Source organism: Podarcis pityusensis, assembly GCF_964106645.2.
Source record: "Podarcis pityusensis genome assembly, chromosome: 8".
Taxonomy (NCBI): domain Eukaryota; kingdom Metazoa; phylum Chordata; class Lepidosauria; order Squamata; family Lacertidae; genus Podarcis; species Podarcis pityusensis.
In genome coordinates this window covers 72043389-72186803 of record NC_138033.1, presented here as the reverse complement: position 1 = coordinate 72186803, position 143415 = coordinate 72043389, and the positions used below count along the sequence as shown (strand labels likewise).

General features: G+C 47.8%; 2 protein-coding genes across 5 annotated transcripts; both read right to left on the bottom strand.

Annotated features, from left to right (window-relative positions):
* Positions 1–74914: 74914 nt before the first annotated feature.
* C1QTNF12 (C1q and TNF related 12) lies at positions 74915–110569 on the bottom strand. Of its 4 annotated transcripts, XM_081016255.1 has the most exons (9): positions 106398–107026; positions 99873–100041; positions 92678–92797; positions 89903–90014; positions 88312–88493; positions 83174–83282; positions 82782–82872; positions 77101–77179; positions 74915–75594 (listed from the first exon to the last, which is right to left on the bottom strand). In XM_081016255.1, the coding sequence occupies exons 3-9, from the start codon at positions 92795–92797 to the stop codon at positions 75496–75498; spliced, it is 792 nt and encodes a 263-aa protein (XP_080872381.1). In that variant the 5' UTR covers positions 99873–100041; positions 106398–107026; the 3' UTR covers positions 74915–75495. The 4 variants fall into 4 exon arrangements, with proteins under 4 accessions (XP_080872381.1, XP_080872379.1, XP_080872382.1 ...); XM_081016253.1 differs by lacking the exons at positions 99873–100041; positions 106398–107026 and adding an exon at positions 110332–110569; XM_081016256.1 differs by lacking the exon at positions 99873–100041.
* Positions 110570–127329: 16760 nt separating this feature from the next.
* UBE2J2 (ubiquitin conjugating enzyme E2 J2) lies at positions 127330–139261 on the bottom strand. The gene is made up of 7 exons (XM_081016277.1): positions 139072–139261; positions 133804–133934; positions 132837–132877; positions 131660–131762; positions 129734–129872; positions 129498–129578; positions 127330–127824 (listed from the first exon to the last, which is right to left on the bottom strand). Exons 2-7 carry the CDS (start codon positions 133932–133934, stop codon positions 127537–127539), a joined length of 783 nt encoding a protein of 260 aa, XP_080872403.1. The 5' UTR covers positions 139072–139261; the 3' UTR covers positions 127330–127536.
* Between the last annotated feature and the right edge of the window lie 4154 nt (positions 139262–143415).

The following is a 143415-nucleotide window of genomic DNA, read 5'->3' as shown; positions in this document are numbered from 1 at the left end:
AACTTGTTTTTATTATTGCTTGTTAGCTGCCCTGAGCCTGGCCTTGGCTGGGGTATAAATTATTATTATTATTATTATTATTATTATTATTATTATTATCCTGCTCTCATGGTGGCCAATCAGGTGCCTCTGGGAAGCCCACAAGCAGGGCTAGAGTGTGAGTACTTGGGGTCGTCTAATGTTTTTGGACTACAATTCCCATCATCCCTGACCACAGGTCCTGCTAGCCAGGAATGATGGGAGTTGTAGTCCAACAACAGCTGGAGGCCCAGCCTTGGGAAACCCTGGTCTAATCCTCTCTTAAAGCCACCCAAGTTGGGTAATTAAGAATCCCATCGGCAATGAGCTTTTATTTTCAGAATGAAACTAGCTTTCCAATAAGTGCTTTTCATGGGCAAAAGACATGCAATGGATCTAGACTGTGCATCAACTATATGGAGGTCTTGGAGGCTGAACATGGGGTATTCTGCATGCAAAGCTATGTGCTTGTTTGCTGCATTTATATCCCACTCTTTTCTACAAAAGAGCTCAAGGTGGCATGCTTGACTCTCCCCTTTTCTCAGTCCCCACAACAACCCTGTGAGGTAGGTTGGGCTGAGAGGTAGCAGCTGGCCCAAGGTCACCCAGTGAGCTTCATGACTGAGTGGGAATTCGAACCCTGGTCCTGCAGGTCCTAGTCCGACACTCTTAGCCCCTGCGCCACACTGGTGGTGTGCTCAGCCACTGCTCTGGCTCCTCCCTAAGGGTACACCCTTGAGGCTTGCACGCATAAATAACTGCAAAGCAATTTGCGCACTAAGTTTGCCACTGGGCCGATGTTATACCCAGCCACTCTAATTGAATTTGAGCGTTCATATCCTTTTCCGAGTGCATAATCAGGGGAATAAGCACGGTTCCCAGAGACGCAACTGTAACGTACACCAGAAAACCCAAGGATAATATCTGAGAAGTAACTAAGTACACCCTTGCAAGCGAGCCGCGTTACCCCAGGGCTGAGGAGACACAGCTCGGCCGGCATGTGGGCGGGGAAGAAAGCAAATACCTATGATTTCCTCTTTGCAATTGGATATGGATGAAAGCGCCCTCTGCTCCTCGAGGTAGCTTTGCAACCTTTCCCCCCCTCTCTCTCCCTATGCGCGCCCGTCCTCCCCTTCTTTTCAAGGACTAAGGTTAAAGGAAGGATAAGGGAGTCGGCTTTCCCAATCTCCCCACCGCATCTCTCTTTTTCTGGGCTTGGCACACATTTTGGTTTTCTTTTTAAAAACCAACCTTTGCTAGAAGGCACCATGAATTATGCATGAGCAGCACGGTCCCGCATACTGCCAGCCCGAACTCAGATACGATGCCTTGTCTGCTTATTGCTTCCTTCCTTTTTCAGGCACGGGGGCCCACGAGGAAACTGCCACTCTGCCTGGCTGCCTGCCCGTACTGAGCCTCTCCCTAAACTGGATGGGCTGTATCCGACTTGGGCTGCTTGCACACAACATTTTACACTGGAACGAATGGAGGCGGCATATTCGTCCTTGTTGTTTGTCTACATAGTCCTCACACAGTCTGGATCAGTGGTTCCCGAAGTGGGTGGGACCACTCCCTTGGGGTGGGGGGCGGTGGAATTACCTGGGGGGAGGCACAAGGGGGAGGCAGGGGGCGCTGGAGGTGTGAATGACTTCGAAAAGCTGGTTTCTCTGGATCAAGTTCACCAATTCTGTTGAATTAAACTAAATAGTTTCAACTAGATTTTGGATAACTGGGCAACTCATTGCTCCTGCTTTGAATTTTGTTGTTTCGTTATCTTCCTTGGTGAGCTGTGCAAGCTGCAATGCTGAATAATGCTTTTTATAGGGTAGGGGCCAGTGAGGATAAGTTTATGGAACCAAGTGGAGGGTAGTTCCAAAAGCTCTGGGAACCACTGATCTTGATCCATTGCATAAATATATATTTTTGTCTCTGAAAAGTGCTTCTTGAGAACCCCCCCCCAAAAAAAACCCCAAAAAGCTCATTGCAGAGAGATATGCTGCATTAACCCAGAGCGTATCCGTTCAAAGACAGTAGTAACCATTTTTGTGTTATAGCAAAGAGGGAAAAGACATGAACCACAATTTGGGGTCTTAATTTCCCGGCAGCCAATGCCAATAGAGAAACAGGCAAAGTGACATTATTTTCCTTGCCCAACAGCAAAAAGCATGTGAGCTCAGTTGATGGAACCCTTCTTCTCCTGTGGCTAAACTGAGACAGGTATTTTTCATGAAGATATTTGGATAGCAGACCCAGAATAATGCAGTGGGCAATGGCATCTGTAATCATTTGAGGGCAGATGGTGAATGGGGGTACCCACACCTGCCCAAGGATGTTATGGATCACAATCGCCACTTCTCTCTTCATCCAGCTGGGGCATGCATTGCAGGAGGTCAGACTATATGGCCCTTGGCAAACCCTTCCTACTCTACACTTCTATGATTCACTATGCAGGGAGGGAACGGCACGAATAACCTAATTAAGGGGAGAATGATCAAATGCTTATCAAGTAGCTACACCCACCACTTGTGGGTGGCAGGATCCAGAATCAATCTAGATTGAAGTTAGCATATTGAGGGTGAGCCTACATGATTCCCATTTGAGAAGAACTGGGGGGGGGGGGATACGATACAATAATCTTTATTGTCATTGTCCCGTACAGAACAAGGAAATTGAAAATCTACACCAGACATTCAGAAACCAACAAGTCTGCTATCTCAGCTATCCTAGCCTGGTTAGCCCCCTAATAACTCTGATACCCCATAATTAAATACTATATACTCCCGTAGAGACTATCTTAAAAAGGTAAAGGGACCCCTGACCATTAGGTTCAGTCGTGACTGACTCTGGGGTTGCGGCGCTCATCTCGCTTTACTGGCCGAGGGAGCCGATGCACAGCTTCCGGGTCATGTGGCCAGCATGACTAAGTGGCTTCTGGCGAACCAGAGCAGCGCACAGAAACGCCGTTTACCTTCCCGCCGGAGCGGTACCTATTTATCTACTTGCACTTTGACATGCTTCCGAACTGCTAGGTTGGCAGGAGCAGGGACCGAGCAACGGGAGCTCACCCCATGGCGGGGATTCAAACCGCCGACCTTCTGATCAGCAAGTCCTAGGCTCTGTGGTGTAACCCACAGCACCACCCGCGTCCCAGAGACTACCTTACACTGCGTTTAAAACCAAAATCGCATTTGGGTAGAAACTGTTTCTCAGGCAGCTAGTCCTAGTCTTTATAACCCTGTACCTTCTTCCAGAAGGCAAAAGCTGAAAGAGATCATTTCCAGGGTGCGCACTATCCTGCACTATCTCTGCAGCTTTCTTATGGCACCTGGAAGCATAGATTTGATCTAAGGTAGGGAGAGTGCACCCAATTATTCTCTCCGCAGTCTTTACATCCCTGGACAACATTGTTTTTTCCCTGACTGTGCAGCTCCCAAACCACACACACAGACCATAAGTTAATGGCTTAGTGTGTACTCATCCTACGTTTGATCTGAGAGTAGGCCCACTGAAAGTTGGTCGTGCCCATTCATTTCAGTGGGTCTACTGAAATGTATTTATTGAATTTATATCCCACCCTTCCAAAGGAGCCCAAAGTTGCAAAGTTATCCACATTCTAAAAAACAAGTGAGAAAACAGAACTTCTGATCCAAAAGTCTTCCTTGCCCAGCTGAAGCCGGATGCATCGCAAAAGCCTCTTGGAATAAACGGATGGAGGTTTGCCTGTGAATACATGTACTTAAGATTGCTGCACTCTGCATGCTCTCTAATGTGGCCAGCAACCATCTTATACCCTTCTAGGCTCTAGAGGCAATCTTCGAGCTCTGCAGGGACTCCCAGTTATACCAGTTACAAGATCAGCACTCCATTTGGCTTTCAATAATTCAGCGGAAGATTAAAGTTTAATGCCGTCCCCAGCAACATCCCAGAGAGGCAGGGGAGTTCCCTTTATTCATTAATCTGAAAATTATTATTGGTTTTAATTAAACACACAGCCATCCCTTTATTGCAGAGGGAGCTGGGGGCCCTGACAAATTAAGCAATTGGAAGCGATAACATGATTAATCTGCAGCAAGGGCGGAAGGCGGCGGCAGCGGCGGCAAGAAAGGAAGGACATTGCAGGAATGGTTTGACGGGGTGGCTGTGGTGGGCTAGGCCTAGAAACACAGCTGGGTGTCACAGTGGGGTCTTATCAACCCCCCCCCCAATGGAAACTGGGTAATATGCTAAATTCTGCAATGGTGGAGCTTCTGGCCATGATTGGCTGAGCTTTCATGATGTCACAGAAGGGAGCGGCCATTACTTGAGCTGTTCCGATCCTAGTGACAAAAGGCAAAGTGGGATTGTTAAAGATGGAAGGGGAAATGGCAGCCAAATGAGAAATGGAAGTGTGATAGGAATTTTGAGGTCTTAGATATATGGTAATGTTCATAGGTGTACCAACCAAGCACGTACATAGATCAGCACAGGAAGACCGACCTGAAACCATTTTGATTCCCAAACTGACCAAATGTTCTCTCTGCAAGGAGGGGGGCGGGTCAAGGAGCCTTCCCATTGTATCAGGAATTGAGTAATCAGCATTTTAATGGGTGACAGACTATCAGGAAAGGCAATCAGATAACGTGGCAAACAGGAAAAACAACATTCAAATTTCTGTTTTAAACCGCCTTTTCTGTGATGTAGGTAGGGTGTATCTGGGGGGTGGTTTTAGGTTACACCCCTTCTGTGATGTATGTATGATGTTTCTGGGGGGTGGTCTTGATCTACAGGGTGGCAATTTCAAAAGTCCATATAAGGCCTTGCGCGCCATTGTTCTGGGTTCCTCCTTCTCCTGCGTGTGAGGGGAGCACCCTGTTGCAACAGATCAATAAAGATCAAGCTTACTAGCTGCTTTGCTTCTCAATATTCTCTGGCTGGCCTCTGTTATTTTCTCCTACAGATAGGGAACCTACATAAGGACTCTATATGGGCTCCTGGATACCCCATAAGGAAAAAGGGCAATTTTTGTTTACAACAGAAGGCAGGGAGGAAATGGTAGCAAGATGGACCAGTCCTAGTGTTATGTACTGAAGTTCTCACCTTGGGTCAGCAGGGGGATACTGTAGATAGTTATGCAAATAAGGGATCGAAAGTGACGTTCAGTGATTGGATAGTTTTAGAAAATTGTTACAGTTACGTTGTACTGGAGCTCTATATAAGCAGGCTGACTGAACCCTTCAGTTCAGTTCTGTTCTGGCCTGTGAATAAACAAGAGCTGTTTGAAGAATCGCTGTGTCGTCTGATATGTTCACCCACAACTTAACACCTAGCAAAGCGGAGTGGACGGGGGGGGGGGACACGGACAGGAGGATGCAGTACAAGGTGGATGGGAGGAACAGAAAAGGCTGTCCCTCAGTGGTCAGTACACACTTTGTTTGCCGAAGAGCCCAAGTTCCCAGGTACTTGACAACTCCAGGTACAGCTGGGAGGGACTCCCGCCTGCAGACCCTGGAGACCCACTGCTAGTCCAGGCAGTACTGGGATTAGATGGACCAGTGGTTTGATTCAGGATAAGACAACTTCCCATGTTCCTAGGATCGAAGCTACAAGCCCTGGCCCTACCCTGCAAGAATCCTCAGAATCACTCTTATTACAGGTGCTGGGAGTTGTAGCTCTGCGAAGGGCAAACTAAGGTACATAAAAAGAGCCTGCCAGAAGCCTTTTAGTTAGGTATTTTAGGTCAAGCCATACCAAAGGAAACGAGGACTTTATTTATGTATGCCACTACAGCAGCAAGAATGTTGATTGCACAAAATTGGAAGACTGGAGAAATACCAACTAAAGAACAATGGCAAGAGAAGTTGACGAACTCTGCAGAACTGGCAAAAATGACAGATAGACTAAGAGAAAAAGACAACAGAGACTTTGAAAAAGATTGGGAGCCATTTGTATTATATTTGCAGAAACAAAGAAAGTCAATAGACTTGATGGCAGGATTTAAATAAACATTGACATTATCAGCATTAGGAAATGTTTAGAAGATAGTGAAATATGATGGTGTATTTACTGTTGTTTTTATGTCTTTAGGCTTGAAGTTATATTATTAATAACTTTTTCTGTTAAGAGATAGCAAAGTGGGTTAAAATAGAAACAAACCAGAAGCGGAATTTGGGGGAAGCCTTGGAGGGGAGGAAGGGAGGAATATATAGTAGATGTTAAGATTTTGAGATGTGTGTAAGGAATGAAAAAAGAAAAATGAATAAAAATTTAAAAATAAATAAATAAGAAGAGCCTGCCAGATCAGGCCAAGGGACCATCTAAGTCCAGCCTCTTGTTCTCACAGTGAATTTCTCCCAAGTTGGTGGCCATCACTGGCTGCTGTGGGAGTGAGTTCCATAGTTTAATGATGAGTAAGTCCTTTCTTTTATCTCTCCTGAGTCTTCCAACATTCAACTTCCCAGATGTCAATAATAATAATAATAATAATAATAATAATTTATTATATATATCCCGCCCATCTGGCTGGGCTTCCCCAGCCACTCTGGGCGACTTCCAACAAAATGTTAAAATACCGTAATGCATCAAACATTAAAAGTTTCCCTAAACAGGGCTGCCTTCAGATGTCTTCTAAAAGTCTGGTAGTTGTTCTCTTTGGCATCTGGTGGGAGGGAGTTCCACAGGGCGGGTGCCACTACCGAGAAGGCCCTCTGCCTGGTTCCCTGTAACTTGGCTTCTCGCAGTGAGGGAACCGCCAGAAGGCCCTCGGCGCTGGACCTCAGTGTCCGGGTAGAACGATGGGGGTGGAGATGCTCCTTCAGATATACTGGACCGAGGCCACAAGTTCTAACATCATGAGAGAGGACTAAGAACTTTTCTCTGGACACTTTCTCCAGGCCATTTTAGAAATGTCTGTGGGCATGATCCAAGTCTCCAGCGCTCTTTTCTCCTGAGGAGACTGATCAGCTGCTCCTTGGGATATCCTGTGGCTCAGACAAGACTGCAGGAAGATCTCTTTGCCGTTTCCAAAGGGCTCTCTGCACTTTTACCCCACTGCTTTAAAACACAGCTCTGAGACATTTACAAAAAAGACCTCGTGGCCTTTAGAAACTGGCAAGAGGGGATGGGAGACGCCTGCCGGTCCTTCGGTGTTGAAGCGTTGTATAAGTTGAAAGAGCGATTGTTACCTTATTAGAATAAGAATCCCAGCTGGGTCCCGTAAAACCACATCGAAGGCGCGTTCCCAGGGTGAAGATGAAGTTTATGGGATGTGAAGATGGGTTAGGGCAACGGGAAGCCTTAACAACAGGGATCTGGTTTCTTAGAAATAACAGATCACCGGAGGAGGCCAAGAGTGGCTCGTCCCTCTGCAATCGCTGCCGATAAGATCAGCTCGTGGCTGGTGTTCCCTGTGAGGCCCAGACACTGAGGCTTGCAGGGCAGCAGAAATAAATTCTTAAAAGCTGAGACAAATTAAGTGCAGCGGTTAGAAAATGCTGACGGGCCCCTCTCCTCCCTGCTCGGTCCTACGCAGGCGAAGGAAATGAATATATTGGGGGGGGGGACTACCCAAAGTTGAGCCATCCTATTCCAAAAGGGTTGGGGGTCACCGGAGAAAGACAGTGAGACGTCTCCCTTTGGGGGGAAGTCAGAGGTCTGCAGACACAGAGGAGAAGCTTAATGGGGTGCCGAGATAGTTTTTGTCACTGTCCGGCAGATGTATTACATAGAGTTTCACATGTGCTCACACAAAACTTCCCTGAACAGTTGGAGATTTCAGAGACTAAGGGTTGTAGCCAGCTAAGACAGTGATGATGCACTGGTTAGAGTGTGGGATTTGGGCCTGGGAGACCAGGGTTCAAATTCTGGATGATCTTGGGCCAGTCACAGTCCCTCAGCACAACCTACCTCACAGGGTTGCTGTGAGGATAAATTGGGGACGAAGAGAACCCTGAGCTCAATGGGAAGCTGGGATATAAATGGAATAAATATATAAAAATAAATACTCAAGAGTAGTCCCGTTCACGTATATTAATGACCCTAAGTTAGCCTTGTCCATTCAATCCAATGAGTCTACTCTGTGTAGGGCTAGCATTGCATGTAGCTCATTGAAAGGAACGGAGTGGTGTTAGTCACGGCCATTCATTTCAATGGGTTTCCTCTGAGTAGGACTAACGTTGGATCTGTTTTCTTGCTTTTCTTTGTGAAATCCAGTCTGATGAGACATTCAGGAGAACCTGAGGGCTTGTTTGCGATGGTGACGATGATGTTGATTTAACTAATATGCCACTAAAGACCAAAACAAGCTTTTAAGCAATTGAGCTCAGTGGCAGAACATCAGAAAGACCTCCACTGGTGATTGTTTTGCCTCCGGTTCAATTCAGCTCCTGGAGATGTCTCACCTGATGAACGTTCCTGCTTTCATCCCTTGTTGTTTCTTGAGAGCTTGTTTCTTATGTTACAATTTGCCCCCTGTTGGATCTTTGGTCATGAGCGGAAGGGCTGCTGATGCACCAATCCAGCTGACACTAAACAGATTTGAGCCTGCTCAGTGGCAGGTAGGATTCAGGGAAGAAATTTGGTTTGTTTTGGATTTTAACGTGAATCTACCCCATATGCCCTTGCCCCAAGCTACAGGCAAACTGAAACACAACCTGTCCTTTGAAACTTCTCTGAATTTTGTAGTGCAGTGCTCAGGCCGTATAAAAGTTCAACAATCCATCTGTTCGTGAAAACTGCATACAAGGAAACTGTGCCGATTGCATACAAAAATATGGCTATAAAGAGAAATTTGCACTTAAATGATGCTGAACTTCCATGAAGAGGCAGACAAAAAAGACAGATAGATCTTCACAAATGGGTCCAGAAATGTGGAGAACCAACAACAGAAACTGAAATTGACTAATGTGAATTATTTGTGGTCACACTGGCCATTGTGACACACTTTAGTTTGGATTACTGTAATGCTGTCTACATGAGGCTGCCTTTGAAAAGTCAATTGCAGCACCAGTCAAATATTCATGTCAGTTACATCACGGCTGCCAGATTCGGCTATCACCAGGAGCCCCAGGTAAATTGCCTTGGACTCCATGGAGGAAAGACATTCTTATTCTTTAAAAATATTCCCCGCCTCCTGCAGAAGTGAGTTCCATAGTTTAACTACATGCTGCATAAACAACTCCTTTCTTTTCTCTGTCCCGAATCAGCTTCATTGTATGTCCTGGAGTTCTGGCATTATGAGAGAGGGAGCAAACCTTTCCTCTCTCCATGCTGTGCAGAATGTTATAAATTCCTATCTGTCGCCATTTACTCACCTTCTCTCTAAACTAAAAAGTCTCAAATGCTGCAAACTTTTCTTCCCAGGGAGCCGTTCCATGCCCTTGACCATTTTGGCTGTCCTTTTCCAAACCTTGGCCGGAGAACGGCATTGCAGGGCTTGGGGAAAGCGCGAAATTTCAAAGGACAACTGCGTTTCGTTTCCGCGGATTGTTTCGGGGAATGTGAATCGGGCCTATTCCCTTTGATATGCAAGTTGAATCAAATTTCTTTCGCCACCCCCGAGCTAAGACTACGGAAATGTCAATCACCCCTCTTCCAGCTCACTCCTTGGGTGATTCGGCCCGTAGTCAGCTCCATGGAGGGTGCCAGCATTTTCCCTGTGATGAACTTGTTCTCTGGACCTGCTCCTTTCCTGCTGATTGGAGCCAATTTGTGATTCACCCCTTTCTCCCTGAGCAAATATGTGACCGCCTTTTGCTTTCTGTGTAATCAAGAGTTCTGTTTATGCCTCGGGCCTCTGCTTTAAACAAACAAACAAACAAACAAACAAACCAACCAACCAACCCTTAAGGCCATCAAATACCGATTTGCAACCCACCCACCCCCTTTCCCATTTTTGTGTGTGTTTTTTTTGTCAGCTAAATGGGTTGTAACAGAGATTTGCAAACAAAGGAAACGGGTGATGTCTGGGCTGATTTTCAGGGCACCTGTGATGTTTTCACCTTCGCCTCTGACTGCCTTCTGTGCCATTTTATCACTGGGAAAAACCCAGATGTGGTTTTCAGATGTTGCGGTTTTGCTTAGTTATTTCAGAGGGGATGGATGACTTTGTCTCCTTTGATCAATAAAGAAGCTATGTGCTCACAAGCAGTCCCTCCAGGTTCAGAGGCCGTGTACCTCTTGATATCAAATGTTAGGCATGGGGAACCTTTGGTCCTTCAGATGTCTTTTTAAAATATATATATATTAATATTTTTATTGAAAGAATTGTAATCATAAAGAAATAAAGTGATACAAAGGGGGGGGGAAGAGGGGGGAAGTGAGGGGGGGAGAACAAAGATGCGTATAAAAAAAGAAAGAAAATATACAAAAATGCAATGTAATATACTCCCAAACATTCTTACATCAATGGATATGGTGTTATTAACCTAATACAGATATAGATGTTAATAGCCTGCTACATTCTGTACAAACTCATTCCAAATGTTGTCCTATTTATCCAAACAAAGTCTACATCTATAAGCAGTCCATTCATAAATTGCAAGTGTTGCCAGTCTCCAGCATCTAAGTTCTAGGTTCCTGGCTGCGAGCAGCACAAAAGTGGCTACACAGACTTCCCTTCCCATCCCTTCCTCTCTCCCTTTGACTTATCTCCGGTGCTCTCGCGGGGGCTATTTCACACGCACGCAAAGTTCCCACAGTCCGTTCCCATCCCATCCTTGAGAAGCATTAAAGGAAAAAACATCAACCATCCGGCCGCAAGGCCATTCGGAAGCCAGCAGCCGGGAGACAAGCTATGCCTCGTGCCAGCGCCTGCTCTGTCTTGTGGCTCCAGCCTGGCTCCACGGCTAAGTTAGAACGTATCATTAGGAAAATTAGAGCAAGGCGCACGCCTTGAGAAAGATGGGAATGAGGCGAAGGCTGGCTGCCCGAGGTCAGGCCAAAGGGCCAACTCGTCTAGCCATCTCTTTGGAATAAGCAGCTGGCCAGATGCCTCTGGGAAAAACACCAGGAGCACCCCGCTGGATCAGGCCCATCCAGTCCAGCCTCCCGTTCTCAGAGCGGCCAACCAGATGCCCATTATGGGAAGCCCAAAGGCAGGACTTTGGTACCACTGCTTTCACCTGACTTGCAATTCTCGGCAACTGCATAACCTCCAACATTCCTCTGATGGAAATAGGCATGTCCTATTCCATAATAAAAGGGATGTGGGTGGTGCTGTGGGTTAAACCACAGAGCCTAGGACTTGCCGATCAGAAGGTCGGCGGTTCGAATCCCTGCAACGGGGTGAGCTCCCGTTGCTCGGCCCCTGCTCCTGCCAACCTAGCAGTTTGAAAGCACGTCAAAGTGCAAGTAGATAAATAGGTACCGCTCCAGCGGGAAGGTAAACAGCGTTTCCGTGTGCTGCTCTGATTAGCCAGAAGCGGCTTAGTCATGCTGGCCACATGACCCGGAAGCTGTACGCTGGCTCCCTCGGCCAATAAAGCGAGATGAGCGCCGTAACCCCAGAGTCGGTCACGACTGGACCTAATGGTCAGGGGTCCCTTTACCTTTACCTTTATTCCATAATAATAATTTTGTTGTTTATACCCCCATCCATCTGACTGACTGGTTTGCCCCAGCCACTCTGGGCAGCTTCCAACATATATAAAAACATCAATAATAATACATCAAACATTTAAAAAACAAACAAAAAAAAAAACCCTTCCCTATACAGGGCTGCCTTCAGATGTCTTCTAAAGGTTGTAGAGTTATTTATCTCCTTGGCTCAGGGGTCGCATCACTCCAGTATTCTGCTCTGGTCAGACCTCACCTGGAGTACTGTGTCCAGTTCTGGGCACCACAGTTCAAGAAGGACACTGACAAACTGGAACGTGTCCAGAGGAGGGCAACCAAAATGCTCAAAGGCCTGGAAACGATGCCTTATGAGGAACGGCTAAGGGAGCTGGGCATGTTTAGCCTGGAGAAGAGGAGGTTAAGGGGTGATATGATAGCCATGTTCAAATATATAAAAGGATGTCACGTAGAGGAGGGAGAAAGGTTGTTTTCTGCTGCTCCAGAGAAGCGGACACGGAGCAATGGATCCAAACTACAAGAAAGAAGATTCCACCTAAACATTAGGAAGAACTTCCTGACAGTAAGAGCTGTTCGACAGTGGAATTTGCTGCCAAGGAGTGTGGTGGAGTCTCCTTCTTTGGAGGTCTTTAAGCAGAGGCTTGACAACCATATGTCAGGAGTGCTCTGATGGTGTTTCCTGCTTGGCAGGGGGTTGGACTCGATGGCCCTTGTGGTCTCTTCCAACTCTATGATTCTATGATTCTATGATTCTATGAACATTTCTCCAATGAAAATGGGGACGTCCTAAAGAAAAGCAGGACATTCCAGCATCAAATCAGAAACCGGGGCGGCTTCTGTAAATCCGGGGCTGTCCCTGGAAAATAGGGATATTTGAAGGGTTTGCTGAGGAAGTAGGACATTTGTAGCCATTGTGGCTAGCAGATGTTGAAAGCCTTCTCCTCTAGTACGTCTCTGCCTCTGGGGTTTCCCCTAACATAATTCGTTTTACGCATTGCTTTCATATACGTATGCATTCTCACGCCCCTTCCCCTGCACATTATTTAGTCGGAGAGCAGCATCACAACATTGACCACTGGGCATGATGGCTGTGGCTGACGGGATCTGGAGGCCAGCAATCTCGGGAGGCCCACCACAGCCCCGACTGAAGTGTGGAGGATCAATTGTGTTTGTTTGTGTGTGGAATTGAAGCATGTGTTGCGGGTGGTGCTGTGGGTTAAACCACAGAGCCTAGGACTTGCCGATCTGAAAGTCGGCGGTTCGAATCCCCGCGACGGCGTGAGCTCCCGTTGCTCGGTCCCTGCTCCTGCCCACCTAGCAGTTCGAAAGCACGTCAAAGTGCAAGTAGATAAATAGGTACCACTCCGGCGGGAAGGTAAACGGCGTTTCCGTGCGCTGCTCTGGCTCTCCAGAAGTGGCTTAGTCATGCTGGCCACATGACTCGGAAGCTGTACGCCGGCTCCCTCAGCCAATAAAGCGAGATGAGAATCACAACCCCAGAGTCGGTCACGACTGGACCTAATGGTCAGGGGTCCCTTTATCTTTACCTTTAGGCGTGTCAGGCCTGTGGGATAGCTCAGTTGGTAGAGCCTGAGACTCTTAAGATCTCAAGGTCAAGGGTTCGAGCCCCATGTTGGGCAAGAAGATTCCCGGATTGCTGGGGGTTGGCCCTCGTGGCCCCTTCCCATTCTAAAATTCTGTGATTCTGTTATTCTGTGTGTTGAGAGAATATAGAAGTGGGGAAGCAGAAAGGCATACGCATTGCCAGGCTCACGTTGAACAGCAGAGGGTGCCCGTGCATTTGCAAAATTGATAGCTTGCTTGTGCAGGGAAGGAAATACGAGTGAAGTTCTCACGCAACATCTTTCGGAAACAGTGCAGAAGATCTGTGCATTTTGGGGGAGGGATGTTGATCGGTGGCAGAACATCTGCTTTGCATGCAGAAAGCCCCAGGTTGGAGTTCAGGCTTTTCCAGGTAGGGCTCAGAATGGCCCCAACCCTGGAGAGCTGCCGCCGGTCTGTGTTGGCAGTACTGAGCTAGATGGGCCAGTGGTCTGACTCAGTCTAGTGAAGGGCTCAGTGGTACAACCTCTGCTTTGCACACAAAAGGGTTCCCAGGTTCAGTCTTGGTATCTTCCGTTAGACAGGACCAGGAAGCCAGATGTCTCTGGGAATAGTATGAGAGCATAACAGGAGGCCCATCTTGTCCAGCCGCCGGTTCTCACAGTCCTGATTGTTAGCCACGTTGGCTGTGGACGATGGGTGTTGGAGTCCAACAGCAATCTGCAGGGCCATTTGAGAGCGAGAGAGAGAGATAGAGAAGGGTGGCAGAGAGAGCGGGGCTTGATCTAAAGAGAGAAGGGTGAAAAAGAACGGAAAACAATCAAAAAATATTTCTTTTCTGCTCTTTTTCTTTCTTCCTGCTCTTTCGTATTGTTATCTGTTTTGGAGAATCTAAAAGCCTGGCCCAAATGTGTGTGTGTTTTACTGTTTATTTATGCACTTCTAAAACAATCAGGGACGTGGGTGGTGCTGTGGGTTAAACCACAGAGCCTATGACTTGCCGATCAGAAGGTCAGCGGTTCGAATCCCCACGATGGGATGAGCTCCCGTTGCTCGATCCCTGCTTCTGCCAACCTAGCAGTTCAAAAGCACGTCAAAGTGCAAGTAGATAAATATGTACCGCTCCGGTGGGAAGGTAAACGGCGTTTCCGTGTGCTGCTCTGGTTAGCCAGAAGCGGCTTAGTCATGCTGGCCACATGACCCGGAAGCTGTACACCGGCTCCCTCGGCCAATAAAGCGAGATGAGCGCCGCAACCCCAGAGTCGGCCACAACTGGACCTAATGGTCAGGGGGCCCTTTACCTTTACCTTTTAAAACAATCACAACTTGCTTTTGCGGCTGCTGTTGTGGTTGAATCTGCAAAAGGAGGACATTAGGACCAATATTTAATGATGATGGCTGTATCTCCTACTGTCTACATCTGCATTAAGACACACCTTGTATGCAACCCTTGGCATTTCAGAAACTTCGGAGGAGGGGGACCATAAACACAGTGATAGAGCATCTGCTTTGCATGCAGAGGGTCCCAGTTTAAATCCCAAAACGGTATCTCCAAGTAGGAGTGGGGCTGTCCCCTGTCTGAGCCTTTGGAGAACCACTGTAAGCCAGAGTAGGCAATATTGAGTTAAATGGACCAACGGTCTGTCTTGGTGTGAGGCAGATTCGTCTATTTCTAAGAAGAAAGGAGGAGAGGGAGGCTGCACACACACACACACACACACACACACACACACAAGCACACACACAAGCACAAACACTTGAAGCCCATTCCCCACCTGAAAAAAGAATCCTGGGAACTTTAGTTTTATGAGGGTGCTGGGAGTTGTAGTTCTGTGAGGGGTAAATGAGTGACTGAGGGGGTGGCCCCACTCACTGCAGGCTCAGGCCCTGTCCACTACCTGCATGTGGTCCTTGACGGGGGGGAGGAGCCCCCCACCCTTGTGTTTGGAAGATGTCCCTCCGAGAGGAGGCTGAGTGAGGGGCTTGGCGGATGCTCAGCCTCCTTCTCCTTCCAAGCCCTCCTTTGTTTATTTGATTCTTGCACTGAGCCGCGTCCTGGACGGCTTTCCTTTCTTGGCTGGACATGACAAGTTAAATCTCCCCCGGGCTATTGCTTTTAAATCACTCTAAATATTTATCCCTTGTTTAGGCTGGGAGGCGCGAGGGGCTCCTCTATCGCATGGCTCCGGGAAAAGCGCCGGCCTTTCGCAAGGGAGGCTGCGATCCGCGGCACGCTCCCTTGGTGACCAGCCGGGGGGGGGAGAGAATCATGCGCAGCACCTTTTCGCCTCCTTCTGCGCATTCATAAGCGCATGGTGCATGTCCATACAGGGACATAGTTAAAGATAAAGAGAATCCACAAACAAGCACACACCCTCAATTTCCCCTTACTTTATAGTTTTCAGTGCTTGATCTCTGCATTTCAAACCCTCGAGTTCCGATCTAAGTGGGAGAATTTCTAAAATCCCAGAATTGGGGCCTGCACAGTTTGCGGTCGTAGTATCCAATGTGGAATTGGTACAGACCCAAAGGATCATCTAGTCCACACCCACCCACACCCGATGCTGAGTTCGTAAAGTTGTTTCCCATCCTCCTTCCTCTCCTCCATCCCTGTTACAGTGGTACCTCAGGTTACATACACTTCAGGTTACATACGCTTCAGGTTACAGACTCCGCTAACCCAGAAATAGTACCTCGGGTTAAGAACTTTGCTTCAGGATGAGAACAGAAATCGCGCAATGGCAGCGGGAGGCCCCATTAGCTAAAGTGGTATGTCAGGTTAAGAACAGTTTCAGGTTAAGAACAGACCTCCAGGACAAATTAAGTACTTAACCCGAGGTACCACTGTATTTCCAATGCCCAGGCTATGAGTGCCAAAGCAGCACGAAAGCTATAAGTGGGGAGTGGGCCTTGCCATGGTGCTGAGAACCTGGTTCTTGCAGTCCAGCAGCATCCATATGGCCAAAGGTTGTCCCTCCCTGTGTTAATCTGTCTCCGTAAAAAGCCCGAGCAGACACTCATGCAGAGGCACGGCAGGGAAACTCCTCCTTTCTGGATGGGGCTTCCAGTTCCCAGGAGGTGTATGTAGGGAATGCTGCCTTCACCTGGAGCCAACCAATCTGGAGGTGAGCAGAAATTGGGGGTTGCATCCGTCTCAGTCCTGCTCAGAGACGACCCGCCGAGATGAATGGACCATGCCTATTGCCCTCAGCGGGTCTACTCTGAGTAGGACTAACCTTGGCTAGGCAACCCTTCGCCTCTGTCTTGTTTCAGAACTAAGGAAGCAAGTGCGTGCTTGTTCGAAGCTGGGAGTGTTCAGGCACTGCCCTCTTGGGAAGCGGCTCATCAAAATCAGGAGGGAGAAATGCGGCAATATTTTGATCAACTTAATACATCTTTGTCATTCTCTTTTCCTAGGCCGTTTGATCTCTTAAAAAAAAAAGATTTTTTTTCTGAGGGGGAAAAAATTACCTCAGCCTCTGCTGTTTACTTAAGAAACAACAGAGCAAGAATTTGGCCGGGGGTCACGTTGGTGTTGGGGGGGGGGGCTTTTTAAAAAGAGTAATTAGAGCTCCTTCCGTGGCTAATTAAGTTCTCCGGTGAATGAAAACAAATTTCCTGGAATGATCGTCAGCTCATATGAGGGGGTTTGCGCAAAAACGCAGGGCCCTTTGTATATCTTTCGGAGCTTTTCCCTCAGGGAGCTGGCTGCCTCTCTCCTGAGTCTTCCTGAGACTATACCTCAGGGTTTTTGACTTTTATTTTTTTAAAAAATAAGGCGACAACATACCGCATCCCTCCTCAGAGAGTTGCCTGTCAGTGCCGTGGGGCTTCAGAGCAGAAGTTCATAGGGGGGCAATAGCAGGAAGACCATGCCGCAGCGGTGGCACGAAGGAGGCAGAAATATTCCGAGACTGTGGAACTCTCACCCACAGGAGGCAGCCACCAAATTGGATGGCTTTAAAAGAGGATGGGACAAAATTGTGAAGGAGCGGGCTCTCCATGGCCCAACTCCCAGCAATGCAGGAATCTCAACTAGATCACCCAGGACAGATGTTCATCCAACCTCTGCTTAAGAACCTGCAAGGAAGGAGAGTTCAGCTCCATCCACTGTCGAACAACTCTTACCATCAAAGAGTTATTTCAGATGCTTAGTTGGAATCTCCTTTCTTGTAAAGTGAATCTGTTTGTTTGGGTCCTGCCTTCCAGAGCAGAAGAAAACAAGCTTGCTCCTCCTCTCATTCTCCTCTTTACAAGGCCAAACACCCAATTCCCTCATCCTTTATGCTCTGCCACACGGGTGATTCTGTGGTCTAAACCACTGAGCCTCTTGGGCTTGCCGATCAGAAGGTTGGTGGTTTGAATCCCCACGACGGGGTGAGCTCCCGTTGCTCGGTCTCAACTCCTGCCAACCTAGCAGTTCAAAAGCATGCCAGTGCAGGTACATAAATAGGTACCACTGCGGCGGGAAGGTTAGATTGGTCGCAACTAGGGCCAGGGCCTTTCCGGTACTGGCCCCAACTTGGTGGAACGCTCTGTCACAAGAGACTAGGGCCCTGTGGGACTTGACATCTTTCCGCAGGGCCTGCAAGACAGAGCTGTTCCGCCTGGCCTTTGGTTTGGACTCAGTCTGACCCTTATGTTTCCCTCCCCTTATGGTTTTGATCTATGGGCTACTATTAAAATGAGGCTGCATTTTAAATTGTATTTTTAACCTGTATTTTAAATTGGTCGTCCCCCCCCCCCATTATGTTTTTATTGTAATTTTACTGGTATTAGCTGCCCTGAGCCCGGCTCTGGCAGGGGAGGGCGGGGTATAAATAAATTATTATTATTATTATTATTATTATTATTATTATTATTATTAACAGCGTTTCTGTGCTCTCTGGTTTCCATCACAGTGGTCTGTTGTGCCAGAAGCAGTTTAGTCCTGCTGGCAACATGACCAGGAAGGCTGTCTGTGGACAAACGCCGGCTCCCTCGGTCAGTAAAGCAAGATGAGCACCACAACCCCATAGTCGCCTTTGACTGAACTTAACTGTCCAGGGGTCCTTTACCTTTACCTGTGCTCTGCCTTAATGGTCAGAGGCAGTAATACTTCTGAATACCAGGGGCTGGAAGGGGCGGGGAGAGTGCGCTTATGGTGCCCAGATCCTGCTTGCGATTTCCCCACAGGCATCTGGTCAGCTTCTGTGAGGATTCTGGACTAGAGGGGCCACTGGCCTAATCCAGAAGGCGCTTCCCATGTTCTTAGAGATGGTTAAGCAGAAGATGGATGGCCACCTATCAGGGATATTACAGGAATGGGTTTCCTGCATCAGCAGATGGTCAGACTAGATGGCGTTTGGGTTCCTTCTAACAGTACCATTCCATGTACAGTGGTGTTGCAGAAACACCCCCCCAATCATTCAGTTTGTACAAACATGACACACACACACTCACTCACACACACATGACATACACGACGCTTCTGTTATACATTCATAGAAAATCAGCCATACATTGGATCTGTACTGTTCCACTTTTATTTTACACGATGAAGGAAGGACTATCAAAGGGGGGAGACTTGACACAAGGCAGCCATAATCCCCCAAGCGTACCAACACAGCAAGCCCTACCCAGTTGGCATGCCAACCTTGATGGTCCTAGACAGAAGATCATTACACTCACAAAGGACCTGCATATGGAAGTGGATTCAGTACGGACTGAAACAAAGGACAGTGACCAGCCCTTCCCTCTGGGGGCAGGAAACAGGGAACTCCTCTTTGTCCTCAGGAATGTAATCATGGGGAGGGGGAAAGGAAGAAGCGGACAGGTGACAAGACACTCAGGTTAACACCACAACTCCTCCCTGAACCCCTCCTCTTTGTGATGTGTCAATGATGTAGTCATGATGTAGTTATGATGTAGTCTTAGGGGTGTAGCATGGGGGATTAAAGGTAAAGGTAAAGGGACCCCTGACCATTAGGTCCAGTTGTGACCGACTCTGGGGTTGTGATGCTCATCTCGCTTTATTGGCCGAGGGAGCCGGCGTACGGCTTCCGGGTCATGTGGCCAGCATGACTAAGCCACTTCTGGCGAACCAGAGCAGTGCACGGAAACGCCGTTTACCTTCCCGTCAGAGCGGTACCTATTTATCTACTTGCACTTGACGTGCTTTTGAACTGCTAGGTGGGCAGGAGCAGGGACTGAGCAACGGGAGCTCACCCCGTCGCGGGGATTCGAACCGCCGACCTTCTGATCGGCAAGTCCTAGGCTCTGTGGTTTAACCCATAGCACCACCCACATCCCAAGGCATGGGGGATTAGTAGCTAATAAAAGTTGGGGTCTTCTTTTGTTCAGGGCTTCCATCTTGTTCCACCTTGTGGCAGGTGGGAATCCTGTCGCGACTGTCTTCAATAAAGACCAAGCCTACTGGCTGCTGTTTTGCTCTGGTATTCCTGGCTGGTGTCCTTGTTTTTTTGTCCAAGGGAGCCCTCAGATTTCTCTGTTAACATGGTACCTCAGGTTAAGAACTTAATTTGTTCTGGAGGTCCGTTCTTAACCTGAAACTGTTCTTAACCTGAGGTACCACTTTAGCTAATGGAGCCTTGCGCTGCCACCACACAATTTGTGTTCTCATCCTGAAGCAAAGTTCTTAACCTGAGGTACTGTTTCCGGGTTAGCAGAGTCTGTAACCTGAAGCGTCTGTGACCCGAGGTACCACTGTACAGTATGATCAGGGGATCTGTGCCACGCTTTCTGACATAAATGGCAACAGGCTCCAAAGGCAGCAGCATCAACAGGTTGGGCAAAGTAGCCGGTGGCATTCATGGACCGGTGAAACCAACCTTGATGCCACCCTTCGCCTCGGGCTTCGCGTTAGCTAACTCCCTGGCACCTCCTGGCGTCGTGAGGAGTCAATGAATTACTGTCAGATCCTGCTGCCCTCCGCAGCGTAATAAACTCAAATTGGCTCTGCCGGGTCCTTTTAATTTTATTTTTTGGGGGGGATTATTTTTCTCACTGAAGGGCTGGCATGTTACTAAGCAAACAAGCGTAAATGCGGCAGCTCTGCTCGGGGTGAGGTCACCTCTTACTCCCGCTGACTCCTGACGGCGTCCCTTCTCCCCTCCTGCGCCAGCCTTGAGATGTGGGGTGGCTGTCAGCTGCCGTCTCAGCTTACAAGGAGCAGTGGGGGAGTCAGAGGTGAATGCTAGCTGGCTTGCAAAAAAGCCAAGAAGTGTTTAAAAGCAAAACAAAACAGAAAACCCTGTTTGCAGAGGGCTCTCTGTCTTGTTTTTTTAAAAGTGGTTCTGCATCATAGAATTGTAGAGTTGGAAGGGACCTCATCTAACCCAACCTCCTGCAAGGCAGAAATCACAGCTAATGAATCCCTGAAGGTGAAGATGTCACCTTGCATGGATGGCACACAGAAGGCCAGGAGACTCAAAGATGCCCTGCAGGGCTGGTGCTGGAACCTGGTATCCTCAGGCAGCTGATAAGGCCCCAGCAGTGGCAAAGGTAGGGCTCATCATTGAGTTCTTTCCCTCCGTCCCAGTCTCAGTGCTCAGAACAATGCCAGGTGGTTGATTGATTGACTGACTGATTAATTGATTGATTTTATTATTTATTTGTTGAATTTATATTCCGCCCTGTACCTGGAGGTCTCAGGGCGGCTCACAGAACAAAACCAGAACGCAAAACCGTAAAATATATAATCAAAATAAAAACAACAACCCAATAACAGCCCCCCCAAAAAGAACACCCCACATTTTAAAAGGGCATAGGATTGAGGATTCGGCGGTTCGAATCCCCGTGACGGAGTGAGCTCCCGTTCCTCGGTCCCTGCTCCTGCCTACCTAGGAGTTCGAAAGCACGCCAAAGTGCAAGTAGATAAATAGGTACCGCTCTGGTGGGAAGGTAAACAGCATTTCCGTGTGCTGCTCTTGTTCGCCAGAAGTGGCTTAGTCATGCCGGCTCCCTCGGCCAATAAAGCGAGATGAGTGCCACAACCCCAGAGTTGGCCATGACTGGACCTAATGGTCAGGGGTCCCTTTACCTTTACCTAGGATTGAGGAGGAGCGGGTGGGAAGACCAGGTGAGCAGAGGGTTGCCATATGTCCTCTTTTACAGGGGTGAAATTTCTGCCCGGGTGGATTTTTAAAAAAATTTCCAAAATGTCGCTGGCTATGCTTTCTGGATGAGACATGACATAACTGAGGGTTGAAGATTTGCTTTCCTCTTCTCTTCTCAATATATCACAGCTCCTATAGCCTACACATAGTAGGGGGTATTTAAAATGAGAGTTGTCATAGCATCCTCTTTTTTTTGCTCTTCAAAATATGTCAACCCAGAGTCACTCCAAAACGATATTTAAATAAATATTATAGTATGATGAATTCGTTAGCGGGATTTGAACTACGAGCAGCAGAAGGAAGTAGAGATTATTGTATGGTGGTTGTGGTATAAGAGAGAAAAGCAAAGGGAGAGAAATAAAAAACACAGTGGAAAAGAGGAGGGGAAGTTGGGGGTAAAAGAATTTTTTAAATATTAGAGTGTTTATGTGAAATTTTATAAAATATAATAAGCAAAAAAAAAGTGATTCCTGCATTGGACAAGATGACCCTTTGGATACTTTCCAGCTTGACATTTCCATGCTTCTTTGAAAACCTTTTACTACCCAGGGAACAGCTTCACCTTTAGCCCCAATGGCTATGGATAGACCAAGGGATGGGATGTCTCCGGTCTGGAGGGGGGAGGAGGCAAATGTGGCCCTTGAGGCCTCTCTTTCTGGCCCCTGGGGTTCCACAGACCACACACACCCCAGAGGCCACATTCTCCTCGAGTGCTTGCACTGGGATGTGCCCTTGAACTGTGACCTCTTGCTTGAGGAGGATGAGGATGGAGGGGTTGGTGTGTTTGTAAGCCTCTGACTTGTCCATGGCTGGAATAAAAGACTTAGCTACTGAGCTAGATAATCTAGCTCAGTATTGCCTGCACTGGCTGGCAGTGACTCTTCAGGCAGGGTTCTCCCCCAGCCCTAACTGGAGATGCTGCAGATTGAATCTGGGACCTTCTGCATGCAAAGCAGGTGCTCTGGCGCTGAGCTACAGCCCTTCCCTTAAGATGCAGGAACAGAGGACCTTTACTCTATTTAGCTCAGTATTGTCTACACTGGCTGGCAGCAGCTCTCCAGGTTTTAAGACAGGGGACAATTCCCAGCCCTACTTGGAGATGCCATTGGGGATGGAACCTGGGACCTTCTCTGTGCAGAGCAGATGCTGTACGCCCTTTCTTGCGTTATCTAGGTAAAGGTAAAGGGACCCCTGACCATTAGGTCCAGTCGTGGCCGACTCTGGGGTTGCGGCACTCATCTCACTTTATTGGCCGAGGGAGCCGATGTACAGCTTCCGGGTCATGTGGCCAGCATGACTAAGCCACTTCTGGCTAACCAGACCAGCACTCGGCAACACTGTTTACCTTCCCACCGGAGCGGTACCTATTTATCTACTTGCACTTTGACGTGCTTTCGAACTGCTAGGTTGGCAGGAGCAGGGACCAAGCAACGGGAGCTCACCCTGTCATGGGGATTCGAACCGCCGACCTTCTGATCGGCAAGTCCTAGGCTCTGTGGTTTAACCCACAGCGCCTCCTGCGCAAAAGTAAAGCGTCTGGTATCCATAACTCCACCCACTGTTGCCTCCGGCCACCACCAAACAACCCATGAGGGAATGCAAGCTTTGGACCAAGCAAGGCTCTCCATTCCTGGGTTGGACCAATGAGCCAAGTTCACTCTGGAGAAAGGCCAGAGCGCTGTGGCAGAGCAACTCCCTTGCATTGCAGAAGGCGCTGGATTCAATCTCTGGTATCTTCAGGTAGGACTGGGAATGTCCCCATTCTGAACCTTATTTCCCTCCCTTACTTTCCTGTGAAGAGGGATGGATTGTCAAACCACTCTGGGAACTGTAGTTTGGGAAAGGGAATCACACCTCTCAGCACTCTTGACAAACAGCAGCTCCCAGAATTCTTTGGGGGAAGCCATAAAGTGGTACGATTACACCTGAAATGTAAAGTACGAATGGGGCCTGTCGCACCACTTTAAACCATCATGGCTTCCCACAAAGAACCCTGTAAATTTGAGTTTAATGGTGCCAAGAGTTGTTAGGAGACCTTCATTTCGCCCTCACAGAGTTACAATTCCCAGAGTTCCCTGTGAAGAGGAATTGACTAAGAAACAGCTCTCTGAAGGGAATGGGGACCTCCTCACAGCTCTCGGCACCCTGAACAGTTCCCAGAATCCTCTGGGGGAAGCCATGATGCTTTAAAGTGGAGAGGTTGTATGTTGTGGGAGCAGGCGGGGCACCAGAGAGTAGACAAAAACAGAAACCGAATTCCTCAGCTTAGGTTTTTGACGGATCGCCGGGCTCCGTACTTCGAAGGACTTTCTCTCTGTCTCTCTCCCTGATCCCTCCTTTGCGGACGAAAACGGCCAAGCATGTGTTGATCTTTGCTGATCTGTCTTAGAGGGCTAACGAGGAGAAACAGTGGCCCTGCCAAGAAAAATGGAATAACAGGAAGGCGTACGTCTGTTCGTGGAGGGGCAGGCACTGCCCCACAGATGGGTCCGGAGACAGCAACAAGAGCTGCATTGCGGCTCCCAAAAGCTCCCTTGTTTGGGAGCGCTCAATTGCCTCCTCTGTCGCTCTCCCCAGGAGAGCTCCTGTGGGTTCCTCAGCCCCAAACACAGCCCTCCCACACGCTAGCTCGCCGGGGGGTCTGTGGCCACCGGCTCTGTGGGATCCGACATCTCACAGCCGTCAGGTGAGGCGGATCCCATCGCGGTGATTGCTCTGACAAGAGCCCCTCTCAATGTACGTGTGGGTCTTCACGCTGTAGGCAAGCAAACAAGCTGTTGTGCCGCTCCAGGTGGGATTTTGAAAGCGCAGTTGTGAGGGGGTCCTGGGCCAGAGTCCACTTGGGAAAGGGGAAAAATTGGTCAGTGGAGAATCCGCTGTAGGAAAAAACATAGGAAGCTGCCTTATATCGAGTCAGACCATTAGTCCAACTAGGCCAGTGTTGTCAGCACTGATTGGCTGCAACTCTCCACAGTTTCAGTGGTTTACTGTGGTTTTATAATTTGCTGGAAGCCACCCAGAGTGACTGGGGCAATGCAGTCAGATGGGTGGCATAGTAGTAGTAGTAACAACAACAACAACAACTATTCAGGTAGGGGCATTCCCAGTCTGACCTGAAGATGTCAGGGACTGAATTTGAGATGCTCTACTGCTATTAAAAGGTAAAGTTAAAAGACCCCTGGCAGTTAAGTCCAGTCGTGAACGACTCTGGGGTTGCTGCACTCATCTCACTTTACTGGCCGAGGGAGCCGTTTGTCCACAGACAGTTTTTCCAGGTCATGTGGCCAGCATGACTAAGCCGCTTCTGGCGAAACCAGAGCAGTGCATAGAAACACTGTTTACCTTCCCACCGGAGCGGTACCTATTTATCTACTTGCACTTTTGGGTGTGCTTTCGAACTGCTAGGTTGGCAGGAGCTGGGACCAAGCAACAGGAGCTCACCCCGTCGCAGGGATTCAAACCGCCGACCTTCCAATCAGCAAGCCCTAGGCTCTGTGGTTTAGACCATAGCGCCACCCACATCCCATTCTACTGCTATTACCAGTGCTTTTTTCTTTAAAAAATATGTTTAGAGGTACTCTCATTTTCCTACTCATATTGAAATACTGCCCCTCAATGAGGCCAAACTTAGATTCACAAAATGTTATGGGGTAAGCATACCCCAGAAAAAAACACCTGTTTTGCATGCAGAAAACCTTGGTTTGATCCCTGACATGTTAAAGTCTTCTTTCTTCTTTAAAGCCTGGAGAGGTGCTGCTGGTCAGAGTCTATAATATTGGGCTCGACGGACTAAGCAGCTCAACCTTATAAGAAGAGCTGTATCAGGCCAATTGGTCCATTTAGTCAAGCATCCTGTTCTCCTAGTAGGGAGCCTGCAACCAGTGGCAGAGCTTCTAGCACTTATGAATTTTGCAATGCAAATCTACAGTCACACAATGTGCACAAATTTGCACATAATAGCATTTGGTGCACATATTTGCAAAAATAGTGTGCAGACATGTGTTCTATTGGGGCAAATCACTTTGCCAAAATGTGCAAATCAGGCAAAAACTGCATACAAAGGTGTGTATTAGGATACATTCACACTTAAACGCTGCTGAATTTTCATGAGGATTTTTATTATTATTAAATTATTCTCAAATTGTTGCAATATGCAAAGAACTGAATTTAAGATTTAAGAGTAGAGAAATGACAAACTGGGGAAAGTGAAATTGACAGATCCCTCCATCTCCTCCCAGGTATCTGCACCTAGGATTTGCAATGCCCTGTTACCAAAACCACAACCTTAAGAGCAAACCACCATGATTATAAAAAAAATAAAAAAATAAAATTGCATCAGGTGCCTTACAAAATAAATAAATAAATGAGCCCTCTAACAAAGGCCTGCGCACACACCATACATTTAAAGCACATTAATGTTCTCAGTGATTTTACCAATAGCTGCTGATTCTATAGTACGTCCGTTGTGACACTTCGTGATTTGTAACAAATGCAAGGCTCACAGAATTACTGAGGGGGCGTGCGGGGGGGGGGGGAGCGTTGCTACTGAATTTTCATGAGGACTGGTATTGTTGCTTATCGTTTCTGTTTTTTAAAACTGCAAACTGATGTGGAAGTGTGGAGAAGTGGACTTTGGAGAGGGAATACGAGGGATGGAGAGAAACTCAAAAGGGAAGATTCCACCCATCCCTGGTGGAAGGGAGGGCTAGGAGAGAGCACCTCTTTCCGACGCAGCAAAATGCCATTCCTTCAGACGGGGATGAGACAGAGAGTGAGACGGGGAGCGAGAGAAAGGCCCGTCATTCTTCTCGCCCTGTTTTCGTAAACCTCGGGACCCCCACAACTCATCGCTCCATCTGGCATTCCAGTCAGCCCGATGACATCTCCAAAGTAGCAGGGATTAAATTAATTTGTGTAAACATTACTCATCCCGGGGCAGACAGAGAGACGGGACACCTTTGCCGATTGGAGCCAAGCCGGCTGAAAGAGCAGCGCACGAAGGCACCTACCTACCAGCCCCGGCGAGGAGGGGGCGGCTGCGATGACACCAAGTGTCTGCTCCAGAGTCCTCGTCTCCAGCTTGTCCCGTTCCCTCCCAGCCCCTCAACTCTCTTTGCTGCATTTCAAAGCACAGACTTGGAGTGGAGGAAAAAACAGGGAAGACACTGTCAAAATTCCTGTCTCCTTCCCCCTGCTCACCCAATAGAAGCCGCTACAAGGGAGCCCCTTTGTCCCTGGGCTGCCTCGGCCATCGAAGTGGAAGGGTTCTGCTTCCATTGTCAAAGGCAGGATTGTGGAATTCCAGGTGTTGAGAATCGCAAGTGGGGAGATCTGCTCTTGCGCTCAGGCTCTTCTTCTGAGCTTCCCATTGGAGCCTTTGGTTGACCACTGTGAGAACAGGGATGCTGGACCAGAGATGGTCTTTTGACTTGATCCAGCAGGGAATTCCTTATTCCTTGTAGCTCTGCTGGAAACCACAGGAAGAGAAGGTGCTCCTGTGCTCAGCTGTTGCTTGGGGGTTTCCCCCAGGGGATTGGGTGGCCACTCTGAGAACAGGATTCTGGACTGGATGGGCCATTGTCCTAACCCAGCAGGTTCTTATCTTCTTCTTGTATTCTCCTTAGATGACTTAGATGGCTATGTTCTCCCCCCACTGCTGGAGGCAGTGTTGTGGGCTTCTGAATACCACCTGATGGGAATCACCAATGGGGAAAGTTTGCTGTTGTGCTTTGCTTCCCAGCTTCCCAGAGGCCATGGCGGGCCTTTGGCCTGATCCAGCAAAGCTGCTCTATTAAGGAATAAAAGGTAAAGGTAAAGGGACCCCTGACCATTAGGTCCAGTCGTGACCGACTCTGGGGTTGCGGCGCTCATCTCGCTTTATTGGCCGAGGGAGCCGGCGTACAGCTTCCGGGTCATGTGGCCAGCATGACTAAGCCGCTTCTGGCGAACCAGAGCAGCACACGGAAACGCCGTTTACCTTCCCGCCGGACTGGTACCTATTTATCTACTTGCACTTTGATGTGCTTTTGAACTGGTAGGTTGGCAGGAGCAGGGACCGAGCAACGGGAGCTCACCCCATTGCGGGGATTCGAACCGCTGACCTTCCGATCAGCAAGTCCTAGGCTCTGTGGTTTAACCCACAGTGCCACCTGTGTCCCATCTGGCTGGGTTTCCCCAGCCACTCTGGGCGGCTTCCAACAGAATATTAAAATACAATAGTCTATTAAACATTAAAAGTTTTCCTAAACAGGGCTGCCCTCAGGTGTCTTCTAAAAGTCTGGTAGTTGTTTTTCTCTTTGACATCTGGTGGGAGGGCAGCAACAGTGTCCAGACAGGGACATTCTCTGCCCCACTAGAGGCACCAAGAATTGAGCCCGAGACCTTTTCCATGCAAACCAGATGAGTCGTAACCCTGAGTTATAACACTGAATGCCAAGGTTGCAGGTTCGATCCCTGTGTGGGACAGCTGCATTGCAGGGGGTTGGACTAGATGGCCCTTAGAATCCCTTCCAATTCTACAATTCTATTATTCTAAGCCGGGGGGCACTGGAAGTGGGCCCGTCGGAGGGCACTGGTTGCTTATTTACGATAGACCAGGCTAGAGCCCAGAGCAAAACATCTTCCCCGCTTCTTGTTTAAAGCTTTGCTGCTCTTATCGCTTTCAGTGCCGTTTTACTTTGGTCACATTTGTTTGTGTTTGTGATTCTGAGTCGTCACGAGCCAATTATTGGTCATCGCTGTCAATTTTCTTATAACGTCTGCAATAGGTGAAGAAATGTGCATGCTTGGTAAGTAGTTACAGTGATACCTCAGGTTACATATGCTTCAGGTTACATACGTTTCAGGTTACAGACTCCGCTAACCCGGAAGTAGTACCTCGGGTTAAGAACTTTGCTTCAGGATTAGAACAGAAATCGTGCGGCGGTGGCATGGCGGCAGTGGGAGGCCCCTTTAACTAAAGTGGTGCTTCAGGTTAAGAACAGTTTCAGGTTAAGAACAGACCTCCAGAACGAATTAAATTCTTAACCCAAGGTACCACTGTATATAGAAATGTCCTATGCTCTACATTTCCTTCACCCTTACGTTTTCCTTGCGTAAAAAAATATCGGCCGTCAAGTTCAACGAAGTTGGTGACGAATTTGTTGGATTAACTGATGGACTCGTTGAATTAATTTTGTTGACTTAATTAAGCTAAACAGTTTTCACTGGGTTTTGAATAACCGGGCAATTGACTGTTTTGAATTTTAGATCATGTTATTATTATCTTGCTTAGTGGCTCCTGCAAATGTCTAGTCTGAATAATGCTTTTTATAGCGTAGGGGGCACTGGGGATGAGTTTATGGAAACAAGAAGGTGGTGGCCCCCCAAATTTTTAGGAACCGCTGTCCTAGAAGTATGATTTCTTTGGTGCCCTCCTGGAACAGGGGCAAAGTCAAACGAGGCCACAGTCAATCTGTGGCACAGATCACCCGGCCTCGTCCTGCCTGCCTGCCTGCCTCCCTCCCTCCTTGGACAGAGCCGGCTGTGTGGTTCTGTGGCGGCTGCCGTAATTGCAGCTGAGGGGGTCCGTCGGGAAGCCCAATTAAGTAGCCGCGAATGAGCCATGTTTCTCCTCCTGTCGCTCACGGAGCCTGGAACAAGCAGGTCCTCTGTGTTGCTTTTGGGAGCTGGCTCTGCAGCCACCGAGGAACGGGCAGCGAACGCCGTGTTTATTTGTAAGGTGCAGCTCGCGGGAGGGAAAAACGAAATGGCTTAAACGGTAACTACTTAACTGCTTTAATTGCTCTGCGTGCCCGAATTGGCCGGGAGAAGCAAAGACGGGACATGTTTTGGCAGAGGGCGTGGTGAAAAGGATCCCAGATACGAAGTCCTCGTGGGCCCTTGTGTAGGCGAAACAGAGCCATTCAGTTGGAAAGGGCCATAGCTTAGTGGTAGAGCATCTGTCTTGCATGCAGAAGGTCCCAGGTTCAATCCTCAGCATCTCCAGTTAAGTCTGGGAGAGGCTCCTTGCCTGAAACCCTGGAGAGCTGCTGCCAGTCAGTGCAGACAATACTGACCTAGATGGGCCAAGGGTCTGACTTGGTATAAGGCAGCTTCCAGGTTCCTGCATCTTACAAGAAGGGTTCAGCTCCATGGTAAAGCACCTGCTTTCCATGCAGAAGTCCTCAGTACATAATTATCCTCATCCTACAAGTCCTACGATTCCAGAGCTACAATTCTCAGAGTGGACTAACACCCCCCCCTTCCCAGGGAACTCTGGGAAGGGAATAGGGGGGCTCCTAATAACTTTTAGCACCCCAAACAAACTACAGCCCCCAGGATTCATTGGGGTAAGCCATGAAAGTTTAAAGGGATACAACCCTGCTTTAAATGTACAGTCATACCTTGGTTTTCAAACACCTTAGTTCTCAAACGTTTTGGCTGCCGAATGCCACAAACCCGGATTTGAGTGTCCTGGTTTGTGAATGTTCTTTGGAACCCGAATGTTCAATGTGGCTTCCACAACTTCCGGCTGAGTGCAGAAAGCTCCTGCAGCCAATCGGAAGCCATGCCTTGGTTTTTGAACCTTTTCGGAAATCAAACAGACATCTGGAACGGATTCCATTTGAGAGCCAAGGTATGACTGTATAGTGTGAATGTGTCCTTAGCCCTACTCAGAGCAGCACCTATTTAAATTAATGGACTTTAATTTGTTGTTGTTGTTTAGTCGTGCCCGACTCTTCGTGACCCCATGGACCAGAGCACGCCAGGCATTCCTGTCTTCCACTGCCTCCCGCAGTTTGGTCAAACTCATGCTGGTAGCTTCGAGAACACTGTCCAACCATCTCGTCCTCTGTCGTCCCCTTCTCCTTGTGCCCTCCATCTTTCCCAACATCAAGGTCTTTTCCACGGAGTCTTCTCTTCTCATGAGGTGGCCAAAGTATTGGAGCCTCAGCTTCAGGATCTGTCCTTCCAGTGAGCACTCAGGGCTGATTTCCTTCAGAATGGACTTATATTAGTTATGGCTATTCATTTCAATGATTCTCCTCTGGGTAGGGCAAACATTGGCTATGATTCTGAACCCGGGTTCATTCTACATGCATCAGAGAACTGGAGGTGAAGTCATTATCAAAGGTGGGTTTTTCCCCCAAAGTCCCATTTTCACCAGGATCCATTGCAAGCCATGAAAAGGGATTGGGAGGTGGGATTCTAAGAGGGGGTGGTGAAACATTGGGCAATGGTCTGCTTCTTAATTAGCACTTTAAAAAACCCAAAATCCTGGCCAAGTCATAGCAAAGCAGACCAGAACACGGTGCCTGATGAGCGGGCGCTGCTTCCCAGCTGGAGTTGCCAAACGGTGGTGGCGCTATGGCTCTCAGCAGCTCTTATTTATGAGGACTTGGATTCCACAGAAGGGACCAGTTTATACAACCTCAAAGCAGCCTGTGCTGTGCTGGCAGCTTTTGCACAGTTTACATCAAGTTGACTCCACAGTATATATAAGATAATGCTGCGAGTTTATGTAGCTTTTTAAAGATTGCATGGAGAGAGAGAGAGAGAGAGAGAGAGAGAGAGAGAGAGACCTTGAGGGGTCATTGTGCTCTTTGCAGAGGAGTAAGGAACATTTTTCAGCCCAGGGGCTGCATTCCCTTCTGAGCAATGTTTAGGTGTTCATAGAATCACAGAATTGTAGAGATGGAAAGGACACCAAGGGTCATCTAGTCCAACCCCCTTGGAATGCAGGAATCTCAACTAAAGCTCCACAGAATTATAGAATTGCAGAGTTGGGAAAGAACCTTGATGATCATCTGGTCCAACTCTCTACAATGCAGGAATTTGCAGCTGGCGCATATGGGGATCGAACCTGCAACCTTGGCATTCTCAGCACCATGCTCTAACCAACTGAGCTATTCAGGCAGCTCAATGGCAGGATGTTAATGCTGCCGTTGTACAGTAGGCTGGTTTCTCCACACCCTCCCTATCCCCCTTCTGGGCAAGGAAGAGGCATAATTGGAGATCAAGGACACAAAACAACCAAGGAGGGCGCAGAGCAGGGCCACTTAAGGGTGTAGCTTGGACAGATACCTAAGGGCCAGATAGGGGTGTATTGGGGGCCAGATGAAGAAGGCTGCAAGATAAAACAACACTGAGTTTGTTTACCCCTGGCTTAGCACTTCACTCAGCTGACCCTGAGGATCAATTTGGTCTCAACAGGCAAAAAGACATATTGTTCAGGTTTAGGATCTGGGCACAGTTTGGTTATAGAATCATAGAATTGTAGAGCTGGAATGGGCCATGAGATTCATATTGTCCAACCCCCTGCACTGCAGGAATATTTTGCCCAACGTGGGGCTCAAACTCACGACCCTAAGGTTAAGTCTCATGCTCTAATAATTGGTTCTCTTGACACCACGTGAAATTCAAAGCTGGAATGCTTGGCTTTTCCAAGCCAGAATTCCTGGAGGATAAGTCTATTGATGGCTACTAGCCATGATGGGTAAAGGGACGCGGGTGGTGCTAGGGACGCGGGTGGTGCTGTGGGTTAAACCACAGAGCCTAGGACTTGCTGATCAGAAGGTCGGCGGTTCGAATCCCTGCAACAGGGTGAGCTCCCGTTGCTCAGTCCCTGCTCCTGCCAACCTAGCAGTTCGAAAGCACATCAAAGTGCAAGTAGATAAATAGATACCGCTCCAGCGGGAAGGTAAATGGCGTTTCCGTGCGCTGCTCTGGTTCGCCAGAAGCGGCTTAGTCATGCTGGCCACATGACCCGGAAGCTGTACGCCGGCTCCCTCGGTCAATAAAGCGAGATGAGCGCCGCAACCCCAGAGACGGTCACGACTGGACCTAACGGTCAGGGGTCCCTTTACCTTTACTTAGCCATAATGGCTGTTCTCTGCTTCCATGATTGGATGTGGTCATGCTCCTAGATACCAGTTTCAGGAAACCGAAGGAGGAGATAGAAATGGTTGCGCTCCAATCCTTCCTACGGTCATCGGGTTTGGCGACCGCAAGAACAGAATGGGGGGCTTGACTGCCATTGATCCATCAGAACGAGTCTTATGTTCTATGTTGCTCCTTTCAATTCACTGCAACAATGCTCAGAAGATCAGGTCCTGGCCATCATCAGTCCTTGACCATAATGATAAAGGTCCTATTGGCTCAACATCAGTTTCTTGTAGGAGCTGTCCCAGGTCCTGGAGAACTTGGGATCTGCCTCTTCCAGGTCAGCCCCCTCCAAACCCTGTTGAGCACCCTTGAAGGCTTACACCTTAGCTGTTAACAGAGCAGGGTAGTCAGAGAGGAGAGCAGCATCACTTTAGCACATGGGATCGTGTCCACTGCTAGTCTCACTCGGGCTGTGTACGCACCATACATTCAAAGCTCACCAAAAGCACATTATCGCCTCCCAAAGAATCCTGGGAACTGTAGTTTATCCCCCATAGAGCTACAACCCCCAGCACCCTTAACAAACTTTACTTTCCAGAATTCTTATTGCGGGGGGCAGGAATGTGTTTTCAATGTCCTTTAAATGTGTGGTGTGTGCACAGTCTCAAAGCAGACTCATGGAGGCGAAGGGGGCAGTGTTATTGGGTGGTTTTTGTTTTTATTATGTATTTTGTGTTTTTATAGTGTGATTTTGTGTGGTAACTGCCCTGAGACCTGCAGGTACAGGGCGGTATGCAAATTTAATAAATAGCCATGATGACTATACTCTGCCTCCATAGTAGCCATAACTGGAATACCAGTTGCTGGGAACCACTGGAGGGGAGAGTGTAGTTGGGCTTGAGGGATTCCCAGAGGGATCTCGTTGGGTACTGTGAGAACAGGTGGGCTAGAATGACCTGATCCAGCAGGCTCTTGTGGGATAGGCTCCTTGAAAAGTTAGTCTCTTAATTTCCATGGGTCCACTCTGAGTGAAACTTCATTGGTTGCAAACCACAGGGTGATCCGTTTTCAAATTCTTCTTCGGAGGAACTTGCTCCCACGGGACACACTGATGGCCGCTAACTCAGAGGGCTTCAAAAGAGGATTCAACATATTAGATAAATTCACCAAATCATAGAATTGTAGAGTCGGAAGAGACCCTGGGGATCATCTAGTCCAACCCCCTGCAATGCAGAAATATGCAGCTACCTCATACAGGGTTAAAACTTGCAACCCTGGTTTTTTTCAGTGCCACCCTCTAACCAACTGAACTAGTCAGACCAAGGTGAGGCTATCGATGGCTACTAGTCATAATGGCTATGCTCTTCCTCCACTCTCTGCCCTCATTAACCCAAAGCAACATTTTGCTTATTTATTATTATTCTGTTTATACCCCTCCTTTCCTCCACAACAGAACTCAAGCTGGTATCCATGATTCTCCCTCTCACCATTTTGTCCTCACAACAACCCTGTGAGGTGAGTTAGGCTGAGACACAAGGTCACATGACTTCATGGCCGAGTGGGGAATTCGAACCCCGGTCTCCCAGATCCTAGCGCCCAGCACTCTAACCACTAGACCACACTGTCTTTAGGCAAAACCCATGTCAGTTCCTGCTCCTCCAAAATCCACCCCAATGCCATTTTCCTGCCACTGGGACACTCTTCAGTTCCCCCTCCACACACACACACACACACACACACACACACACACCCCGATGAGATATTTTGAGATGAAAGGGCCGTCCCCCAGATGAAATGTTTATTTTATTTTAAAAGGAAAAGAACAGCAAAATTCCAGGCGATCGTTTAAACTGGCAGCTTGACTCCGGCACACTCGAAGCTGAGATTCTTGGGAGGGAGCCAAGCATGACCCACCCCAACACACTCTTAATCCTGCTTAATGTGGATTTGCGGCTGCCCTTGGGGGTCTTTCTAGAGAGATGGTTCTTCTGCCGCCCTTGACTTGAGACGAATGGCAGAGAAAAGGGAACACAGGCAGCTGCCTTATATGGTGTCGGAGCATCGGTCCATCTTGCATTGTCCACCCTGGGCTGAAGATATAGAATCTTCAAATTGGAAGGGAACACGAGGGTCATCTAGTCCAGCCCCTTGCGACGTAGGAATCTTTTGCTCGGTGTGGGACTTGAACCCAGAACCCTGAGATTAAGAGCCCTGTGCTCTACCAACTGGGCTAAAATGCCGAGGACTGAACCTGGGTCCCGTCCCAAGTGTGGTGCCCTTCCTCTGAGCTGCAGCCCTTCTCCTAAAAAAATAAATAAAGCCAGCTCCTAGTCCTCATGGTTAACGAATTAAGGGCTCGTTTAAATACATGCAAAGGGCAGGGGTTGAACCTTCTGCATGCCAAGCAGGTGCCCTACCACTGAGCGACAGCCCCTTCCCCAGAAAATGAGTACCATCTGTGATGAATTCAAAGTAAGGCTTATATGATGTTGTTGTTTAGTCATTTAGCTGTGTCCGACTCTTCGTGACCCCATGGACCAGAGCACGCCAGGCACTCCTGTCTTCCACTGCCTCCCGCAGTTTGGTCAAACTCATGCTGGTAGCTTCAAAAACACTGCCCAACCATCTCGTCCTCTGTATTGACTCCCTGCTTATTTAACTTATATGCAGAATTCATCATGCGAAAGGCTGGGCTGGATGAATCCTAGCCGGAATTAAGATTGCCGGAAGAAATATCAACAACCTCAGATATGCAGATGACACAACCTTGATGGCAGAAAGTGAGGAGGAATTAAAGAACCTTTTATTGAGGGTGAAAGAGGAGAGCACAAAATATGGTCTGAAACTCAACATCAAAAAAACAAAGATCATGGCCACTGGGCCCATCACCTCCTGGCAAATAGAAGGGGAAGAAATGGAGGCAGTGACAGATTTTACTTTCTTGGGCTCCATGATCAGTGCAGATGGTGACAGCAGCCACGAAATTAAAAGACGCCTGCTTCTTGGGAGAAAAGCAATGACAAACCTAGACAGCATCTTAAAAAGCAGAGACATCACCTTGCCAACAAAGGTCCGTATAGTAAAAGCTATGGTTTTCCCAGTAGTGATGTATGGAAGTGAAAGCTGGACCATAAAGAAGGCTGATCGCCTGTAAAGAACACACGCTATAATAAAATAATAATCACAATGTTGTTTTGTTCAAAATCAGTCTTTTGGTCGGCCTGATGCCGTCCCCTGCTGCAGGCTGGTGTTCCTGTATCTCTCGACATTAGAGGGAACACTGGCTGGCAGCAGCTCTCCAGGGTTTCAGGCAGGGGACTCTGGAGATGCTTTGGGTTCAGCCTGGGGCCTTCCGCTTGCAAGGCATTTGCTCTACCCCCAGAGCCACAGCCCTTCCGCAAACGGTCCAATTGTTGACCCAAGCCCAAAGTGCTTTCAGAATCTGAATCCAGAGTTAAGGCTCCAGGGGCGTGGGGGGAGGGTCTCCACCGCCTCACCTCCAACCTCACCTGTCCTCTCTTTCCTCAGCCAGATTTGCAGGCTAGCATCCATGGCTCAAGAGTGCCATCTAGGCTGGAGCACAATCCCTCCACTGGCCTAAAGCAGCCCCTTCTCTCCCCTGTATGCAGACCATGACAGTGGGTGTTTAGAGCAGGGGTCAGCAAACTATTTCAGCAGGGGGCTGGTCCACTGTCCCTCCCCACCTTGGGGGGGGGTGGACTATATTTTTTTTGGGGGGGGGGAATGAACGGATTCCTATGCGCCACAAATAACCCTCCCATCAGATGTCAAGGAAATAAGCAGCTATCCTATTTTTAAAAGACATCTGAAGGCAGTCCTGTTTAGGGAAGTTTTTAATATTTAATGCTGTATTGTTTTTAACACTCGATTGGGAGCTGCCCAGAGTGGCTGGGGAAACTCAGTCAGATGGGTGGAGTATAATTATTATTATTATTATTATTATTATTATAGCATCTAAGTATCACTTAAAATGCCTGGAGCTTTGATGAGAACTCTTTCCTGGCCATGGCAGATACTGTTCTACCTCTAACCATTACCAAGGAATTAAAGCATGGATGCGGGAACCTCTTCCCACCCAAGGGCCACATTTCCTTCTGGGCAACTTTTCGGGGGCCGCATGCTGCTGGTGGGCAGGGCCAGAGACAAAACTGGATGGAGCAACGGATGCCAATTTTACCTCTGTACAATTGGGCAGTTTCTGTGCACATCCCTCTCCGTCTTCAATCTAGGCAAGGAAGGGCCAGAGTTCAAGGACACAATCCACTCGAGCAAACAGTGAGAAGCAGGCCCAGTGAGCGCTGTGGCCTGCGGAGAGCTCGGAGGTACAGGCAGAGAGGCTTAGGAGCGCCATATTTGATTGCCAGGCCTGAGTCTCCCTACCCCTGATTTCAAGCGACGGAGGAGAGACTTGCTGCAAAACCCCTTCCTTTGGACCACACACTGCCTCTATTTAATACACTGCAACCCCCAAAGCTGTCTCCATATATATTTAGATAGATATAGATGTGCGGTTGCCTGCACCTCTTCTCTCTCTCTCTCTATACATCTGTAATATAAACCTGCCGAGTAGCAGTGTGTGGCCTGGCTTTGTCTTCCTATTTATAACTCGGCAGAGGAACGAATGATAATTCTTCCCTTTTATGACTGCTCTTCTCCCTTTGCAAGCCAAGAGAGTGGAATTCTGTCAACAGAGGGCAAGACCTCGCTACAGTGGTACCTCAGGTTATATACGCTTCAGGTTACAGACTCTGCTAACCCAGAAATAGTGCTTCAGGTTAAGAACTTTGCTTCAGGATGAGAACAGAAATCGTGCTCTGGCGGCGCGGCGGCAGCAGGAGGCCCCATTAGCTAAAGTGGTGCTTCAGGTTAAGAACAGTTTCAGGTTAAGTATGGACCTCCGGAACGAATTAAGTACTTAACCCGAGGTACCACTGTATAAGAGCGGGGGTATGTGCCTTGCTAGATCAGGCAGCCGACGGAGAGACTTGGCACAATGTTTTGGACCACAACGACCACAAGCCCCAGCCAGATGGGGTGCCCTGGCGCAAAGTATCTAGAGAGATGATGGTTCTTGGAGGGTAGGGCCCGAATTGTAGAGTTGGAAGGAACCCCAAGGGACACCTAGTCCAACCCCCTGCAATACAGGCATCTCAGCTGAAGCACCCATGACAGGTGGCCCCCAACCTCTGCTTTAAAACCTCCAACTTTAAGCCATAGGTTCGAGTCCTACCCTTCAATGGAGCACAGGTTCCCCAAGCCCAGTTTTAATAGAAGATCCCCTTTCTAAAGGGGGAGAAACTATTTTAAAGAAAGGATCTGAGAGGGAGAGGAGGGACAGAGGTATCCGAATGATTCAGAGCCAAAACAGCGGTTTGACCCACACATTCCCCGTTCTCAATATCTATGGGAACCCAGCTGGCTTATCAAGAGTTGGCCTTGAGGGGAACAGGTGGCTTCGACGATGCCGCCGGCGTTAACGAGAAGGCCGAGCGATTGCGTTAACGAGGCTGGGGGAGGCTGGCTGCCAAGGCTTGGGAACTCTGCAATACCCACACTGTTCTCTTTGAGGTTTCCCAGTGTTATCTGCTTGGTATCATGGCATGGCGGAGACGCCTTGGCAGATGGCTACTGAAGTTGCTCCTCCTGGGTTTCTTCCAGATGCATAGGGCCAAAGTCCTTAGCAGGGAGTGGAGGAGACTTGCATCGCCAGCTCTACCGTTTAAGCACATTAAGGAAGCAGGAGGTACCACAACACAGCCACTTGAAGATGGAGAGGGATGTGCACAGCCACTGCAGTGCGGTGTAGTAGTTAGAGCAAAGGTGGTGGTGGGGAGAACCCAGCAGAGTTGCCAGACCTCCAGGTTTGACCTGAACTCTCTAGGGTTTCCTGCCCCACTCCACGTAGCAGGTGAAGGGTTTGGATTTCCTGGTGGGTTCGAGTGCCATTTATGGATGGGTGGGTGTGCGTGCAGCTTGCAAGCTTGAGCCCAGCACCTCTACACCTCTACACTGGCACAGATCTACACCTCTCCAATTAGCCTCCATCTCTAGGGCCTACCCCATAACACAGACCCTCCAAGAGTCCCTATTTTCCAGGGACAGTCCCGGATTTACAGAAGCCGTCAGGGTTCCAGATCTGATCCCAGAATGTCCCGCTTTTCCTTGAGACGTCCCTATTTTCACTGGAGAAATGTTGGAGGGTATGGAGTTAGGCAGTCCCCAAGCAAAGGAGATAAGTCACTACAACCTTCAGAAGACACCTGAAGGCAGCATGGTATAGGGAAGGGTTTTTCCAATGTTTAATGTTTTATTATGTTTTTATATACAGTGGTACCTCGGGTTAAGAACTTAATTCGTTCTGGAGATCCATTCTTAACCTGAAACTGTTCTTGACCTGAGGTACCACGTTAGCTAATGGGGCCTCCCGCTGCTGCCACCGCACGATTTCTGTTCTCATCCTGAAGCAAAGTTCTTAACCCAAGGTACTATTTCTGGGTTATTGGAGTCTGTAACCTGAAGCATCTTTAACCTGAAACATCTGTAACCCAAGGTACCACTGTATATTGGAAGCTACCCAGAGTGGCTGGGGCAACCAAGTCAGATAGGTGGGGTATATACTGTCTCGCCACAATGGTGCATGCTCTGGTCATCTCTCGCTTGGACTACTGCAATGCACTCTACGTGGGGCTACCTTTGAAGGTGATTCGGAAACCACAACTAATCCAGAATGCGGCAGCTAGACTGGTGACTGAGAGTGGCCATCGAGACCACATAACACCAGTCCTGAAAGACCTACATTGGCTCCTAGTACATTTCCAAGCACAATTCAAAGTGTTGGTGCTGACCTTTAAAGTCCTAAACGGCCTTGGCCCAGTATTTTGAAGGAGCGTCTCCACCCCTATCGTTCAGCCCAGACACTGAGGTCCAACTCGGAGGGCCTTCTGGCAGTTCCCTCCCTGTGAGAAGCAAAGCTACAGGGAACCAGGCAGAGGGCCTTCTCGGTAGTGGCGCCCGCCTTGTGGAACGCCCTCCCATCAAATGTCAAGGAAACTATCTGACTTTTAGAAGACATCTGAAGGCAGTCCTGTTTAGGGAAGGTTTTTTTAAAAAAGTTTATATGTTTTTATATATGTTGGAAGCTGCCCAGAGTGACTGGGGCAACCTGGTCAGATAGGTGGAGTATATTATTATTATTATTATTATTATTATTATTATTATTATTAGGACGCCCCTATTTTCATCAGAGAAATGTTGGAGGGTATGATATTTGCAATCAATTGCTTGCAGGAGGCTCTTGCATAAAGCCGCTCAGCTGTGACCTTAAACAGAGGCAGACGTCCGGGGCTTGGAGTCGGCTTACCGCAAATCTTTGCAATAAAGGCTTGGTGGGGATTTCTCCGCTTGCAGTCCTGACAGGCTAGCCGCAGAAACCGCTCAGCAATCAGACGGCTGGTCTTGGTTTACCCCCGAAATACTTGCTGGGTCTAGTACAGCCTGGAAGCCTCTCATGGGCAGATGCTGTTTCTGAGATCACTCACTGCTTGGGCCCAAAAAGCTCCACTCAGCCTTGCGGGCTGGTTAGCTAGATTCCCCTCCAGTGTTTCACAGCTGAAAACAGAATAACAAGGTGGGAGACTGGAAGAAGAGATAGGCACATTCACCCAGCTCTCACCTGGGTGCCTGTATAGAGAAAAGGAAAGGAAAACAGAACAGAGAAAATAACTAAAAAACAAACCTTGATCACATTTATGTCGTGCATATCATAGCATGCTTGCAGCTTCCCGGAAGCATCATCTGCTTGGCCACTGTGAGAGCAAGATGATGGATGAGATGAGCTTTTGGCCCAATCCACCAGGTCTCTTTTTATATTCTTAGTTTCAACAGGGCTAACTCTTGAGTATCCTGTGTGATTCCCGTTCCTCACACCTTGTTCTCAAGATGCATTCACCTCACCCGAGGATCTGAGTGACTTTTGAGGAAAGCGGAATGGCTAGACAGCCTTTTCTCTCTTTTTTAAGTATAGAGATGGAGTGTGGTTAAGGATTGGGGGAGAAAGAGGAGCAGGTGGAGGTTTAGAAAAGCAAGTGTACAAAGACCAGAGAAATGAGAAAGTCTCTTCACCTCAGGGAAGCAAACTGGCCATAGGTTCAGGACAGGCAAGAAGCCTTTCATGTGATTACCACAGAGCATAGTTTTCTTTGTTTTTTGTTTTTTATTATTATTAAAGATTTTCTTGATTTACAAAAGTGTGTGCAATGTCTCTCTTTCGTATTCCCCCCCCCCCCTGTAACATTTGTTAAAATCAGTTTCATTTGTTGAGACATTAGGAAGAAAAGGGGGAAAGAGGTGGGGGAGGGGGTAGATGGGTGGGGGTGGGGTCGGGTGGCGATGTTTCTATTTTACTTACTATATGTGGGGTTTGGTGTCAGCGTTGCTTGTGCAGGTTCTTTGATGTTCACTTGTGTTCCTTTGGTGGTGAGAGAGGCTGGGGTTGGCCTAGGGTGTGGTTATTCATTTGTGGTTGGCTGTGGTGGTCTTTGTTTTCATGTGTGAGTGGGGTGGGTGGGTGTTTTGGATCAGGTTAGCCATATTGATTTGTATGCTGTTGGTAGATTTTTGTCGTTGTCTTGTTGGGCTGTGTATGTGATAAAGGGGAGCCATACAGGGGTGAAGGTACCACAGAAGAAGAGTTTGGATTTGATATCCCGCTTTATCACTACCGTTTAAGGAGTCTCAAGGATTCTCCTTTCCCTTCCTCCCCCCCAACAAACACTCTGTGAGGTGAGTGAGGCTGAGAGACTTCAGAGAAGTGTGACTAGCCCAAGGTCACCCAGTAGCTGCATGCGGAAGAGCAGAGATGTGAACCCAGTTCACCAGATTACGAGTCCACCGCTCTTAACCACTACAGCACAGCACATAGATAAACTGTGGAACTCACTCCCACAGGAGGCAGTGATGGTGGCTAACTTGGATGGCTTTAGAAGAGGATTGGGCAAATTCCTGGAGGATAGCAATGGCCGCTAGCCCGGATGGCCATGCTCTCTGTCCCCACTATCAGAGGCAGTAATGCTTCTGAATACAGTGGTACCTCGGGTTAAGTACTTAATTCGTTCCAGAGGTCTGTTATTAACCTGAAACTGTTCTTAACCTGAATCACCACTTTTGCTAATGGGGCCTCCTGCTGCTGCCGCGCAGCCAGAGCACGATTTCTGTTCTTATCCTGAAGCAAAGTTCTTAACCTGAAGCACTATTTCTTTATTAGCGGAGTGTGTAACCTGAAGCATATGTAACCTGAAGCGTATGTAACCCGAGGTGCAAGCAGAGAGAAACACTGCTGTACAGTGGAACGATTTGGTTTACAAACTCCACAAAACTGGAAATAGTGTCTTAGTTTGAGAACTTCACCTCAGTCTAAGAACGGAATCCGAATGGTGGAAGAGCACTGGCGGCGGGAGGCCTCATTAGGGAAAGCGCGCCTTGGTTTAAGAATGGTTTTGGTTGAAGAACAGACTTCCGGAACAGATTAAGTTCGTAAACCGAGGTACCACTGTATTCAGGTTCTGCTTCTGGGCTTCCCATTGAGACATCTGATTGGCCTCTGTGAGAACAAGATGGACTAGGAGGTCTATGGCTCTTCTTACTGCCCTGAGTCCCCATCGCAAACACTGACACGCACCGAGAGCCCTCCCCGCTTCCGGGCCTGCGGTCCTGCCGCACGACACCCATGAGCGAGCGCGGCCCATGCTCTCTCCGAAATGTTTTCCATCCCGAGAGCTGGAATGTGACCGGGGTGGGCAGACAAACGGCTCGTCATCGCCAAGTACGGACCAACTTTGGCTCCAGCGCGAAGTTTCCAGCCACTGCGGAGCCAGACACATTTACATTCTTCTATTTGAAGTTAAACCCTAATCCTCTGAAAGATTTGCAGTCTGAGCTGCGAGAGTCGCTCACCACCACCACCACCGGCGCTGACGCCGCACGAGACGCGTTCTTGCTGCGCCTGGAAAAGCAGAGGCGGGCCTGGGCTTTGAGATGGGGAAGGGGAGGACATTGAGGAAGGGCAAGGGGGGTACGCACCCCTCGATTGAGGTGCGTTACTAGGAAGAATCGGGCTGCTGAAAACCTGTGTCTGAGGGGGCAACATTGTTGAGCAGGTGATAGGGTCCCTGCACCATGCAGGGCCCACCGATGACTAGGGCTGACCTGCGGAACTCACTGCCACTGGAGGCAGTAATGGCTGCCAACCTAGATGTCTTCAAAAGAGGAACAGACCAATTCCAGCGGGAGGGGGCTATCAATGGCTATTAGGCATGATGGCTATGCTCTGACTTCGTCAATGCTTCTGAGTACGCATTGCTGGAAACCACAGGAAGGGAGCTCATCTGGTTGGCCACTGTGAGAACAGGATGCTGGACCAGACAAGCCATGGGCCTGAAGCAGCAGGCTCTTCTTACCTTCTTAGGCCTGCCCCACCCCAAGCTGGCAGGGGAGGTGCTTAAATCTCCAGGTGGGTGAGAGAGCCTTAATTTTTATTTATTTTTTTAGCATGCAGCCTGCAAGCTTCAGCCCAGCAGGATCCAGCTACAAATTATTACATAGAGTCAGGGGCTTGGGACGCTCTCTGCCCCTCCCTCTTCCCATCTCCCAATTAACCTCCGTCTCCGCAAATTGCTTGGGCCCTGAAATCTCAGGGTCTGGGATGCTCCGGACCTGGCAACCCGGTGGAAGATGTCTGCCTTGGACCCATTCCCTATTTTAAACCCTTTAACTGAGAAACGATGCTCTGGCTCTGGGTGTAGCTGCCAATTCTATTTCCCAGAATACCATCTGCCGGGAATCCCAAGTGGGGAGCATCTGATTGGTCAGCCGGAAAGCAGGATGCCAGGCTTTTGTGGGGGCAGGGGCCTGATCCAGCAGACAGGCTCTTCTTCGGTTTCTGCCCGCAATGTCGATTTCTCCCCAAGGAGCTGTGGCCGGATCCAGCCTTCCTTTGCCAAGCCGGATTGTCTCGAGAGCCAAGAGACGCTTGGCTCCTTTGTGTGCCTGCTTGCACAAAAGCCAAACATCCCAGAGAACAAGCTTAGAAGCTGCTCGGTTGGAATCTTGTAAACTTCGCCCACCAAACCCATAAATCCATTTGGCTCCTGGGTTTCCAGGCATGGTTCTTGGATCCCTCTGGCCTTTGTCAATTCCTGCCCTCCCACACCAGTATAGATATTGCAAAAGTGAATTGGGTGGTTGGCCTTCCCCTTCCTCCCCTCTCCTTCTGTTTTCCTCATCTCTCTTCAACCTTAAAAGTACACGTTCTGGCTGACAGACCCCTTTGTTTCGTCTCTCCTCCCGAGAGCAGATCTGCCACCTCTGCTACTACCCCGTGGTGCTTATGACACAGAGAATTAGACAGAGGGTCCGTCTGTGCTATGCATTCAAAGCAGTCTCGTGCCACTTTGATGCCCTCACAGCGCTACAATTCCCAGACTTGTAATGAGAAACTTTCTTCCTTTTTATATTCATTTAAATTTGAGGAACTTTGTAATGAGTTTAATCAGAATTGGAAAATGTATAAAATGCTATGATATAAAGGTTTATTTTGAAAGCCATGAGGTGGGAGGGAAGGAAGTCGATAGACTCTAAAGAGCCAGAGAGGTAAAGTGGATAATAATGATGTGATTATATATTGTTAAATGGAAAATTAATAAAAATTATATTAAAAAAATATTCCTATTTCATTGTTAGGGACGCGGGCAACGCTGTGGGCTAAACCACAGAGCCTAGGACTTGCCGATCAGAAGGTCACGGTCGCGGTTCGAATCCCCGCGACGGGGTGAGCTCCCGTTGCTCGGTCCCAGCTCCTGCCAACCAAGCAGTTCGAAAGCACATCAAAGTGCAAGTAGATAAATAGGTACTGCTCCGGCGGGAAGGTAAACAGTGTTTCCGTGCGCTGCTCTGGTTCGCCAGAAGTGGCTTAGTCATGCTGGCCACATGACCCGGAAGCTGTACGCCGGCTCCCTCGGCCAATAAAGCAAGATGAGCGCCGCAACCCCAGAGTCATCCGCGACTGGACCTAACGGTCAGGGGTCTCTTTACTTTACCTTTATTCCATTGTTATTATTACTATTATACTATTTATACCCCAGCCATGTGACTGGGTTGCCCCAGCCACTCTGAGTGGCTTCCAGCATATATAAAAAGCATAATAAAACATTAAAAGAAATTCCCTATACCAGACTGCCTTCATATTGCTCAGGGGTCAGATAACTTCATATCTCTCCAACGGAAATAGGGACATCCTAAGGAAAAGTGGGGGTATTCCAGGAGCAAATCAGAAACCAGGATGTAAATCCAGGACTGTCCCTGGAAAACAGGGACACTTGGAGGGTCTGCGAAGCTTCCTAGCCAAGTGGGAGATATGAGCCCTGGTCTCCCATGTCCCATAGGGCCTGACACTTAAACCTCTACAACACACTGGCTCGTCTGTGTTTGCTGCCCTGGGCTCCTTTGAGAGGAAGGGCAGGGTATAAATTTAATAAATAAATAATAAAGTTTTAAGGGAGGGGATGGAGAAGAAAAACAAGGGGAAAGAACCTCATTCTTTCCCAGCAGCCTGTCTAATTCCATTCTGGGGTTTTTGGGGGTCTCCATTGTCAAACAGTCTCCAGCTGCCCGGATAGGTGTGAGTAAAAGACCATCTGTGTCCATTGTTCGCTAAAAACAAGGGCGAATTTACTGTTCTGGGTCATGCCGTCCCCATCCAAGCCATAGCCAAGCTGTTCCCGTGGGTTTTGCTGCCCCAGAACCTCTGCCAAGTTCTGCCTCTAAGAAAGGCTTTCCATAGGCTGAGAACATCTCTCTCTCTCTCTCTCTCTCTCTCGGCAATCACTCATGACTGAGTAAGATTGTCTTCCATGAACAGAGTCTTAGCTGTGTGTCTGTAAATGACTGTGGAGGCCAGTTCTGGATCTGCACATCCTTCCACAGTGGGGATATAGGTTTCCAAGCGGGAGTTGATCACGGCAACGATTTGCCAAACGGGCCTTCCTTTTAGCTTGTTTCTTCCTTTTCATCCTGAATTTGTGCTTCTTCGAAATCCATAATGCCTTTAGTAGAGGCTATACTCTAACTGAAGCTGTCGCAGGCCAATTATCCGTGATTATGTTACTTTTTTTTTTAGGTTTGCCTTGAGAGCATCTTTAAACCTCTTTTGTTGTCCACCCGTATTTCGCTTTCCATTCCTAAGTTGGGTATAGAGTAGTTGCTTTGGAAGTCGATAAGCAGGCATCTGACGATAATCAGAACATTGCCCTGAAGATGAATGCCATAAAATTCAGAACAGACGAAGTACTTCTTTATGCAGCATATACCGTATTTTTCGCTCTATAGGACGCACTTTTTTCCCTTCAAAAATGAAGGGAAAATGTGTGTGCGTCCTATGGAGCGAAGACGCCATAGCCCCGCGACCCTCTCCCGGCTGGAGAGGTGACGCGCGGCTATGGCAGGAGCCTCTACAGCCCCACGTCATCTCTCCAGCCGGGAGAGCGTGCGCGGGGCTAAAGAAGCACCCCGCGACCCTCTCCCGGCTGGAGAGGTGACGCGCGGCTATTGAGGCTCTTGCCATAGCCGCCCGTCACCTCTCCAGCCGGGAGAGCGTGCGCGGGGCTAAAGGAGCCCCCCGCGACCCTCTCCCGGCTGGAGAGGTGACGGGCGGCTATTGAGGCTCTTGCCATAGCCGCCCGTCACTTCTCCAGCCGGGAGAGCGCGCGCGGGGCTAAAGAAGCCATAGCCCCGCGACCCTCTCCCGGCTGGAGAGGTGACGCGCGGCTATTGAGGCTCTTGCCATAGCCGCCCGTCACCTCTCCAGCTGGGAGAGCGCGCGCGGGGCTAAAGCAGCCATAGCCCCGCGACCCTCTCCCGGCTGGAGAGGTGACGCACGGCTATGGCAGGAGCCTCTCCGCTGCGCCTTTCCGCTGCTCCCTGAACTGCTCTTTGGGGCTGGTGGTGGGCTTCCCCCCGCCAGCCCCAAAGAGCAGGTCGAAAGGAACCTGAAGCCTGGAGAGCGAGAGGGGTCAGTGCACACCGACCCCTCTCGCTCTCCAGGCTTCCAAGGTAGCCGTCTGAACGCACCTTAAACGGCACCTTGTTTTAGAGCGGGAAAACAAGAGGGGGAAAGTTCTCCCCCTCTCTGCACAGTGCCTCCTGCCACTTCGCTGAAGGGGCGCTGGGCAGAGAGGGGGAGATTTATTTTTTTCTTGTTCTCCCCCCTCTAAAACAAAGTGCGTCCTATTGTCCGGTGCGTCCTATGGTGCGAAAAATACGGTAGCTAAACTGCGGAACTCACTCCCACAGGAGTAAGTGTTTTAAAAAAGCAAAGCAAAGCAAAGCAAAGACAGGAGTGAGTTTTTTTAAAAAGAAAAAGGGAAAAGGAAAGGAAAGGAAAGGAAAGGAAAGGAAAGGAAAGGAAAGGAAAGGAAAGGAAAGGAAAGGAAAAGAAGAACGTGGAAGAAGCTTTTTCTGAATTGTATCTGCATGTTTCGTACTAACAGGTGTGTATAGGAAATTTTGCTGAACATTAGCCACGAATTAGTTCCTCTGAGTTTCTCACCCTTCCAGTCTTAAATTCAGCCCTCCTCATTTCTAGTCTGCAATTGGGGGGGGGGGGTGGAAGTTCCAGCAAAACCTGGCATTTTTGTGTGCTTTTCTCCCACTGTATACATTTTTATATTCAATAACCCCTAATACACACATTTTTGCAAAGCCGTTTCTCCTAATATGATGCATTTTGCATGTTATTTTCAGTAACCGATGCACTAATGTACATTTTAGCACATGCACTGCTGTCAAATGACTCAGTTGGACAACTACATTGCAAAAGTTGGAGAAGTGCGAATTTTCAAAGAGCAGCTGTGTTCCCATTTGCATATTTCTTTTTTTGCAAAGTGTGAATTAGATGAGTCTAATTGTGAACTGAATCCAATTCCACGTCCCTTCATCCCTAGCCAAGAAGAAATGTGTGTTTGTGTGTGTGTGTGTGAGAGAGAGAGAGAGAGAGAGAGAGGGAGAGAGAGAGAGAGAGAGAGAGAGAGAGAGAGAGAGAGAGAGAGTTATTGCTGCTGCCTTCCTTCTTTGCAATATTACACACACAACCAGATGCAACAGCCTAGTCTTGGAACCCAGGCAATTTGGTGAAAATCTAATGTGTCACAGATAAGGGCTTTTCGGAGCCATTACCTGGATTGACAGCCTGCGGATGGGAGGCAAAGGCTTGGCTCCAGCCAACTCAGCCGAGCAGAAAGTGTCCCCGTTTGCAGGCAAACCCAGGTCAAGTGTCTTGGCGCCTTGGGTGTATTAAAGCTTTTTTTTCTTTAACAGGAGGGATTTATAGGGTCTCACAAAAAAGGAGCAACTTCTCGGGACGGGACGGGGGGAGGAGAAGGGTTGAAGAGTTTTCCCTCTTAAAGGTTTCCTCGGCGCTTTGATGCCCATCAGTCAGATATGGGGGAGATGTGCTGGATCTTATAAAGAGCCATGTCCCCTCTTGAGGTGCGCAGTGTAGGATATCTGCTTCAAAGAAGCAAACGATCCAGAAGATGGGGCAGCTCCCCTGGGAGGAACGGGTTCGACGTCTGCAGCGTTTTCGTTTAGGGAAAAGGCTGCACGATAGAAGCTTATAAAATTATACATGGGGTAGATAATGTTTTTCTCCCTCTGTCATTACCTATAGAACTCAAGGATGTTGGATGGAGCAGAATGTTGGGAGAAAAATTGGGACAGACAAAATGAAGTCTTTCTTCCAAAGTTAAACGATGGAATTTGCTTCCCCAAGAGTCAGCAATGGCCACCGCCTTGGATGGCTTTAAAAAGAGGATCGGACAAATTCATGGAGGATCTGAAGGGCTCCTAGCTACCATTGGCTGTGTTCTCACTCCCCCGGTTGGAGGCATTTTTGCCCCTGAATACCTGTTCCTGGGAATCACAAGTGGGGAGACTTGCGCTCAGCTCCTGCTTGTGGGCTTCCCATTGTGGGCATTTGGATGTTGGACCGGAGGGGCCTGATCCAGCCAAGCTCTCCTCAATTGTTCTCAATTACAGTGGTACCTCAGGTTAAGTACTTAATTTGTTCCGGAGGTCCGTACTTAACCTGAAACTGTTCTTAACCTGAAGCACCATTTTAGCTAATGGGGCCTCCTGCTGCCACCGTTGTGCGATTTCTGTTCTCATCCTGAAGCAAAGTTCTTAACCTGAAGCACTATTTCTGGGTTAGCGGAGTCTGTAACCTGAAGCGTATGTAACCTGAGGTACCACTGTATATTATTTATCATTGTTGATCGTTTGGCTTGCCCTTCTCTGAACTGTTTCCAACTCTGCAATAGGGGGAGACCTGTAACCTGACCTGAAGCCCCCCACATCCAAATTCTATGTGACTGAGCAAGGTTTTTCTTGGTGGGGGAGGGAGAGAACGACACCCTATGTCTCATTTCCTTAACTCAAAATGAAGATTGCTAATAAATAATGGCCAAGGCAGCTCTGCTTTCTGGCTCCTCTCTATAGAAAGTACTGGAGTCGGTGAATCTGCATTGTGGGAATGTCAAAGGAACTTCAGTAGCAACTCATGTGAATGTGGGTGTTGGTCTCACTGCAAACTAGGAGGCGAAGGATGATCTTTCTGCATGTTCTGCAAGCACCACAAGAATATAAGCCCTGCTGGATCAGACCAATGGAGTCCCTCGTCCAGCATTCTGTTCTCACAGTGGCCATTCGGATGGCTCCATGAAGCCCACAAGCTAAGGTCCTTCCCTGATGCCTAAGCCAGCACATAGCTTGCCTTCTTAATCGATGCTTCCTGGAATGTCATGATACAGTTCTGCAACAACCTCAAGAGGCAAACAAAAGCTCACACATTGCAGAGAAAGCAGTGTGTGCAGACACATAGATCAGCGAAGATATTGTGGGAAAATGCATTTCAGGAGGGGAGAAATCTCTTGCACAAGCGTTCATATCGGGCAACATTTTAAAAATGTGCATGATGCGGGAGGAATGCTTGCAAATGTTCACGCAGACTTGCAAGCAACTAGGAAGCTGATGTGGTAATGAATGGAAGTATGGGAAACAGGAAACTGAAAACAGGCACACAGAAACACAGGAAGCTGCTGTCTTCTTCTTCTCCTTTGGTGATCACTCATAGCCGAGTAAGATGGTCTTCCATAAACATGGTTTTAACAGTGAGTCTGTAAGTGACTGTGAAGGCCAGTTCTGGATCCACACATCCTTCCACAGTGGGGACATTGGTTTCTGGGCAGGAGTTGATCACGGTGTGGATTTGCCAAGCGTGCCTTCCTCTTAGCACGTTTCTCCCTTGTGACCTAAGTTCGAGCACCTTCAAAGTCCATGACACCTTTGGTAAAGGCTGTTCTCCAATTGGAGCACTCACAGGACAGTGTTTCCAAATTTTCAGTGTTTATACTACATTTTTTGAAATTTGCCTTGAGACAGTCTTTAAACCTCTTTTGCTGATCACCAGCATTACGCTTTCCATTTTTAAGTTCGGAATAATAGAGTAGTTGCTTTGGAAGATGATCATCAGGCACCCGCACAACATGACTAGTCCAACAAAGTTGATGTTGAAGAATCATTGCTTCGACAATGGTGATCTTTGCTTCTTCCAGTACACTGGCATTAGTTCACCTGTCTTCCCAGGTGATGTGTAAAAATTTTTGGAGAAACCATTGATGGAATCTTTTGAGGAGTTGGAGATGGCAAACCATCCTAAATAACTTCACAGAAGCTTACTAAAAGCTTGGCCTATCGCTCAACATCCAAAAAAACACCAAAGTAGCTGCCGTATATTGAGGCAGACTGGCAGCAGATCTCCAGGGTTTCCGGCAGAGGACAGTCCAACCCCTACCTGGAAATGTTGGGGACTGAACCTTCTGCGTGCAAAGCAGTTGGCTCTACTCCTGAGCTGTGTCCCTCTCCTGAAGTGACAGATCCCCAAACTCCTGACACCATGCAAGTGGGGAAAACAGGCCCCTAAGGAGTCCACCTGGGAGCTTCTGTCTGCAGTGCATGTGGAGCAAGACCTCTCCTCATTCCAGAGGGGAGGAGTTGTGAGCGGGAGCCGGTTCCAGCGCAGCAGGGGGGGGGCGTTTCGGCCCCCTGCATCAGTTACCTGGCTGCCATGCCACACCCCTGCAGGCCAGCCAATTGGCCTGGCTTGGGGGCGGGGTTTAGCCACACTTAAGCGGCCGCGGCAGTGCTGTGCCCTCATTGTGTTTCCGGGTATCCGACGGATCACCTGCACACCCTCCCTTTAGGTCATATCTACGCTCTGACATTGCTATGGACCTTGGTTGGTTGCCTTGGTTGCCCAAGGAGCCTGGTAGGAATTTTTATCCATTTGGCTAATTGGCTCCAGCCTCTTGGTTTTTCACCTACCTCATAGCAAACAGTCACAACTTTTGGCTATTGGCGTTTAGGCACTGGAATATGTGTGGTGTGTTGGAGGGCAGGTTGTGGCCATCACCTACCCCTCACCTTTTGGGTATTCCGTTAAAGGGACCTGGCAGTTGCGTATCCTGTCCGATGCCCTGCTGGTGCCTAGGGCCATGGCACGACCCCCGGTGACATAAGGGGAAGCTTTCAGTTGTATTTGCATCAACAAGCTCCTCCCACTGGTTATTAACCCTCAAAATGACTTCCCATTGAGCAGGGTGGAGTCATGTATAGATTGTTTGATCCAATGCCTAAGCCAATACCACTCCCATGCTGTAACCAATAAAGTTGTGGCCTTATTTAGCCCATTAACCTTAAATACATGTGTCCTTGTGTCTTATTTATCTCATAGCGGGTGGCGAGTCCTCGACTCACAACGGGCTCTCCCTGCCTTATAGAGGTTCAGGAGCTCATTCCTATCCTGGCAGTTCCAGCCAAACTCTAAGCGGTTTTGCAAACCGGTTCTTGATTTGGTTGTGTGTATCGGCCTTTGGTTTACAAATTGAGTCATGAATGATGTTGTGTCTTGGCATGCAGTGCTGGGAAGGGAAGGATGTCTTGTTACCAGTTTCAGGAGGAACAAAACATAAGATAGCGTGTGTGTGTGTGTGTGTAAGAATAAGGAGGCCCACACCAAACGCCTCCGAGCTATAGTTATATGTCATAAACGTGATGTTGGGAGGTGAAGACAGAACCTTTTAGCAACATGCCAGTATTGTTACTAATTTAGAAGGCAAATAACTCACTCTAGGCATTTTCCTTCTTTTTGCAAAAAAATTAATAATAATTTAAAAAATAAATAACTTATCCCCCCTGAGTTGCCTTCCCACTTCTCCGATCTCCTTCCAGGCAGATTAAATGTTCTGTTTGGGAGTGTTTCAGAAAGTAGCATAAAAAAATAAGTGTGTTGGGAGTTCCTGACAAGAGCAGCTCTGGGGAGGAAGCGATTTCAGATACTTGCTTGGGTTTTCTCTATATACATGGGCAGCCAAAAAACTAAATCAGCCAAAGGACAGAGAGTTGATCCGGATTCTTATCTGCTTATTGATGGAACCTGGGGCTGAATTCAGGTTTGAGCAGGGCATAAGAATATATGTAAGAAGAGCCTGCTGGATCAAGCCAATGGCCCATCTATTCCAGCATCCCACTCTCACAGTGACCAACCAGATGCCTTTGAGAAGCTCAAAATCAGGACTCAAACACAAGAGGCCTCTCCCCTCCTGCAGTTTCCAGCAACTGGTATTCAGAAGCATTACTGCCTCTGACCATGGAGGCAAAGCACAGCCATCATGGCTGGCAGCCACTGATAGACTTCTCTTCCACACACCTGTCAAATCCTCTTTTAAAGCCATCCAAGTTGGTGGCCTCTCGTGGGAGCAATTTTCAGAGTTTGACTATTGCACTGTGTAAAGAACTGTTTTCTTTGATCTGCCCTCAAATCTTCCAAAATGGACGTCCACGAGTTCCAGTTCTATGGGAGAAGGAGAAAACTTTCCCCTATCCACTCTCTCCACAAAATGCACAATATTATAAATTTCTGTCATGTTGCCTCTTGCTCGCCTTTTCTCTAAACTAGACAGTCCCAAGCAGTTCCTCATAGGGGAATTGCTCCACCCTCTTGCTCGTTTTGGATACGACCTCAACGAAGTTCTCTCTGCTTGGCTCCCTTTGGAGGTGAACTGCACTTTCTCAAATGATGTAAAGAAACTGAAACATGGTCATCCTTCACAATTTTGCAGTGCGATTCTCCAGCCAAGTAATAGGCGCAAAGATGCATGTACCAGGGTAAAGTGTATGCAGTAAAATAAGCAAGAATGGTGTGCAAGATTGCATTGTACTGGGGGAAATTGCTTTGCAAAAATGTGTTTTATTAGACAAATCTTAGGTAAAGGTAAAGGGACCTCTGACTATTAGATCCAGTCGTGGCTGACTCTGGGGTTGTGGCGCTCATCTCACTTTATTGGCCGAGGGAGCCGGCGTACAGCTTCTGGGTCATGTGGCCAGCATGACTAAGCCGCTTCTGGTGAACCAGAGCAGTGCACGGAAACACCGTTTACCTTCCCACTGGAGCAGTACCTATTTATCTACTTGCACTTTGACGTGCTTTTGAACTGCTAGGTTGGCAGGAGCAGGGACCGAGCAACGGGAGCTCAACCGGTCGCAGGGATTCGAACCGCCGACCTTCTGATTGGCAAGTCCTAGGCTCTGTGGTTTGACTCACAGCGCCATCCGCGTCCCGGACAAATCTTAATGAGGACTTTAAAAAAAAAAAAACTTGCCAGAACAGGATACTCGTCCTCAAACTCCAAGGGTGATGAAAGAGCCACATTCTCAGGCCTGGGCAGTGTGGACTGGGGTGTACATTAGGGTGCTGAAGGCTCCCTTTGAGTAGGGAGACTGAGGCATCCTTCGAACCAGTCTTCTCCAAGCTAATGCTGGTACCCCAAAGCACAGGATGTGACAAAGACACAGACAGGAAGAGGAAGTGGAACTTTCTGTCTCATTCTGGCGATTTCCTCTCTCGCACACGCAGGGAAACATGGGATACATAGTCATCTCCATGTGCCTCATTTTTATTTTTTTTTAATGGTTCACTCTCATCATGTCGTTTTCTGCAGAGTCCCTGTGTTCTCATTGATAGCAGGACCAGAAGGATTGGACCATCCTCTCACTGTGGCTTAGGCGCCACAACTGACAGTGTTTTGATGGCTTAAAGAGCCACCTGACAGAAAGCACTTCGACAGCGGAGAGATGAGCCGTGGCTCCCTGCCAGTGCAGGTGATGAGAGGCAGCATTTCTCCAGGCCGTTGTGAAAGATGCAATTTTGGGGAGGGGGTGGGCTGCGTGGTGGGGAGGGGAAACTCAATGGTTGAAATGTTATTTGTTCCTGTTGGCAGCAGGCAGAATTATCCCTCCAGTTCAGGTATGGAAAATAACACCGACTGCCAGCTCCTGAGATGGCGTCATGTGGCCTCCAGAAGGCTTTCCCAATTTAAACTGAAGTACATTGAAATGCCCTCAGTTTAATTCCTAAGGGAGTGCTAGAGAACAGGCTCTGTCTGAAGATGGTCCCTTGGCACTTCCAGATCAGTTCAGTGGTGCAGTGTCTCAGGGACTTGAAAACCTGTTCCTTTTTCTGCAGCCATATCCCAGCAGGGTCCCCACCTCCAGCACCCTAGGTCCACCCAATCAGCATTAAACGGAAGCTTTTTTAGCCACTGAGAAAGGAGTCTTCTCACCCTCTCTGCTGATTGGAGCCAATCAGAGTGAAAGTTCTGTTCTGTACTATGGCACCTCAAGGAAAACGCCACTTGACTCACTCCAAAAAAGAAATACTGGAGCAGAACAGAACTTGCACCCCACTGCCTTAAAATTGTGTTTTCAGTGACCCTAAATACTTTGGGGCATCCACAACAACTCTTTCCACATCCTCAGTCAGTGAGGATTGGCTCCCAGGGTTACTCTGAAGGAAGAGGATGTGGAAAGAGTTGTTGTGGATGCCCCAAAGTATTTAGGGTCACTGAGAATAATAATAATAATAAATTTTATTTATATCCCGCCCTCCCCAGCCAAAGCCGGGCTCAGGGCGGCTAACAACAATAAAACAGTATAAAAGTATAGCATAAACAACACTCTAAAATCATTCATTATAAAATTAATTAATTCAGGCCACTGGTAACCATTGGGCCAGAGCTCCGCGAATATTGCCGAGGGAGGGAGTCAGGCTGTGCCCTGGCCAAAGGCCTGGTGGAACAGCTCTGTCTTGCAGGCCCTGCGGAAAGATGTCAAGTCCCGCAGGGCCCTGGTCTCTTGTGACAGAGTGTTCCACCAGATCGGAGCCACAGCCGAAAAGGCCCTGGCTCTAGTTGAGGCCAGCCTAACTTCTCTGTGGCCTGGGACCTTCAAGATGTTTTTATTTGAAGACCGTAAGTTTCTCTGTGGGGCATACCAGGAGAGGCGGTCCCGTAGGTACGAGGGTCCTAGGCCGTATAGGGTTTTAAAGGTTAAAACCAGCACCTTAAACCTGATCCTGTACTCCACCGGGAGCCAGTGCAGCTGGTATAGCACCGAATGAATGAACACAATTTTATAGTTCTGTTCTGTACAATGGCACCTCAAGGAAAACGCAACTTGACTCACTTCCAAAAAAGAGATACTGGAGCACTCCAAATCATTTGCCAGCAGAAAATAGTAGGTTCCGATGGAAGGCAACGCATGGGGGATCTATGAAGATTGCTGCAGTGAATCCCTAATGATCATTATAAGATTACTGTATAATCTTAGATGGTTGCATAAACTTAGAACGGCGCATAGCTGCTATGACTATCACAAAAGGACCCCTTACTTATAAATGTGCCGTTACACCGCTGCATACAACAGAAGATGAAATCAGAGAACCGAAGGAAATTATAGCGGTGGATTCTTTCCTCCCATGGTCATAAGTGGATTACACTCTGAGCGTCTGAGCTTGGTTGCTGGAATAAAAAGCTTTGGCTGATGATACCTGAGAACATCGGCCTGTCAGAGTTATCGTGGCATTAAAGACTGAAAGAAGAGAATCCACCTTTGCAAATATGCCCAGTCCTGAGGCTTGTGGGGTTGTCACTGAGGAATGCGTGGTGGCATGGGAAAGGGCCAGAACACACCTGCAGAAGGTTTCAGGTTCATTCCCCATCATCTCCATGTAGGGGCAGAAACTACTGGTCAAAGTGGACAAAACAGCGCTAGATGGATCAATGGCTTGGCTTAAGGCAGCTTCTCACATTCCTATGCCTTAAGGGAATCACACTCATAGAATCGGAAGGGACCCTGAGGAGCATCTAGTCCAGGGGTCAGCAAGGTTAATCTTGCCTGGGCCAGATCGCTCCCATGAAGATCCCTCCATGGGCCAGATTGCGTGTGAGCGCGCGTGCCTGTGATTTCCGGCACCTGCGTCTGTGCAGAGGCGATTTTCGGCAGCACAGAAGTGAGTCCCTACGCCACGCTGTGCTGGTTCAGTGCAGTGTGCGAGCAGGCAGCTCGGTTCTTGGGCTGCTTGTGGGCCGGTCAAATTTCCTCTGCGGGCCGCTTCTGACACATGGGCCTTAGGTTGCTGACCCCTGATCTAGTTCAACCCCCTGCAATGCAGGAATATGCAGCTGCCCCATACAGGGATTGAACCTGCAGCCCTGGCATTCAAGGTCATAGCTCAGGGTTAGAGTGTCTGGTTTGCATGGAAAAGGTCTCAGGCTCAATTCTTGATGCCTCAATAGGGCAGGGAGCTGCTGCCAGTCAGTGCAGTCAAGTACTGAACTTGCTGAATCATTGGTTTCACTCTCTAAAAGGCAGCTTCCTAAATTCCTATGGAACTAGGGACATCCCCTTTTTATTATTATACAATGTCCTTGTCTGAAGTCTTGGAGAGCTGCTGCCAGTCAGGGTAGACAATACTGAGTTAGATAGACCAATGGCTTGACTTGGTATCAGGCAGCTTCCTAAGGAATATTCTCACTCAGGGCAATTTTTTGTCAGGGATTCCAGTACAGGATGAAAAACATAGCAGTGAATCCCTGCTTACAGACTGGAGTTCAATGTGGCGTCGCACTTTAAGGTAAAATGTGAGGAATATTGCACTACTTTCCTGGGAAGCTTTTTCCACTGTCTGCCATCACACCTTCCTTTCTGTCAGGCATGCAGTTTTGTCTCATTCCTGTTTGTTATCAGATTCCCCATCCTCACGAGTCTAATAGCATCATCAGGTTTAACGGGGAGAGAGAGAGAGAGAGAGAGAGAGAGAGAGAGAGAGAGAGAGAGAGAGGAGGTTGTTATCAGCAGAGATCCATATCGTTCCTTAATATAGCTTGAGACTCAGACTTAATTTGCTAAAATTGGCGGGAAAAAGCTTGAAGAATGCGGCCCATTGAGGATGGCTGGAGTTGGTCACAATCATGGCTGTAGATTTGGAGCTAAGATGTCTAGCACCTCAGACTGTCCGCCCATCTGTCAGTTGCTTTCTCTTGCTGGCATTTATTTGTTCAGAAATATAGAGACTATAAAAGTGGAGAAATAGTACCACTCACAATACAATACAATACAATACAATACAATACAATACAATACAATATAATATAAATATTGCAACAATTAATTGGTTAATTCATTAAACTGATTGATTTCAAATCTTTCCCCTTACTAAATATAATAACAAGGCAAGATTTTAAAAAACCCACACCTTTCAGTCCTACCCCTGCCCTTTGCAGAGAAGATCTGTTGACATCAATAAACCTAAGTTTGCCATGTTCTTTAATGACTCTACTCTGTGTAGGATTAACTTTGAAGATGGCTCATTGTTAATATAAGGGCTAAGACAATCGACAGCTTTAAGGTGTTACCTTAAAAGGGGTGTGCTGTTTCTCTTACGCACAGGGGAAAACCCATATTTTAATATGGTGTCTGCTGTGGCTTATAGGATGCTGTTGTTCAGTGCAGGGGATGGGGGACCTGAGGCCTAGGGGCCAAATGTGGCCCACCAGGCTTCCACAGCTAGTTATTGATACTCTCCCCAGGCCACACCCTGTCAACAGCCCTCTCCCCACAGTCTTGGGCAAGGTGATTGAGCGCGTGGTTGCTGAACAACTCCAGGCACGCCTGGAGGATGCGGACCATTTGGATCCCTTCCAATCGGGATTCAGGCCTCACCATGGGACTGAAACTGCCTTGGTCGCGCTGGTTGATGATCTCCGGCGAGCTAGGGACAAAGGTGAGAGCTGTTTCCTGGTTCTGCTGGATCTCTCAGCGGCCTTTGATACAATCGACCATAACATCCTTCTGGACCGTCTAGAGGGGCTGGGAGCTGGGGGCACTGTTATACAGTGGTTTCGCTCCTTCCTCCTGGGCTGTGTTCAGAAGGTGGTGGTGGGGGATGAGTGTTCAGACCCCTGGGCCCTCACTTGTGGGGTGCCTCAGGGTTCCGTCCTCTCCCCCATGCTTTTTAACATCTATATGAAGCCGCTGGGAGAGATCATCAGGGGATTTGGACTGGGTGTCCATCAATATGCAGATGATACCCAGCTCTACCTCTTTTTCAAATCAGAACCAGTGAAGGCGGTGAAGGTCCTGTGTGAGTGCCTGGAGGCAGTTGGAGGATGGATGGCGGCTAATGGATTGAAGTTGAATCCTGACAAGACAGAAGTATTGTTTTTGGGGGACAGGGGGCGGGCTGGTGTGGAGGACTCCCTGGTCCTGAATAGGGTAACTGTGCCCCTGAAGGACCAGGTGCGCAGCCTGGGAGTCATTTTGGACTCACAGATGTCCATGGAGGCGCAGGTCAATTCTGTATCCAGGGCAGCTGTCTACCAACTCCACCTGGTACGCAGGCTGAGACCCTACCTGCCCGCGGACTGTCTCGCCAGAGTGGTGCATGCTCTAGTTATCTCCTGCTTGGACTACTGCAATGCGCTCTACGTGGGGCTACCTTTGAAGGTGACCCGGAAACTACAATTAATCCAGAATGCGGCAGCTAGACTGGTGACTGGGGGCGGCCGCCGAGACCACATAACACCGGTCTTGAAAGACCTACATTGGCTCCCAGTACGTTTCTGAGCACAATTCAAAGTGTTGGTGTTGACCTTTAAAGCCCTAAACGGCCTCGGCCCAGTATACCTGAAGGAGCGTCTCCACCCCCATCGTTCTGCCCGGACGCTGAGGTCCAGCGCCGAGGGCCTTCTGGCGGTTCCCTCATTGCGAGAAGCAAAGCTACAGGGAACCAGGCAGAGGGCCTTCTTGGTAGTGGCGCCTGCCCTGTGGAACGCCCTCCCATCAGATGTCAAAGCGATAAATAATTACCTGACATTTAGAAGACATCTTAAGGCAGCCCTGTTCAGGGAAGCTTTTAATCTGTGATATTTTACTGTATTTTTTGTTTCTATGGAAGCCGCCCAGAGTGGCTGGGGAAACCCAGCCAGATGGGCGGGGTACAAATAATAAATTATTATTATTATTATTATTATTATTTGGCCTGACTGGAATATGTCCTCCAATGCTTGTCTGGATGGACGGAGAGCATGTATGTGTAGGAAGCCCTGGCTTCTTGTCATGTTCTGGTCTGATGCCGGAAGGGAAGCCACAAGGCTAGAGGACCACGGACAGCTCCGAGTGAGCAACTTGCTTGGACAAGCAGACCTGTTCTATGCTCCAACCGCTTGAGAGAACTTCGGAGCCAGCCTGAAGATGGATGTTCCTCCTCCGTTCCACAGCCTCCCTCCTGGTACTGCCAGATTGGTGGTGTGTCATTGGAGGCCTCTGGGCCTTCAGCCTCAGGTCCCTGAGGGGCCAGCCTCTGTAGGCCTTGAAGGCCTAGGAGGATCTTCTGAGAGTTCCTGCCCAACCACCTCAGGCGCACTGGTGTCTTTGTCTTCCACAGCCATCTCTGAGCCCTAAACCAGACGGGCTCCCCTGCAAACTCCGGCTCTGTGTTCAGATCACTGCTGGGTATGGGGTTCACAGCACCTTTCGTACCCTCCCACATTCCTCAGATGAAAATAGGGACATTTCTCACTCCTCCACTCCCCAACTAACCCTCCTTGACCTCCCATTTTTGTTCCCTTCTGGCAGACCATTTCCACTGCACCAATGGGACACAGCACAAACCCTCTCCGCCGTCTTGAGATAACCCCTTAATCCTGATTTGATTTGATTCTTTTGTAGATGTACGAATAATAATAATAATAATAATAATAATAATAATAATTTATTTATATCCTGCCCTCCCCAGCTGAAGCTGGGCTCAGAGCGGCTAACAACAGTAAAAATAACACAGTTTACATAAAATCACAATCAATTAATTGAAATACATTCTAAAATCAATTCATTCTAAAATCAATTCAGAGTCAAATTAATGTCAACCATTGGGCTAGAGTTCTAAGAGGATTACAGAAGGAGGTCAGAGGTCAGATTGTGCCTTGGCCAAAGGCCTGGTGGAACAGCTCTGTCTTCCAGGCCCTGCGGAAAGATGTCAAGTCCTACAGGGCCCTAGTCTCTTGTGACAGAGCGTTCCACCAGATCGGGGCCACGGCCAAAAAAGCCCTGGCTCTGGCTGAGGCCAGCCTAACCTCCCTGTGGCCCGGGATCTCCAAGATGTTTTTATTTGAAGACCATAAGGTCCTCCGTGGGACATACCAGAAGAGGCGATCCTGTAGGTATGAGGGTCCCAGTCCGTAGAGGGCTTTAAATGTTAAAACCAGCACCTTAAACCTGATCCTGTACTCCACCGGGAGCCAGTGCAGCTGGTATAGCACAAAGTGAATGTGATCCCACAGCGAGGACCCTGTAAGGGGTCTCGCTGCGGCATTCTGCACCTGCTGGAGTTTCTGGGTCAGTTTCAAGGGCAGCCCCACCTAGAGTGAGTTACAATAATCAAGCCTGGAGGTGACCGTCGCATGGATCACAGTGGCTGGGTCACACAGCAATAAATAAATTTTAGAAAGGGGCACGATTAGATGCGGACGCACAAAACATATTTTTAAAAATCAAGACCCCTTGCATCCCACTCCGCTCCCCCTTTCTTCCTGCCCAGGGTGGCCCTGGCCTCCGCCTGCCCCTCGGAGCCAGAGCAATACATGGGGCTGGTTTTCAGTAGCCACAGCCTCTTCTCCTCCTTGCCTGATCCGCAGCAGCCGCTACGAGCCAGCGGCAGCCATGGAGAGGCAACAGGGTGATCCCTCACTGCCACCATTGTTGCTCAGGACAAGCACCAGCTCATCCTCCACCCCAAGCTCAGAGGCGGCAGCACTGGTGGGGGGAAAATAGGGACATTCTGGGATCAAATCAGAAGAAGAAGGAGTTTGGATTTGATATCCCGCCTTTCACTCCCTTTAAGGAGTCTCAAAGCGGCTAACATTCTCCTTTCCCTTCCTCCCCCACAACAAACACTCTGTGAGGTGAGTGGGGCTGAGAGACTTCAAAGAAGTGTGACTGGCCCAAGGTCACCCAGCAGCTGCATGTGGAGGAGCGGGGAATCGAACCCGGTTCACCAGATTATGAGACTACCGCTCTTAACCACTACACCACACTGGCTCTCACCCAGAAGCTGGGGTGGCTTTTGTAATTGCAGGACTGTCTCTGGACACTTGGAGGTTTATGATCTTTAGGCAGGTAGGATGGAGCCTACTGAACCAAGGTCCAGAGAGACATCATCATCGTCACCAAAATAATATAAATAAATAAATTATTATTATTTATACCTGCTCATCTGCCTGGGTTTCCCCAGCCACTCTGGGCGGCTGTTGCTCAACCAACTTCTTCCTCTGGTTCCCCCACCATCACTCCCATGTAGTCTCTGGTGGTCAATGCATTTCCTGGGGAGTGGGAACAGAACCCAATGTAGCCGTGGTCCTGTGGTTCAGTGGCAGAGAGCTGCCATTTTGGGAACCCTTCATCCCAGCCAATAAGGAGAGTCTGCCAGAGGCAACCCAGCCAGGCACACTTTGATTTATGTCCTGAAGACAGAATGATCACCTCGTTTCCATGCAAGCCACAACAAGAGGAAGGGGGTGGCTGCCTTGCCCCCTTCAGCAAGCTTACTCTCGCTCCGCCCTTGTTTTCCCATGAGAAATCAGAGGCTTCGAGGATAGGAAGACATGGGCAGGGTTTTGTGGGGGTTTTTTGATTAACCCAAGAGGGTACATGGGTGGCGCTGTGGGTTAAACCACAGAGCCTAGGACTTGCCAATCAGAAGATCGGTGGTTTGAATCCCCGTGACGGGGTGAGCGCCTGTTGCTCGGTCCCTGCTCCTGCCAACCTAGCAGTTCAAAAGCACGTCAAAGTGCAAGTAGATAAATAGGTACCACTCAGGCGGGAAGGTAAACGGCGTTTTCATGCGCTGCTCTGCTTCGCCAGAAGCGGCTTAGTCATGCTGGCCACATGACCTGGAAGCTGTACACCGGCTCCCTCAGCCAGTAAAGTAAGATGAGCGCCGCAACCCCAGAGTCGGCCACGACTGGACCAAATGGTCAGGTGTCCCTTTACCTCTACCAAGAAGGTACTATGTTTTTCACAGTTTTGTCCACTAGTTTCATTGGCCCCCATTCCTGCCATTTTAAGACACCCAGAATGCATTATTCACCCAGTGCTTTTCAAGCTACACTGGCTCCCGGTGGAGTACAGGGTCAGATTTAAGGTGCTGCTTTTGACCTTTAAAGACCTTCACAGCCTAGGACCCTCGTACCTACGGGACCGCCTTTCCTGGTATACCCCACGGAGAGCCTCAAGGTCCATAAATAGCAACACCCTAGTGGTGCCGGGCCCTAAGGAAGTTAGACTGGCTTCAACCAGAGCCAGGGCCTTTTCAGCTCTGGCTCCGGCCTGGTGGAACACTCTGCCTCATGAGACCAGGGCCCTGCACCATCTGATTTCTTTTCGCAGGGCCTGTAAGACAGAGTTGTTCCGCCTGGCCTTTGGCTTGGAGCCAATTTGATTCCCTCCCTCTCTTTCTTTTTTATTTTCCTTCTCCTCCTGCGATGAGGCTACATTTTAATATTTTAATGTTTCAATATTTTAATGTTGTAGTTTAATTTTGTTTTTAAGTTGTAATCATTCAACTTGTTTTTATTATTGCTTGTAAGCCGCTCTGAGCCTGGCCTTGGCTGGGGAGGGCGGGGTATAAATAAAAAATTATTATTATTATTATTATTATTATTATTATTATTATTATTATTTTAAGTTACGTAGATACCCAACAGGTAAAACTTCCCCCATTCCTCAGATTTCCACCTGGCTCTCACCACTGTTGCCAGCAAGACAAAGGTTCTACTTGTGAAAAAAGCTGGCAAACCAGCCTGGTTCATAGCTGTCAACTTACAGATTTGAAAATAAGGGACCAGCAGCCAAAATAAGGCATGCAAGCTCCACCCCCCAGTCGTTCTTAGACTTCTTATTGGGTGAGCAACACAGCCAAGCAACACAGCTGGAGCCTCCCTCCTCCCTGGCCAGCAGGGAGGGAGAGGAGCGGCTTCCTTTGAAATTTAAGGGACATCATTTAAGGGACATTTAAGGGACATCCATCAATAAGGGACAGCAACGGGACATGGCGCTGGAATAAGGGACTGTCCCTTCAAATAAGGGACACCTGACAGCTATGGCCTGGTTTCAGATGGACTGTGTTCACCGTTATCCTTCAGATTTTCTTAAAGTCTTATGTGAGCCAGGGGAAACAGCAGATGCTTCTTTTTAAAAGAACACAACCAACACATTTTAAAAGCACATTTTATTTGCCAGACTGCACGCCGTAAACTTAAATGGGAATAGAAACAACTTCAAGCAAGCAGGTGTTTTATAACTTTGAAGGCTGGCGTGCAACCCACAAAAATCAGCAAGAAAAACTGTGGTCAGTACTGGCAACGTAAAAATTGCCATTTCATGCTAGGCTGAAACATAACCTCCCCACCTCTCTCTCCTTGCTCTCTCTCTCTCTCTCTCTCTCTCTTCAGTTTGGAACATCCAAAAATGATTTGTGTTACACTGTAAACTCGCACATAGCAAAGCTCTGTAAGCCGGGAAGGAAGATCGGCTCACTGCCAAGGGCATCGAAACAGAGGTGCGGGGAGAACAGGGGCAGCTGGCTCAGCCAGAAATTGTTCTGCAGGGTCTAAAATTCATGGATGGCAAAATGGAGGGGGGGGCAGGAATTAACCGAGAAAAAGAATACCCAGGTGAAGTTCAGCACAGCAGATCCAAGGGCTTGCATTCAGTGACAGGCCTTCTTAGACCCACTGAAGTTAATACAGCTAACAGACATCCATTGATTTCAGTGGGTCATAGAAACATAGAATTGTCAGGTTGGAAGGGACCCCGGGGGTCATCTAGTCCAGCCCCCTGCAATGCAGGAATCTCGACTCAAGCATCCATGACAGATGGCCATCCAACCTCTGCTTAAAAACCTCCATGGAAGGAGAGTCCACAACCTCCCAAGGGAGACTGTTCCACTGTTGAACAGCTCTTACTGTCAGAAAGTTCTTTCTGGTGTTTAGTCGGAATCTCCTTTCTTGTAACTCGAAGCCATGGGTTCGAGTCCTACCTTCCAGAGCAGAAGGAAACAAGTTTGTTCCCTCTTCCATGGGACGGCCCTTGAGATATTTGAAGATGGCTATCATAGCTCCTCTCAGTCTTCTCTTTTCCAGGCTAAACATACCTAGCTCCTTCAACCATTCCTCATAAAGCTTGGTTTCCAGACCCTTGATCGTCTTAGTCATCCTCTTCTGCACACATCCAAACTTGTCAATCTCCTCCTTAAATTGTGGTGACCAAAACTGGACACAGCACTTCAGGTGTGGTCTAACGAAGGCAGAATAGAGCATAACTATTACTTCTCTTAAGGGATGTGGGTGGCGCTGTGGGTTAAACCACAGAGCCTAGGACTTGCCGATCAGAAGTTCGGCAGTTCATATCCCCGCAATGGGGCGAGCTCCCGTTTCTTGGTCCCTGCTGCTGCCAATCTAGCAGTTCAAAAGCACGTCAAAGTGCAAGTAGATAAATAGGTACTGCTCCAGTGGGACGGTAAATGGCGTTTCCGTGTGCTGCTCTGGTTCGCCAGAAGCGGCTTAGTCATGCTGGCCACATGACCTGGAAGCTGTACGCCGGCTCCCTTGGCCAGTAAAGCGAGATGAGCGCCGCAACCCCAGAGTCGGCCACGACTGGACCTAATGGTCAGGGGTCCCTTTACCTTTACCTAATACTTAAGAGACCTCTTTATCCCTTGTGTTCCCAGTGGATTGCTGTAGTCTGTGGGAGAGGTTCTCCTCCAAGTTCCAAAGATGTCACCAGCCTGCTCTGCAGTGACTCAGAACAGGGCCTTCATTGTGGCAGCCCCTGTTCCCTGGAACAGCATCCCTGTTGAGATCTGACAAGAGCCCACTTTCTCGGCTTTCTGGAAACAACTGAAGATATTTTTGTCGCCACACGCTTTCACAGCGGGAGTCTTTACCACACGTGTCCACTTATTAGGGTGTTGCTCTTGTTTTGAATGTATTTGTTGTTTTATACTCTGTAAATTGCATTGAGACACTGGTTTAGAAGGCAATTAATTCATTAATTGCGATGGATGATAAAGAGGCAGCTCGGAATATCACCACTTTGTTCCGCAAAACGTGGGGGAGAAGGGCCCTCAACCTCTCAAGAAACACGCTTAACGGATGGCTTGTCCTACGTGACCTCATTCCGAGCATGTTTACTTGTGAGTAAGCCCCCTCCAAGCCAACGCAGCTTCCTCCAAATAGGTGCCAGCTTGCATCGGGGCACGAGATGCAAGCGGCCCGAGCTGGGAGAGACTGGGTATCTGCCCCCGCCATCTCTCCTCGCTCATGTGGCCAATCCCTCTGGCACCCAGACAGCTCTGTGGCTCCGGTCTCCTGCGGCCTTTGAATATTTTCCCTGGCAGGGACTTGACAGGTTATGGGGTTTTTCTTTTCTTTTCTTTTCTTTCTTTTTTCTAAGCCCTCTTCAGATTTCAGGTTTTTGTAAATGATTTTGATGCCACGCTCCAGACTGACTCCTTGGGTATTTACGTTGGATTAGCGGGCGGCTCACAGCATTCCCTCGACCAAGACAGATGAAAAAGCTCAGGGGATGTAGATGCGAGTGGCAGAGCGCTTAACCCTTTGTAGGAAATAAGGCAGGCACAGGCAAACGCGGCCCTCCAGATATTTTGGGGCTGCAACTCCCATCATCCCTGGCCACTGGTCCTGTTAGCTAGGGATGATGGGAGTTGTAGTCCCAAAACATCTGGAGGGGTGAGTTTGCCTATGCCTGAAATAAAGGAATAAGAAGAGCCCTGCTGGTTCAGGCCAGTGGAAATCCTCAAGCAATACCTGAGCACAAGAGCCCTCTCCCCTCCTGTGGTTTCCAGAAACCAGTGTCCAGAAGCAGCTATTGATAGCCTCATCCTCCAGGATAATATTGTCACAAAAGTTGTGTGCCACTCCCAACCCCATTCTCCGCAAGATTCCTGGGGGTTCCAGGCACTCACCCAGGGTCTGTGTTCCTTTGGAGAACTGAGACACAGCGGAGACTGTCGTAGCTTTAAGAAATACGGATTATTCCCCTATTTACGCCTTCTGCCTCCATGGGGGATCTCAAAGCATGGTCATTTCAAGAGGGGCTTGTCCCCCGCAGCAATGCAGCCAGCCTTCAGCCAGCCTGCCCAAGATGGATCCCGGTCTTTCTTCTTCCCAGAACGCCCTGCTAAAAGCTCTCTTTTCCTGTCACCTCACACCCAGTTACCCTGGCAACCTTTCAAACCCCCAGTCTCTGTTACACCTCAGGGCAATGGAGGGAGGACAACGGCCCTGTATTGTTTTTTAATGGCTCCAGTTTGTCCAGATCATTTTGCATTGGCTAGCTCAGGAATCCCTCAGGAGCTTGTATTTCTCCCTTCACATCCCAAAGAATCAAAATCCTACCATTTATTAATTTCTAGGGTTTAGGGGGATTTCCCCTCCCCCCCAAAAAAAAACCCCTATAACAATATACACTAGTAGATAGATTTCTCCTCTATGGGTTTGTCCTCCAACCCTCTTTTCAAAGTCATCTTTCACCTACCTTTAATGGTAACAAAGAGCAGCATCTCCTGGCCTTTAAAGACAAGTGGGTTACAAATAAGCACCTTAGAAGATCCCTGGTGGATCAGGCCCAGTGCCCATTTAATCTAGCGTCCTGTTCTCACAGTGTCCAATCAGATGCCTGTAGGGAATTGGCAATCAGAACCTGGGTGCAACAGCGACTGTCCCCAGTTGTGATTCCCAGGGGCTGGGAATGGAGAGGCACACAGCTTCCAAAGGTGACGGTGGATCTGGCCGAAGGCATGTCTACTCCAGCATTCGGTTTGCCAATCAGATGCTTCCAGGAAGGCTGCCAGAAGGACCTGCGGGCAAGTGCCCTCAGCAAGGGGGAAGTAGAAGTAGAATGGAGGGTGTTAGGGATGGGCTGAGACTCTAAACAGTAGCTGCCCCTGATAGGGCACTGCGCCAAGAAGGAGCCAAATTTGGCGAAGAGGATTCCCATGTCTGGATGTGCCTGGGGCCACACCCCATGAAACCATTCCTCCACTTACGCAATCGATATCCTTGGAGAGTTGACACACCTCTCTCGTGTGTGTGTGAGTGTTTATGTTTCCTTTGACAGTCTGTTTGAGGTGTGGCACATGAGTTTGTCTGGTGTGTGTGTGTGTGTGTGTGTGTGAGAGAGAGAGAGAGAGAGAGAGACTGTCTGTATAGGGGAGGTCAGGTAAGGGTACCCCTGACCGTTAGGTCCAGTCGTGACGACTCTGGGGTTGTGGGTCTCATCTCATTCTATAGGCTGAGGGAGCCGGCGTTTGTCTGCAGACAGCTTCCGGGTCATCTGGCCAGCATGACTAAGCTGCTTCTGGTGAACCAGAGCAGCGCACGGAAACACCATTTACCATCCCACTAGAGCAGTACCTATTTATCTACTTGCACTTTGACATGCTTTTGAACTGCTAGGTTGGCAGGAGCTGGGACCGAGCAATGGGAGCTCACCCCGTCGCGGGGATTCGAACCGCCGACCTGCTGATCAACAAGTCCTAGGCTTTGTGGCTTAACCCACAGCGCCACCCGCGTCCCACCTCTAAAGTATTAAGGCTGGGCAAATCCATCCATTTCAGTTTCTCGTTTTCCCCCAATGTTAATTCAGATCCCCACATTCCTGGATCAGTTTGCAATTTATATGTTACACTGGTTTTCGTTAAGAAAGTTGTCTTCCAAGTCCTAAGCAGGATGCTTTTAAAAGACGTCAGTGGGCTGCAACCCAGGGGTGGGCAAATTTGTCAATTTCAGTTTCTAATTCTTTCATTCTTAAGCTCAGTTCTTCATATTTTCACATCAGTGTTGAGGTTTGCATTTTTAAAGTGCTCCTGAATTATATATATATATATATATATATATATATATATATATATAGTGGTACCTCAGGTTACATACGCTTCAGGTTACATACGCTTCAGGTTACAGACTCCGCTAACCCAGAAATAGTACCTTGGGTTAAGAACTTTGCTTCAGGATGAGAACAGAAATCGTGTGGCAGCAGCAGGAGGCCCCATTAGCTAAAGTGGTGCTTCAGGTTAAGAACAGTTTCAGGTTAAGAACAGACCTCCAGAATGAATTAAGTACGTAACCAGAGGTACCACTGTGTGTGTATATATATATATATGCATGCAAAGTATTTCCCCCTAGTATGATGCATTTTTGTAGGTTATTTTCCATAATATAGGGGGTGGGTGTACACACTTTAGCATATGATTCTTTTGCACTCAATGCTTGACTGGAAAACTGCACTGCAAAATCCAGAAGAGCATAAATGTCAATGGATGGCTGTTTTGGTTGGAAAGTTTAAATGTGAACTGAAATGATCCCTACAATTAAGCATGAAAGGAATCCTGGGAACTGTAGTTTATTAAGAGTGCTGAACTACAGTTCACTGGGAGGCATTTCCTCATCAGTTCACTTAGGATTTTAATGTGGGAGGCTGCCTTACTCCAAGTCAGACCATTGATTCATCTAACTTAGTATTGTCTACTCTGACTGGCAGCAACTCGCCACAGTTTGAGACAAGGATATTTACTGCCACTTATTCCCCCATCCTTCCAACTGAAGAGACTGAGGCTTAAATCTGGGAGCCTTCTGCATGCAAAGCACAGTTATTTTAGAATAAGTCTTTAATCCTTTTGCACATGGAGATGTAAGGAAAACCGGGAGTTGCCCAGTTGCCACTGACCTCTGACAGGGCCTTTTCAGTGGTGGCTCCCTAGTTGTGGAATGCCTTCCCTTGTGAGGTACACCTGTCTCCATCCTTAGCAACTTACGGTAATATAAAAAGAAACTGGAAACATTTGACCCAATTGCGTCAAAAGAAGTTACCCACTCCCCATGAAGAGAAGTGGACCATCCCCCAATGTTCTTGAAAATAGTTCCGGAAGGTTCTGTTCTGAGAAGGTTGCCACTTGCAGTCCTATGGACTGCAACATGGGGCAGCCACACGCAGACACCAGAGACGCCTGCCCTGTTCTCACCCTCCCTTCCCTTGAGATCTCCTGGAGTTAAGATATTGCAGGGAAAAACGAATTTCTCTCTAGTTTCAATGCATAGACATGGACACTACATGACTCAGGACCTCAATACCATAAGGACCGCCTTTTCCCATACAAACCAATGTTGACAACCGCTTGTATTCTGAGTCCCTTCTCTATGTTCATTGCCAAAGAGGTTTGGAAGGTGACAACACGAGAACGGGCCTTTTCTGTGGTGGCTCCCTAATTGTGGAATGCTCTCCCCAGAGCAGCTCACCTGGTGCCAACATTACATGCCTTAAGGCGCCAGGCAAAAACATTTCTCTTTACCCAAACCATCAGCCATTAAATAATATATAGCCTGTTAAAGGTGATGCAGGGGACTGTCGTGGTGATTCTATTATTATTATTATTATTATTATTATTATTATTATTATTCTGACTATTACTATGCTTTGTTTTATGTCCAGTGTGGTGTAGTAGTTAAGAGCAGTGGACTCGTAATCTGGTGAACCAGGTTCGATTCCCTGCTCCTCCACATGCAGCTGCTGGGTGACCTTGGGCTAGTCACGCTTCTCTGAAGTCTCTCAGCCCCACTCACCTCACAGAGTGTTTGTTGTGGGGGAGGAAGGGAAAGGAGAATGTTAGCCGCTTTGAGACTCCTTCGGGTAGTGGTAAACCAGGATATAAAATCCTAAAATCCATTATGTGCAGTAAAATACATTCTTAATGTTGTACACTGCCCTATGATCTTTTGATAAAGGGCGGAATATAAATTGAATAAATCATAATAAATCACCATCGTAATAAAAGCTGGGGCCTATGGACGACAGGTGTCCAGCAACACCTATAAAATCCACAGCTGTTTACTTCCCCTTAGGGCTGAGTCAAAAAGTTCTCTCACACACGTTCCCATTTGCAATATATGAGGAGGAGGGTGTTTCAGCTGTTTTCAGGGAGATTTGTTTCGGAAAATATGGGAACGTTGGCCTTTTGAGCTCAGCGTCATCTCTACACTAAGTGTGGGGAAACTTTGGCCCTCCAGATGCTGTGGAACTACAACTCCCATCAGTCCCAGCAAGCGTGGACAATGGGCAGGCATGATGGGAGTTGTAGTCTGTCAGCATCTGAAGAGCTACAGGTTTCCCCCACACCTGGTTTGCACTGACCTGCAGCAGTTCTTCAGGATTTCAGGACCAGAGTCTCTCCCCAGCCCTGGAGAGAACCTGTTACCTTCTGCATGCAAAGCAAAAGCTCTGCCTCCGACCCACATCCCTCCCTCAAATTTATAGGAAGCTGTCACATTAAGGCAGGCTATTGGTCTGCCTACCTCAGTATTGTCTGCACTGACTGGCAGCGGCTCTCCGGGTTTTCCAGCAGGGGTATCACACAGCCTTACCTGGAGATGCCAGGGGTTCAAACAGGGATGCTCTGCCACTGAGCTGCAGTCCTTCCCATGGGTTGAGGGGTGGAACTTATCAGAGCTCTTGAAGCTCCATTGGGTTCCCATTTTTTATTTCCCCAAAGGCTCCATTCCAAGGATCAGTTTTTGAAGGTGCCATTTATTTAGTGTGGTGGGCACCCTTTATTTTCAGGTGTGTGTACCAATGGAAAGGGGTATGGTTAGGGTTAACCAGTGTTGTTCTACACTATCATTAAGCAAACCATGGTTTGCTGGAAACACAGGATGAAAGGAAGTGAGAGAGCAACTGAGTCTTGCTCTCCAGGGCTGAGGAACCCGCCAGATGTTACCTGCCTACAGCTCCCAACATCCCTGGCTGGTGGTCATGCTGGCTGGGGCTGATGGGAGATGGAGTCCAACAATACTTGGAAGGCACCAGACTCCTTATACTAACCACTGTCTTACTCTTCTGTTATCTTGGATATTTGGGAAAGTCGGTCTGCCCGTTTTCTCTAAAGATGTCGTCACAAATTTGGCGTCGCGGTTGCTGAAATCAAGAAGGCGGCTTTCATCTATGTTTGGATAGAATTAGATGGCGTCTTGAATCAAGATGGCGGGCTGGACTTCTCAAAATGGCACTGATGTGGATGCACTGATGTCATCGCTAAATTTCCCATAACAGTTCCTGAGTTTGAGGAGCAGGTTTTGGTTTCCGCTTAGGATTGGAAGCCGCTCTGAATCAAAATGGCACAGCCAAGCTTTGTAAGCTGCACTGCATTTTAACAAGTGATTTCAAAACTGTACTGACATTTGGGTTTCTTAGAATTCCCAAGCAACGCTGGGTAATAGGTTGCTAGTCTAGTTACGGATTTGGGAAAGTTGTTTGTCTGTTCATGATGCATTTGGACACCTCTAAAGTCATCGTAACCAAATTTTTCATTATGGTTCCTGAGATCAAGGAGCAGGTTTGTGCTTGGGTACAAGTGGGCGCCATTTTGAATCAAGATGGTGGACTGAACTTTTCTAAACTGCCTTGATTTCTTAGAATTCTTGTGCAATCCTGGGTAAGAAATTCCCAATTTTAAATATTGCAGTCCTTTTGGTTTGTATCCAACAAAATCCTACTCTGAGTTGACCCACTGGGTGGCATTCAATAGACCCACTGAATAGACCTACTAAAAAATTTTAGCCAGTTAGCTACATTAGTTTCAACAGGCCGACTGTTACATTTGGTTAATTACCACCCACAGGGCTATATTCAACTAAGTCCTTCACTGAAATGAACAAATCTAAGTTAGTCATGCCCATTAACTTCAGTGGGTCTACTCTTAGCAGGACTAGCATTGAATACCATCCAATGAAACTGATGAACCCAGTGGGGTTCTGCTGGTGCAACAATATTTCTGTTTCCTCTCCACCTAGTTAAGCACCCCCAAATAAATCTGCTCTGGTGGGTCCCCCAAACTTTCAGAGCTAATTTAGAGGGTATGGGGGAGGGAAGAGAGAGGAAGATCCATTTTGCACATAGAAATCCTGTGTACCAGCAGAGCTGCTGCATTGGATAAGGCCCAGTGAGTCTACTCCGAGTTGGACTAACATAGAAGACGATCCATTAGGATTGTATGAGAAAAGTGAAGAGCTGAATTCTCTCTTCTGAACAGTGTAAAGCCATTGAATGCAATTGACTCAAGTTAGCCATGTCTATTAACTCCAATGGGTTTACTCTGAGCAGAACTAGCACCGGATGCAACCTAGAGCTTTTAAGCCAGACTGAAAACAGTGCAGTAGAGAGACTGTTTGCACCACGTTATCCTTCACAAGTTTTCATCACAGTCAATGCCAAGCCAGCTCCATAAATAAGTCAACACTCTCCCCGCCAGCCTGCCGATCCCATGCCAGGCTGCTTGGCAGCCCCTCCAGTGTGCAATGATATGTTTACAGCTTTAAATGCGTGCCCCGAGGGCTGCTGTGTATACAAGGTGACTAAATATACAGATTTATTAATATATCTTATTAAAACATAAGACGATAAAGGCAAGAGGCGCTACTAGAAGGGTTGCGCTTGCTTGAAATAATCTCCCTCTCCCCGTTTCTTGACACACATGCACCCCACTCTTATTTAACATTAAAATTGAAATAAATCACCCAGCTTGCAGGAAATGTTTCGCATGGTAAAAGATCTAGGGCAGGACTAAATGTTGCAAGATAAAAGAAGCCATTGCCCAAATTGGCAGCTCCATGTCCCCATGGTCAATGGTCACGATGCTCTGTGTTCGTTGCCTGGCCCCTGAGCAGGATAGGTCCTCCTGCAAAGAAGAGGGAAATCCAGTCCTTACCATGGCTCTTAGCACAGACTGGGATCAGAGGGAATTACATTTCCCATGACCCCATTCTGAGGCCACCACCTCAGGTGATGCCTTCACCTAGCGGGCTGAAACATGAAGGAACCCAGTGTTCTTTCTGTTGGGACTCCCCACCTAGCTGCAGATCCTTTTCATGACCCTCCTGAGACTGAACAAGCAGAAGCAACGAGTCTGCGCCAAACCCCATCATTGGAGATGCAGTGTGTGTTTAGCAGGCGTCCTTTCCTTCATCCCTCCTTGGGAACTGGGGTGGACAAATCTTTCCATTTTCATTTCTCATTTCCCCATTCTCAAGTGGTCCATTTCTGCATTTTTAAAAAGTCTTCTCAAAGACTCGTTTGTGTTGTAGCGGGCGTGTTCTTTAATTCACCCATATATATTTTTGGTGGGACGCGGGTGGTGCTGTGGGTTAAACCACAGAGCCTAGGACTTGCCGATCAGAAGGTCGGCAGTTCGAATCCCCACGAATCCCGTTGCTCGGTCCCTGCTCCTGCTAACCTAGCAGTTCGAAAGCACGTCAAAGTGCAAGTAGATAAATAGGTACTCTGGCGGGAAGGTAAATGGTGTTTCCGTGTGCTGCTCTGGTTTCGCCAGAAGCAGCTCAGTCATGCTGACCACATAACCCGGAAGCTGTACGCCAGCTCCCTCGGCCAGTAAAGTAAGATAAGACCCGCAACCCCAGAGTCGTCCACGACTAGACCTAATGGTCAGGGGTCCCTTTACCTTTATATATTTTTGGTATGCTATTTTGCTGAACGCAGATGTCCCCCAATACATGCAATTTTTCTTTTTTCTTTGGTTCGAGAACCACACCACAAAATTCAGAGATTTTAAAAGGATAGCCATGATTTTACATGTTGTTTTGGGAAGTGCAAACCAGGTAGGTGCACATCAAATGTAAAACGAACCAAATTTCTCTCTCCCTACTTCAGAGGAGGCAAACACAAGTTTACGTTCCGGGAACAGGGCCCTGCTGAGAAGCCAGGAAGAGGCAGGAAAAGCTGGCCTGCTATAACACACACACACACACACCCCGTCTCGCCCAGTCTGTTGGCTAATGTAAAAGCTTTGCTGAACCAGCATTAGGTCGTTGCTGGACAGCTCCCCTGCTGGACATCTCTCCTGTCAGTACCAGGCTGCTAAATCCATCCCTGCCCACTGCTGACATCTCATAGAATCATAGAGTTGGAAGGGACCCTGAGCTGCCCCTTATGGGGATTGAACCCATGAACGTGGTGTTAACAGCACCATGCTCTAACCAAGTGAGCTATCCAGCAGGATCCTGCCCTGCTCAAAATGGGCAGGTGTGGACTGTTTAAATCACTACCTGCTTCCCACACAGGGAGGGCAGAGAAGTGTATCAACGAGGTTAGGAGACGAATGAGAGCTCATCATATGGATGCAGAGGGGGGAAATGGATTTGTAACACTTTGTCCTGCCCTAATGGGGTTACTTTGAAACGCAACAAAAGGCCCGGGGGTGATTCTTAAACAGTCGGGGTGGGGGAACCTTTGAAGGTGCAGGCTGGGTGTTGATGGTTAAGTCCACAGTTGCATGTCAAAGTCTCTGGAAAGAAATTAGCAGAAATCTGCCAGCTGCCGTGACGATGCTTGAGCCCAAACACATCCTTTCTGTCTCTTCGGGAGGCTGTGCTTGGTGAGAACATGTCCCCCTTCTCTTTCCCCCCGGAGCGGCAAAATCCCGTCAGAAATCACTCTGGCGACATCACACCAATTACTAATAGCTCCAGACTTGCCTTCCTCGGCCTTTGTATATAGTGAGGCTGGGCACTTGCGGTCAAGCACAGATAATTTAAATAATATACAGTTCTCTTCTCAATTATAATAATTATTAAACTGTTTTTCAACTCAGCCAGAGCCAGCACGCAAACACACATACACACAAACACACAAGCCGACAACGATCACTTGAAAGCAGGGCTGGAATGTCAACAAAATTCAGGGATGTGGTGAAGATGGAGAATTTGAAGGATGCATGGATGAAACTCCATTCTGAAAATGGGGACTCCCCTCACCTTCACCAGTTTTTCCTGCGACTCACAACCCACCTGTTAGAATAACTTTGCAGCTATTCCATTTGTTTTGGGTTGTGTCCAATGCTAGTTGGACTCAGAGTAGACTCATTGACAGTAAGGGGATGCTTCGGTCCATTCATTTCAATGGGTCTGTTTTGAGTGGGACATCATAGGCTACAACCATATAGCTGGATCCTTTGCTTCCTTTAGGAAGGTCTAAGTGGTTCACAGGAGGGGCCGGCATAGGTTCCCTGCCAGGAACAGATTTTAAAAAAACCTGCACCACCAATTGATGTCCAGAGAGAGTAACTGGTCCAAGGGACTTAGTTGCTCTTCATCCATTTTTTGTGGGACACGCTTTTGCATCTGCAACGGGAAGGCTGATTAAAAAATGGTTCGACATTAAATTGCAAGGAGCTTTTTAGGCCTTTTTTTTTTAAAAAAAAGGAAACCAATTAGGTAGGGTGGAATCAGAAAACAGGAATCCTTTCAGAAGGGAGTCTGCTGTTTCTCAAATCATGCTGGGGGCTGGACTAAGGACCTTCTACACACAAAGCAGGTGCTCTGCTTTGGAGCCACCTTTGTTTTTCTTATGCCTTCAGAGACCCACTTACCCACAGTGCACCAAGCCCCCCCCCCAGTTCAGATGAGAGTTAGATGACCTTGGAAGGTTGGTCTTTTCAAAAACAAAACGCTGTATCCCGAAGCAAAAGCAAAGTTTTGGATCTCAGAGCCGACGTTGAGGAGGTGAAGGTGTCCTGTGAATATATTGTACTGGGAACGAAATAGATCTGGTCTTTTACGTTCAGTGGCAAGAACTGTTCTCCTCCCGTGATTTTTGTCTTCTTCTTGAATTCTTGCTATGCCGCAGGAAGAAGGGAAAGTATTGTTTGCGTCACTCAGCTGGAGAAGCCTAACGGCAAAGAGAAGGCGATCCCCTGGGACAGAGGTGGCAAAGTACGGACGGGCAGGTCCTCGGCTGCATCTTCATCCCCCTGCCCCCCTGCGTCGAGGGTCATCCGGGATTAGACTCCCACCAGCATCCCCATGAAATCAGATCCGTTCTGAATGGTGACAGGGGCACCGGCGCTGTTGTCGACAAAGATGGAAGTGTATTGTCCAGGCTGCACCACAAGGGAAGAGACGAAGAAATAAGAATAAGAATTTATTATTTATACCCTGCCCATCTGGCTGTGTTTCCCCAGCCACTCTGGGCGGCTTCCAACAAAGTATTAAAATACAGTAGTCTGTTAAACATTAAAAGAGGACTGCCTTCAGATGTCTTCTAAAAGTCTGGTAGTTGTTGTTCTCTTTGACATCTGGTGGGAGGGCGTTCCACAGGGCGGGTGCCACTACCAAGAAGACCCTCTGCCTGGTTCCCTGTAACTTGGCTTCTCACAGTGAGGGAACTGCCAGAAGGCCCTCGACGCTAGACCTTAGTGTCCGGGCAGAATGATGGAGGTGGAGACGCTCCTTCAGGTATACTGGACGGAGGCCGTTTAGGGCTTTAAAGGTCAGCACCAACACTTTGAATTGTGCTCGGAAACATACTGGGAGCCAATGTACAAAGCTACAAGAGAACCACAAGCCCGGGGGTTGCCGGTTTGTTTCCAGGTCCGATTGAAGGTTCTCCCATTAGCGTTCAAAGCCAGTGTTTCCCAAACTTGGGTCCCCAGCTCTTTTTGGACTACAACTCCCATCATCCCTACCTAGCTGGCAGGGGGAATGATGGGAATTGTAGTCCAAAACCAGCTGGAGACCCAAGTTTGGGGAGCACTGCCCTGAACTATTCAGGGCTGAACTACCCAAAAGACCTGCTCCTTCCCTACAGACCTTCTTGGGTGCTGAAATCAGCAGAGGAGGCCTTCTTGCTTGTTCTGCCACCCACAGGAGTTGGTGGAGGTGGCAGACCAGGAAAGGGCCTTCTCTGTGGAAGGCTGTGGGGCTCCCTCCTCTCCATGACAAAGCACGCCTTGGCTTTCGACACTTGACCCATCTTATTTCTATAATTTGAAGCTGTTTTACAGCGTTTTCAGAATTTTAATTGTAATCTGCCCTGAGACAAAATAAAACCTAATAATGGAGATGCCGGAGATTGAACCTTCTGCATGCAGAGCAGATGCCCTACCACTGAGCTATGGTTCTTCCCACCTGCCGAACCTGTTGCATAAAAATGGTGGCCCCAGGGGCGGGAGTCTGTCTCAATTCACTGCTGCTCTTTATAGGCTACATTACCGCCAGCTCTAAAAGGTAAAGGTAAAAGGATGTGGCCAACTCTGGGGTTGCAGTGCTCATCTCGCTTTACTGGCTGTAAAGTACAGCTTCCGGGTCATGTGGCCAGCATGACTAAGCCACTTCTGGTGAACCAGAGCAGCGCACGGAAACGCCTTTTACCTTCCCACCAGAGTGGTACCTATTTATCTACTTGCACTTTGACGTGCTTTTGAATTGCTAGGTTGGCAGGAGCAGGGACCGAGCAACGGGAGCTCACCCTGTTGTGGGGATTCGAACCGCCAACCTTCTGATCAGCAAGTCCTAGGCTCTTTGGTTTAACCCACAGTGCCACCCGTGTCAATTCACTGGTTCTCTTTATAGGCTACATTACCACCAGCTCTACAGCCTCCTTATACCTGCAGCTGCAGCAATCCGTGGACATAAACGGTGAAGATCTTGCTGTTGCTTTCCAGACCAGCAATAACTTCCAAAGACCTACGAGGTGCAAAAGAAAGGGAGATAGATGTTCACAGACCAGAGTCATAGCTTGGCATAGCATGGTGGCTGAGAAGTGGGGTATCGCAAGCTCAAATTCCGCAAGATCTCCATCATTTATAAGGACATAAGAAGAGCCTGCAGGATCAGGCCAATGGCCCATATAGTCCATTTATTCTCACAGTGGCCAGCCAGATGCCTGCAAGTAGGCCCTGAAAAAGAAGAGCACTCTCTCCTTCTGCCATTTCCAGAAATTGGCATTTTTTGCCTTTGACCACGGAGGCAGAGCATAATCATCAAGGCCAGTAGCCATTCGTAGCCTCAACCTCCTAGAATTTGTCCAGTCCTCTTTTCAAGCACCCAAGTTAGCGGTCCCCACTTCCTCCTGTGGAAGTGAGTTCCGCAGGTTACCTATGTACTGCCTGAAGAAGCTCTTCCTTTCCTCTGTCCCAAAGCTTCCAACATTCAGTTTTTCTTGGGATGTCCACGAGTTCCAGCGTTATGAGAGAAGGAGGAAACACTTTCCCCTGTCCCCTTTCTGCATGCCGAGCATAAATTTATAAACTTCTGCCATGTCACCTTTTAGTTGCCTTTCCTCTAAACTTAAAAAAAAAAAAATCCAAATGCGTCAACGTTTCCTCATAGGGGAGTTGTTCCATCTCCTTGATCATTTGGGTTGCCCCTCCAATTGCAGTGTGCTCTCACTGTTTCCTCTGTGATTTCCACCGGCTTGCAAAGCCAGGTGTATTAGCAAGCTGGCCCTAACTTTACTCTGCACCTTTACCCATGAGGAAGCCCCACTGAACACAGTACCAGTTTGCTTCCGGTTGTAAAGTGGTACCTCAGGTTACATACGCTTCAGGTTACAGACTCCGCTAACCCAGAAATATTACCTCGGTTTAAGAACTTTACTTCAGGATGAGAACAGAAATCGTCCTCCGGCGGCGCGGCGGCAGCGGGAGGTCCCATTAGCTAAAGTGGACCTCCAGAACAAATTAAGTACTTAACCCGAGGTACCACTGTATATGCATAGGAATGGGCTATTTTAAAGTTTTGTTCAACTTCCTCCAAATTACCTTGGGAAAAAATGACTGTGTGGGGAACCTTTGGCCCTGTACCTTTGCTGAACTACAACTCTCCTTATCCCTCTGGCCGTTGGCCACGCCTCCTGGAAGTTGTAGTTCAGCAACATCTGGAGGGTCAGAGGTTCCCCACACAGTCGGTTTTGTAAGATAATTTGGAGGAAGTGGAGCAAAACAAAATGGAGATCTTTCAGCAACAAACACATTAATTTAAATTTCTTCCATCCATCCCTGGGTTCTAAGGCAGATGACTAACCAAGTAAAAAAATGATGGGTTATAGCCAAATAAGTTCTGCTCAGAGCATACCTGTTGAAATGAACGAACCTAAGTTAAATGTGATCCTAAGTTAGACATGACCCTTAATAATGTCAGACACGCGTCCATTGAAATTAATGACCAGAGCCAACTTAGGGTCTACTCTGAGGAGGGTGTAGTTGGGTACAACAGAAAAGGTCTAGTCTGAGGAGGATTAAAGTTGGCTGCAACCCCTAAATTAGCCGCGCCAGTTCATTTCAATGGATCTACTCTGAGTAGGGCCGACGTTGGCTACAACCCCCATGTTTATGACATGCTCTTCGCTCTCAGCAGTTTTGCCAGCTGATGGCTCGTTTGGGCTTGCTCTCCTACCGACATTGCAACAGGTCTCATGCCCTCCGGAGGCAGGTTGCCCCACCCTGCAGGTGCAAGCAAAGCCCTAATAAAGGGGCACTGCCAGGTTGGGCAGGTGGTAGAGGCATGCCCCGAGCCAGCTGATGTCCTGGCCTCGTCATGTTTCATAAGAGGTGAGGCAACCCGAGGGAACGGAAACCATCGCCTCACTCCACTGTTCCCAGTTTCCACAGCCGCCATGCCAAAAACCAACTCCAACATTCACCTGAATCCACCCCTATCCAGAGACGGTCCAAGAGCAACAGCCCCCTGACTTGCCAGAGGCTCTCTTTCGCCTCTGTTTCAGCAACAGGAGTAGCCTTTACAAGCATGGCCAATTGCTCCAAAGCTGAAGAAGAGCTTGGTGGGTAGGCCATCGGTCCAACATCTCCTGATAGGGCCGGGAAATATTCACATCTGAAACCCCAGAGGGTCTACTGAGCATCTTTTACATTATGTTTCATATTGCCCATTGTATGATTCACCCAGAGCTAAATTAGTCTCCCCTTTTCAGATCGCCTTTGAAGGTCATCCAGATGATTCGAAAATTAAATGGTTTTGGCAGACGTCGAAATGTGCATCAGCTATAGGGTGACACTATTTGTACTAGCACAAGAAAGGTAAGAGCAACTTTTCTGGTTTGTGCAAGTGCCAATGCCCAGGGATGCTGACTAGAAGGAACATTCCTAAATTTTGGACATTGTAGATTTGTCCTGGTCTGGTGGCATGCAATGTCTTTAGTTTTGTAGCTGTGTGATTTCTGCTCATACTGTATTGTGATGGGCCACTGGGCTATAAACAATAAAATTTACTTTTTAAAGAACTAAGCTAGTGTTTATCTTCACACCAGTGTGGTCCAGTGACTGGAGTGTTGGACTAGGACCTGGGAGACCAGGGCTCAAATCCCCAAGCAGCCATGAAACTCACGGGGTGGCCTTCTGCCTGGAGCAGCCTCTCCGCCTAACCTACCTCACATGGTTGTTGTGAGGACAAAATGGGGAGGAAGAAGGGAACCATGTACACACCACCTCAAGTTCCTTGTGGGATCGAAATGCGAAAAATGAAAATAAACTTGGTGGAACTGTGCATTGAAGTGCATATAAGGGAACATGGTATACAAATATGCATTATATATGGGGAAATGGCTTGCAAAACAAAAATCTGTGTATTTGGCAAAGCTGCATACGAAAAGGGATACATTAGGAGAAATTCTCACAAAACAGCAGATGAATTTTCATGCGGGGCTTCTTTTAAAAAGGCAAGAGGAAATGTGGAGAACTGACGGTAAGGCTGGAAAAATGAGAAAACGAAATGGGACACATCCTCTCTTCCCTAATTAGGCATTTTGGCCCTTGCTTAAAACGTATCTGTTCACCCAGATTTTCCCCATGGAAAACATCAACTGGCTGCGTTGATGTATTAAGCTCCTGGTTTGCGGTAGATTTTGTGTTCGTGTTATGAATGCAATTTACTGCTGACTCTATGTTCTTCCCTGCTGCGGTATCTGCCAAACTATCAGGTTCAAGGGGTTTCTGCCATCTCCCAGCACCCACTGCTACTAATAACAACAACTCCTTGCAAGCTCCATGGCGTCTTTTGGGGGAGCCAACGAAGTCTATGAACAAGGCCTGGTCTGGTGTTTTTTTTTTAATTCTTCAGCATTCCACACCTTCTTCTCTGTTCCTCCAATAAAAGTGTTTAAATTAGAACTTTAACAGCGAGATCGGTTCCATCTGAGTCACGAAGAGGAAGGGGGGGTCTTTGGCACAGCCGTGTGCCCAAACCTTTCTTCCAGCTCCACTTTTTGGCTTCCGTGGGGTTTCAAGAGCTGCCAGCAGAGACCCGTTCAGAGGACATTTTCCCCACTTTTGTTTTGACAGAGTTGTGGCGAGTGTGGCGGACAAAGAACAAATCAGGAAAGAGAAAAGACCCAAAATGGCCGTTCTTGTGCAGCGGCGTAACGTGGGTTGTCAGCACCCAGGGCAAGGCAAGTAATTTGCGCCCCCTAACCCCTAACCTGCCGCCGCTGCCAGCTTCTTCTTGCTGCTGCCTGGGCTGGTCTGGTGTGGTTCTCTCCCGCGCTCAGCGCTGCGCTGGGCGGCCGCTGCACTGTCCCTCCCCCAGATAGTCCCTCGCTCTCTCTCCGCACCGCACGCCTGGCACCCACCCCCTCCACAGTGGGGGGGCGACCCAGCGGCTCGGATCGGATTCGCACAGCCAGCACTGCAGTGAGAGAGAGTGAGTGAGCCAGGTAGGGGCAGAGAGCTGCGAGTGCAAGCGCGCCCCCCCCCAGATGTTGCGCCCGGTGCGGCTGGCCCCCCCTGCACCCCCCACGCTACGTCACTGTTCTTGTGCAAGGAAAGCATGGGGGTGTTTTAGAAAGGGCTGAGGGAACACCACTGCCCTCTGCCAAATGAACTGCAGATCTCTAAGCTTTTCCAACGAGGCCTACTGAGGAGACACAGCCCTTTCAATTGAGAAGCTGCAGGCCTTCAGAAGAGCTGCGGATGGTTGCCATGGGAGACAGGTCTGAATGCACGAGGCTGGCATATTTTTGTGCACGGCAGCCATTCCGACCCCCGAATGCTCCAGAATGAGTCAACTTCCAAAGAACCATCCAAAACAAAGATGGCTGCCGTGGGCCAGGGTAAGCCATGAACCCTGGAGAAGAGAAGATGAAGGGGAGACCACGAGAGGATTGAAGGGTTGTCCTGAGGAAAATCGAGCAGGTGCATTTTCTGTCGCTCCAGCGCAAAGGAGCGTGGGGGGTGGAAACGGCAGGAAAGTCAATTTCGGCTAAAAGATAGGAGCAGTGCCTCACTGATAAGAGCGGTGAAACAGAGTGCTTTGCTCTGCTTCACTGAAGGTTTTTATGCAGAAACTGGTTAGTCAGGGAAGCAGCATGGAGAAGAAGGCTATTAAGCCTGATATCTATGTTCTGCCTTCATTGTTGGAAGCAAGATGTCTACTTGCTGGCATTCACAAGTAGGGAGAGTTGCTGCTGCACTCAGGTCCTGCTTGTAGGATTTCCAGAAGAAGCATTTGGTTGGCAGGGTGTTAGACTAGATGGGCTTTTGGTCTGATCCAGCAGGCTTTAGTTATGTTCTTAATTTCCATGGGCCCTGTTTTGGTGGGGTTTCCTGTAGGTATCTGGATGAACACTGAGAGAACAGGATGCCTGACCCCAATGGGCCACTGGCCTCATCCAGCAGAGCTTTTCTCATTATCTTAGTTGCCTCCAGCATTGAAGATCTTGTGCCCAGCAGAGGGTGGAGCAAAATGACCTCCAATTTCCCTTTTGACTCCTATTATTGAATCCTATTCATAATGTGCTGGTGTTATTCTGACAAGCATAAGTTGAGACTCAAGTGTATTTCAGGGAGGAAAGAATGGCTGGGATATTGCTATTGTTGTTGTTCTTATTGTTACTTCAATTATCCATTGAGAAAGAAACCTTAGATTAGGCCTGCCATAAAGATGCTAGATGCTGAAACAAGGATGGGGGACCCTTTTTCATTCCAAGGGCTGCATTCCCTTCTGGGGGTCACATGCCAGTGGTAGGCGGAGCTAGAGGTAAAAGTGGGCGGAGCAGTGGATTTTAAAATGACCTTTGTGCAGTAGGCTGGTTTCAACACCCACCCCTCTCTTGCAGGCATGAGTTCAGAGTTCAAGGACATGTTCCAGCCACGCAAAGGTGCTCAAGGAAGGTACAAAGCAGGGCTGGGGAGAGACCTAGCTGGGGATGGTGTGTGGCCTGGGGAGAGTCCTGAGAGCCAGACACAGAGAGCTGGAAGACCAGATTCGGACAATGGTCCAAAGGTTCCCCACCTGTGTCCTGAGATGGTATTGCAGCAGCATCCCAGTGACTTACGTGTTGCGATGACAGAGGGATTCGATGCAGATCAGCACCCGGACGTTGTCTCTTGCTCGAAGCTGTAGTTTACTTTTCAGCTCACTGTGGTCTTGGAGAAAAAGAAAAGGAAGGAGGGTATGTAATGAATATAGAGATGTGTGCACAGAAATTAGCCTTGGATGCAAATTTAACATCAACATTTATTGCCCCACCCACTTCTGCCTCTGGCATGTGGCCCTTGGAAGGTTGCCCAGAAGCAAATTTGGCCCCTCAGGCATAAATAAGGTCCCTGTGTTAGAGGAACCAGCTTCCGTAGGGTTAGATTTGACCTTCTTTTTTCAAGACCGTACCAGCTGTGAAACGAAGGCAAAAGGACATGTTATCTGCCAGCAGCAAGAGTTCCCACTCACCAATGTGGACGTTGGCCGAAAACTGATAAATGCCAGATATAGATGCTGTAAATCTCCCGGTGGTTAAGTTCAAACCAGATCCCCGGAGGAACGCTCCTTTGGCCGAAGGCTAGGGAGAAAAAGAACACCGTCACAAATCCAACGAGACCTTGGCCACCGCCTCCATTGCTCCCCTTCTCTCTATTTCATAACACACAGAAGCTTTCTTGTGTTGTGTCTTTGACTTTAAACATCACCAGACCACTTTACATTCAAGAATTGCAGGGTTGTATCCACCTTAAGTTTAACATTTAATCTTTTCCCCCAGTTAAGCCTTTCACCAAAAATGGCACCATTCGTCTCGTTTGTCCACTGTAACAAAACTATAACATCCGTAACACCAAGTAATCACATAAGAATCATAAGGCTGTAGAGTCAGAAGAGTCATCTAGTCCAACCCCACACAACGCAAGAATCTTTTTTGCCCAAAGTGTGTCTCGAACCGATAGTCTCACACTCTATCAACTGAGCTATCCCAGGAACGTGGTTGTGACATTATTCCACCCGGCTCATTTCATTGCAAAGAAAACACAATGCAAATGTGGGGTTGAGGCAGGGAACCATAATCAATTATGTATCATTTGCTGATCATGTTCGCCCAATTGACTTCCGTTCCGGATGTAGGACGAACAAGTATACATTGGCCATTTCTGCTCCCGTTTCTGTTTGGCAAAATTCTCCAACCTCCCTCTATACACACACCCCTAGCCCTACCGAATCACTTTCTTCTGCGCCATTGGGGAGGGCTTAGCGACCTTTGTTTTTCTTTGCCTTCATCTCTACAGTTTTTTGGGGGGGACCGACCGAGGAGGCCTAAAGAGCGTTCCCCACCTCCCACCCCGGGTTTAGCTGCTGCCATGCAAGGGAGAGGTCTCCAGTTGCAAAGCTGGCAGGAAAGATTATCGGACTTAGCCTAAAATAAACTCAGTGCGGGTGTTTATTGTTATCTTTGGCTCCTGCGGTGTGGGTTTGGCTCAAGTCAGGGAGGAGGAGAAAATTAGCTTTAATGTGCCAAGGAAAGAAAAAGCCCATTAATTGGAGGTTCTGCTGTTGCTGCAACATCAGAATTTGGGTGGTGTTTTTTTTCAGGAGAGAGAGAAAGCTGGTTTTGCCTAGGTAACTTTATTACTATTAGTAATTATTGTTACTGTTAATAATATCTATTATTACTACTACTATTAATATTAATATTTTAATTGTTGTTACTACTACTACTACTACTACTACTAATAATAATATTGTAATTGTTGTTACTACTACTACTACTAATATTTATGATGATGATGACGATTATATGGTGTTTGGCCCAAGGGTCCCAGCATATTAATACAACAACATTAAGGGTAAAAAAATAATATACAATAGATCCTCCATCAGATAAGACTGCAATCCTAATGGGCATGTCGTCGGCCACTGTGAGAAGATGTTGAACTAGATGGACCATTGGCCTGATTCAGCTGCAGGGCTTTTCATACGTTCTTATGGATGAGCATGACAGATGTAGGTCCATTAATTTCGGTGGCTCTATCTCTGAGAAGGACTTAATGGGATGTGGCCCATCGTAAAAGGATGGACAAAACACAGCTAAAATCCACAAAACTGGCAGATATATGTAATATATTTATCAATACAAATCAGATAAAATGAGTGAGTTGCTTGAGTTAGCTCAACAGCTACAGAGCTAGAGCAAACCTACATAGAATCATAGAATTGTAGAGTTGGAAGGGACCCTGAGGATCATCCATTCCAACCCCCCGCAACGCAAAACTATACAGCTGTCCCATACACGGATCGAACCTGCAGCCTTGGCATTATCAGCACTATGATGCGTCTGTTGGAAGGCTGTACCACTTTGGAGAGTAGGACGGTAGAGAGCAATATCAAGCCAAAGGCCATGCATAAGACAGCTTTGATTCTTCTCAGTTGCTTATTTGACACCCCTAGTATATGGTATGGGCCCTTCCACTCCCCTTTTCAAATTTGTGTGTGTGTGTCCCCCTCCAATCTGTTAGGCAGAAGCTGCCAACCCATTTTTGGCAGCTCTGTTCCTTCCCCCCTTTCGTTAAAAGCAATTAAACTAAAACGGAGGCAGCGACTTAATTCCCCCGAAACCGCGGACTTGAAATGGAAGGCAATTTTCCGGCACCAGTAAATTACCACTTGATAAAACATTCCTGTTTCTTCACGTCTTTCCCTCTCTCTCTCTCCCTCTGCAGCTTCGCCATTCTCTCCCTCTCTGTCTCTTGCAGAATGAAAGGATGTCGACATAGTGCCCCCATTCCTTATGAGGACTTGAGCTCGGCAGTAGAGCATCTGCTTCACCAGAGCCATGAAGATATAATAAGAGCCTAAGCAGAGCCCTGCTGGATCAGGCCAAAGGTCCATCTAGTCCAACATCCTGCTCTCAGGTTGGCCAACCACAGGCTCATTATGGGAAGCCCACAAGCAGAAACTCAGAGCTCTCCCCAGTTGTGATTCCCAGCCACTGCTATCCTGCAGCATCCTGCCTCCATCAGTAGTGGGAGAACATAGCCATTGTGGCTAGTAGCCATTGGTAGCCATTGAATCAGAGAATCAGAGAGTTGGAAGTGACACCAAAGGTCATCTAGTCCAACCCCCTGCAATGCTGGCATCTCAGCTAAAGCATCCATGGCAGGTGGCCGCCCAACCTCTGCTTAAAAACCTCCAAGGAAGTGTCATGTGACAAAGACACATGAAAGCAGAAGCAGCAAAGCAGGCTGGGAAGTGCTGGGACTGCACAATCATTTGGGCCTACTAAAGTTATTCAGGCCAGCTGCTAACTGTTGAGTCACTCTGACATGTGTCTCAGTCTCCTTATAAGTAGCAGCCATTTTCTCTGTGTGTTCTCTGTAAGATTTCAGTTCGTGTCGGTCTGCCTCAGTTTTGAGCACAGTCAGTATGTAATCTCAGTCAAATGGTTTGGAACCATGTTGTTTATAAAGAAGTTTATTTTAACTCAGTAAAGCTCTTATTCTTTCACTTAAAAACTCTGCATTATTATTTTACGCTGCACGTCAGGAAGGAGAGTCCACCACCTCCCGAGGGAGACCATTCCACTGTCAAACAGCTCATATTGTCTGACTTTAGTCGGAATCTCCTAGCTTGTAACTCGAAGCTGTGGGTTCGAGTCCTACCCTCCAGGGCAGGAGAAAACAAGCTTGCTCCATCTTCCATGGGACAGCCCTTGAGATATTCAAAGAGGGCTATCATATCTCCTCTCAGTCTTCTCTTTCCCTATGCTAAACATACCCATGTCCTTCATGAATTTGTCTAATCCTCTAGTAAAGATACCCAGGAGAAGAATGATGAATGAGAGCCCTGACAGATTGGACCCAAACTAGGACACTGGCTTCTGGGGCCTGAGGCACTACGGACCCCCAATCTTTTTTTTTTAAGGGGCTGGGCCCCCTCAATATTCAGAGGGACCCACGCGTGACATCAGGACTTTGTCAGGCCCCTTCAATTGTCCAGAGAAGTTGGCGCCTCTGGGCCCAACACATAACACAGCCCAGCACCGTGTTCCCACAGTGGCCAACCAGACGGCCCTCTGGGAACCCCACAAGCAGGGCTGGAGCGCAACAGTGAGGAGATTTCACCCCTCCCATATCCAAGAATCTCCTGAGGAGTCTGCTGATTCTCCAGAGAGGAGGAGGCGTGTTCTGCTCTCTACTTATTCTGCTCCAGCACAAAATCAGTCAGTCAGTCAGTGTCAGAGAGAGAGAGAGAGACTGAGTGTTAGAGATCGTGTGTAGAGATAAGGTTGCTGCTAAGAGCAGCTGCAGACACTCAGTGCAGTGCAGCATTCATTTATGCTTAGACCTATTAAGCTCTGTATATAGTTTGTATAGTTGTAGATAGAATAAAAGAAGATATTCTACAGAGCTGCTCTCCGAGTTGTTTATATACTCTGCTAGACTCTGCTCTACTCTGCTGTGCGACGACTGTCTTCTTGTTGGAGTGAATCCGGTGCTCACAACTCTAAGCTGTGAGTCCACAGCACTTTGACCTGTTCCTGTGCAGAAGGTGGTCTCTGGAAGTGCTACCCAGCTCGCCTAGCCCAGTCGGGGCTGAAGTGGATGAGTCCAGTTGGTGGCACTGGCTCAAGGGCGATGCTGACAAACAGGTCTCTCTCCCCACTTCTGATTCCCAAGGACTTTGCGTTCAGTCTGCAGATACACCCGAAGACAGAGGTGATGAAATGCCGCCTTGACAAGGCCCTATTTTCCCTTTCGTCGCCAGGATGCCCTCTCATCCTGCTGTCGGCGCCCACAGCAACTGTGCCGCAGACTCACAGCTACATTCGTGCCCCAAACACGCCCTGCTCAGGCCCACAAGTGCTGGCACCAGCGTACCCCTTGGCACGGGCAGGCCCCAGGAATCCGCCAAACATAATTAAGAAAGGACTGACTCCCTCCATTACAGCCCCTCATGGCTATTAAGATGTCTTAAGTCTCCCTCTCTCCACGCCAATTAGCATGGCACCAGGATTATCCTTCCAGAGAACTTTGCCTCCCCCCCCCCCCCTCCAACCTCCATATGCAGAAATTTTACTTTTAGAGGCTCTTGGCAATTCACTGAGCTTGAAGAATGGCTCTGGGACTCAAACTTGCCATTCCAAGGCTGAGAGGGTTATGAAATCCTTAAAGTAAGTAAATAAACTACAAACTTAGGCCACATTCACACGTTTAAAACACTATGATATCACTTTAAACAGCCATGGCTTCCCCCAAAGTATTCTGGGAGCTGCCGTTGGTTATGGGTGCTGAGAGTTGCGAGGAGACCCCCCTATTCCCCCCCCCCCCAAGTTATGATTCTCCACATGGTTTAACAATCAACTCTTCTTCCTGGGGAACTCTGGGAACGGTAGCTCTGTGAGGGAGAACAGGGGTCTCCTCACAGCTCTCAGCACCCTTAACAAATGACAGCTCCCAGAATCCTTTGGGGGAAGTAGCCATGGCCTAAGTTAGTCCTTAACATCAGTGGGTCTACTCTAATCAGGACTAGCCTTGGCCACAACCCAATACATGCCTCACACTATCCAATAACGCCCGCTAGTTAAAGAGATGTGGTTTCCTCACCATCTGGAAGTTCTGGAGTTCCATCAAAGTCTTCTTGTCCACAACGATCTGGCCCTTGAGTTTGCAGTGAAAAGCCTCCTCCACTCGCCGGTAGGGGGAGGCCTCCTCCAGGGAGAGTAGCAAAGGGGGCGCCTCGCTCAGGGGGGTTGGCAAAGCCGGAGGGGCCCGCCGCTCGGTGGCTTCTGTAAGAAAAAGGGGAGGAAATAGGAGGTCATCTTGTTGGCCCTGAGAATCCAGCTTCTCTGTCCAACTGGAAGAGTGAGTTTGGCTGACCATCCATTTACAGCACTTTGCCTTGCCCTCCAAAGAATTCTGGGAACTGTAGTTTGCCCCTTCTCCACAGACTTACAATTCCCAGCCCCCTGCACAAACTAAAGTTCCCAGGAGGGGAGAGTCATGTGCTTTAAAAGTATGGTGTTGTACACAGCCTTAGGCCATAGCAGCACCATGCATTTAAAGCGCTCTTGTGCTGAATTCCTGCTTGTGCGTGTCCCACAGGAGTATCTGGTTGGCCACTGTGAGATCAGTTCGCTGGTCTATCTAGAGCAGGGTTTCCCAAACCTGGGTCTCCGGCTGTTTTGGGACTACAGTTCCCCTCATCCCTGACCACTGGTCCTGCTAGCTAGGGATGGTAGGAGTTGTAGTCCCAAAACAGGTGGCATCTGAGAAGCAGTGATCCAGATGGACCCATTGACCTGATCCCAGCAGGGAGCCTCTTCTGATGTTCTGAGCATGCTTCAGATGAGGCTTAAATGTATGGTGCTAATGAAGCCGAAAGAGGAGAGCGCAAAATATGGTCGGAAGCTCAACATCAAAAAAACTAGGACCATGGCCACTGGGCCCATCACCTCCTGGCAAATAGAAGGGGAAGAAACGGAGGCAGTGAAATATTTTACTTTCTTGGGCTCCATGATCACTGCAGATGATGACAGCAGTCACGAAATTAAAAGACGCCTGCTTCTTGGGAGAAAAGCAGTGACAAACCTAGACAGCAGCTTAAAAAGCAGAGACATCACCTTGCCAACAAAGATCCGTATAGTTAAAACTATGGTTTTCCCAGTGATGTATGGAAGTGAGAGCTGCACTATAAAGAAGGCTGATCACCAAAGAATTGATGCTTTTGAATTATGGTGCTGGAGGAGACTCTTGAGAGTCCCATGGACTGCAAGAAGATCAAACCTATCCATTCTGAAGGAAATCAGCCCTGAGTGCTCACTGGAAGGACAGATCCTGAAGCTGAGGCTCCAATACTTTGGCCACCTCATGAGAAGAGAAGACTTCCTGGAAAAGACCCTGATGTTGGGAAAGATGGAGGGCACAAGGAGAAGGGGACGACAGAGGACGAGATGGTTGGACAGGGTTCTCGAAGCTACTAACATGAGTTTGACCAAACTGCGGGAGGCAGTGGATGACAGGAGTGCCTGGAGTGCTCTGGTCCATGGGGTCACGAAGAGTCAGACACGACTAAACGACTAAACAACAACAAGAGAGCCATAGTAAAAAAAAAATGAGGGCTTGAGAAAAAGAAGGAGAGAGGAAGATGCTGCCGCCTGAGCTTGGAAGGAGGCCAGCCTCTCTTGAACCCGCGTACCTTTTAACATCTTCTTGAACTCCTGCAGCAAGACTTCCTGGGTGACTTCTGCCCCTGGAGCCCCCGGGGGTCCTGGAGGGCCTGGGGGTCCTGGAGGTCCAACAAGGCCACGCTGAAAGAAAGAAGAGTGTTTGGGTAGAGGGAGGGGATTCAGAAACCTTATTTGTGATAAATACGCTAGCCTGGTTTATTTTATTTGACTCCTTCATTTCATAGATTCTATAGCCCACCTTTCTCCCAAGTTGGGTTTCAAGGCAAAACTCACAACGTTTACAAAATACAGAATAATACAAACTGGGGTGGGGGGGGTTGAGGGAGGGAGAGAATACAACCCGACAATTAAAATACAATTTGCCCTGACAGTCAGTTTTAAGGAAGGAAGCGACACAGTTAGACTTGATCCATGGTGCTGCCTTTTTTGACAAGTCCACAAGCAAAGCTGTCAGATGCTGGCTCAGGCCACAAAGGCCATCCAGGGGTGGGGAACTTTCTGCTCAACAGATGTTGCTGGATAACAATTAAGGATTTATTATGTTTTCAGAATGTATCGGAAAATTTATATAGAATTTCTATATAGAATTTCTATAGAAAGGTTTATTGTTTTGTGTACATTCGATTGTAAGATAGAACATATGTGAAGGGACTTGACAGGAAGTCAAAATTGAAGAAAAGATTTTGAAAGATAAAAGGGTAAAAAATATTTACTTTCATTATTATCATTTTTTGTGTGTGTCTGTACATATGTGTGTTTTGTATGGAATGTTTGGGAGGAAATAAGACGGCAAATAACAAATAACAAACTAAATATTGATGTATGTAATTTTTATTTCTCAATTATATTTAGTGGTAGTATGGTTGTAATGTTTTTTGTAACATAAAATCATTCAATAAAAATTATTTTTTTTAAAAAAGATGTTGCTGGACTACAACTCCCATCAGCCCTAGCAAGGGTAGCCAATGGTCAGGGTGGATGACAGCAGTTGTAGTTTGGCAGGATCCGAAGGGGCAAAGGTTTACCCCAGTTGACTTAGCCCAACATCAGATCGTTGGCATTTGCTCTTCAGGGTCTTTGGCAGATGATTTGGTAGATCTGGAGGATAAGGCTATCAACATCTACTAGCCATGATGGCTACACTTGGTCAGAGTAATGCTCATGTGCTCAGGTCCAGCTTGCTGGTTTCCCACAGGAACCTGGTTGGCCACTGTGAGAACAGGACGCTGGACAACATGGTCCCTGATCCAGAAGGCTCTTCTTCTGTTCCTAGGATAAGGACCCCCAACTGCAGACACCAGGGACTGAAGCTGAGAATAATCTGAAAGCAAATCACACGATGCTCTGCTACAGGAGGACAAGGCTGCCAGCGGCTGCTAGCTATGGTGGCTCTGTTCTGCCTCCACTATTGGAGGCAGTAAACCTTTGCATACCAGTTTCTGGGAACTGCAAGAGAGGAGAGTTGCTGTTGCACTCAGGTCCTGCTCACAAGCTTCCCAGAGGCATAAGGCTGGCCACTGTGAGAACAGAATGCTGGAGTCAGTAATCCTTAGGCCTGATTGTGGGTGTAGCCAGGGAGGCAGAGGAGCAACTGCCCACCCCCAATCCAGTAAATAAAAATACTTAACTGAAAGTAGAAATAATCAGAATATCTGAAATCAAAATGGCAGGTTTTTCTGAGCACATGGGGTCAAAAGAAAGAATTTTTTAAAAAACTGTTGTTGAGATGTTTTGTTCCGAATCAGCTAGACCGAGCCAGAAAGACGATGGTAATAGGTGGGTATCCCCCCCCCCAAAAAAAAACACAACATAAATCCTGGCTACATCCACGGGCCAGATATAAACTGCAGGGCTCCTCTTCTGTTCTTTGCAGCCCTAGGGCTCAAGATCTTTCAACTGGGGAGGCAGAAGACGGAACTGGGGGTCGGTGACTCACAAAACGAATGTGAGTGGCAAAATGTTTCCTGCCCCCCACCCCAAACACACACACACACACACACACACACACACACCCCTAGGTTGCAATCCTATACACATTTAACCAGTGCTGGATTTACGTATAAACTAGACAAGCTATAGCTTAGGGCCCCACTCTCTTGGGGTCCCCCCATAAAAATTAAAGGGGAAAAAACTGGATGTACATTTCCAAAATATAAGATAAAAAACAAATAAAATAAAACCTACATACAGCAACAGTGTTTTGTGTCGTGTAGGCTCCTATGATGTAAGTAATGGGCCCCCAATCATTTTAAGTTAGAGCTTAATAATTATTTCACTATTAATATACTTCTTCTTAATTGTATTTCAGTTCAACAATTACTTTGGTAAAATACATACTTTGTTATGTGCAAATGGCTTTAGGTTACCTATTAGGTTCATAAATTACCATATAGCATATATTTGACACAACAAACAGTGACAATTTGTTGTTGACAAAGGACAGCTGGACATATAAAGGGCCCCATTACCTTCAGTAGCTTAGGGCCTCATCAAACCTAAATCCGGCCCTGCATTTATCCCGGGAGGAGTATTCCTCATTGGACTACTTCTGAATAGACATGCATAAAACTGCAATCCTCCCACTGCCCCCCCCCCAAATGCTTCTCTACTTCTGCAAACCTTGGAGTTTCCCCAAACTGACCCCACCCTCTCATAGATGGATGGTGCCATTTTGACTGCACAGATTAATGGCACTCCCACCCTGAACTTCAGAACCAGAGGGAAGGGTTTATTATCATGATGGATGTAATGGACAGCTAAAAGTGCTTCCGAGAATAACCTACTAATTTCTTATCTCTGCCTTTGCATTTCTTTTTGGAGTTGCTGCCGTCATCAGGACGATGTACAAATGAAATCCACGTCCGACGCGGGTCAGTGATGCGAGGGTCTGGGGACTCTAGCATCTAAGGAAAGAAGAAGAAGGATTGAGGGCACTGTGAGTCTTTTATCCACAGCCAATTATATATGTGTGTGTTTACGTGGGAATATGTTGGAGATAATGTGAGCTGAGTGGTTCATGTGCATAATAACCGGCCATTGTGCACATTCACCAGGCCTCACGGAAAACGTACACATACCAGTAATCTGTCCCTGCCAGGCAAACTGTACACTTTTCCTCGGCAGTATACATATAATTTCCCACAGGGTCTCGGGAAATGTGCACATTCCCCCAAACCTGTTGGAGATTATGCATATTGGCTGGAGAATATACAAAAATGTAGTGGAGATACGCTCATTCCCCAAGACCTGTTGGAGACTATGCATAATGACAAGAGTATATAGCCAAGAGATGCACATTCCCCAAGGCCTGTTGGAGGTTATATACATATATCATTTGGAAAATCTGCAGAATTCATGGACAGATTATGTGCACATTCTCCACAAAGTCTTGTGAATTTTCACAACAGCCTGTTGTTCTGCACATTAACTGTTCAATTGACATTACCCCATATATAGATGTATAGATACATAATCCAACAGTGTTGCTCAGCTGTCAGTAATGGTTCCTTCAGTGGAACAGAAAAGAAAGCCATTTTTATTGATACCTGGAACCCCCACCCCTAAATTTGGCATTGAGGATTGATTTTTGGACTGAAAATATTTCAGTTTCCCTATGAGGATTTCCAAAGTTGAAAATCAAATTTTGCTGTTCAGAAATTCAGATCTCAGAATGGTTGTCTTGCATTTTCCATAAACCTAAATTAAGAGCCACATCTATGCTTGAGGAGGAAAACATATTTTTAAAATTGGGGGTGGAGATAAATGCTAAGGCTGAGAAAAAACAAAAGCAGAAGCCTTAGCCATGGGAGATATATTATTTTAAAGACCTCACAATTTTAAGAAACAGCAAGCTATGCCTGCACACTTCAACATTAAGGCCCATTTTACAGCTGGGGAACACTGAGGCTCATACAACTTGCTTCTAGATTAGGCAAGTACTTGTGCATAGAACTGAAGCCCTTCGTTGTAGATTATATTGCTAAATAATGGGGAGTCAGAAATCATACCACTGAGATCCAGTAGATCTACTTTCTGTCCACCCCTGCTATTAACACCAAGGCGCTATTGTCCAGACTTCTTTTCCACTTTAACTAGAACTAGAATTAGAAGCAGATTTTATTTTTGCCCTTAGAAGGTTTGCATGGAGAAGCATTTCCTCCTGCTCCTGCTTTCAAATGCTTTACTTGTGTTTTAAAGCATTAAAAAAATCCCATTTCACAGCTAGAGGGCACTGAGGCCAGGTATCTAAGCCCTGCAAGGAAGCAATGGGCAAGATCTGCAGTGCAGGTTGCAACTTACAACATCCATTACAGGTGCCTTATATACCAAGTCAGGGTAGATTTCCATCTAGACTAGTACTGCCGGCTCTGGCAGGTTGCAGTTCTCCAAGCTAGGGGTGAATGAAGTGTGAAAGCCTATTCTAGGCTGCATCAGCAGAAGCATAGCATCCAGATTAAGGGAAGTAATAGTCTTGCTGCTCTATTCTGCCTTGGTCAGACCTGGAGTACTGTGTCCAGTTCTGGACACCACAGTTTAAGAAGGGTCTTGACAAGCTGGGATGTGTTCACAGGAGGGTGGCCAAGATGACAAAAGGTCTGGAAACCAAGCCTTATGAGGAACAGTTGAAGGAGCTGGGTATGCTTTGCCTAGGAAAGAGGAGCCACCTTCAAATATCTAATGGGCTGTCCCATGGAGGATGGAGCAAGCTCCCCCCCCCCATAGCTCCAGATGGTAGGACCCAAACCAATGGAATCAAATTACAAGAAAGGAGATTCCAACTAAGCATTAGGAAGAGCTTTCTGATGGCAGGAGGTATTGGACAGTGGAATGGATCCCTCAGAAAGTGGGGGACTCTCCTTCGTTGGAGTTTTTGGCTATATAGTGGTACCTTGGGATAAGTACTTAATTCGTTCCGGAGGTCCGTACTTAACCTGAAACTGTTCTTAACCTGAAGCACCACTTTAGCTAATGGGGCCTCCTGCTGCTGGCACGCTACTGAGCACGATTTCTGTTCTCATCCTGAAGCAAAGTTATTAACCCGAAGCACTATTTCTGGGTTAGCAGAGTCTGTAACCTGAAGTGTATGTAACCTGAAGCATATGTAACCCGAGGTACCACTGTACTGTACGTCCCTTCCAGCTCTACAGTTCTATGACTCTGTCACTTTCAGTTTTCTTCCACCCCCCCCCCCAATTCACTCCTCCGCACTTCTGCACCAAGTTAGATTTTATTTCTTTAATCCTCATAAAAACTCACCAGCGTTTTAGTCCAAATTTCTCCCAATATACACATTTGTCTATGCAGTTTTGCCTAACCTTTGATTACAAAGTGAGCTCCCCTAAGACAGGAATGGCCAAACTTGGCCCTCCAGATGTTTTGGGACTACAACTTCCATCATCCCTAGCTAACAGGACCAGTGGTCAGGGATGATGGGAATTGTATTCCCAAAACATCTGGAGGGCCAAGTTTGGCCATGCCCGCCCTAATACAATGCATGCTGTATATTTTTCCTCATCAAAGCAATTTTACCCCAGCAGGTGCCCTTTTTTTTACATGCTTTTTGTGCATTGCTATGTCTGGAGAAGTGCAGATTTCACAGGACAGCTGTGTTTCATGTTGTGTATTGTTTCAGAAAGCGTGAATTAGGCAGATTTGACCCTCATCGCCACTCCGGGCTCTTTTCCTTGTTATTTGATCCCTTTTAACTGGAGATGCCAGGGATGGAACATGGAACCTTCTGGGTGCCAAGGATGCTCCCTCCCAATTGATGCTCCCAATTTTTGTTCTCTGAGAAGTATCCTGGCTTGTAGGGGGGCAGGTCTTTTCCATGCAAAGGGGGCCCAGGTGCCACCCTTGTTATCCACAGGTATGGCTGGGAAAGACTCCAGCAATGAGTCCATGGAATCAGTATAGATCATAGATCTTCAACCAATGGATCAGGACCTACACCTGGGCTCCAGGTCTACACCATGTTGGATTCCAGTTAAGGCCATGTTGGATTCCAGTTAAGGCTGACTAGACCAAAGGAGCCCTATGTGTGGTGTCTGGGCTAGGATACGTTCTTCTGATGAGGCACTTGCTCTATCAATCTCCACGAGTGCTGCAACATGGCAGGAAAAGCATGAGCCATTTATTTAATAAGATACAGTGGTACCTCCGGTTGCAAACGGGATCCCTTCTGGAGGTCCAGCCGCATCCCGAGGAATTCACAATGGGAGGACCGCTTCTGAGCATGTGAGTGGTGCATAGAGCGCTTCTGCGCGTGCACGTGCGGTGAAACCTGGAAAAATATTTCCGGGTTTGCCGTGTTCACATCCCGAAGTTTACGTATCCAGAGGGATAAATAAGCGGAGGTACGACTGTACATATTTTTTGCCAATCACATTCCCCACCTTCCTATATCGATGCTTCTAGTAAGGGAGATCTCTGTGGAGCATGGGTGCCCTGTTCACTTTCTACTCTACATCTGCAGCTTACTGGACTTCCCCCAACATGCAAAAATCACTCATTTTCAATAGCTTCTTCTCTGCTTTCAGGCAAATATGAAGCTTAAAAATCATTTGTTTTCATTTGGTAGTGATGCTAAGGCATACTGCACTGTGAATTGCCATTTTAGGGTTAATAGTGCACATTATCAGGGATTATCTACTGTGCGTTTTGGAAAATGGTTGTCCGTTTGTCCTCTATTGGTTCAGCCACCTCTCAAGATAGCGTCACCAAGCTTGGCACAAGGATTCCTGAGATGGGGGGAGTGCTCTTCATCAATATTTGGGTGCCAAGTGCCGTTCTGAATCGAGATGGTGGACTGAAATATGACTTTGGTGCGACTTTGCCCAGTTTCCGGCGCAACCAAAAACTCACAAATGACATTACCCATTTAAATAAATCACAGTATGTCTTGGTTTCTCTACAAATTCCTGGGCATTCCCTGCTAGGTAAAGGTAAAAGGACCTCTGACCATTAGGTCAGACCAGCTGGTGTAGATGACGTTAACTGGGAGGATCAATGATGTGACTTACGTAGGAACATAAGAGGAGCCCTGCTGGATCAGGCCCAATACCCATCTACTCCAGCATCCTGTTCTCACAGTGGCCAACCAGATGCCGCTGGGAAACCCAGGCTTCCAGCAACTGGTTTTCAGAAGAATTCCTGCCGCCAATTGTGGAAGAAGAGCAAAGCTGTCATGGATGGCATAAGTCAGCTTCCTCTGTTCCTGGTAAGAAAAAGTCCATAGCTTGGTGGCAGAGCATCTGCCCACTGCCACCAATCGCCTGTCAAAAATGGAATCTGGGAGTGACTGCCTCCCCTTCCCTTGCCAAAGTTCCGTCATCAACAGGGAGAAGAAGAAGACAAGCCCGGGAGTCACGAGCCCCTCCAATGAATGAACTGTCAGCTCAGGAGCTTTAATGAATCACCTCTTGGAATCTGGGGCTTGTTAATGAAAGCAAGGGGGGTGGGGAGAGGATGCTGGAAAGAATGTATCAAAATTTGAAAACAAGAATGCATATTGGCACACGTCGGGATTTATCTAAGGGAGGGGGCTTGGATGGGGGGGTGGATCCCTCTCAGATTAGGGTGTTGGCAAAAAGAAAGGAAAAAAAGAAATCAGGAAATCAGAGACACCCAAACCAGAATTACCGGATGGTTGGGAAAACTTAGAGAGTTCCTCTGAGGGTCCCCTCCACTCAGCAAAGGGCTCAGTTCAGTATCAGCTTACTATTTAGAAGCTGAATCAGAAAATCCCTTTCTAAGTGTTTTCTATCAGCTGCCTGTCCCTTGTCTTCTTTATTTATTATTATGTTAGATCCAGTGTTAGTCCTACTCAGAGTAAAGGTAAAGGTAAAGGAACCCCTGACTATTAGGTCCAGTTGTGACCGACTCTGGGGTTGCGGTGCTCATCTCGCTTTATTGGCCGAGGGAGCCGGCATACAGCTTCAAGGTCATGTGGCCAGCATGACTAAGCTGCTTCTGGCGAACCAGAGCAGCACACAGAAACGCCGTTTACCTTCCCGCCGGAGCGGTACCTATTGATCTACTTGCACTTTGACGTGCTTTCGAACTGCTAGGTTGGCAGGAGCACGAACCAAGCAACGGGAGCTCACTCCGTCGCGGGGATTCAAACCGCTGACCTTCTGATCGGCAAGTCCTAGGCTCAGTGGTTTAACCCACAGCGCCACCCACATCCCCCTACTCAGAGTAGATCGATTGAAATAAATGGAATGGGCATGAGTAACTTATGTACATTAGTTTAGACTGGCTTACTCTGTATAAGACTCAGTTGGATACCACCTATTATTATTATCTTCCTATATACATAAAAAGGTAAGGTTGTCGTCATGCTGCAGTTTGCATGGTCTCCTAACGGCCAAGAGAAGAGCAGGCAGGAAGGTAGCTCTGGCTGCCAGCTTCCTCCTCCTTAGCCTCAGTGTTGCCCTTGTAGAACTCAGCACGGAGGAGGAGGGAACCCTACCAATCCCAGCAGGCACCAGCCGCCACTGGTTGAAAGTGTCAGGTCCCGTCCCCCCCGCGCGCCCTTTTTTTACAGCTACGTAACATATGTCCTAGCAACCCCTGGGGCCAGATCAGGCCCAAGAGCTACCCATTGGAGAGCCCTGGCTCACTCAGCACCCTCCTCTCTTGCCCCAGGTGGGGGCTTGCGGAATAGCAGCTGTCTGCCTTGCGAGCCAAAGGAAGGGGCTGCCTGAGTCATTTCCAGCACAGCCTTGACGCATTCCATGGTAATTGAGTAATTAGTGTCAATGTTAGATCTGTCAAGCACGCCCTCGGGTCAAGCAGACATCCCAAGAACGGGATCAGGAATCAAGTGTTTTACGGGATCCCAAATTGCTGCTGATGAAACAAACTTCTTGGGGGGGGGGCGCGCAGGAGGAATGCTTCTTGAGCAACTTCTCCTGCCTCGAATGCACCCACAAAAATTCAAGAGGGTAGAGGCTCCAGGGAAAATGTTGCCATGTTCAGGCTTCCCGACGGCCAGCTCTGCATCGTTTCCCTGGACACCCCGTTCCATTCCTGCCCTAGTTTTTCGTTTTAACCCCCCTGATAGTCAGCATGCTGTGCCCACTTGAACAGGCTTGATCCAATACTGGACTGCTTTTTTAAAAGGGGGGGGGGAGTCTCCCTCCTCAGAGCTCCCCCCCCACCCTTCTTCCGCAAATCCTTGGGTTTCTCTGAGCCTCGCATGAACTCTCAGATTTCAAGTTCGCCATTTGCTCTCCCACCAAAGGCCTAGCCTCAAAACCAGGGGTTTTTCAGCCTGAATGCCACATTCCCTTCTGGGTGACCTACCCAGGGACGCATGCCAAGGGTGGGCGGGGCCAAGAGACAAATGTGGGCAGGGCCCAGAATGCAAATTTTACCTTCATTCAGTAGGATAGTTTCCACACACAGTGGCACAGCCCTGTCTCTCCTCCATCCAGGCAAGCAAAAAGGCATGATCGGAGCTCAAGGACATGTTCCAGCCAGGCAAAAACACTCAAGGAAGATGCAAAGCAGGGCTGGTGAGGGGTGTAGTCCGGGGAGAGATCCAGGAGCCAGATAAGAACCCCAGAGGGCTACATCTGACCCCCAGACCTGAGGCTCCCCACCGTCACTCAAAGGCAGGACTTTTTTTCAGCCTGAACCATAGGAGCCAACTCGTAGGGGCCGAGGGGGCCATCCCCCCAAAGTTGATGGGCACTGCCATTAAAACGGTGTGCGTGCACTGCGTCATGTGATTGATTATGCAGTGTGGGGGCTTACCTCCACCCCAATATTTTATTCAAGTTGGCACTCCTGGCTGGAACTCACGGGAACTCAATTCCGTCACCTCTCACCTGGGCGCCATTGCCATGATAAGAGAACAATGGCACCTCTTTTTTCTAGAAAAATGGCACTGCTCAAAGACATGTTTCAGGCTCTGCTTTTCTACTGGAGGACTTTGGGCTTGTGTTCATCGAACAACAATATACTCCTCCCCACCTTCCATGATAGACTATCTTTGAATCAGGAGATGTTCGACAGCAGATTGCAGTATGGCTGCGAAGTCCATCTCTCTCATCAGGACATAAAAGAGGAGCCCTGCGGCTGGATCACGTTTTATCTATCCTGAATCGTTCAATATTTAGCTTCACTGGATTGTCCACGAGTTCTGGCATTATGAGAGAGAGGGAGGAAAAAAGATTTCCCTGTTCACTTTCTCCACACTGTGCATGCATTATATTACAGTGGTACCTCTGGTTACGTACTTAATTCGTTCTGGAGGTCCATTCTTAACCTGAAACTGTTCTTAATCTGAAGCACCACTTTAGCTAATAGGGCCTCCTGCTGCCGCCGCGCCGCCACCACACGATTTCTGTTCTCATCCTGAAGCAAAGTTCTTAACCCGGGGTAATATTTCTGGGTTAGCGGAGTCTGTAACCTGAACCGTCTGTAACCTGAAGCGTATGTAACCTGAGGTACCACTGTACACGCCTCAATCATCTGGTCATCTGGTCCAACCCTCTGCGATGCAAAATGTCCCAACCTCCCCTCATATTGACTTGCTCTGGCCCCTGCAATGCACAAGACAGCTTCTTATGCCACTGAGACTAGGGCTTGCTGATCAGAAGGTCAGCGGTTAAATAGGTACCGCTCCGGCAGGAAGGTAAACGGCGTTTCCATGTGCTGCTCTGGTTCACCAGAAGCGGCTTAGTCATGCTGGCCACATGACCCGGAAGCTGTCTGCGGACAAACGCCGGCTCCCTCGGCCAGTAAAGCGAGATGAGCGCCGTAACCCCAGAGTCGGCCACAACTGAACCTAATGGTCAGGGGTCCCTTTACCTTTTTATCTGCGAGTTTGTACAAAGAGCACCACCAAAATAATAGTACAGTGGTACCTTGGGTTAAGAAATTAATTCGTTCCAGAGGTCCGTTCTTAACCTGAAACTGTTCTTAACCTGAAGCACCACTTTAGCTAATGGGGCCTCTTGCTGCCGCCGTGCCGCTGGAACACAATTTCTGTTCTCATCCTGAAGCAAAGTTCTTAACCCGAGGTACTATTTCTGGGTTAGCGGAGTCTGTAACCTGAAGCGTATGTAACCTGAAGCGTATGTAACCTGAGGTACCACTGTAATAATAATATATCTTATCCTGATGAGCTTTCGGGCTGCGCTCTGCGATCGCACAAGCGTGGGAAAGGCTGCAACCAGAGCCTCGTGCCAGAGAGCAGTCCCGACGGCTCTCTTCTGCAGCCGCCTCGCACCAGCCGCAAAGAGAAGCCACGCAGCCCTGGCCACCGCCGCTGGCTTCCTTGAGTTACAAATCCCTCTCAGAGAGAGGCAGGCCGGGCGCTCCCTGCTTTCCCCACCGCCAGCCGGCGTGACTGACAGCTAAAATGAATGTTCTGTCCTTGTGGTATTATTATTTAATTACTATGGCATGCATGAGCAATCCCGAGAATGAGCATGTAAGCCGCGCTCTGTTCGTCTTGGCAAAGGCAGGCTCCGGCAGCTGAAGGGAGATGCCTGCAGCCGAGATGGGGTGGCTGAGCCACCGCGGCGAACGAGAAGCCAAAGCAGGGGGGTGGACCCACGGCTGCAGCAGAGGCTGGTCCAGTAGACTGAACAGATTGCCGCACACAGAGGGGCTGCCTTGGAGACATGCTCGGAAACTTCAGAAGGTCCAAAGAGCAGCAGCCAGACGCTTGACTGGGGTTGGTCATAGGAAGCCCACGACTCCCTGGTTACAACTGGCTATGGGACGCAGGTGGCGCTGTGGGTTAAACCACAGAGCCTAGGACTTGCCGATCAGAAGGTTGGCGGTTCGAATCCCCATGACGGGGTGAGCTCCCGTTGCTCGGTCCCTGCTCCTGCCAACCTAGCAGTTCGAAAGCACGTCAAAGTGCAAGTAGATAAATAGGCACCGCTCTGGCGGGAAGGTAAATGGCGCTTCCGTGTGCTGCTCTGGTTCGCCAGAAGCGGCTTAGTCATGCTGGCCACATGACCCGGAAGCTGTATGCCGGCTCCCTTGGCCAGTAAAGCGAGATGAGCGCTGCAACCCCAGAGTCATCCACGACTGGACCTAATGGTCAGGGGTCCCTTTTCCTTTACCTTTATTCTCCCCTGCAAACCTGCCCAAGCTCGGAGATCCTTGGGAGAGAGCCTTCTCTTGGTCCTGCCACCCTCGCAGGTATGATGGGGATGAAGGAGAGGGCCTTCTTAGTGGTGGCTCCCAGACTTTGGAACTCCCTCCCTAGAGAAGCTAGACTGGCTCCCTCCTTGTTGTCCTTCCACCAGCGAAGGTGAAGACTGTTGTATTCCAGCAGGCCTTGGGGAGCTGACTGCTTTAAAGGCTTTTAAGAGCGCTGCGCCTTTTTTGCCATCTGCATTTTAATAGATTGGTTTTTATATTGTTTTAATTCTAACATTTAATTACTTCTTAGCTATTGGATTTTAGTTTTCTGTATTTTATCAGTGTTGCCTTAATTTTTGAAAGCCGCCTTGAGTCTCAGTCTGGGGAAAAGTAGTAATAATAATGGGACACTGCTCCCCGCTCCCTCTACCTTGATCTCTACACAGACCTCTCTCTTTGATGTTTAGACTGATACATCTTAGGTTGCATCCTGTTTATAATGTGCAAATTATAATGCACTGACAATGTGATTCCTTGCCATGGGATAATAGCAATGGCTCAAAGACAGATGAAGGATAGATCTGTTGCAGACTATTGGCCATGATAATTAAAAGTGGAGTCTGCAATAAAGTCTTGCAGCGTGGAATGTTCCTGTAAAGGGTTCCAAGCAACTAGGCATTAGTCATGGCCTCTGGGCATGCTCAGTCCTCACTGGGTTGTTTTGGGGTCTGTTCCCCCACTTAATTTACATAAACTTCCACGAACCACTAATATGTTGCTGCCTCCGTCCTGTGTGCGAATTCTGCAGGGCTTGGGCTCTATAAAAATGCTGACACTTGGGGAATGATTTTGCTGTTTGTAGATAGGATTCAAGCCTCCGGGCCCATTGGCAGTTGAGATCTAACAGATCTCATCTAACAGGGCTCTTCTGAAGCTTAGCATACAAACATACCCTTCCACGCATTTGTCGAACAGACTTTTCAAAAATATATATAATTCCATCTAGCACATCAACTACCACAAGGGGATGAGCTGACAGCCCACTCTCTCTTCCAACTCTCTCCGATCCACACAAGAACCTTCTGAAATCCATCCATTTTTAATCCCATTCTACAGCCCAGGAAAAATGAGGCTGAGAGAGACCGAGTGCAGAGAATCGCAAAGTTGGGTGTGCAAGTTGGGCGACCTCTGTTGCATCGCCAGAGAAAGAGGGAACGCAGCAACGAAAAGGAACGCAGATTTGTGTCCGCAGCACAGACTCTGTTATATACATAGGTGCAAATTTAGAAATCGCTGCTATAGTTTTCAACAGAAAATGCAACCGTTGTGGGGGAGGCTGTGAGCAGGTGAAGGGTGTGACTGCTCAGTTTGGCCATCCAGGATCTAGGTGGCTCTCTCTTATTAGTATCCTTTATCTTTGAACTAGACTTCTGCCAGGCAACCCTTCAAATAGAGGAGTCTCCTCTGTAAAGTAGGCTACATGGCCACCATCATGGCTGGTCAACTAATCCAGGTGTAGGAAATGATTGACCTTTCAGATGTTGTTGGACTACAACTCCCATCATCGCTGGCCGAGCCTGAAGGGAGCTAGAGTCTTACAACATGGTTAAACTACAACTTCCCCCTGGACAGGAAAGATTAACGATTTGGGAGCTGCCAAAATAACAATTCTCAAAGAGCTGGACAGAACTCTGGATTTGAATGCAATTAAATGAAGCGGTGCGATGAAAAAATAAAAACAGCTGAAAAAGTACAATATACAGACAAATCTGCACTCCATAGAAAAAAAAGTATCTGTCTTCTGACATGAATGAGGGTCACAGAACCAGAGTCAAAACGTGGAGGAAAAGATCGGATATGGAATTATGAAAAACATTGATGATGATGAGAGGCAGGACTATGATGTTGAAAGCGCTTCAGAATTCAGACCGTGGGAAGCCAAAACAAAAATAATTACAATTTGGAAGACAATTGGACTTTTTTATTTTAGTTTTTTTATTTTTATTGGATTTGATTTGATATGTTAATTAGATTTTTTTATTGGAAAATTAATAAACGCTTTAAAAAAAAAACCTACAACTTCCCATCATTCCAGACGGTTGGCCAGTGGCTGAGTCCAGCAATATCTGGAGGGCCACAGGTTCACCATCTGACCAGCAGCAGTTCCCCAGGAACAGGAACTCTACCATGGAGATATTGGCCCTTCCCTTGGGACATGGGACCATAGGGGTCTGCTTTGGGCAGAGTCAGCCCATTGTTCCATCTTGAGGAGTGGTGTCTATTGAACTCAAGAGTCTTCAGTCCACCTAGTTCAGTATTGTGTAAACTGGCAGCAGCACCCCTGGGTATTAGATGGCAGGTGCTCCCATCCCTACTTGGAGATGTCGTGGGGTCAAACTGGGACCTTCTGCACACAAAGCATGTGCTCAGCTATTCAGCTAAGGCCCTACAATGTTGGAAAGATCTCCTGGACCACTGAATATAATGGATCATTTGGGCACTTCCTCAGGCCAATACATTCTGGGATCACACACACACAAACTCCCACTCATGTAGAATCATAAAATCATGGAATTGTAGAGTTGGAAGGGACCAGGAGGGTCATCTAGTGCAACCCCCGGCAATGCAGGAATCGCAGTTGAAGAATCGCCGATAAGTGGCCATCCGACCTCTGCTTAAAAACCTCAAATGAAGGTGAGGCCACCACTTTCTGATCAATAATCACTCAACAGCAGCATTAGACCATGTGCGAGTTAAAAGGTCCACCACAGGTCAGATCCCACAGAGACAAGGCAATGGAACGCTTCCCTGCCTACATCAGGCACCAGGGAACCTGATGCTCTGCAGATGTGGTGGGACTCCAACTCCCATCATCCTTTGGGCCGGTGGCCAGGTTGACTGAGGCTGAGGAGAGCTGGAGTACAAAAATACGGTTCAACTACTGCTCAATTGGCCATGCTGGCTTGGGCTGATGGAGACCAAGAAGATATTGAGAGTTCTAGGGTCCCCACCCCTAGATCTCAGCCAAAACCCAGAGCTCGATACAAGGCAGGCCACCTTTCCAAAAAGAGATTGTGCCTGGGCCTGCGGAGCAGCCAGCCAGCGCATCTCCCCCACCCACGACCACAGAGCCTCTTCCTTGACAAACAAGCTCCCTTCCAGGAAACCCAACAGCTCAGACAAAAACCAGAAAAACGAACCAGCGGATTCAGACTAAATAAAGGGCCATGTTCGCCATGCCATCAAGCAACAGTCTTTCCCAACTAATTGGCGCACACTCCTAATTGCCCAGATATAGGAGAAGCAATTGTCTCTGAGCTCTTGTCTGGAGGGTAAATCTCTCTCCTTTTCCCCACCCGCAAGAGGGTAATTAGATCCTATTAGCTAATTAACCACAATGGGCTAAATTGCCGGCTGCTAAGCCCCTGCACAGACATCCACAGATTACGGGAATGACACTTCCCAGTGTGTGCGTGTGTGTATATTTCTTAAGCCTGAAGAGGAACAAAGCATCTATAAGGGGTATTAAGTGTTGCAGCTTGGCGGTCACGCCCCTCGGCGCCACAGATTACCCATTGCGCCACCCGCCGCCTGCAGGCAAGGCAAGCCCCAGATGGTTCCCGGGGCCACAGCCCTTATTGTTGAGTGGCAGACGCCTCTGCGTGGCCGGCTCCAGGGTGCTGTGAAGTCAGGCTGCGGCTTCCATTGCAATAGTGGCAACAGAAGGTGCAGAGGCTCCTCCTGCAGCAATGTTGCCTAGCGGTTAAAATGGTAAAGGGACCCCTGACCATTAGGTCCAGTCGTGACCGACTCTGGGGTTGCGGTGCTCATCTCGCTTTATTGGCCGACGGAGCCGGCGTACAGCATGACTAAGCCGCTTCTGGCGAACCAGAGCAGCGCACGGAAACGCCGTTTACCTTCCCGCCGGAGCGGTACCTATTAATCTACTTGCACTTTGATGTGCTTTCGAACTGCTAGGTTGGCAGGAGCAGGGACCGAGCAACAGGAGTTCACCCCATCGCGGGGATTCGAACCGCCTACCTTCTGATCGACAAGTCCTAGGCTCTGTGGTTTAACCCACAGCGCCACCCGCGTCACTGCCCAGCGGTTAGAGAACCGGTTTTTGGCGCCTTATACAGAGTCAGGGCATTAGTCCATCTCACTCAATTGTCTACTCCATTGTCATCTCAGTTGTCTACATGGACTGGCAGCAGCTCCCCAGGGTTTCAGGCAGCCCTACCTGGAGATGCCAGTGCAGTTCTTCTCTTAAGATATAGGAACAGAGGGAGCTGCTTTATATTGAATGAGGACATTGGTCCATACAGCTCAGTGGTGCCTACACTGACCGGCAGCAAATCCCCAGGGTTTCAGGCAGGGAATCTCTCCCAGCCCTACCTGAAGATGCCAGTGGGGGTTGAACCTGCAGGTGCTCGAGCCACTGAGTTAAGCAGACAGTCCCAGGTTCAGTCCTTGGCCTCTCCAGTAACAAGTGAAGGGAGACAGACCCTTCCCTGGTCAATACCCTGGAGTAGGGCTGGGTGATATCAGGTTTTCAAAATTGCGATATATCGCCAGATAAATGTCGTGATACATCAATATATATCATGATGTCTGAAACAAGGATGGCGCTACGCAGAGGCAGTGGCTGGCCTCACAGTTTTCCCTGCGTTGTGATTTCTGCATAATACACACACATCACGATTTGCGATATATTGCCAGGTCAGAAATTATGAAACCAATATCACGATATGGACTTCAAACCAGTTTTCAGTGATATAGCGCTGTATCTCCCAGCCCAGAGTCTGTCGGAGCTGGTGGTGGCAGGCTACATAGACCAGATGTGGGGAAACTTTTGCCCTCCAGATGTTGCTAAACTGACAGCCGGGAGGATGGGAGTTGTAGTGGAAGCTGGTTCCTTGGTGCAGATGGGGCACTGCCCCACCAACTTCAGTCTGCCCTCAGCCTGCTGCCACCTGCCTGTCTTTTCACAGCCATCCTGAGCATGCGGAGGCTCTGGCTGCCAGCTTCCTCCTCCTTAGTAGAACTCAGCAGGAAGGAGGAGAATGGGGATGAATCTAGAATGACCTGACTCTGGCTGCCATTGGCTCTGGCGCCACCTACTGTTGGGCTCCCTGGCTTCTGCCCCATCAGCCCCAAAGGGCACCAACCATCACTGATCCAAGCAGGGGATACTGAGCGAAACAGGGCGAATATTCCAAGGCGTTATAAAGCAGCTTCCTACATCCTCAATATAAAAACTGCCTTTGCTCAAATAGAGCAGTAAACAGGACACAGGACAGGGTCAGAGTGTCAGATGCAGACCAGGTTCAAATCCAACCATGAGGCTCACTGGGTGACCTGAGCCATGCCTCTCTCCCTCTCAGCCTAGCCTACCTTACAGGGTTGTTGTGAGGCCGATATGGTGCAGAGGCAAACCTTGTGTAGCAGTACAAGGAGGAAAACATGACCGACTGCAAGAGAGCCATCAAACCCAACATCCCTGTTTTGCAACAGATGCTTTTGGGAAACTACTACTACTAATAATAATAATAATTTGTACCCCGCCCATCTGGGCAGCTTCCAACATAGATTAAAAATACATTAAAATGTCACACATTAAAAACTTCCCTGAACAGGGCTGCCTTTAGATGTCTTTTAAATGTCAGGTAGTTGTTTATCTCTTTGACATCTGATGGGAGGGCATTCCACAGGGCGGGTGCCACTACCAAGAAGGCCCTCTCCCTGGTTCCCTGTAGCTTTGCTTCTCGCAGTGAGGGAACCGCCAGAAGGCCCTCGGCACTGGACCTCAGCATCCAGGCATAATGATGGGGGTGGAGACGCTCCTTCAGGTATACTGGACCAAGGCATGGTAGAAACAAGAGGCTTCTCTTGCCCAAGCGACTGAGCATGACCACACAAGCTTAATGAAGAAGAGCGGTGCTGGATCAGGCCCGTGGCCCACCTAGCCCAGCATCCTGTTCTCACAGCGGCCAACCAGATGCCCCAATGGGACGCATGCAAGCAGGACCTGAGTGCAAGAGCAACTCTCCCCTCTTGTGATTCCCACCAACTACACTTCAGAGGTATACTGCTTCTGACAGAGGAGGTAGACCGTAGCCTTCATGGCTAGTAGCCATTGATAGCCTTATCACCCAGGAGTTTCCCTAATCCTCTTTCAAAGCCATTCAAGTTGGCGGCAATCACTGCCTCCTGTGGCAGTGAGTTCCGCAGGTCAACTATGTGTTGCGGCAATCACACGAAAGGCTTTTTGCCTGTCCTGAACCTGCCGCCAATCTGCTTCTCCGAGGGGAGAAGGGAGAGGGTTTCTCATTTCTCTGGTCTTTGCACACTTTTCTAAACCTCCATCGGATCCTCTCTCCCCGCCAATCCTTAACTACACTTGGCTTCATCTTCATCTACACTTAAAAAAAGAGAGAGAAAAGGCCACAAAGGCAGCCTAGCCACTCAGATCCCTGGACGAGGAGCATGCATCTTGAAAACAAGGTGCGTTGGATGAGAATCACACAAGCTTAAACTGTACTCGGAGTTAGACCTAAGGAAGGCTAACAGCAGATGCAGCTCACAGTGCTTTCTGCTCCTACAGAATTAGAAGATGGATAGGAACGCAGGATTGTAGGATCGGGCCAAGTTGCCTGATTGCAGAGAACCATTCGGATTAAGGGGATAATTTTAGTTCGGTTTGCATTTTCTCATAGAGTTAGAAGGGACCCTGAGTATCATCTGGATCAGGCCAGGATCTGCAAAGCAGGAATTTTCAGTCCTAACGGGGGATTGAACCTGCAACCTTGGCACTGCCAGCACCATGCTCTAACCAACTGAGCTATATGAAGGTGCTTTCAGTTTGCATTTTCTGAAACAACCCACAAACAAAGAACGCAGCCATCCTTTGGAAGTCGGTCTTTTCCAAATTCTGCAATGCGGTTCTTCAGCCAAGGAGTGTGTTTGAAAATGCGGGTGTCGGGGGGAGGGAATGTGCATGAAAAACGCAAAAGTTAGTAGAAAGTAGGGTTTGTTTAAAAATGTATTTTAATGCAGAAAACTGCTTGTAAAAATGTGTGCGTTAGGGGAAATTACATGCAAAAAAAAAAGTGCACACAAGGTAGAAACGTACGCTAAGATGCAGACCATTTTCTTAAAAAGTTATAATCCCGAACGGATGTGAAAAATGTGAAGAACTGAACTAAAGATTGGAAAAATGAGAACCTGGGAAAAAACAAAAATGGGCAAAATCAGAATCGACAAGCTCACCTATCCCTATAAATTAGATTATCTCTGGGAAGCCCATGAGCCGGGTATGATGGGGACACCATCTCTTGACATCCAAAAATCACCTCGGAAAATGAGGCTGCGCTTTTTGCTCCCATAGAGTTGGCTCCAAAGCTAGATCTACTCAAAATAGAAGTTAATGGACATAACTAACCCAGGTCCATTCATTTCAATGGACCTGTTCTGAGTAGAACTTAGCTGGACACAGCTATTAGGCACTCATATCTCTGACCTCAACACTGACAGGGGAACCTGTTGCCCTCTGGTTGTTGTTGAGACTACAGTTCCCATCATCCCTGACCACTGGCCATGTTGGTTGGGGATGATGGGCATTGGAGTCACAGCAACAGCCGGCAGCCTTATTTTAAAGCCATGCAATTCAATGAGCAACCATCACTGCCTCCTGCGGCAATTCCTTCCATCAGTTCAGACAGCCTACGATGCAGATGCTCCCAGGGTCTACTAAACACATCCTCACTGAGCCCACAGAGCAGTCCCCTGAATTGGAATGGAGGGGAATTTTATTTGTTTTGCATTTTAAAGAAACTGGCCTCTGACCTAATTCACAAACTGATCAGAACAGAGTTAACAAAATGGGTTGCGTGCTTCTAATTCCGATTTTTTTTTTTAAAAAAATGGCATTTTATGGTGGGAAAACACCTACAAAGCGGTGTTATCCTTAAGTAGTGAAGGCATACAAAATGCATAATTTTTCAGAAAGTGCACACCCCAAGAAAAAAAGTGAGAATTTTTCATGCATTTAAAGAACAACCTTCAGCAAACAGAGCTATTGTCAAACTTGAGTGGCATGGAAATGAAATTATCTCTTCTTAACCCTGCCTGTGTTTAGGTTCTGTGCCTTGGCCACCTAACTTTATGTCATCCTCAGTTTTCCCCATCTATAAAATGGGAATCCAACTGTGCTGTCACGTGGATGAAAAATATATTTTTAAAAAGAGATTCCACACACCCACCCCACCTGACGCTTGAGGATTGACTGAAAAGAGGAGCTGAGAACAGGCATATATATTTGGATAGCTACCTTGGAGTGCGTGTTGAGTTCTTCGCTGTTGGAAAGAGTCCCGTTGAAAGGCTCTGTGTACTGATTAGGCTCCTTTGGCTTCTTTCTCTCTTTCTTGGCCACCGCGACTCGGATGTGGGAAAACTCTTGGCACATCAAGGCTGCCAAAACTATCCAAGTCCAACATTTTATCTTGGCTTTGCCGGACATCTTTCAAGTGGAAAGACGAGAGAGAGAGAGAGAGAGAGAGAGAGAGAGAGAGAGAGAGAGAGAGAACACCCTTCAGAGAGGAAAATCAAAATGCCTGTGAGTCTTCGGAGAGAAACGTGGTTTGCTTCCTTTCGCCTCTTAAAAAACCAAACGTGCAATGCAGTTTAGTCCTGGCCTTGCCAGCTGAGTCCGTTCGTGGGCAGAGAATGATCGCGGTGAGCAAATTTGATGCCCCTTTGGAACAGATGGTTGATCAGGTTTTGCACAGCCAAAACGACTCACGGTTTGAAGTTACTCCTTGATAACATCAGCTTGGGAAGACGCAAACCCAGAATCTGACTGACTGGTGGAGTTCAGTGGACACCTGTCCACTATTTCACATTTAAGTCTCCTTCCTCACCCAAACGTCTTCAGACCTCTAGATTCAAATCGGCAGCTGGTGAAGGGAAGAAATAGCAAAATAAAACCACGCACACAAGGAACTGAAAGCAGATTGAGGGTGGGGGCGGTGAGCACCCTCACAAATTTTTGATCTTTGCCGTTTGCTGGGAAAGTTCGCCTCCTGACATGGAAAACATCCACTCAGCCTTCGCTCTCTGTCCACCTTGAACTCAGCAAGAAAAAAAAGTCTGATCCTTACCAGTGGGAAACCATCCTGTTTGCAGATGCTGAAACCGATTGAACTAGGAAGCTCTCAAAGGCATCCAAAGTGCCCGAAGTCAGCTATCTCACTTTTTCTGGGCGCAGAAATTTGTAGTTGAATGATTTGGCAATCCGCTCCGTAGGGAAGAAAACAAACTTCCCAACCTTGATCCTGTTAACTCCAAACACCAGGGTCCAAATCCTCGTTCTCTCTCTAATTGGGCCTCTCTCTTTTTTTGCTCTACCGCTTTCCGTCTGCTCTCCGTTCCTTTCCCGCCAGCGGCAGACCGGCAAAAGCCTCCTTGGTTGTAGCTTGGCAAATAAATACTAGTTTTGTGGGAGAGTTTCCCATCAACTTGAAGGAGGGAGGGAGGTGAGACCCAGCCAGAGAGGGAGGGATCACGTTCTAATGAGCTGCCGGGGCTGGTCTTTTCAGACTCCTATTAAGGGGAGACTGTTGGATAAGTGGAATCTTTCTCTGTGCCAAAGAGCATTTAAATCAGAAATGTCTCTCTGCGCGTTCCCTCCCACCTAGCCCCTTCCAAAAACTCTCTTCCCCATTATCTCAGACTGGGATCACCGCTTCTCAGCAGAGAACGCTGTATAAATGGAGCACTGCTAGCTTTCATAGAATTTGGGAAGAGATGGAAGGGACCACGAGGGTCATCTAGTCCAACCCCCTGCAATGCAGGAATCTTCTGCAAGACTCGAACCCACAACCCTGAGATTAAGAGTCTTGTGTTTTGCCAATGGAGCTATCCGAGGTATAGCACCTTGCCGGACTTAACAAAGTGAGGGATGCGGGTTCGCTGAGGTCAAGGGCAGATCTTGGCATGTTGGCGATCCAGCTCTGAACTGGGAGCACAGGAGAAGGGGCGATCCATGAGGTTTCATGCAGTGGCACCAGAAGGGCAGGACTTTAGGAAAGGCGTCCAGGCACCCAAAAGCAGCAGGGCTGGCTTACTGCCTCTGCCATCAACAGGCTTGTCCTCCATTATTCAACAGGCTTGATTATTGTAACTCGCTCTGCACGGGGCTGCCCTTGAAGCTGAAACTCCAGGGGGTGCAGAATGCCATGGCGAGGCTCCTTATGGGGTCCTTGCTGCAGGATCACATTCATCCAGTGCTTTACCAACTGCGCTGGCTCCCGGTGTTGTACAGGGTCAGGTTTAAGGTGCTGGTTTGACCTTTAAAGCCCTACGCGGCCTAGGACCCACGTACCTACGGGACCGCCTCTCCTGGTATGCCCCGCGGAGGACCTTAAGGTCCACAAATGACAACATTTTGGAGGTCCTAAGCCACAAGGTGGTTAGATTGGTCTCAACAACGGCCAGGGCCTTTTCAGTACTGGCCCCGACTTGGTAGAACGCTCTGTCACATGAGACTAGGGCCATGCGGGACTTGACATCTTTCCGCAGGGCTTGCAAGACAGAGCTGTTCCGCCTGGACTTTGGTTTGAACTCAGTCTGACCCTTATGTTTTCCCTCCCATTATGGTTTTGATCTATGGGGTACTTTTAAAATGAGGCTGCATTTTAAACTGCATTTTAACCTGGATTTTAAATTGGTTCCTCTCCCCCCCCCCCCACACTATTATGATTTTACTGTAATTTTACTGGTGTTAGCATCCCTGAGCCCGGCTCTGGCTGGGGAGAGCAGGGTATAAATAAAAATGATGATGATGATGATGATGAAGATGATGAAGCTGGCTACCTGCCTTTTAAGAATGTAGAGAGCTGGCTTCTCCTGACTTAGGCCACTGTCCCACTAGCCCTGTATTGTCTACACTGGCTGGCTGCAGCCCCCAGGATGTCAGGCAGGGGACATTCGTAGCACTGCCTGGAGATGGCAGGGATTGAACCTGGGACCATCTGCATGCAAGGCAGGTGCTTTGCTACTGAGCTACAAATCCTTCCCATAAGATATAGAAAGCTGCCTTCTACTGAGCCAGACCGTTGGCCTTTTCAGCTCGATGTTGCTGACACTGACCGTTGCAGAGGCTGTCCAGAGATTCAGATAGGGGTCAGCCCTATCCGAAGAATTGATGCTTTTGAATTATGGTGCTGGAGGAGACTCTTGAGAGTCCTATGGACTGCAAGAAGATCAAACCTATCCATTCTGAAGGAAATCAGCCCTGAGTGCTCACTGGAAGGACAGATCCTGAAGCTGAGGCTCCAATACTTTGGCCACCTCATGAGAAGAGAAGACTCCCTGGAAAAGACCCTGATGTTGGGAAAGATGGAGGGCACAAGGAGAAGGGGACGACAGAGGACGAGATCGTTGGACAGTGTTCTCAAAGCTACCAGCATGAGTTTGACCAAACTGCAGGAGGCAGTGGAAGACAGGAGTGCATGGCGTGCTCTGGTCCATGGGGTCACGAAGAGTCAGACACGACTAAACGACTAAACAACAACAACAACAGCCCTACCTGGAGATTATTATTAGTATTATTTATTAAAGTTCTATACTGCCCCTCATCCAAGGATCACAGGGTGGTTTACTATATAAAAACACAAGCACAACTATATAATATAAACACAAAAACGCATGCTGCAATAACAACAACAAAAAAACACCCCCACAGTATTAGGCTAGAACAACATCGGCTTGAATGGACCAGTGCTCTGAAATAACGGGGCACAACTTTAAATGGGAATGGCAATGTCGTGTTCCCCCAGGTCAGATTGCTTTTCCAGACAGCGAACGGTTTAATCTATTCTACCTACCTATTTTAATCAGTGAGGGCCGGTGCCTATTGGGACTGGTAGGGTAGAAAGCAGGGAGCCCGACAGTAGGTGGCGCCAGAGGCAATGGCAGGCAGAGCTAAGTCACCCTCCTGCTGAGTTCTACAAGGGGCAACAGAGAAGAGGGCGATCGTGCCTCCCCTTGTCTTCTCCTCTCCAGGCTCATCCAGGTTCAGTAACGTTTCTTTATTTTCTCTACCCCCCAAATGGCCTCTGTGGCCCTCCAGCAGCCCATTCTAATCCATCTGCAACCTTCCTTAAAGTGTGGTGCCTCAAAGGAGGAGGTTTGATCAGCACAGAATAAAAGTGGGACTAATCACAGTCGGAAACTTGTGACTCTATTCGTGGAGCCTAAAATCGCATTCGCCCTTTTTGCAGCTGCGTCACACTGCCAACTCACGGTCAGATGAGCAATCTAGGAAGCTGCCATTTTGAGTCAGGTCTTCACTGACTGGCAGTGACTCTCCACGGATTCGGACACGGATCTCTCTCAGCCCTACCTGGAGATGCCAAGGAATCAACCTAGGACCTTCTGCATGCAAAGCAGGTGCTCCACTACTCAGCTATGACCCTAAGCTGCACACCTTATGAATGGCTGCGATCCCAACAGCCTTTTCGTATTGGCCACTGCCAAGCCAGACAGCGCCCCCTCTTCTGTACTTTCTGTGCATTTGGTTGTCGCTTTGCCTAAACGCTGAACTTCACATTTGCTTGCTGAATTTAATTTTGGTTTATTTCCATCTACATTTTTCTCCCATTTTTCATTTTTCAATCTTCGGAGGTGGGGGGGAGCATCTGCATTGCAGGGGGTTGGACTAGATCAGGCATCCCGAAACTCGGCCCTCCAGATGTTTTGGGACTACAATTCCCATCATCCCTGGCCACTGGTCCTGTTAGCTAGGGATGATGGGAGTTGTAGTCCCAAAACATCTGGAGGGCCGAGTTTGGGGATGCCTGGACTAGATGACCCTTGGGGTACCTTCCAACTCTTAAGCTGATTGACATCCAATACTCTTTTAAAATGTGTTGGGGAGAGGGTATTACTTAGTTGTTCTTGTTCTTATTATGTATTCTGTGATTTTTTTTAATTGTGATTTTATGTTGCAAACTGACCCGAGACCTGTAGATATAGGATGGTATACAAATTTAATAAATAAATAAATAATTATTATTATTATTAACAATAAATACAGCTCCATGATCCTATCTACATTTATATGAGCCTGGGCTAAGTTAGGGCATCCTTCACAAGCTGATATTCATTCATTTCATTTTTTAACAAACTTGGGGTTCTTTGGCAGGCAGATCTGGGATGGGGACGGGGCGAGTTCCCTGCAGCGATAAGGTTTGCAACACATTGTAATAAGCATTTAAAAAGTATTTTTTAAAATAAAATACTGACATCCCCATAATTTATCCCAATTGCAGCTGCCAGGTCAGCTTGGCATGGGGTTTGTTTACCTTTTGGTGCCGAATACTTAAAAGGTTCGACTCTAGACATGCTTAAGGAAAAGTTGCATGCAGACTCCGGGCCTTTTTGAGGGGTGCGGAAATGTTAGGCGTGTTCTAGGCAGGTGGGGAGGAGGAAAGAGCTGTCACAAAGAACGCCAATCCTTGCCACGGTCTGCGGAACCGTCTGGGCTGTTTAGCTGCAATATGACAGATCGTCCTATTAACGTGTCATCAAGTACACTTACAAACTCGCGGGGCCGTCTACAACTAACCTGAACAAAAACTACCAGGAGACGCCAAGGAAAGTTAAATATTATTAGCAGAGAATGGCTTGCTACATAGTTCTCGAGGAATGCAAGATAGCTATTTATGCAAGGGGAAGGGCAGGAGAAAGATGAGGTGAGCTGGAAGCAGCCGGGAGGTGGGGGTGGGAGCCTGTTAAATATTTATCCATTCATAGAATCATAGAGTCAGAAGGGGCTCTGAGGATCATCTAGTCTGACCCCCGGCAATGTAGAAACATGCAGCCGTCCCATACGGGGATTGAACTTGCAACTTTGGCGTTATCAGCAGCACGCTCTAACCAACTGAGCTATCCAGTCCAGGAAGGTTCTGGGCAGGCATAGGCAAACTCGGCCCTCCAGATGTTTTGGGACTACAACTCCCATCATCCCTAGCTAACAGGACCGGTGGTCAGGGATGATGGGAGTTGTAGTCCCAAAACATTTGGAGGGCCGAGTTTGCCCATGGTGACCTAGGGATGGTCTGCCTTTTCATTATTTATCTTTACAGTGGTACCTCGGGTTACATATGCTTCAGGTTACATACGCTTCAGGTTACAGACTCCGCTAACCCAGAAATAGTGCTTCAGGTTAAGAACTTTGCTTCAGGATGAGAACAGAAATCGTGCTTTGGCGGCGCGGCGGCAGCATCAGGCCCCATTAGCTAAAGTGGTGCTTCAGGTTAAGAACAGTTTCAGGTTAAGTACGGACTTCCGGAACGAATTAAGTACTTAACCCGAGGTACCACTGTATTTATTTATTGCATTTACAGTATATCCCACCTTCCCCCACCCCCAGGAGCTCAAGGCGGTTCATGTGGTTTATCCCCCCCTCCTCATTTAATTCCCCACAACGACCCTGTGAGGTAGGTTCAGCTGAGAGGCAGTGACTGGCCCCCAGGTCGCCCAGCGAGCTTCATGACCGAGCGGGGATTTGAAACCCTGGCCTCTCAGGTTCTGGACTGACCACAACATTCAGCATTTCAAAACTTTCCCCCCCTTCCTTCACGGGAAGTGCAGAATGCTGACAGGAGCGAGGTCTAACACCTGATCTGCTGGTTTGCCACAGGGTCAAGTTCAAGGTGTTGCTATTGGTGTACAAAGCCCTTAACAACTTGGGATCAGTTTATTTTCGAGGGCGCCTTTCAACCGTTTCGATCTGTTGTTACAAGTGCCACATGATTCCGGTTCTGCATCTGTAAGAAATCCATCTTTTAGTGCAACTGCACCTACAATTTGAACCTCCCTGCCTATTGATACCCTCACCGTACTCTTTTTGGCACCAGCTAAAGAACATCGTTGTTTGAAAAATTCTACCCAGATCTCTAGAATGCTGGTGCGTTTTTCGTTTATTGCTGGTCTTGATTTTTTGAACATATGATTGGTTTTTACCAATTATTTTATGCTATGTTTTTGTAAACCACTTTGGGTTGTGGTTGTTGTTTTTTAAAAAAGAATCAAGTGGTTTATGAATTTTATGAAATAAAATGCCCATGAAAATTCATCGTTTTTTTAGTTTAGGCCCATCTTCACATTTTTGCAAGGCATTTCCACTCATGCCATGCATTTTTTAAGGTTATTTTCACTAGGACAGCTGCATTGCAAAATTTGAGGAAGCGTGAACTTCAAGGGATAGTGATGTTTCAGTTTGCGCACACCGACTGGAAAGATGAGAATTGGGTTGTTTCTTGTAAAAATGGAAACAAAACTCAAGTTTCTTCTGCACACCTACCACCGATCAGCTATTGAGGAGTGAGAAAACTGGGGAGGAAGAATGGAGCAGATGGAATTCTAAAATGTGCCATTCCATGCTACAACAATTTGTTGCCATCCTCCCTTGCATATTGAAAAATTACTACGAGAATGGCATTCGCTCTCACCAAATCTCATCTGAAGCAGCTACAGCAGAGATAAGGAATCTATTGCAGGGGCCACATTACCTTCTGGACAACTTTTGCATTGCCGCATATGAGTGGTGGGTGGGGCCAGAGGAAAACATGGGCGGAGCAACAGATGCAAATTTTGCCTGTGTACAGTAGGCTGGTTTCTACACACATCTTTGCCCTCCATAGAAAGAAGCAAGAGACGCAATCAGAGTCCAAGGAAATGTTTCCAACCAGACAAAAGTACTCAAAGGGAGGGGGGGAGTGAAGCAGGGCTGTGGCTTGGGGGAGAGTTTTGAGGGCCATATAAAGAGGTATGAAGGGCCATGTTCCTCTGCAGTTTTAGAAGGTCAACACAACATTGTCTTTGGGTTGTTTCATTTTCTGCAATGCCTGCTTGCAGGAGGAGAATCTCTCGTCATAAAAGATATTTGCTAAAGGGACCCCCTTTCAAAGAAAGAGTTAAACACTGTACTTTTCAATCAAGACCTGAAAAGCAATGCAAGGAGGAGTGCCATGAGCAGGATTTATTTTGTAGGTCGTTGCGATCCAACTGTCCATACACCCTGCCCAGACTTGCGCCCTGGGGAACGTCACTTTTGCAGTGGTTTGACTTCACCCCTGGAAGCGCACTCCATTGTCTCTGGAGACAGACGGATGCCAACAACATTTTTTTCAAAGCAATGCAGTGGCTAAGCAGGAACTGGGAGGGAGAGGAGGAAGAATCAATGCAGGGCTTCCCAAACTTGGGTCTCCAGCTGTTGTTGGACTACAACTCCCATCATCCCTGACCACTGGTCTCCCCAGCTATGGATGATGGGAGTTGTAGTCCAACAACAACTGGAGACCCAAGTTTGGAAAACACTGGTCTATAGCGCCTTCCCGTTTTGAAGTTATTTTAGACACAAAAGATCTATTGATGTGTGAAACTGTTTCCAGATAAGCTGAAAGAATTGGGAAACTCTGTTCTAATGAATCAGGCCAAATCTAGTTCAGCATCCTGTGGCCAGCCACATGCCTCTGGGAAGCTCAAAAGCAGGAGCCAGGCACAAGAGCTCTCTCCCCTCCTGTGTCTTCCAGCAACTGGTATTCAGAAGCCTACAGATTTCAACACTAGGGGTAGTAGACCCCTGATCTACCCCATGCCTACTCTGACAGAAGAAGAAGAAGAAGAAGAAGAGTTTGGATTTGATATCCCGCTTTATCACTACCCTAAGGAGTCTCAAAGCGGCTAACAATCTCCTTTCCCTTCCTTCCCCACAACAAACACTCTGTGAGGTGAGTGGGGCTGAGAGACTTCAGAGAAGTGTGACTAGCCCATGGTCACCCAGCAGCTGCATGTGGAGGAGCAGGGAATTGAACCCGGTTCACCAGCTCTTAACCACTACACCACCCTGGCTCCCAGACAGGCAGCAACTCTCCAGGGGCTCCAGCAGAGGTTTTTCCCACCGCTCTTAACCACTACACCACCCTGGCTCCCAGACAGGCAGCAACTCTCCAGGGGCTCCAGCAGAGGTTTTTCCCATCACCTGATCCTTCTCACCTGAAGATGCCATGAACCTGGAGCAAGTATTTTGCCACCGAGTTATGCCTCCCCATGGTCCCCAAAGGGTGTGCAGACTAGTGCAGGGGTAGGCAACCTAAGGCCTGTGGGCTGGATGCGGCCCAATCGCCTTCTCAATCCGGCCTGCAGACTGTCCGGGAAGCAACATGATTTACATGAACAGAATGTGTCCTTTTATTTAAAATGCACCTCTGGGTTATTTGTGGGGCCTGCCTGGTGTTTTTACATGATTGGAATGTGTGCTTTTATTTAAAATGCATCTCTGGGGAATGGCGGAACAGCCCACGGCTGAAAAATGTTGCTGACCCCTGGACTAGTGGGACAAGATCAAACAGCGCATGCAAGAAGCATTATTATTTCCCCTCCTTCTCTACTTTCTCCGCTGGCCAGGTGAGACAAGAGAAATGGAGAACACTTCTGAATTGAGAATCCCTAGCAATTGGATGCAAGGTATAGGTAAATGGCTTGAGGGATCCATCACGCTCATTTAAACTTGGATAGTATCGCGGCGCCACCTCGTGGATTAAAAAGAGAGCGCACATACACACACGCTCATTGAGAAGAAGTCAACAGTGTCCGGCCAGATGTGTAGGAAGCTCACTAGTAGGATGTGAAGGGGACGGCCTACCTGTTTGCCCCAACCCCACATTCTAGTATCAAGAGGTAAACTGCTCCTGAGCAAGGAGGCTCCATTCAAAAGACTAATTAAACACACACATACACGCACACATGGGAATTGTCCTGCTATCTCAGGGTTGGACAGAAGGCAGAGCAGGATCTGCTGGGTGATTTACAGTAGAACAGGAAGTTCCCAGCTCTCAAATTATTTACAACAGGGCTCATCCAAGTAAGCTATACTTCTTGAGTAGGTCTACTGAAATTAATGGTAGATCTGTTGAAAATAACAGCTCAGCCTAGTCAACAGAACTCAGGACTTTATGGGCCTTGGATCTTGTCCAGCTAAGTCCTACTCAGAGTAGACCCATTGAAGTGAATGGGCCTAGGTTAGCCATGCTCATTGTTTTCAATGGGTCTTCTCCCAAGTAGGACTAGGACTGGATGCAGCCCTGAGGTTTGATCCTACAAGGCAGCATATCCGTTCTGGTTAATAGAGTGGTCCCCTAATGCCAAGATCACAGAATCGTAGAGTTGTAAGGGACCCCAAGGGTCATCTAGTCCAACCCCCTGCAATGCAGGAAACTCAACTAAAGCAACCATGGCAGATGGCCATCAAACTCTTGTGTAGGTTCGATCCCTTTACGGTACAGCTGCATATCCCTACATTGCAGGGGGTTGGATTAGATCAGTGATGGCCAAACTTGGCCCTCCAGCTGTTTCGGGACCACAATTCCCATCATCCCTGACAACTGGTCCTGTTAGCTAAGGATGATGGGAGTTGTAGTCCCAAAACAGCTGGAGGGCCAAGTTTGGCCATCGCTGGATTAGATGATCCTCAGGGACCCTTTCAGCTCTTACTATTCCATGATAATTGGGAACAGACACTCCTTGTACAGGGGCAGTCTACCTGTAAATCTCAGGTGCAAGGGAAAGAATAGCAATGGAAGGCTGTTGCTGGCTTTTGGGCAGGGGACATTCGCAGCCCTACCCTGAGATGCTGGGGATTTGAACTTGGGACCTTCTGCATGCAAAGCAGGGGCTCTACCACTATGGGCCCTTCCCTTAAGACACAGGAGGGGTCAGACCCTTAGTTCCATGTAGCCCAGTAGTCTAGATGTCAGGATTGTGGCCCTCAGAGACTCCAGGCGTCACCAGACTGCAACTCCCCTCACCCCTCTGGCCATTGGCTATGCTTGCTGAGGCTGATGGGAGTGGTAGTTCAGAGACATCTGGAACGCCAGAGGTTCTCTGCACGATCAGCGTGACTACGTTTTCCAAAAAAAAACAACAACTGTTTTTAATATTGTGTTTTCACGTTGCAAAAGGGTGAGGAATCAGCAGCAGCAGCAACATCCAGAATGTCAAAGGATTCCCACACCTGCTGCAACCTCTGAGCTCCATCCCTTTCTGGGGAAAAGGTTCTAGGCTCTTATCCAAGACATCTGCGGTCCAGGATTAAAAGACCTAGAGCCAAGTTCCGAACTCTGCGCCCTTCGTTTCATCCTCTCGCCACCCCAACTCTGGAAACCTTGCCTAAATAAATATTTACTCCACCCGGAACAGGGCCCAAGTGCTGTGGTCCAACGGCCCGGCGGATTCCAGGCTCAGAGGGACTCTGCTGCTGCCATTGGTTGAGAAGATATTTCCTCGATTTAAAAAAAACAAAACGGGAACAGTTTCAAATGAGAGGCTTACCATCTGGCCTGGAACATGTGGGCCGTAAGAGTTTCAGCTTCACAAAATACACACATGCTGAAGAATCTTGTCCTTTTGACGGCGATGCCTCAAAACCCACAAACACAAAATCTCAACATCCTTCCTGGGTAGGAATGGCAAGAGGGAGCAGAATGTGGCGGCATGGAATGCTCCCGCCAGCCATGCCCTCTTCAAGGCTATTCCATTCCATTCCCCCCCCCACTATTTTTCTCCCCACCCTTCCCTGCTCAGCATTCTGTGGCCACTGAGCATGCTCAGCTCTTTATTAGTTTGTTCTATGTTTGGTTCTACCCCCACAACCACCACCAAACTTTTTTGTGTACTTCAACAAACCTTAGGGATACCCCAAGCCTGCTGACACCCTCCCCCTCCACACAGGTGATGCCACTTTGGCTGTTTAAGGCTCTATGTTCAGAGAACGAGCCTGTTAATAGCATGCATATATCGCATTGGCCTGAATATAAACCTCACTTATATAAGCGACCTTACAATAATTGGCTTTTGCGATATTGCTGCTGAAACAGACATACGGTAAAACGGAACGGGTGTGAGCGCCTGTGGAATTTTAAGGGAGCGGCTTATATTCGGGCCAATACGGTATACAGTGGTACCTCGGGTCAAGTACTTAATTCGTTCTGGAGGTCCACTTTAGCTAATGGGGCCTCCCGCTGCTGCCGGAGCATGATTTCTGTTCTCATCCTGAAGCAACGTTCTTAACCCGAGGTACTGTTTCTGGGTTAGCAGAGTCTGTAACCTGAAGCGTATGTAACCTGAAATGTATGTAACCCGAGGTACCACTGTATATAACTATTTTTATCCATGGTGAGCCACCATGATGGTTGAGATTCAGTATCTCTCTTTCCAGAAACTGCAAGATGGTGAGAGTACCCTTGTCCTCAGGTCCTGTTCGCTTGTTTCCCTATGGGCTTCTGGTCAGCCACTGTGAGAACAGGATGCTGGACTGCATGAGCCGCTGGCCTGATCCAGCACGTTCTTATGTTCTTTAAATCCCACAGGCTCGGAAGGGAATTCCATTGCCTGAGAGCTTTCCTCAAGTCCCATCAGGTTGGATGTTGCTGGGAGGAGGATGCTGGGCCAGGGAGGCCTCTTGATCGGATCCAGGAGGGAAGTTTTTGCATTCCTAATGTTAAGACGTAGGCACGTCAGGGAAGGGGTGAGAAGAGGACAGAAACCCAGGGTTTGCACCACATCACTGTACCGTGGAAGTATGCGAGACCTTTCTAAATTTGTATCAACCGCATGAATTCATGGAATTTGGGACAGAGTCGCAAGGAGGGGTACGAAGAGGGCGGTGCCTCTGATTCCCTGCACAGAATGGGAACTCTGCCCAGACTTCAGCTTTGTGAGACCGACAGAGGCAGCACGGCCTAGCAGTTAACAAAGCAAGAGGCAAACAGGAACCCCCTTGGTTCCAGTTGTGCTTAGCTAAATGGCCTTGTCTGAAAAGCCATCTCCAGACCTCAGCACCTTCTCTGCAATGCAAGTGTGTGAACCACGACCTAACTTTAAAGGGCTGTTGTTAAATGCTGCAGGATTAGTTAGGAGGGAGAATCTCTCGTTTCAGTGACTCACTTTTCCAATCTTCAGTTCAAACAGCTGCGTTCTGATTCACTGATGGTTTTGGAAAGGAAGGATTCTGCCTTGAAAATGAACTGAATCAAACTCCCCCACTATCATGTGATAAAACTCGTGGGCATTCGAAAAGCGGAAAGCAGAAAGCAGCCTTAAACTGGGAACAGACCACTGCTCCATCTAGCCCAGTACGGCCTACACTGACTGGCAGCAGCTCTCCAGGGCTTTGGGCAGGGGACATTCCCAGCCGTACCTGGAGACTGAATCCTGGATCTTCTGCATGCAAAGCAATGCCCCACCAGTGAGCTAAGGCCGTTTGGTAAATGCAGAGCTCATGTAATCACAAGCTTACCTCTGGAAGGCTTCCTCCAAATTTGCTCTCCTAGCAACCGATGTTTCCTCTCGGGCACCTGGAGGGAAAAGCCATTTTGTTTGCTCAGGCTTTTAATGGGAGATAATTGTCCTGATTTCCAACAGGGACGCTCTTCTGCCGACGACTTAATTTGCCTGTTATTTTACTTTCCCTGTTTTGATTTGCTGGGGTGCCTCGGAGATCAATTTGAACAGAAAGGCTGGCTATAAATCTTCAGGGTAGGTTGTTTTGACGTTCTGAAGTGCTCTACCTGCACTGCCCTACATAAACCACATGCAATCTAAATAAAACACACACAAACTACTACTACAAAGGTGAGTTTGTGGCTGGTTCCCAATCTGCCCCCCCCCCTGGCCAAAAAGCTCAAGTTTCTAGATCTTGTTGTTGCAAGCTTCAGCTGGACATGAGTGGAAAGGATTTGCTGTAAGATTAAAAAATAAGGATACTGAACTGCCCCTACCCATCAGGGCTTCAGACCCTTCACAGCTCATGATCACAATGCAACAGGTGATGTTTAGTTTAGCTATGCACATCTGCTTGAATTTTGACACTCTAGAAAAGCCTTGGAATTCAGCTGCTGTTAACCTGCTGCTGTTTTTTTTTTAGGGCAGAATTTGCTGCTGGAATACAGAGTATATGGAGGAAAGGGAAGGATGTTCAGCCTAGGGGAGAGCTCTGGAGAAGGGTGAGCTTTGCTCTGTTGCAGATAACCAGCCTTGCATGCAAGTGAGACCAGGTTCGATCCTCAGCCCCTAGGCTTTCTTTTTAAAAAAAAACAAAGATAAAAAGCACACCACACAGTTCCTAACAGAGAAGACGGGAGCCTTTGTAGAAACAGATACATTTAAGATCTTCTCGTGCTGAGAGAGCAGATGAAAAGCATGTACAGGAGCCCGACTTGAAGAACGGTTATAAATAAAATTCAATCAAAAAAAGGAAGGGAAAAAAGGGGAGGGGGGAGAGAAGGAAAATAAACACAAAATCTCCAAAGTGTTTTTATAAATACAGATATTAAGTCATTCCTTACCGCACGTCATCTGCACCGCCCGCCCGCCCCCCGCCCCCACTACAAGATCTCCTTTCCAAAGATATGGATCTATCCAGTTAGCTTCAACTATTCCATACCTATTTGCAGATAAAATTGATCAAAGCACATATTTACTGATTATCTAAGCTACATGGCTCATGGGTTTAATGCTCTCCGCTTTTGCTACCCCACCCCCTGCAACTACTTTAAATCATCCAGCAGAACCAGGAATCAAGTTATTTGGTGGGTGGGTTTTTTAAAACCTACAAAAGGGGAATAAAAGCAGCCGCCTAGATTTTATTTTATTTTTTAAGAGGGGGAGAGAAAGGGGAAATATCACATTCTTAATACTCAGGAAGTCCCCCTTTATTCTGAGCCTGTGGCAAAGGTTTTTTTAAAAAAGGAATGAAGTGGGTTTTAGAAGTCTAAGAGCCTTTCAACCTCACCAATATTCCTTTGTTAAGTTGGAAATCGAGAAGCCTGTGACTTTATGAAGTGAGCCACGGCCGATTTGGAAAAGGCACTAGCATTCGCCTCTGGGCTGAGGCAAAAGGATTTGGGAAAGATTTGAGCGGGGGCCTCTCAAACCCAGCCATAAACCACATCTCAGCTATTAGGTGACATGCTCTTTTTCTTTGACACGGGAAAAGATTCTACAGTGGCAGAGCTAGGGGAACCTTTGGCCCTCCATATATTGCTGAACTCTACAACTCCCATCAGCCCCAACCAGCATGGGGTGATTGGGGTTGTACTTCAGCAACACCTGGCGGGACACAGGCCTCCCACATGTCTGCCACAGAGGAGGGCCCAGCAACTTTGGTCGCTTAACCATCGGGTCCCCAAGGCAGTCGGGCCGGCGGCTGCAAACACCAGGCCTCCGACCACATTTGCCAAGGCCTTGGGAGCCAATCGCACCGAGCGGGCAGTGCTAAAATGCAACGAGCAAGTAGAGTCACAACCCCCTACAAAATCTGGAGCTCAGTGCTGCTCCTAGCTGTCACATTATGGGTGGAAGATGCACATGTCTGAATTCTCTCTCACACACCCTCTGCCAGGTTGACACCTGTCCCATGCTAGGTTTTTCTACGTGCAGGATATCCTCAACATCCCTCCATGGGAGAACATCTACCAAAAGCCAACGCCATCTCAACCTGTAGCCTGAAAAAGTCCAAATCACGAGAAGGTTCTTCCAAGTTGGTTAAGAAACAGTGTCTCCGGCAAAGCCCAGAGGCCTCTGTGAGATTTGAAGCCAAGAGAGGGTCATCTCCTGACCCAGTGGCTGAAGCGTGCCCACCTTCCCCACACGCTCATTTGAGTGCTACTCTGATTTATAGTTCCCTATAAGGGTGAAGATTTGGGGTTCAAGCGAGACGAAGTTCCAAAAATCTGAGCAGAGGAGGAGCACCCCTCGATCTGCGTTTACAGGGCAAGTGAGTCACCACTGTTCCTCAACCCAAAGCAAAGCGAAAACCAGTCCTTTCAGGAAACCCACCTGTCGCCTGAGGGATCGCAACAAAGTCCTACTCTGAGCAGACCCACTGAAATGAATGGACCAAAAATCAGTTACGCCCGTTCATTTCAACTGGGTTGACTCTTCGAGTAGGGCCAACGCCGGAGGCAAATCCCCGTGACGTAGCTTGAGGGGGCTTTGCTCCCCACATGCTCGATGTCGACAGAAAGTCTTCCAAAATCTTCACTGCATTTTGGAGAGATGAATTCTAACTGAACAGCTACACCTGGTGGCCGATTGCGGGGGGGGGGGGGGGGGGGGGAGAAAAAGCAACCCCAAAACAACCCTAACATGATCGCAGACTTAAACTGCACTTTTTTAACACAGCTGTTTCAGGGAGGATTTTTTTTAAAAAAAGTAACAACTAAGAAAAACACCAACTGTAAAAGCCTCCATTAAAAATGAAAAAAGGACAGCAAACGACACCTGGAGACGGACTCTTCAGACTGCTCAATCGACAATTTTTTTCAGCTGTGACTGGCAATAGTAAGAGTTTGTGCAGGCCAGGAGTAAATAATAGAAAGAAACCTTGCACTATTGTGACAAGACCAAAAAAAATGTACGTGCACTTAAAATGCACATCCAGCTACCATGAGGGGCCTGGACTAGCCATGATTGTGTGGGATGGCAGGAGGCAAAAAGCAAACCAGCTACCTCTCTTGGCACAACGAGGCTCTCATGGAGACGGCAGAGCAAGCAGTGCCTTGCTCCCCCTCGTTTCACTATTGTAATCTTTACTTTTTAAAAGAAAAATAGCTTTTCGTGAAGAAAACATCTCTCACCCCAGATGCAGGACACAAGATGCTTCGTCAAGCATGTCCCCTTTTTAAAAAAATGATGAACGTCTTGGCCTAAGAGCAGACAGACACGCTCAACAGCTGAGCACCAGCACGTGAAGTGATGGCATTTGGGGCTGGGCATTTGGGAGAGAGGGTTAGGCAGCTCAACTATTCCTCTACCCTCCTCCATCTCCTCTGTGTCTCCTCTACAAACCACTTCACACAACAGGAAGTTCTAAGGTGTGACTGGCAGTCTACTGAGTCAAAAAAGACCAAAAGGCGGAAGGAGAGAATGCAGAGGTCAACTGGCAGATTTGGAGGGTCATGCAGCCTTCCCCCTCCCACCCTGGCGTGACATAGGGAACCCCCTGGTGTCTCCAAAATGTGCAAATCCAAGTGAATACTGAAAAAGAGCTGAAGAATTCCAGAACTGATTCTGAGGTAAGTAAAAACAACACAACAATGCCATTTTGCGGGGAGGGAGGGAGAGGTAGGCAGAAACCGTTTTTCCTCTTGGCTAGTCTATTTTTAAAAATCCCACTTCACCTGTTCCGAGACGCAACTCATTTCTTCTTCTCCTCTGCCCCAAACTGCATTTGCTACAAATTTTTAAAGGTGGGTTGTTTTCCCCCCCCTTCCCCCATCCCCAAAACTAAACCCATGAGCCAAACTTTAGTTTTTACCTGTACATCGCGGTATTTATCCCAGAGTCGGGAATAAGATACCTAGGGAGTCCCATACGCTTTTGTTTTGTTTTCCTGCCGCTACCACTAATTTTGGTCTTGGAACCGGGAGGGGTGTAGGTGGATGGGTTGGAGGGAGGAAAAACAGCGCCTTCACTCCTGCGCTATGCTCCTCAGGACGTACTTCACCGTGTAGGCGAAGGCCGCAAAGCCGACTATAACAAACAAGTTCGCCAAAGCTCCGCCCAGGAGTCCATGGTTCCGATTGGCCTGCTGCAGGCCAGGGTGGTTGTTGGCAGCAGCCAATGGGATGTGACCGTTGAGGAGGGGCAGCCCGTTCTGGACGTGGTGGGCTTCCCCGTCGGGGACGACGTCCGGGAGCGGGAGGGTCAGGGGCCGGCTGTGGAGATCTTCTCGCGCCTTTTGTTTCTGCTTGATTTCCTGGGACGGGGAAAAACAGGGAAGGGAGATCAGAGAGGGGCAACGTCTGTGCTGGCGCTGACAAACCGATTTGTTTATTGCAGATACCAGACACTTGCCGCCCAAAGGTCTACAAGCAACTTGCGTTAAAGAGAAACATGTGCACATACATAATATCACCGGGGGGGGGGGGGAGGCAGGGACCGTATTATACGTTAATATTTAGTGTAACAACTTACATAAAAACAAAAGCACCACATTAGGTCCGTAAACTGTAGCAAACAACATTTGCATTGTTGGCACCAGTCTGTCTCGAGAGACAGTGGAGTGCGCCTCTGGGGTGAAGTCAAACTGCTGTGTTAGCAGTGCTGAAGTGACCTCCTCGGGGTGCAAGCCTGGGCAGTATGCACTGTATGCAGGTCCTGGGCTGCCCAGACAACAAGACCTGCCTCTTGGCCTCACTGATGCAGTTCAAAGGAAAGCAGAGCAAACACCTCTGGCACCAGCTTGGCTGCAGTTGTTGTTGTTGCTGTTAATTGAATTTATATACTGTCCTATACTTGGGAGTCTCAGGAAGAAGAAAAGAGTTTGGATTTGATATCCCGCTTTATCACTACCCTAGGGAGTCTCAAAGCAGCTAACATTCTCCTTTCCCTTCCTCCCCCATAACAAACACTCTTTGAGGTGAGTGAGGCTGAGAGACTTCAAAGAAGTGTGACTGGCCCAAGGTCACCCAGCAGCTGCATGTGGAGGAGCGGAGACGCAAACCCGGTTCCCCAGATTACGAGTCTACCGCTCTTAACCACTACACCACACTGGTGTAGGATTCTTCACAGAATAAAATCAAGACATAAAACCACAAAATAAATAAAAACAAAAACCCAATAACCCCCTCCAAAAAAAATATTTTTTTTTAAAGGGCATAGGATGTAAATCAGATCAACCAAAGGCCAAGTTAAAAAAGAACGTTTTTGCCTGGCACCGAAAGGTGCATAATGAAGGTCCCAGGAGAACTTCACTGGAGAGAGCATTCCACAAATGGGGAGCCACTGCAGAGAAGGCCCGTACTCTCGAGGAGGCAGCACAGGGAGAAGGGCCTAAGAAGATGATCTCAGGGTCCAGGTAGGTTCATATGGAAAGAGGTACTGTGGTCCCGAGTTGCCGGAAGGAGGCGTACAGGGTGCCAGTCAGTGTAGACTATACCGAGCTAGATGGACCAAGGTACTGAGCCAGTGTAAGGCAGCTTCCTAGGTACCGCCCCCTTGCCTCTAGGTGCAATAAAATTGATGCCATCAAGGTCGCCCAGAAAGGCCGTCTTATACTGGTTTAGATGCATTGGTCAATTTAGCTTGCCTGACACTGAATGGCACCTTGGGCAACAAGTCAGTCAGTGCAGACATGCCAAACTAAGATGAACCAGGAGCTCAGTGGCAGAGCATCTGCAATGCACACAGAAGGTCCCGGGTTCAATCCCCAATGGCATTTCCAGCTAGGGCTGGTGAGGGGGGGATAGACTCCATCCTAAAATCCCAGTATAGACAATATTGAGCTGGATGGACCAATGGTCTGACTTGGTATAAGGCAACTTCCTGTGTTCTTGTGATACTAGAGGTAACCTACAGCCAACTGTGACTATTGCACCATGCACATTGATCCCGTTTTGCTAATACCAGTTTCCAAATGTTCAAGCTTACCTCCACCACGTCAGGGAATAATTCACAGAAGACTTTGTCTTTGACGTTAAATGCTAAACTCTGCGACGCAAGCTGCCTTTTCTGTTGAGAGACGGGGAACAAAAATTAAAGGTGGGCATCAGTTTGGAGCCGGCATTTTTGCAAATGAAACAACTGAACCTTGGAGGACCTCCGCAGCATTCAGTTATTTATTTTCCATAGGCAGCTAGCAGATCCTGCCCTGGGGGGTTACTTACTGTGAACTCTGACGTTTCTATACTGCCCAGAGTGGGACCTTTTTCAACCATAAAACTAAGAAGGCCTGTTAAGATGGTCGAGACCGACCACGCTGGGTTCCACGTGTCCGGGTGGAAGTCGGTAATCGAAAGACATAACCTGCAAGGGAAAAGGTCAGTACAAAATTAGATGAAACTCCACCAAAGAGCATCAGAACTACATTCTTACCAAACCGCCTCCCTCCCACCACAAAAACCCCACTCATTTAAACAAGAGAAAGAAAGCATGTTTTGCATCCCCGCAACCAAAGAATCATGTGAACTGTAGGTTGTTAAAGTTGCTGGGAATTGTAGTTCTATCAAGCGTAAACTACAGTTCCCAGGATTCTTGGGGGCGGGACACGGTTTAAATGTATGACACAAGGTATAGGAGACAACAAGGCACATAAACCTCAATATAGGTATCTGAGACAATAAGAACAGTCCTGATTAGGAAGCAAGTGTGAAACTGTAGCTCAGTCATTAGCACCCCAGTGCAGCGCTATCAATCCACTGGCTATTTCTGCCTCTTTCATATACAGCAGATCCTCCAAAAAGTACTTTCAAGGTTCCTCTCACCTTCTGCACATTATATTCTGGCAAGTGACATGTGGTTCTTTAACCAAGGTTGCATTAGGATATTAACAAAATATCTATTGACACTTATTTCAGATTTTGCAAAGACCTCCCTACACGAGAGAAAATTCTATCCATTCTCTTGCATCTTTATCTCTCTCTCTGTTTCCTTTTCCCTGTTTATGATGGTGTCCTTGAGCACCAATAACGTCAGCTAGCACTGAGGAGTTCTTTATAAACACTTTGTTTATCCCTCCAAAGAAACAGGTTTGCTGGCCTCTGCTGCAGATTAAGCCAAAATCTTCCCACAGGGTTGAGCAAATTCCCAAGCTCTTTATACAGCATGAGTTTTCTAGGAGGTGAAGTGTCTTAAAACGGGCTTGAGAGTGTGGAAGCTGGCCGCTCCCAGTCGGTTTCAGAAGGATTTGATAAAGGTTACTTTGTCTACTTGAGACAGCTTAAAATGTGACTAGAAAAGAGAGCTCACATGTGGTCCCATTGCCATCTTATCTGTTTCAATCTACTCTTGCCTCCGGCCCTGCCCATCACCGGCAAATGCACACACTCACACCCAGAGACTGCCTAGAAGGGAAAGCTATAACTCGCCCCCCCCCCCGACTGGATTACTGCAATGTGCTCTATGTGGGACTGCCCTTGAAGATGGCGCTGAAGCTCCAACTGGGCTAAAATGTAGTAGCCAGCTTCCTGGCTGTGGTTCCATTTAGATCACATATAATTCTTGAAGATGCAAAGCTTCAGCCTGGCCTCTGACACCTCAAATTGTTTGTGATTTGTTTTAAACTGTTCTTAAAGTTATATTTAAAATTGTTTGCAACCCACACTCTGGGAACTTAAGAGTGGAAGGAAGGAAATTAAATTAACAATACTCAGGTCCTTGGGCTCAAAAATATTCCTTGCATCTTGTTTAACAGCAGAGCATGTGCTTTCTATGCAGGAGGGCTCATTTGCCACATAAATAGATCCCAGGTTAACAAAGCTGAGAATCGCCAAGACTAGAGGAGTTTGGTCAGCCAGAGCAGACAATGTCTGGATACAGATAGGCCTAGAGATTGCCTCTGCAAAAGCTAGCTTCCTGTGCTGATGGGACAAAAGGGGGGGGACCCCTTGGCAAAGAGATCTGTGGACCAGCTTAGATCCAACATATCAGAGTGAGGTGAGGTGGGGGGAACAGTATTGAGGGCTGACTTTGCCCCCTCCGACCCCTCACCCAGCATTGGATTTTAGAATCCAGCTTTCTATAAGACACTGCTCGGCTTTGAAGTCATTGGCTGTAACGGTAAGGGCGGGCAGACATTAAAGGAAGCTACTTACCTTGTATTGCATTTAAATCTTCCATTCGGTGTTATCATATAAATACTAGGAGGTTTGAAAGGAAATTCTCTGGGGAAGATTAGTTTCCCGTGATAATAGCCACCTAAAGTGCCGGAAAGGAAATAAAAACAACCCGTATTCAATTAGCAGCAAAGGTGGGGAGGTCCAGGTTTGCTCAAAATCAGCCTGGCAGATGCACTGAACACCCGACGGCAATTCAAACACACACACCCTGCTACCACCACCCCCCCAAAAAAAACCTACAAATGGCTGTCAACGGCAATCAAACTGGTCACGTCAAATATGAAGCAGGCCTGAGGCCACCAAAAAGAGAGATACAGCTTTATGGGCTGTGGGAGCCTCTAAAAAACTTATCTAGCCAGGGTAGTAAGAAGCATCTGTAGGAAAAGGGAGAGATCGGACTGCAGGGGCTCTCTACCAGCTCTGATGAAAAGACAAGCACCTTTGGCCTCCTCCTCCCCAAATCTTCCCATTCCAGCCAAGTTAGCTCACTGCAAGAACTAAGGACGGATGCCCATGTTTGCTTTACCCCTCTCTTGTCCTTTCGTGTCATGTTTTTTAGGACTGCAGGTCAGAGGACAGGGAATGTCTTACTGGTATTCATAAGCCACTCTGGGAGCCTGGGGGGGGGGTTTGAAGTAAACAAGCCTACCTCAAAATGCTCTGACAACACCATCAATATGTGCTTTAGATCTGTGTCGTTGCTGGTGGTACTTGGTGACTTCCCCCTTCTATATCTAAACCATTTATATACAGTGGTACCTCGGGTTACATACTTAATTCGTTCCGGAGGTCCGTTCTTAACCTGAAACTGTTCTTAACCTGAAGCACCACTTTAGCTAATGGAGCCTCCTGCTGCCGCTGCACCGCCGCTGCACGATTTCTGTTCTCATCCTGAAGCAAAGTTCTTAACCTGAGGTACTATTTCTGGGTTAGCGGAGTCCGTAACCTGAAGAGTATGTAACCTGAAGCGTATGTAACCCGAGGTACCACTGTATATAAATGGTTTATAGAAGGGGGAAGTCACCAAGTACCACCAGCAACGACACAGATCTAAAGCACGTATTGCTGGTGTGGTTAGAGCATTTTAAGGCTTCTTTACTTCATAGTCTAGCTTTATTTTTATCTGGCGTTTCAAATGGTAGCTGCGATTTACCTTCGTACGGCGTCAATTCGGGTCCCCGTACAACATAGTGCCTAAGGGAGAAAGGGAGAGCTTTTATTGCACAGTTTCCAAGGAAGGGGGATAGGGAAGGGGGAGAGAGAAAAGGAAAGAAATAAGTTACATATTATGTCCCCACTTCAAAATCCAGGTTCGCTATAGGCAGCCCTGCAGGAACACTGTATAGTTTCGTGATGTGGGGTAGAAGAATCATCCCACGTCTAAAAACACTTACAAGTGGATGCGATTTCAGTTAAATTTGGGGCATCACAGAGCAATGTTGGTAATGATTCATTTGATAAAGAGAACGGATCCTAGGCTTGCAATTCATTTTCTCCAGTGTGGTTTAGTGGTCAAGAGTGCTGGGTTGAGGCCTGCGAGACCAGGCTTCAAACCCCCACTCGGCCAGGAAGTGTGGCTGACCTTCAGCCAGTGACTGCCTCATAGCATCCCCTACCTTACAGGGTCGTTGTGGAGATTAATGGGGAAGACCAGTTGTGCCACACTGAGCAATGTGGAAGAAAGGTGAGATATAAATGCAGTAAGTAGGTTCTGAGTGCAGGCAACAACTGTTTTAGGTGTTTCCAACTGACATGCAACCATGCATGTGTGCACTGTGCCAACCCCAGAAATGGCCAGAAAAGGGGGTGGAGCAGGGTTGCATGCGCTCCACTGCCATGTGCGGGGGTCAGGAATGCAATCCCTGGACAAGACGGTCATTGCCTGTAGATATACATGGAATGTCTCCCTTAAGGGTCAACAGGCTTCTGTGTTTGTCGGATGATCTCATCAAGCATGCTTTCACCATAAATAAAGAAGAGGGCTGTATCCAATGAAATCCTACGCAGTCTACCCAAGTTATCTGTGTCCATCCATTTCAATGGGTCTACTCCATGTAGGACCAACATTGATGACAACCCAAAAGGCTGTGACCCCTGCCCAGTTGGCCCCCATTCCTTACCATTCAAGGATATTTGACGGTAGAGGTTCAGCACATATATAAGGCACTGGGTCTTTTTTAATTCGCAGGTAGTCCTGTTTGAGTCTCTGGGTAGCTGTCGTGGGTGCTCGCTTATTACTATTGCTGCTCATCTGCCAATAAAGAGGGTGGGGGAAGGGGAAATACACTTATTTATTTATTTCAGCATTTTAAACTTCCCTTTCAGCCAAAGAGGCTTTCAGAGCAGCTTACAAAAATCATTACTAAAGACAAGTTTCCCTGCTCTCAGGACTCACAATCTAAAAAGGCACAGCACACGAGGAAAAGCGGGGGAGGGAGGAGGAAAAGGCAACGCTCAAGCGCAAGTTCTTTTAAGCTGCAGGAGTAGAGCTGGTGACAATGTCAAGACCAGGAAGGACAACACAGTTCCTGTCTCACCAAACTCATATATACACACACCCAAGTTGTTTGTGTTGCCAGGGCAGACGGCAGCCAATGGCAAGAAGATCAACAGCGCCAGGAAGAAGACTTTCTACCACATGCAATGCTTCTATTACCCACTGCCAAACCAGGAGCAACAGCTGCCAATCTAATGCTCTGGAACCCAGCAACTGCAGGAGACCAGAAAGCGGAAGGGCAGTGCCAAGCTAATCAGAACTTTGACCGATGTCCCTCAATTTTGCCCACCTTTCTGGCACCTGCAGAACATCAACCTTCACTAACAAGTCCCAGCTGCCTACAAGAGCCTTTGCAAAGGCCCTCAAAGGATTCACATTTCCCTTGTCTGTCTCCCAACAAGGGTCACCATACATACAGGGTGACCAGAGCAGTTTCTGTGTCAAAACCAGGCCTAAATCCCAATTTAAATGGATGTAGAAAATCATTTTCCTGCAGTAGCACCTCAGTCTGGTCCATGTAAACCCACTAAAGAACTTTGCCCAAGAAGAGGAGATTGGCAGCTGGGCAGTAGTTAGTTAGATTTTCTGAATCCAGGAAATTTCTTAAGGAGTTGTTTTCTCATTTTTTCAGTTAATTTGCCTTAACTTTACACTCTGGGTAGGGGAGCAGCTTCTGGACTCAGAGAAAGGAGTGGAGGGGTGGGGAGAAGAAGTTCAACATTTTCTTGTGCAATATTGGTTATCGAAGGTCAAACTGATAAAAGTTCCCTTTAAGCACACCACGCTCAAACAAAATATTCCAAAAAAGTTCTCAGGGTTTTGACTGTTTGATCCAGCAGCACAATGAACGTTAAGAAGCATAATGGGTGTTGGGGAGTTAGGAACAGCCTGGCTTGTCCCACAGAAGTTCAAGGACTATTTTTTTAGGAAGAGGAGGGGTGAATGGGCACACAATAAGCTTTCTGAGCTTTGTGAGAAGCCACCGACCAAAGTTTGGGTGGGGGGGAGGAGAAAGGTCTCTGTAGATCAGAGTCAAAACCTGCTTTATTCTGGAATAAAATTTATCAGGAGATTAAAGATTATTAAAACGCACATTCAAATTTCTCCTCAGTTATTCCCTTACTAAACGCATAGACAGGCATGATGAAAAGATGCAGCCAAAAGGAAATTCTGGCATGGATGTGGGCAGCAGCATCTCTATAGAACAGCAGTGGAAATCGTTTAAAAATCTGAGTTTATTCTTATGGCCTAAGAATCTCTGGAACCTAGTTACGGCAGAAAAACACACACATAAGTTATGGGCCCCAAAGGGACAGGAAGATCACTTCTGCTCAATATGGTGGGTTTTTATTTCAAATAGTTTAGTTTCAGATTTACAGGTACCTCCCCTCGCCATGCCGTCTTAATGAATATGGATTTCATGGTTCCAAATTGGGTGTTATTATTTAATATATTTAGGCTTTGTATGCCCTGCATTTAGTTGGATATACAGTGGTACCTCGGGTTAAGTACTTAATTCGTTCCAGAGGTCTGTTCTTAACCTGAAACTGTTCTTAACCTGAAGCACTTTAGCTAATGGGGCCTCCTGCTGCCGCCGTAGCACGATTTCTGTTCTCATCCTGAAGCAAAGTTCTTAACCTGAAGCACTATTTCTGGGTTAGCAGCGTCTGTAACCTGAAGCGTATGTAACCTGAGGTAGCACTGTATTACTGGATTTTTGTTACTGTTTACCTGTCTGTGTGGGTCCATAATAAACTGAAAACAAAAAACCCTAAATAGGTTAGCAGTTACTAGACGACTTAACTGTTGTTAATAAGGCTGCATGCCTGCCATTTCTCCCCAGCCCCACAAAAAAGAAACTTGGGAGTCGTAGTTTAATCCATCACACAGCTGCAATTCCGATCACCCTTAAACTACAGTTCCCAGGATTTTTCCAGGGGGCGTGCTTTAACATATGGTGTGTACATGGCCTAAGAATCAGCTATTCCAATTGATGGCTGCCCTTCCACATCCAGAAACTCTTCAAAGGCAACCTCTTAACCCCCACCCGTGCCAAAGATCCCAGACATTTGGCAGGACAGCTCTTTGTTCAATGGCAGTGCACCTCTGAAGACCACACGTTGAGGTCAAGGAGTGAGAGAACATTTTGGCCTTCGTTTCTTGCTTTGTGTGCATCCCAGAGTCATGTGGGCTGTACAGGCTGCTGGACTTTATGGGCCTTTGGTTTGATCGAGTTGGGCAGCTGATTTGCTGGGATTAAAACCTTCAGGTGCGGAGGAAGTGAGACCAAGTGGCAGAGTGACAAACAACACAGAAGGCTGCCGCGTTTAAGATTCAGTCATTTGAATGGCCACTCTGGAATGTGATGACTACACAGGCTGGTCTGATGTACCGAGGATGTTATTAGGAAAGGATCAAATATTTTGTTGGGAACTAGTGCCAAACACCAGCAATCATCCATGAGAGCCGAGGCCAGAACCTCCATGGTCAGAGGCAGTGTACCTCAGGGGCGGCATGTCCCATTTCACCGTTTGAGGTGAAATGGGAAGTGCCACCCTGCTCTGCTGCACCGCCCCCAGACCGCCCGCCATGCCACCTCTGCCACTGGCGCAGAAGCACCGCTGGCACAGGCGCCAATTTACGGCAAGCTACTGCAAGATTTTGGTGAGATCTCACTGGAAATTGGCTAGGTATTTATCTAAGTAGCTGCGAGAGAGTGGAACATCTCACTACACAACCAGAGCTGGAGGTTACCAGCTCTTTAAAGCTGGATGACCTACACCTAGCCCAATTCTCGTCTGAAAAATGTAACATTAATGCATAATACACTGAGAAGTGCACCCAGTCGCATGTTTAACTTATGGAACAGACTGCTGCAAGATGTGGCAACAACCATTGGCTTGGATTCCTTTAAAAGGGGATGAGACAAATTCAGGAGGATAAGGCTTTCAACGGCAACTAGTTGTGATTACTATATGCCACCTCCAGGATCAGAGGCAGAAGAATACATCTGAACAGCTGTCTGTGGTGAACAACATGGAGAAAAGGGCTTCGGATCCTGATTCTCAGAGGCAGCTGGTTGGCCACTGTGAGAAATTGGGTGCTGGACTGGATGGAAATTAGATCTTCTGAAGAAGTAATACAAAAGTTCTGATGGAAGTGGAGGAGTAGAGAGATACAGTAGTTTTGATGGGTTTTTAAAACGTTAGACAAAATCACCTAGATTTGTCAATGGCTACCAATCATGATTGCTATACAGAACCCCCCCCCCCAAAACATAGAAAGCTGCCTTACACCAGATCAGCTCACTGATCTGTCTAACTCAGTACAGTCTACACTGGCAGCAGCTCCTCAGGGTTCCAGATAAGGCCTTTGCCAGCACTACTTGAAGGCTCTAGAGGCTGAACAGGGGATCTTCTATATGTATCTCATTAGCTCTACTACTGAGCTATGCATGGCCCTTCCATTAAGCCAGAGAAAGCTGCCTTAGCTAAATGGCACAATGGCCTAGGGTAAGTACTCTGAGTAGCAACGGCTCTCAAAGAACCAGAAGCAGTCTACAGAAGATATCAATTACCAGTTCCTGAGGAGTAAACAACATGAAGAAAACGTTGCTCTCATGTCTTGTTTATTGGCTATCTAGGGGCATCTAGCTGAACACTGCCAGAAACAGAAAACTGAGCCGGGCAGAACTTTTGGTGTCTCTTCTGAGGTTCTTGGCCATGATACACAGGAACAGAGCAGAACATCTGTGTACAGAGATAGAAGATCTCTAAATATTGAGTTGTATCCAAGAGCAGGCCCATTAAAATCAATGGACCTAAGTTTGGAATGCCCATTAATTTCAACGGGTCAACTCCAACTAGGATTAGCACTGGACAGAAGCTGTAGCTGCTAGAGCTCATTCCACAGGGGAGGGCTGTTGCAAACATGCCCTGTTTGTTTATTAGGTTTTAACCCACTTTTTAAGCAAATCTCCTCACAAAGCAGCAAGCTTAACATACAGCTAACAATACAAAACAAGTGTTTAAAAGTTTTTAAAAGTATTACCAAAGATTAAGAGTTAGCTAGCACATTTTAAAAGTCCAACCCCAGAATCAAAAAATGCAACAGGTGGTTTAAAGTGCTGGTCCTGCTCTGTGCAGACTCACTGAAATTAATAGGCTTGATAAACATGGGTTGATTAACCAAATGGACCTACTCCAAGTAAATCTAGGTTATATACATAGCCCAATGGGTTACAGCAACCAAGTAAGATCTACTTAAGACGTGTCGAAATCAATGAATCTCTGGTCATTGGTGTCCATTGGTTTTTATGCACCTACTCTGAGAAGGACAAAAGCGACAATCTGTAATATAAGCAGAAACTTAACTGCAACGCACCTTGTCCCCAAGCCCTGTAGAAGAGTGAGGTTGTGGGCTCCCCACAGACCCCTGACCGGGGTCTGCTGCCAGTCAGTGCAGGCAATACTGAGCTACATGGGCCAAGGGTCGGACTCGGTGTAAACAGAGCTTCCCGTATCCCTATCTCGGGGGCCGAGCTCCTCCGAAAACCCCAGGTTCAATCCCCGGCGGCGTCTCCAGGTAAGGCCCTCCGAACCCCTGGAGAGCTGCTGCCAGCCAGTGCAGGCGGCAGTGGTTTCCAACGCGCCTTTCCCACTTCCTGCGGAGAGCCACCCCAAAGGGAGAGGGGGTTCGGAGGCTCCCCATAAGCGCCGGCCTAGAAAGGATGCGGGCCTTTTGGTCGGACACGGCCATTCGGCTTCCCAGGCCAGAAGCTGCACCCCATAATAACAAAAGAACCTTCTCCCCCCACAAACCCGCTCCTCCTTCCTTGGCCTGCCTGGCTCCTTCTTTCCTCCTCCCTCCACTCCTCCTTTCCTCGACTCACCTCTCCCTGCTGGGCTCAGGGCCCCCCTGCGCGGCCTCGGGGCGGGGGAAAGGGGGAAGGAGGGGAGCCGGAGCCGGAGTCGGCCTCTCAGCCTGGGCGTCTCGCTGGGTCCCTCAGGCGCTCTTCCCGCCGCCGCCACCGCCGCCGCGACCCTCCAAGATGGCTGCCCAAGGCAGGCGCCGAGTAAAGACCGGCTTCCCGTTTTTCCCCCACCTACTTCCGGTTCCTGCGGAGGATGAAAAGGAGAGGAGCACATCCAGGAGGCGACGCTCTGGGCCGCGGCCGGAGATGGGGGATTTGGAAGGGAAATGTACGATAGAGAAAGGTGTGGGTGTTTTCTTTGCGTCACTTCCTGTGCAGAACGGAACCGATGTCATCACCATTGTAACCCCTCGCAAGATTGTACAGGAGGGGATTGGCGGCTTCGCCAAGAGAGTTTACAGAAGGCCTATGGGCAATAGAGATAGTAAAGTGTAGAGTGACCTACGACTCCTTACATCCTTTTTTTAAATTTAGGATTCTCCATTTGATTTGAGATTTGTATGGTGGTTTTTATAGCAACAGAAGCAAAGGGAAAAAGAGGCTCACAGCGATAAAAACAATAGATTCTTTTTTTAAAAAATCAATATGGTAGTCTGATTGTACCAACAACAGCACAGTAATCTGATCGTACCAACATGACCAAACCGTACATTTAAAGCACTCTTACGCCACTTATTTATTTTTTATTATTACTTACTTGTTAAATTCATCCGAGGATCACGCGGCGATTTACAGTAAAAAAAGAGTAATGGCTTTCCCAAATAATGCTGGGAGCTGTAGCGAAATAAGTCATCTGCAGCATAAAGGGTAAGCATAGCCTGCTATTTCATTTCATTTCATTTCATTAGTTTTATACCACCCTTCATCCGAAGATCACAGGGCGGTTCACAAGATACATACATGTATGCGTGTAAAGGTATTGTCACTCTACACGATATTAAGTCTATGGTGATTGGCAACACATTCTCCTCGTTCCATATCGAATGGGTCTAGCGCGGCTACGTGGCTTGATGTGCGCCTGCGCGATAGAGCTTCTGCCCGCTTTGGTCCTTGGTGGCTGCTCACCTTGACTGCTGCCAAGGGGAGAGCGATGCGCTTTCTAGCCTCTCAGAAGCAAACAAAGCAGCGATTACTACTACTACTACTACATTTATTCATCACATGAAAAAAAAAAAAAGAATATCAAAGTGACTTAACAAAATATTTAAAAACACCAAACAACTTGTTGACTGTGTAAAAATCAAATGCTGTAGAAACGAGCATCTCTTTTTTTTTTAAATGATATTTATTAAGTATTTTAAAGTTACAGAAAAAACAAAGAGACAAAAAAGAAAAGAAAAACAAGGGAAAAGCAAACAACAGTCAAACAATACAAATCAATAAAAATAAAAAACAAAAACAAAACACATCAAAATCCAAAAAACAAAAGTAAACCACAAACATTTAAAAACAGATCCAATATTCCCAAATCCTTAACTGTCATTGCCTTATTTCATCGACCTCCTCACACCTCCCTTTTTTGTATTCCAGTTATTAATTATAACAGCAAATCCTTCCCATTTTTCATAATATTCTGTCATTAAATTACCTTAATCTATTTTAACCTTATCTTACTATAAAAGACCCTAGAACTTAAAACTTAAATCTTATTTATACCAATTTCTCATAACCATAACATATTCTTGCATAGTTCTTTTTAACATTTCTGCTAAAGCCAAATAGTTTCGTTCCAACATTTTTCTAATACTCATTAATTTTACAAAACAATCCTAAATAAAAAAAAATTTTAAAAAAACTTTCTTCCAATCTTCATCCAGCGTCTCTTCCTCCTGGTCCCGGGTTTTGTCAGTCCTTTCTGTCCCATCCATCTAGTTCATTAACCTGGTAACCTTATATCCGAGGCCCTTAAGTCTCTTCCATGTCCCTTCCGCAGATCTTCTTCATATTTATACCTGTACTTTACTTTGTCTCCTGGTCCTTTCACTCGTGGAAACTCCAACTTGACAGTATTTTTGTTCCTTCTCGACAGATCAGCCCCTTTTCCATAATCCACACTGAACTCCATATGGTATTTAAAAGCATGTTTCAAAGTCCCTCCAAAGTTGAGGACCCCCACAACCCGAAACTCCTCACGGCCCATTGCCAGACTTGAAAAGTCAAGACATCTCTGCATAGGGGGGTCTATCCAGCCCCCCATCTCCAAGCCCAACAAAACTCTATCTCTCCAAATCTGGCTTTTTCCAAGTTCATTTGTCAAATCCAACAACTCATGTTCCTGCTGGGCCACAGCTCCCTCCATCTCTGCCACCCGAGGTCCAACAACAATCTCCTCCCTCATCTGATCTGTCAAGGCACACTCCTGAGTTGATTCCTGGGTGGGTTCTATATAGATACCCACTACCTGTCCAAAATTTCTAATCGCAACAGTCATCAAATCCGTCTTCTCATGTAACTGTTCCAATAAAGCACTTGTCTTACAGAAAGCACGCACTAGAGCCTCTGAATACATTGTTATGCAAGGTCAGAAGTCTGTTCCCACGATCTTAATCTGTTTGCAGCTGCGAAGCTCCCCAGTTCAAATTTAATAACAGTTTCACAAGCTCCCTCTAGGGGAAGAACTTCTATTTGTATCAATCTCTTTTCTTTTTTCTTTTTTTTAACAACAGATCTAACAACAAAGTTTCCTTTTTCAGATATTTTGTCAGTATTTGTTCCTTTAAAATACGAAAGAGAACAATGGAGTCACTATGTTTCTCTTCTTTTAACTATCTGTCAAAAACATTTGTCTATAGTCAATGAACTTCCCAAAAACGTCTGTCCTGACATCCCGCTCCCAGGTTCAAGACGGTGGAAAATTACTTTTCTTTACACTCTCTCCTGCAAGTTTAAACCATCCGGAAAAAGTCCCCCCTCTTCTCCTGCTTCCGAAGGGGGTTCAGTAGTTTTAAATGATGAAAGTTGATCCTTTACAAACGATTTTCTGAACTCTAGTTTGCCATGTCTTTGCTTTAATCTATCTACAAGAAACGGAAGGCTGACTTCCTGTTTAGACCTTCCCGCTTCAGTGCCAAATTAAAAAGAATTTCCTAATCCAATTTTCCCTTCTACTCACAGATCGTTGTTTAAAGTCCAATTGTCCAAATTTGATCTGCCACGGGTAGTTGTTTTTGTAACCAAATTGTCCCAGGAAAAAGGTAGCGCTCTCCGGCAACAGCTGTGCGGCTTCGCTCCACGGAAGAAGCAGTTGACTCTCAGCACCGCGCCACTAGCCCCTCTTCGCTCCGGAGCCCATAGTTGGGTTCCTTTACGGATTGGGGGGGCGCAAAAGGTGCCCGCCAAGTCCCATGGTCACAGGCTTCCTCCGCCTGTGATTTTTTGAAGGGTCCCCGCTTCGCCGTAGCAGAACAGACCCGTTTTTCGTGGAGCCAGTCCCTCCGGATCAGAGGGAGTCCGCCATTACCGATAGCGCCACCCCGGAAGTCAGAAACGAGCATCTCTAAAGGTATTCACCCAATAACAAGAATAAAGAAGGGTGCATTATTTTTATTAATTTCTTTTTGTTCTACAAACCACATTATTCTAAAAACAACAACCCCCCAAAAAAGCAAAGCAGTTTGCAAAAAACAATAAAACAATTAAATTCTCATTTAAAAACAAGCCCAAGAATCCAAAACCTTCAAAAATAATTAAAACCAACGATCAGCTGAAAAGCAAATTAAAACACATTCCAACATTCCACATGGCTGGATAGAGTTGCCTAAAGAAAAATGTTTTTAGCAGGCGCCGATTAGAGTACAGTGAATCATGTTATGTGTAAGTGTGACTTCTTATATACATAATTTAAATTATATACATAATTTACCTTGGTTCCTCAGGTCTTTGGTAAACAGTCTTTGGTGAACAGTTTGGCAAATGGATCTGAGCATCCCCTGAGCATGTTTAGATAGCGCCTTCTTTGCGAAATGGCTATACGGTGGTACCTCAGGTTACATACGCTTCAGGTTGCATACGCTTCAGGTTACAGACTCCGCTAACCCAGAAATAGTACCTCGGGTTAAGAACTTTGCTTCAGGATGAGAACAGAAATTGAGCGGTGGCAGTGTGGTGGCAGCGGGAGGCCTCATTAGCTAAAGTGGTGCTTCAGGTTAAGAACAGTTTCAGGTTAAGAACGGACCTGCTAGGTTGGCAGGAGCAGGGACCGAGCAACAGGAGCTCACTCTGTTGCGGGGATTCGAACCGCCGACCTTTTGATCGACAAGTCCTAGGCTCTGTGGTTTAACCCACAGCGCCACCCATGTAGAT

Bases quoted from the DNA above. Each gene is read 5' to 3' on its own strand.
- C1QTNF12 (XM_081016253.1), bottom strand. From the start codon at position 110,520: ATGTCCGGCAAAGCCAAGATAAAATGTTGGACTTGGATAGTTTTGGCA. The intron at 92,798-110,331 runs GTAGCTATCCAA...TTCTTTCCTTAG, and splicing joins AACTCAACACGCACTCCAAG to ATGCTAGAGTCCCCAGACCC. The intron at 88,494-89,902 runs GTACGCGGGTTC...TTTTTCTTACAG, and splicing joins GTTCAAGAAGATGTTAAAAG to AAGCCACCGAGCGGCGGGCC.
- UBE2J2 (XM_081016277.1), bottom strand. From the start codon at position 133,934: ATGAGCAGCAATAGTAATAAGCGAGCACCCACGACAGCTACCCAGAGA. The intron at 131,763-132,836 runs GTAAATCGCAGC...CCGGCACTTTAG, and splicing joins CGAATTGACGCCGTACGAAG to GTGGCTATTATCACGGGAAA. The intron at 129,579-129,733 runs GTAAGTAACCCC...GTCTCTCAACAG, and splicing joins TAGAAACGTCAGAGTTCACA to AAAAGGCAGCTTGCGTCGCA.